Genomic DNA, 134,037 nt, shown 5'->3' with positions numbered 1-134,037 from the left:
TAGCCACATCAGAAAATCAATATGAAGATCAGAAAGCAAGTTGCCATGAGGTAGCTGGTGTGGCCCATTAAAGGAGACTATCCTGTACCTTCTCCCAGATTAGAAACCAATCACAGATGAAGGACAGCTGAGACCCAACAGGTGAAAACAATTAGGCAGAAGCACTGGCGTGGCACAATGAAGGGAAGGAAAGCTGAAAGCAGACCCTGGCAAGAACACGTGAGCCTCGTGAGGCTCAGGCTGGAAATTGCTGTCTGACATCCATTCTACCCCTTCTTCCTTTTGGTAATAGGACTTCTCCACATTTAACCAGGCACACAACTGCCTAGCGAGAGAGACTGTATTTCAACCTCCCTTGCAGTTTGATGTGACCATGTGACTAAATTCTGGCCAACAGATGAGTGTCAATGTTGTGTGCAACTTCCAGGGCACAACCCTAAAAGGAAGTTGTTTGTCGTTTATGGGAGAGGCAGAATTATGGCCCCCAAAAGACGTCCACATCCTAATCTCCAGAACCTGTGAATATATTACGTTACATGGCAAAGGGAAAGTTGACAGAATGAAGGTCTTCATCAACTGGCTTTGAGATGGGGAGAGGATGCTGGATTTTCCAGGTGGGCCCCGTGTAATCACAAGGGTTCTCTCAAGTGGAAGAGAAGGCAGGAGAGAGTCAGAGAGACAGCAGCACGGGAGGATTGACCTGATGTTGCTGGCTTTGAACATGAAGGAAGGGGCCAATGGCTGAGGAAGGTAAGTTGTCCCTAGAAGCTGGAAAAAGCAAGGAAAGAGACGCTTCCTTAGAGCCTCCTGGAAGGAATACAACTATGCCAACACATTGATTTTAGCCCTGAATTGGACTTTTAACCTACAGAACTATGAGATAAATGTATGTCATTTAAAGCCACTAAGTGTGTGGATATTTGTTACAGCAACAAGAGGAAACAAAAACACCCTCCATTTGTTTCCCCACTACCTTCAATTGGGTGGGAATATGGGGAGCCAGCTATCCCCATGCACATGAAGATAATACTGTGAAACAAGGTGGAAGAAACAGGTCCCTGGTTGACTGTACAAGTAAGGGTCCTACCAGGAAACACGGGACACACCTGGGGCAGTTCCATAAGGGAGCTATTTACAAAGATATGGGTAGGGTGGATGAAAGCCATAAAAGATAGTACAGCATCCCAGAGCCAGCACCAGGCAGGGGACATCCCCACCCTTGGTTTGAGGGGTAAAGCAAGAGGGTGACAACTGAACATTGAAGACAGACTGTGTAGGAGGGCATCTTTTTTGTTTTTGTTTTTGAGACGGAGTCTCGCTCTGTTGCCCAGGCTGGAGTGCAGTGGCGTGATCTCTGCTCACTGCAACCTCCACCTCCTAGGTTCAAGGATACAGGCACGTGCCACCATGCCCAGCTAATTTTTTGTATTTTTAGTAGAGACAGGGTTTCACCTTGTTAGCCAGGATGGTCTTGATCTCCTGACCTCATGATCCACCCATCTCGGCCTCCCAAAGTGCTGGGACTACAGGCATGAGACACCGCGCCTGGCCAGGAGGGCCTCTTAACAGGAGCTGTGATCTTTGGACAAGGGATACAACCAGCCACGACAACCCTGCAGAGGACATTGGGGCATGGATGCCCTGATGTCACGCTCCTCCCTGTCCAGTCTCTTACTGGTGGCTCCCATTGGCTAAACCAAGGGCCTGGGGTGATGTTCCCATGTAGATCAGCCTCCACAGGCACAGAGAAGGGGGCAAATAGATGTGGGGAGGCACAATGCCCTTGTGGATTAAAACTGTGTGTGTCTGACTCCTTTGGACTAACAACCAGCTTAAACTTGCACATAAAGAAAAGCACGCATCTCCTTAGGTGCCTGTGACTTTGGCCTCTGTTACAGCAGCTGAACCAGCATCCTCATTAGTCTCTTTGCGGGTACCCCAACTCCTCGCCAAACTGCTAAAATTGTCCTTTATGCCCTGCTGCACGGGCACAGTGGACCAAGGATCAGGTGATAAATGCGAAGAGCATGGTTTGTCCCCTGCATAACCTTAGGCGATTCACAGCCTGCCTGAATTTCATGTCCTCATTTCCTTTAGCTGTAAAATGCTAATAAATATACCTGGTCTCCCTCCTAGGATTACAGAGCTAATTCGAGTGAAAGAGCTTTGAGAAGAGTGAGATATTACAGGAATCCTTCAAGACCTCACTATTATTACACTGTGTAAGTTACACCTGCATTCTCCTTCTGAACCATTGCTCCTATGGTCCTACCTACTTTAAAATCGTCATCTCTCTCCCAAACCTAACCTTTTCCTATAGCCCTAGGGCTCCTTTTCTAGCCTCACTCAAAGCCCTTTTTCTGGAGTTCTTGTATTGTCACTTGGCTGATATGCCTTTTCTAACCAGACATCAAGTTTTATGAGGACTCACAGCATGCATTTGCACACGTTTAAGTCCTTTAGAGAACGTAGCACAGTGTGGAGCACTCTAAATAAATACTTATTCACTTTAAGTATTAGTTCCATCAATTGACTCCAATTTTATGAGAAGACAGTCCCCTGTTTTGTTCTTTCACCTTTCCTGACCTCCACCCTGTTTCTTCTCTCCCCTTGGAAGAGAGCAAGAAAAAAAGCAATTTCTTTTTTCTTCTTGCAACATGAAACAGCCTAGGTAGGATGTCTCTTAACACCTGCTCATCCATCAGCACCTAGCTTTTCTCTTCTGAAGAACTTGAACCTACATATAATCTTTATCTTTACTCATTACATGTTAAAAGCGGCCACTCTAGAAGGCTTCCCCCTCCCTAACAACCTGCCTCTGATTCAGCCTGCCAGCTGAACAAGCTTTCAGTGATACAAAGTAAGCTTGCCACAACATGTATTACACATATTTAATCAGAATGTACAGAGTTTTTGAGCAGAGATACAGTGTTTTCTTCATATTCATAAACTCTGTGACTAACAGTTAAGTGTCTAAGATTCATAGCAGTATCTGACATAGTTCCACACACAACCACAGTTCACTTTGATGGCAAACACCAAAACTAGGAGGCAGGAGGTTGGCTGCACTTTATCTTACATTCACTAGGTGGCAACAGATTAAGTGTGCTATATTTCAAAGCTCTCTCCCGTCATCCCAACATGGCACCAAGAACTAAAATCTAATCTTTAGTACTGTTATTTCCTTACAGTGAAGACTTTGAAATATTTAGTCTATAAAACATTCATAGTGAAAAAAACCTTAAAATCTACTAGCTGAAGATATTACTTCTGATGAGGAAAGATATAAAATGACTGTCAGAAAACTACTAACACAGCTGGGTTAATTTTTAGAGACACTAGATGCAGGTATCAGCTCTCACATACGATTTTTCTCACTGATGTTGCCTCTCATTCAGGAAAGAGGTTTAAGAAATTCCAAAATAGGTCAGGCTCAGTGGTTCATGCCTGTGGTCCTAGCACTTTGGGAGGCCGCAGCAGGCGGATCACTTGAGGCCAGGAGTTTGAGACCAACCTGGCTGATATGGTGAAACCCCATCTCTACTAAAAATAGAAAAATTAGCCAGGTGTGATGGAACATGCCTGTAGTCCCAGCTACTTGGGAGACTGAGGCACAGGAATCATTTGAACCTGGGAGACAGAGGTCGCAGTAAGCTGAGATCGCAGCACTCCACTCCAGCCTGAGCAACAGAGCGAGACTCCATCTCAAAAAAAAAAAAAAATTCCAAAATGCAAGAGACTTGAAAAATTCCCTCGCCCTACCCCCTCATTTTCTGAAGAATACTAAGGCTAACCTAGCCAGGGCCACTCTGTTAGTTGGAAGAAATGGCAAGGCAGGTGTGATGGGAAATGTGCCCTGAGACTATACTCAGTTTGTTGCACCCTCTTCCAAGACAACTTCTCTTTTAACTGGTCTTAGGCTCTATTAAATGGACCATCAAATAGTGAATCATTTTCTTAAAATGAATAACTGATTTCTTTACATAAATGACCTAAGCTGTAAGTCAAATATTTGAGACATGTGAAACATTTCACAGGAAGTAATTCTGCTTGAAAGAAAACAAAGGACAAAGCGAACCAAATAGAAATACTTTATCTTTGAAATGTTATTGAACAAAACTGTATAATCTGGGGGGACTAGCATGTTTTTTGAGATTAGCCAACTAAGCAAATATACCGTTGTAGCTATTAAACACATTCAATAGGATTGTTTTAAGAGTCTTAAGTAAAAAAAAAAAAAAAAAAAAAAAAAGAGTCTTCAAAACTTCCCATGCTGTTTTTAAAAATAGGACTACATATAGAAATAAAAAAGTAGGCTACATTTTAGGTGTTAAGCTTGATGTTACCAAATGTACTTATTCAAAACAATTTATTTGATTATATAGGAAAACAAAAAATAACCTATTAGAATAACTACTTGGTTGGAAACACTAGTTGTATATGATATACAACTAATTTCTAGGAATTTGTCATAACCCAAACAGAAATCCAGATTACTACCTCTGTTAAAGTGAATATCCAATTTAAGTCAAAATTTTCTCTTGAATCTTAGTTTATTGAGCCAATTAAAGGTAGCACCTCACTGCGAACTTTCTAGAAAGGATTAGAAATGAAAGTTAAATAGAGCCTGAATATTTAACAACCAAACCACTGTTTGAGAATTCCTAAGATTCGTACCATGGGAAGAAGCTCAAAGCTTGGGAAAGCTGTATAAACATTCCATATCTAAAGATAAACACTGGGATCTTTATGACATTCAGGTTTAGCTTTGTGTTAGACACACTGCATTGTGACTCATCTAGGGAAGGCAAAATATGAATGGAAAAGATTAAGTATTCAGGATTAAGAGAACAATTACTTTTACTTGGAAACAAGAAATCTAACATTTTTTTACAGATCAATGTAAAGAAGCCAACCTATTTAGACATGACTGATAGGATGTCTTAAATGAGAATTTTTCCTTTTTAAAATCTCAGTTCCAGGCCGGGCGCAGTGGCTCACATCTGTAATCCTGACACTTTGGGAGCCCAAGACTAGCAGATTGCTTGAGGTCAGGAGTTCGAGACCAGCCTGGCCAACATAGGGAAACCCTGTCTCTACAAAAATACAACAATTAGCCAGGTGTGGTGGCTCATGCCAGTGGTCCCAGCTACTCTGGAGGCTGAGGTAAGAGGATCAGTTCAGCCTGGGAGGCAAAGGTTGTAGTGAGCTGAGATCACACCACTGCACTCCAGCCTTAGTGACAGAACAAGACCCTGTCTCAAAAAAGAAAAAAAAAACAAAAACCAGTTCTAGTCTTCAATCCTTCAGACTGCCATCATACATTCTATACAGCAATCATACATTCCTATACAGCAATCATACATTCCTATACAGCAAATCATACATTCCTATACAGCAATCATACATTGTATACAGCAAATAAATAGAAATGTCTATACTAAATTTTCTCCTTAAACTCAATTTTCTTTTAACCCACTTTGGGGAGATGAATAATATGTAGACAATTTGAAAGATTTAAACATTTGTGTAAACATTTCTCTGTAAGGAAAAAAAAAACAACTTTCTCAACTCAACAAAGCTAAACATATTTTGATTGGAACATATGAGCACAGGAAGTGGCTAACAAAAATTAATCGTGGCTACTGTAACATTGCATCCAAACCCAAACAGACCATAACACTTCCTACTCAACTCAAATGAACTCTAGTTTCTAGAAAGTACCTGCATATTTTACAGAATATCAGCAAGCTTGATTTATTTTTCCCAGTTTTAGCTGGCCAGAAGACACTCTTTTCTTGGGAATGTGAACATTGCCCGACATAAAGGATCACTACTGAAAATACATCCACAAGAAACTATCTTAAAATTTATTTTACACAGAGCTTGGTTGCCTATAATTTTGGAATATTGTATTAGAACAAGGACTATACATGTTCATTATAGAGTAAAATCATAAAAGAAGAAACAGCTATCTTTTAATATTTTGAGCTATATAAATAATTTCTGGGTGGCCCTTTTTAATTCCTCAAAAATTATATATACATGATGTACATACTTTTTTGTCATTGGAATCTACTCCCCCTACAGCTCCCCACCTACAACCACACACACTCTTTTAAATCACAGAAATAGGTACCATCTTTGTAAGTAACTGTTTGGTACTCTGTTGCATGGGTCCAGCACAGTAATTTTATCTAGTCTCCTATTGATGGTCATTTGGATTATTTCCACTTTTTCTGCTGGAAACAACATTGTAAACATCTTTCTGTGCATAATTTGGCAAGTTTTCCCAATCAAAATCAAAGTTATGTCTGTTTTAAACGTTAGTACATATTTCAGACTGCCCTCCAGAATGGGGCAATTTAACCTTCCGGATTATAATTTATGCTAATGTCCTCATGAGCCTCATTACGATGAGGTGACTAAGACTTGCAGACTTTGACTTACCATTATATGATCGCCACTTTGAGCCTGTAAAGCCAAAGTGGGCATGATGCTTTCTGTATTACAGTAGAGAGCAGTCACTGAACACATTTATAAGGAATTAATACTTTATGTATTAATATTCATGCATCTAAATCATAGCAAATCGCCCACTTTTCTGTATTTCCCACCAAATAAAGTGAAACATGTGATATGCTCTTTAACATATGAATTCGTATTGGCTGTGGCTCACCGTGACTAGACAATTATCTGTAAATGATTTCTCCCCAGAAAGCACAAGAGGCATAGTCCCAGGCATTTATTCCGTCATTCCTAAATGTGCTTGACAAATATCTGAGCACCTGCCAGGTGCCAGCTCTGTGTTTAGGGCTAAGAAAACTAAGATGCTCTCAAGGCACTTGCAATTTGGCACATAAGAAAATTATATTCATACACTAACCACTTACTTAATGAATACTCTTCACACAGCTACAATGTGCTCTGAGATGTGCTAGTGCTGGGGACACAGCACTGAGTGTGAGAGGTGGGGTGCCTGGCCTCATGGCACATCTGTTCTAGAATAATCTAGAAAGATCCTCTCCAATAAGCATGTGTCCAAATATTGTGCCTGGGCAGTGAGGCTGAAAGGGCTCCACATGTGAAGTGCCATCAGAGCTGGGCGTTGAACATCCATAAACACTGGCTTGGCAGAGAAGGAGAAGGCATTCCAGATAGAAGGAGCTGTAGGAGCCAAAAAATTGGGTTTGGTTTTTGCAAATGGTGAGTATATTGAGGGTGGGAGGAGAGGCTGATAAACTGAGAATGTGGAGACAAAAGAGAGATTATATAAGGGCCAGATTGCTGACTAAGAGCCTATATGCTGACTAAGGCATGTGAACTTTGTACTTGTTTCACAGATAAGGAAGCTGAAGCACACAGATGTGATGTAAGTCATCATGATCCCAATTTAAGAGCTTGCCTTGTCATTCAGTAAATTCATTAGTGACTGAATAAACGGTGAGTTTTAATTCTATAGACCTTTACATTTGTATTTCGAAGAAACAACCCAGACTTAATCAAAACTTATAGTCTGCTTTCTTCAAGATATAACAAACATTTATATTTCAAAACTGATTTTTTGTTAGAATTTTTACGTTTGTGTTTAATTATTACCAGTTATAGACAAATACATTCTCCTTGTTTAAAAAAATGCAGGTAAGGCAAGAGTCCCCTTAACCCCCATCCCAAATACAGTCCACGTATCCCATAAAGTACCTCCTGTTATCATTTGCTATGCCTCCTTCTAGAACTTTATTCATATGTGTTTATAGAAATGTGTTTATATTTTGTTTATAGAAATAGAAAATTAGAAATTGTTATCATTTCTATGTCTCCTAGAACTTTATTCATATGTGTTTATATAAATATGTTTATATTTTGTTTATAGAAATAGAAAATTAGAAATTATGTTATCGTTTGCTATGCCTCCTTCTAGAACTTTATTCATGTGTTTATATAAATATATGTTTATATTTTGTTTATAGAAATAGAAAATTAGAAATTATGCTAACATTTGCTATGCTTCCTTCTAGAACTTTATTCATGTGGGTTTATATAAATATGTGTTTATATTGTTTATAGAAATAGAAAATTAGAAATTATGTTATTTGCTACGCCTCCTTCTAGAACTTTATTCATATGTGTTTATATATATATATGTTTATATTTTGTTTATGGAAATAGAACATTAGAAATTATGTTTTTCAACCCTTATTTTACCAATAGCATATACATTTAAGATGCAGACAATGATTAGTATACAGCAGTGCTTGGCCCATAATAGGTCTCAAGAATTGCTTGCTAAAGAATGAGAGTGGGCCGAGTGCAGTGGCTCACGCCTGTAATCCATGCACTTTGGGAGGCTGAGGCGGGCTGATCACCTGAGGTCAGGAGTTCAAGACTAGCCTGGCCAACATGGTGAAACCCTGTCTCTACTAAAAATACAAAAATTAGCCAGGCATGGTGGCAGGTACCTGTAATCCCAGCTATTTGGGAGGCTGAGGCAGGAGAATCGCTTGAACCTGGGAGGTGGAGGTTGCAGTGAGCCAAGATCGTGCCATTGCACTCCAGCCTGGGGGACAAGAGCGAGACTTCCTCTCAAAAAAAAAAAAAAAAAAAAAGAATGTGAATTATGTCGCTGATAAGGCTTTTAAAAGGTACTAATTAGGAAGATGGGTGGAGCTCTCAAAGTCAAAGGTCAACCAAATAATGGTGTCTATCACCAACGGGATTAAAAAGTCCTCTGGATAGATGACTGGATTGTCAGCCCCATAGTTCATGATTTCCAAATAGGATCACTGAGAAATCATTTAGTCCCAGATCCTTACTAGACTGGAGGCTAACACTGGCATTTCATTAGCCATGCTGCAGAGAACAAACACATCCTACAACCTCTTTGCCTGGCAAACAGCCCAATATTTGAAATAGAACCTAATCCTGGAGTGAGACCGAGTGCTGACTTGTTTCTGATGTGATAAAAACACAGCACTCAGCTCTGGGTGGGCTGGCCTTCATAAATCTGATTAGCAGCCTTAGTAGCAACAAGCGCAGCAGCTATGATGAAATAAATGCTCTCTTTCCAGAAGAACAGGCTTTTTCTTTTAGAGGAACTGCAACTGTAGAGTTAATTAATGTAGAAGGCCAAGGGCATTATGGTTGGAGAGAGGCGGCAAGATCACTTCTATTTGAGAGAGGAGATGGCTTTTACTAGCATTTTTATCACTTCTGAAATGTGCTCATAGCAAAGATCCATCTTACCCATCTTCCCAGGGTAAAAATACTGGATTGAAAATTAGGATTCGCTTTCTGTCCACGCCATGAATAGTAGTAGAGTGTTTAACTTGCTCGTTGAATTGTTTCCTAGATCACCCTAGGTAATAATTAACAACCCAGAACTATGAGATAGTCTACTCTACTGCTACAAACCTATCACTCTGATCCTCTCATACAAAGATATTGCCTGAACCTTACTGGCTTTAAAATAAAGGTGAAATAAGCAGCACTTTTCATTTAGCAAGCTTTTCCTGAGTACTGACTATGTGCCAGGCACAGGATTAGGAACTCACAGGGAGGTGTGGTGGCGATTTCAGGGACTCACTGAAAGCAGAACTTGACCCTTCAAAGAGAGAAAGACAGAGCCTAGATAAAAAGCAGAGTAAAGGAAGACTAAAAAATTGAATATTTGGAAGACAGTCTTTTTTTTTTTCCTCCAGATTTTGCTGAATTTCAGCATCCTTAAAAGCTGGGGAAAGTACCATCAGCTGTAATTTAAAACTTCAAAATAATCTTTAAAATACAATTTCAGGTGGGTTCCTGTAAGAGATGAACTGAGTTTTAATTAGGAAAAGTTTTTCTGATATGGAATAAGTATTTCCCACTGAGTGTTAGCTGTCTACTCAATCTGACATCAGTGTTTTTCAATAAACGTCGTGATTCACTCATGAACGGATGTAAAAGTTAATGTGCCAGAAAAATAAAGCCTGGGTTCATGACTAGTATTCAAGTCTTAAGGCGTTTACTTGACTACATTTAAGTTACTCCTGTTATGGATCTGATAAAACTTTCTTTAAAAGAGATTTCCTCTGGCCCTCTAGCACTAACTCAGACATTAATCTCCCTCCTACTCATTTTTAAGGTGCCAGGTTAGCAACCAGGTGCCAAAATTCATATACAAGAGTGAACTGAGAAAAACTTGCCCCATTTAGGCATTCCTGTTAAATATAGATTCAAACTTTTTAAAAAAGGTTTGGAATTTATGGGCATAGATGGGTAGAAATTAAGCGGCACCCTTTCTTCCATTGGATCCTGCCACCTTCTTGGGAGGTGAAATGCAATGGGTATGCAGCCTTGCAGAAAGCCTGTAAAGAGTTTGAATGAGGCTTTCTTGCACCTATTTTAGTGACTGTCTTCAAACGAATGTAGATTTGAGTGCTCTCATTTGTGATCTCTTTTGAGATATTTAAGAATAGACAAATGACCATTTATTTTATTTTATTTTACTCTATTTTATTTTATTGAGATAGAGTTTCACTCTGTAGCCCAAGCTGAAGTGCGGTGGTGCGATCTCAGCTCACTGCAATCTCCACCTCCAGGGCTCAAGTGATTCTCCTCGTGCCTCAGCCTCCCGAGTAGCTGGGACTACAGGCACATGCCACCATGCCCGGCTAATTTTTTGTATTTTAGTAGAGACAGGATTTCACCATGTTGCCCAGGGTGGTCTCGAACTCCTGAGCCCAGGCGATCTGCCTGCCTCAGCCTCCCAAAGTGCTGGGATTACAGGTGTGAGTCACCATGCCTGGCCAACAAATGACCATTTTTAAGACAGTGTTGATAAAGTCCTGCCTGCATCAGTCAATATGCTGCAGTTTTTTTTAAGCCTCCTAAATTTCAGGCTAAAAACAACAAGTTTAGGTCTCTCTCATGCTACATGTCTAGAAAAATGTATTGGCTAAGGTAAAGTGTACTGGCTTCAGGTATAGCTGGATCAAGATACTCCAAAGTGTTCTTCAAGGACCCACCCTCTGGTTCCCTCAGATCTTCTTTCCTTTGTGTTGGCTCCAGTCTCAAGCAGCCTCCACCAGTTCCAGGCTGACATTCACATAACTCCCAAGTCCAGAGGGAAAAAGAGGTGTTTTTTGTTTTCTGTTTGTTTTTTCCCAGGAATTCCAACAAAAATCCCAGAGTCACCTTATAGAATATATGAGTTTCATATCCATCCCTGAACCACTCACTAGAAAGAGGAAGATGGAAATGCACTGAATAGCCTGGAGTTCATGGGGGAATTAGCCCTATCCAAATCAATTAAGCTGAAAATCGGAGAGGACTAGTCCCTCAAGGAAAATCCAGCCAATGTTACCAGATGAAGGGAGGATGAATGTTAACGCAAGCCCAAACTACTGTTTGCGTTATATGGTTCGAGGCTTAAAATGTTGTGACTCCCTGCCTGGTGTCAGGCCCTGATGGTTTTCCTATTACAGAGGATAGCAATAATGTCCCCTGTGTGTTCCCTTAACAATTATAAAGAAGGTTACTCAATTTTATTCATCCAACAAGCAGATATTGTGTGTCTATAATACACTAGAAACTGCCACCTGACGGGAATCCAAAGTCTAATGAAAGACAGTCTCTGCTTCTGGGAAGAAGGAAACTAAAACAAAACTACAAATTACTGTTCTACGTACTATAAAAGACATATATATATATATATATACACACACACACATATACATATATATACACATATACATATATATATACACACATATACATATATATATATATATATATATATATATATATATATATATATAAAGTATAGTATGACATTTGACCTGAATCTTACTGGTCATTGAATTTACTTTTCTAGATCAATTCTGAATCTCACAAAATGCACTTAAATATAATTTTTAAAACAGAAAAATCTAGTATTTTTCATGAGAACAATGTTATATAAATAGCCACATTTCAGGACCCAAAGATTGAAGTCTAGAATGTAGCATCCTTGTTGTTGTACTGTCAATCAGGATTTCAAAGGAGACACACACATGGTGTTCTAAGACTGTGTGAAAGTGAAGGTGACCTTGAAAACAGTTCTTGTTTTGTTTTCAAACGAAAATAATAAATGCTGCAGGGAGATAACTGTCACACATTCTTTGAGACAGAACAGCCAACAATTTGCAATCCCATCTGCCATTTAAACTGCTGCAGAATTCTCTGGTAAAGACTGCTTTATGCTAAAGCAGGTAGTGCCAGCTTAGTACAAATGACAGACAAGAGAGGGTTGTGTTGACAGCCAGAGCAAAGCCCTGGACAGGCTTACTAACAGAAGAGATTCATTCCTCCTCAACTTGTCACATCTTCACAAATCAGAGGAAATTGTATGAAATATAATAGATGAGAAGAATTTGTGAGTGAAACTTGGAAGTATTCCCAAAATTAAGTCAAGTGGTGGTATTTCTTTTTCTCTTTGGCTAGAAATTCATATTAAGGTAGAAAAAAGTGGACATTTAAGATTTAAGGAAGTTTTAAAAACATGGAGACTAGCCTTCATTTACTTTCATTCGAGACACACTTATCGAGCACATGTAATGTGCCTCATTTTATGCAAGGCAACATTAATGCAAAAACGAATGTTACACAATACTTGTCCTTGTCTCACTGTCTATTGGGGGAGATAAGGGCATAAACAAATAGTTACAGCATCATGTTATATATGCTGTAACAGGCTTTTACAAGGAGGAGGAGAGAGAGGCTCATGGAGAAAGTCATGTTTAAGAGGAGTCTTCAAAGGTGTGCAGTTCACTAAGTTGACAAGGTCAAGGAGGACCCACGTAGTGAAAGGAAAGTCATGAAGGGATAAAGTATGTCATACACAGGGAAGGAGCAGAGGGCAGCCATTGAAGGCTTTTGAATAAGGGAATGACATGATCAAAGTTTTGACTCTGAAAAAATCCTTCTGCGGGTATTAGGAAGGATTAGACTGAAGAGAGGAAGAGTCTGGAAGTAGGAACACCTGTCGGGGGCTCTGGCAGGCATTCAGACTGAACTCTAAGGGAGGGCAATGAGGTTGGAGCAAGGGGACATGCTGGCTAGTTGCTAGGAAAGTAGAAATGACAGGACCTGGTGATGGGGAGGGGAGGGAATGAAGGAACGAGAGGTGTCCAAGATTCCCAGGCTAGGCTGGCTTCATGGGCGTGTGATTTGTGCAATTGCACAGCCCCCCCTACCCCACTCAGGAGAGTCCCATGCTAGGTTTAATGCTCTTTCACTGTCTTTACATTAATAATAATAGAGGGGCTCCACATTTGTGCCCTGCTAATCATGCAGCCAGTCCTGTTCCCAGATCTCTGTCTTGAGCTAAGGGGTGGATTATGGTGCCAATAATTGAAATGGGAAACAGAAGAAAGAACACATTTTGTTGTAGGAGAGGTGGGTGGAGAGATTTCAGTTTTGCCACAGATGAATTTCATTTACCTATGGGTCATCGAAGTAGAGATATTCAATGGCCGGCCTGTTAGAAATGGTATGTAAATTCCAAGTGAGGTACAAGCTAGAGATATGGGAATTAGACGTTGAGGAGGGTCCAATGGTGCACCCCTGGATATGGATGAGTAAAGGGAGCAGAAAAGAGAGACAGAACCTCTGGTAGCACCAATGTTTAAGGGATCAGAGAAGGGCAAGATAAATGGGAGAGGAGGGGTCAAAGTCTTGTGGGAAAATTCTGGAATTATGTCCTGGAAGCTAAGGAGAAAGGAGTCTCAAGAAGGAGGGTGTGATCATCTGAAGCATAAGCCACAAAGAGATCAAATAAGATCACAGTGGGAAAATGTCCATTGCATTCAGATTAGAAAGTCAAGGGCACTTACCAAGAATAAATGTGTGCGCAAAGAATTGCAGGGTGGACAGAGCTTCCCCTCCTTCCTAGGAAGACATTGTAGATGCCACGCCCATCCCAAGCTCTTGGATACTAGGGGCCGAGAGGAAGTGTCACTTTCTAAAGAACAAACACAACAGGTGGACCCTGTTTCTAAAGGGTTAACCCGCCTTCCCCGAGTGCAGGGCATGAGAGTTTTAGCCGTGGGCACCTGGGCACCGTTTGGTGATTCTCCAAAGGAAGGAGAGGGAGTATAGAGTCTTTATCCTTCATTCCAGCCACATTGCCTAGAGCAGGAGTGTGGAACAAAGCTCAAGCTTTGATTGAGCAAACCCTGGAATTTGCTCAATCCTTCCTTTGGCTTCATAGCTCAGGTTCTTGAAAGTATAGTTTGCTCTTATGCTCTGCTTTCCCCAAGTTCCTCCTCCATTCCATGGCAGTGTAGCTTCCATCTCCACCACTCCACCACTGTTCTTGGTAACTGACCTTGATTTTTTTTTTTTTTTTTTTTTTTTTTTTTTTTTTTTTTGGAGACGAAGTCTTGCTCTTTTTGGCCAGGCTGGAGTGCAATGGCTCAATCTTGGCTCACTGCAATCTCCACCTCCCGGTTTCAAGCAATTCTCCTGCCTCAGCCTCCCAAGTAGCTGAGATTACAGGCGCCTGCCACCACACCTAATTTTTGTATTTTTAGTAGAGACGGGTTTCACCATATTGGACAGACTGGTCTCGAGCTCCTGACCTCGTGATCCACCCGCCTCACACCCCTTACAGGCATGAGCCACCGTGCCTGGCCACCCTTGGCTTTCTAATTGCTGAATGCAATGGACATTTTCCCACTGTGATCTTATTTGATCTCTGTGGCTTATGCTTCAGATCTCCCTCTTGAAACTCTTTTCTCCTTAGCTCAATCTTTGATTCCATGAGCAAATCTCCAGAGCTCAAGCTTTGATTCCATGCAATGCAGGGTTTGTGTTGTTTTTACTTAAAACAGGAGGCTGAGCAAGTATATGAGAGCACTGAACTTAGTAGATGAGAGGAGGGCACACTTCTAGGAGAGAAGCACAAAAGATACAGGTGGGAAGGGAGGTAGGCAAATTCATAGATGAAGTGGTCAGAAGGTGAGTGTTACACACATTCCTCCCCCTGCACATATACAGGCAAATTTTTAAAAACCGAATTTTCTCAGTAGTGTTCAATTTACTACTGCAAGTGAGGTGATCAGGAGAGCAGGCAGGCTTCTGAACAGTGCTGAAGGTAAATGACCTTTTGCAAGGGGAGAGGACGCTGACCAGGGACAGGTAGCAAGGAGGGCTCAGCTGCTGTGAGAGCAGAGGTTAGGCTCAAGAAAGAAAAGGAGCTGAAAAATGCTTGCAGTGTGTGCACATGAAAATACGAAACTCTGGCCCAGGGTATTAAAAGCTCAACAGGAAGAAAAGACATTTGCCTTTTAATATTTTTCTTTTAATTAAGCCCTGAAGACCCTCCATTGCAATTCTACAGCCTCCCAACAGCAAGGACTTTCTCAGCGCTCTCAGGCTACCCAGCCGGCGCAGAGGATCCTAAGCCTCAGCAGAGGCAAAACCTCCCCAGGCTGTAGCAGGGCAAGTGCTGATTTGGTGAATAATTAATGCCTCACTCACCTAGACCCCAAGGCTCCCGCCTGCCTCAGACTCGTGCAGGCTTACGAACTCGTAAAGCAGCTGACTCTATGGTCTAATGATTAAACTTCTCAGGGCCTTATTTCGTTACAGCTAAGTTAAAAACTGACCAGCTAGCCGCTTAAACTCTTCTCCCGGAAATGACTGGAAAACAAGCCAAGTCTCCTGACTGGACTGACAACTAACTATACTCCCTGAATTCCAGCCACATTTGCCCAGAGCAGGACTACAAGCTTTGACTCTGTCCATTGCTAAGGGTAGCAGAATGGGTGGTGGGGTCCCGTCACCAACCTCTTTTCCCTCTCCAACCCCTAGAAGGTGGTGAGCTTCTATGTACCCCCAATTTCAGCAGGCAGGTTACACTGTGTTGTTAGAGACCCTTCATTAGAGGCCCTCTCCCCACCTCAGCATTTGCACACCATGGAGAATCGTCGAGATGAGCGTTGTGGGGAAGTGCCTCTCATGAGAGATTTCCACTTCCTGGCTGTGTCAACTCTTCCACGGCGAGATGGGAAAGGGAGTCAGTAGCAATAATAGTGTCATTTGAGGAATTACCTGAGCTAAAGCCATCATCTGGATATAGGTAGGAAGATTTTTTTTTTTTTTTTTTTGAGACGTAGTTTTGCTCTTGTCGCCCAGGCTGGAGTGCAATGGCACGATCCCGGCTCACGGCAACCTCCTTCTCCCAGGTTCAAGCGATTTTCGTGCCTCGGCCTCCCGAGTAGCTGGGATTACAGGCGCCCGCCACCACGCCCAGCTAATTTTTGTATTTTTAGTAGAGATGGGGTTTCACCATGTTGGAAGTAGATTTTTTAAAAACAGAACTGGAGGTTCAATTCAATGCCGTGACCACCTGGGTAACAGGGATTACAGATAGGTCCTGAATAAATGTGTGCGCAAAGAATTGCAGGGCGCACAGAGCTTCTCCTCCTTCCTAGGAAGACACAGTAGATGTCGCGCCCATCCCAAGCTCTTGGATACTAGGGGCGGAGAGGAAGTGTTACTTTCTAAAGAACAAACACGACAGGTCGACCCTGTTTCTAAAGGGTTAACCCGCCTTCCCCGAGCGCACGGCACGAGAGTTTTAGCCGTGGGCACGTTTGGTGATTCACTTCTTGCGAACGTAAATGCGCGAGTCCGCGGTAGGTCCCGCCGGCCCCCTGGCTGGGCAACCTGAACACCCACCTCGGAGACGTCCCCACGCATCCGCCCCCCTCGCTGGACGGCCCCGCCGCGCGCCGTTCTGGGACGCGCACCCCGGGGCGGATCCGCCCTGGGACCTGGAAGCGCCCCAGCCCCGCAGCGATCGCAGATACGGCTTTCAAACAAAAGAGGCGCCCCGGGGGGTGGGACCGGGACCTCACCCGGTCCTCGCAGAGTTGCGGCCGCCCGCCCCTTCAGCCCCGGCTCTCCGTATGCGCATGAGCAGAGGCGCCTCCCTCTGTTCCTCCCAAGGCTAAACTTTCTAATTCCCTTCTTTGGGCTCGGGGGCTCCTGGAGCGGGGCGAGCGCTCGCGTCGCCGGGTGAGGAGAACAAAGTGGCTGCGCGATTTTTCCCCCTTTCCAGCCCACCCCCCGCTTCCGTGGGAGCGACAGGAAATGGAAGGGCGCCTCTTCTCTCTTTGAACATTTGCCTTTTTTCCCCTCCTTTCCACCTCTCCAGAAAGGAAGACGGGAAGAAAGGGCAGGCGGCTCGGCGGGCGTCTTCTCCACTCCTCTGCCGCGTCCCGGTGGCTGCAGGGAGCCAGCATGGGGCTTCTCCAGTTGCTAGCTTTCAGTTTCTTAGGTAATTCCGTGGAAACGGTGCGGGGAGGCGGATGGACTTGGGCATGGGGAAGGAAAACCCAAAAGCTGCTTGCTCACCTTCGTGGGATCCTGGGGGCTTGGGAGAGGGACTGGGTGGAAATGACGCCCCTGGGATTAAACGCCACCGCCCTTGCTTCGGTGGTGGCTGGAGACGGCGCACGCGGAGCGCCGCGGACCCGCATCCCCCGGGCTCTGCGCCCAAGCCCCGGCCCCTGCGGCCTCCCGCGGCCCCAGCTCAGGGTTTTGCACCCTTGGCCGGTTCACCCTGGGTTTCCCCACCGCAGAGGGCAGGTTCCCTGGGGTTGGCGGTGCTGACCGAGGAGGGCTGTCCAAAAATCCATTGCCCAGGAGAGTGCCTGAGCTGAGCGGAGGCTTCATTCTGGGAACAGATGGGGGCCATGTGGCTTTAATTAACCATCTCTGTTTGTCTCCGGATGGCACCAGAAACAGCAGGACCTGGCGCTTCCCTGGAATGGCGAAGCCTTGAAACCACTCCAGAGCCCCAGGGACTGTCCTTGGGCTCCCCTAGCTCCGGAAAGCGGCGTCCACCGCGAGCCCCGGCGCCTTGTCCCCAGCGAAGCGCCGGTGACCCTCGCGCGTGCACGCACACGCACTCTTGCGCCCCGAGCTCACAGATCTCCACGCGCACACTCACACCGACGATGCGCGGGCTGCCGCGTGCACGCGGGTTCACGTGCGTGGGTGTGTGGCGCTTTGGGGGTCAGCCTCCCTGCGCCGGGCTCCGGACACGTCGAAGTGGAGGGTCTACACATCCACCCTTTGTTGGGGGAGCTGCTCCCCGGGGCTGATCAGGGTGGGCGCGAGCGTCGGTGGGTTTCCCGGGAGGGAGGCTCTCGCTGCTGGACAGACCTGATGACGTGTGTGGGTTTCTTTCCGTGTCCTTCTCCTTTCGGAGTCCCTGCCTTCCCAGCCTCTCCTGCGCTCATCTCTCCATTGTCTTTTCTGTGCATTTTGCTTTCTTCCGAATGGACTGTCCTCTCTCCGCACCCACTCCCCCGCCCCCGCTTGTTCGTTTTGTTCGGGCTCCACTCCCTGCTTGTGTCCCCCCAACTCTGTTGCCTGTCCTTCCCGCAGCCCTGTGCAGAGCCCGAGTGCGCGCTCAGGAACCCGAGTTCAGCTACGGCTGCGCAGAAGGCAGCTGCTATCCCGCCACGGGCGACCTTCTCATCGGCCGAGCACAGAAGCTTTCGGTGACCTCGACGTGCGGGCTGCACAAGCCCGAACCCTACTGTATCGTCAGCCACTTGCAGGTGAGGGCTGAGAGCGGGGTTCGAGGCTCTGCTAGCGCCTCCTCCCGTCCAGACCTAAGGGGCAGGCCCTGGGGACTCCGCATCCTTCCAGCAATCCAGATAGGAAGCGCAGCCAGCCGGGGAGTCCCGGGATTAGGCTTGTAGCTCACCCTTTCGCCCCATCTCAGTTTGCACAGTTGCATCCGCCACACATTTCCTGCCGGCGCAGTGAGTATGGAAAGGCAGGACTGCCGACAGCCCTGGCTGCCCTGACCCAGAGCCTCCAAAAGGCCTGATTGTGTGTGTGTTTTTTAAATCTTTAGTTTTGGAAGTGTGCATTAAAGGTGATTTATCCTCTTTTTAAAACCCTTGGGTTTCCCCACCCCCCTCCACCGCATCTTCACTTGAGTAAAGAGGATTCCAGCACTGACAGGCGTCTTGCAAGGTGATTCCAATCACTGAACGAACCCTTTTTCCTCTCCTCATTTGGTGCTGTTCCCAACTAGATATCAGGATCAGATGCTAGCTTTTACGAAATGTCCTGGTTGCCATGGTACCCTGATACAGGAAGACCACAGTGAAATTTCAGGGTGTTACCTGTTTCTAAAAGAGGGCCCAAATTTTAGATTTCAGGGGTCATATTTATACAAAGTCAAAAGTAATTTTAAAAGAAGACACAAAGTGTAAAATATCCAGAATCAGAATACTTTTCCTTCATTTTTAAAAAGGAGGCTGGCCGGGAGCAAAATGGCTCATGCCTGTAATCCCAGCACTTAGGGAGGCTGAGGTGGGAGGATCACTGGAGCCCAAGTGTTCAAGACCAGCCTGGACAACGTAGACTCAGTCTCTACAAAAAATTTTTAAAACTTAGCTGGGCATGGTGGTCCACACCTGGGGTCCCAGCTGTCTGGGAGGCTGAGGTGGGAGGATCACTTGAGCCCAGTAGGTCGAGCCTGCAGTAAGCGATAATCAGTCCACTGCCTTCCAGCTTGATCAACAAAGGGAGACCCTGTCTCAAAAAATTTTTTTAAATAAAGGCTGATATTTCTGGCCTCTAACAAAAGCAGAAAGTATCAGTTTCACATTCGGGGCAAGTTCCAAGCTAATTGCTCAGAACGTGGTCAGCCCACCCACCTGTACAATTGCCCTTCAGAAGGAGGACAGAGTATTGTGTGTGGTTTGCACAGCAGATCCCTTAAAATGGAGTCGCTTTTACAAAGCAGAAAGCCCATTCTGGAGACCTGATAAATTAGACCAAAGGAATGTGGTAAAGTGGATTCCGTTCATTTGCTTCCAGGTTTATACAGAGATGTCTAGACTGCTTCCTCCTGATTAGAAGGGAGGCTGTAATTAAACTTTTTTAAACTTTTTTTTTTTTTTTTTTGAGTTCTGGTGATTGTTCTCCAGTACTAGTTTCCTTGACTACAAGTTATTGAAGGCAGTTGATGTTACTTTTCTAATATTAGCATTTAAATTTTACCTACAATATTATGCTAACACTTACTTGAGAGGCCAGGACATCCTGTAAATGAATCACCAGATTCTGAAATCAGCTTTGACCAAAATGAGAATCAGACTGTTTGTATTAAAAGCAACTGGAAAGACTATCCTCTCAGTGATGATTTCTATAGTTCGTTACTAGAGAAGTTTCTCTAAATGTGTAGAGAGCATCAGAAACCACAAAAAAGAGGTGCAGCGGTCTCTCCTGAGTGTGAAGCTGGCTCTTGGTATTGCTTCTTGGTTCTTCTCTTCCTTTGGGAGAGTAAGAGGAAGAGGATGCAGTCTTAGTAGTTTCCCTTAAAAAAAAAAAAAAAAGCAACTGGAGCCAGGCTCTCTGGTATATATGATTAGCCATGCATTTGTGAAGTGCTTTTCACAGATAGCAGGGCCTAAAGAAAGGGACTGGGCACATGCTTTTCTCAAACATCTAGTGGGCATCAAGATTGAGACAGGAAGCTTGTTTTATCCAGGCTCCTAATGCATCCCTGGCTTTGGGTGTCTGTTTTTTTAGACAGTACATCTTGCCAGTCTCCAAATCCTTTTGAGAAGAAGGTAATAACTAAATAAATACGATGTGAAATACAACGTAGAAGTACGGTCAGTTAATTGTGTCCTTATAAGAATATTACCCTTAAATGCTGTTTGTAACATACATGTGGGTCTCTATGTATTTCAGTCTTAGCCTCATTTTCAGACTTAAGAATAGTCTGCATTTCAGAAAATGTAGGTACAGAGCAAAGCTCCATGTGGAAAGAGAACTATTAAGCTCTGTTGTTTATGATTTGCTTTGGCGGAATGCACAGAAAGTAGATAACTCTCCTAACCCAACTGCCCAGGTGGCTCTGGCTCCCATTTTAGGAGAAAGAAAGTAAGAGAAATTCAAAGCTAACCTAAAACTTACAGTCTATCTTCATCCTAGTTCATGCCCATGTTGGGGTTCTTTGAACTGGCCCCAGATTATAGTGGGCCCAACATGGCGTGGTCCTCCCAACAGCCTGGTCCTCCCTTCCCCAGATATTCTGAGCAATTTGCAGGTTAGCCTGCATGCCACCACCATTGATTCACTGCTCGGGCAGGGTGGAAACGAAGAAATCTTGTTCTGTGGTTCCCAAAGCTTCTCTAAATACTTCTGCCTAATACTTGGTTTCTGCTTCATTTAGGTTTTAGAAAATCAGGCCAAGCGAACTGTATTTTTTTCTTTCATTTTTAGTTTGCTTTATGTCAGCAAAAATTCTCTAATATCTCCTCTGCATTTTATTGTAGAGTAAGCTTCTCTAGCTGTTTATTGAGATTAAGGTTTAAGCCTAGAAATTTGATTTTGGTTAAATTAATAGCTTGTGGAAACAATGCCCTCTTTTACTTTAGACCTTGAATTTGCAAGGAAGGAGGAAATTATTTTCAAGACTATTTTAGACTCAGCAAGTTAAAAGTGAAAGATGTGATACAAATCACCTAAGCAATTTTCACACAATTATTTTTCTTGAAGCTAATAGGTTGATTTTTGTATTAGGAGCTTCATGGGGTTTTTTTAATTAAAAATGTTTTTAATGAGATTGCTTTCTAGACTGATGAACTCAACTTTGTTTGCAGGAGGACAAAAAATGCTTCATATGCAATTCCCAAGATCCTTATCATGAGACCCTGAATCCTGACAGCCATCTCATTGAAAATGTGGTCACTACATTTGCTCCAAACCGCCTTAAGATTTGGTGGCAATCTGAAAATGGTATGTGGTTGGTGTGGGGACAAGTTCCATTGAGTGTGATTGATAACTTGGGTGGAGCTTACAGGTTCCTGGGTGTTTGTAATTATGATTCACTTCTCTGTCCTGTAATTATGGCCTCTGACAGATTGACTGCCTGGAGCACTAACTTCTCTTGGTAAAATCTTATCCTTCTTCCTGAAGCATGTATTTCCTATAAGAAAGCAGTCTTTCATGCTAGACCAAAGGAATATTTCATGGTCCTTATTCTGAGGGGCTTTTGGAGAGAATACTTGTGTGCCGGGGGCTGTCTGGGGACGGTATGGGTACTATCTCAGGCCCTTATTCTTCCACAAAACGTAACATCTTTCGTTTTGATCAATCCCAAAGGAAGGGGCAGAATCATAGCCCCCACTCCTCCCCCCACTGCCTTCCTTCATCTACAGAAAATGTCTTGATAGTAATAATAACACTATGAATAAGCAGCAAGATGTAATTTTTTCAAAGACTCTGTCAACATGGATATGACCCCAAGTCAAATGGTTCCTCCAGTGATTGCATGAATTACACCCTTTTTCCTGTCTTTGCTATTTGGGATTTGGTGTAATACATTCATCAAATATGATTTTACTGTTGCTGTGACATGAAGCCCAGATGAGTTTCACATTTATTTCAAACTCGAATGCTGAAATTTGGGGAATAAACGTAGAGTTATTGTGTTTGTTAATTAACAATGTACTGTTAGATCTTTAAAATAAATAAATAAATAAGTATCCTCAAAGAAGTGAACCTAACCCTGGCCGTTAAAAAGCCTGGAGACTACTAGATTTCTTTATTCTATGCCGTACACCTGGGCAGGCTTTGGATGCCGCTGCAGCCATCTATCATTCTGTAAAGACAAACACCCTTAATAGATTTCTTTGTCATTGACTGTTTGTTTATTTTTGAGGCAGAGTCTCCCTCTTTCACCTAGGCTGGAATGCAATGGCACAATCTCAGCTTACTGCAACCTCCACCTCCTGGGTTCAAGTGATTCTCCTGCCTCAGCCTCCTGAGTAGCTGGGATTACAGGCACATGTCACCACGCCCAGCTAATTTTTTGTATTTTTAGTAGAGGTGGGGTTTCACGGTGTTAGCCAGGGTGGTCTCAATCTCCTGACCTCGTGATCCACCCGCCTTGGCCTCCCAAAGTGCTGGGATTGCAGGTGTGAACCACCACGCCCAGCCATCGACTGTTAAATTGCAATATTTTCTAGACTATTGGTTTCTAAGGAGAGTTGGTTTGTTCATTGGTTGGCCTTGGCAATTCATTGGTTACAAACTTCACTGGGTCATCAGAAAGCATTTATCATTTAGAGCCATGTTCATTCTTACGGGGGCATATTTTGGTTGATACTTCAGTGTGAAAGAGAAGTTTCTGTAAATCTGCAGTGTACCCCGAGGACTTCTGAAACAGCAGCAAGCTTATTATGAACAAAAAGACTAGGAACATTTCCTGATCTCCCACATTCTTCTAGTGAAAGACAGTTTGAAGAAGATGCCTCAACATTAGGATCGAGACTGTCCCCATTTTAGTCAGCAGACAGTGAAACAGTTTATCATGTGCTGTAGTTCTAGAGGAAGGTTTTTCTTAGTTATGTCGAGTTAATCAACTTCTACAACTTTGAATCTCTGGGACAAAAGAGACCAGATGCCAGAAAGAAGAGATTTTCCAGTAGAGGGGCTTGAGTTCTCTGTCACTCTGTCACAAGAGATTAGATGAGATTAGACTGATGGAACTTAGTCTTTAGAAAGTCAGACTGATTGTTACTATACCCTATCATCTCTCTGTTGTCTGATCACAGTTTAAGAGTTTATGAATGTAATTTTATCTATTTTCTGTGTGTTTTGCACAAGTTGTGCTTATACATGGCAGGGCTAAATTATCAGTGTCCAGGCACAGAAACGAGCTTGGAATGTACGACTATTTTTACCCATCGTGATGATCTATTCCTAGGTCTGGCAGAAATCAAATACACTATAGAAGAATGACCTTGTTTCTTTTCTCTGTGGATTTTTCTTCCCATATAAAAAAAAGCCTGTAGTGCTTTATCAGGTTATAAATCTAAATGGAATGTGCTTTTGGTGCACACATTGCAGCATATGTTCTTAGGTTACAGAAATGGCACTAGTCTTGCTTTGCACTTTACATTATTTTGTTATCTCTTAATTTTGAACAAATATTGTAGGTTTTTAAAAGCCTGGAAGAGGAGAGATGTACAGTTGCCTAACATTTCACTCAAAAATAAATGCCCAGTGTAGTTCTGTAATATGGTTCTTTTTGATAATTTAGGTAAGATTAGTTAGTGTGAATATAATGTTTTTCTTTTAACATTCCGGCTAACTCATATCCGTTCCAGTGACCACTTTCCTCACCCCCCGCCCCCTCAATTGACTTGGCAATTTTCCAGCAAGAGAGTTTATTTCAAAAGGTCCTCCTGATTTCCTGAAAATACACCAGTCTGTGACATGATTCATTCTGACACATTCCTGTCTTTCCGCATTTAAGACTTCTTTTGCTCTCAGGATGGACCCCAAAAGCTCTCTCAAACACAAGAAGCGTGGAAAGCCTCCCTTGCTGAACAGGCAGGCTTGAGAGCTCTAGGGACTGGGGAGGAGGTGCTTTCCATCTCTGGAATTCCAGTGGCCTTTTTAACGTGTTTAAGTGAGACTGACTGACCCTCAGGGCAAGGGTGCAAAGGCTCATTTGTTTGTTCAGGCTTTCCCCTGAAAGAGAAGATGTTAGTATTTGTTCTGAGCCAGTTTATTTGACAGATTCTTTTTTTCTCTGGCGTTGTTTTTCATTGTGGAAATGCATCCAAAGGTTTCCCCATCAGGGATAGGTTTTTCTAAGTTGTGGTATAACTAACATATGTGGTAGACTCTTATTTATTTTCTTTGCTGCTGCATAGAGAAAAAGGAATATTTGTGTTTCTACTGGAGGAGGATTGTGTCCTTGTGCATCAGACTGCAAGCTGACCCCCTACTGTGCACAGGAAGTGCCCCTCCCTTTTTTCCTTTGAGAGCAGCTTGGCTTAGAGGGTTGGGAAGATGTTTCACTTCTGGCTAGGCAAAGGATGTCTTTCTTGACAGCAGCTAGAGGCACTCTGCCAGATGTCTTGTTCCAGTGAGCAGATTCAATCTGTTGAACTCCAGAATGATTTGTGGAAAACTAAAGAATCATTCGACTTGTGCTTTACCACCTAAATAAGCCCATGGGATTATTATTTAGTTTCAGCTTCAGCTTAAGGTAGAATGCGAGGATAATTTCTATGGGGAACATAAAAGTAATTTAAAAAATAGTCTCAACTATTCACAGATGTTTCTATTTACAGTTTCATTTATTGTTTTATTTTTTTTAAATCTCCTGTAGGTGTGGAAAATGTAACTATCCAACTGGATTTGGAAGCAGAATTCCATTTTACTCATCTCATAATGACTTTCAAGGTAAGAAATCCATAACTTTCTCACAAATGACACATGAGAGCACTGCATAATGTCCCCTTTCAAAATGGATGTCAGATGTGAGTTGACCTAAATGGGAACTTAAATATTATTGTTGCCATAAATTGGGGTAATTGAGCAGTTTTTAAAAGGAGCATGAATAACTGCATTTAACAAATACTCTATCTTTATGACAATAAGTAGAAAGAGCCTCTATTCTAAGGTAATTCAACTGTAAACTTTTAATTAGGTATCTTTTTATTTCCCCATAGAGTAAGGCAGTGTTGACCCTTTTCCAAACCACAATAAAACATCTGGAGAGTAAATCCCTGGTCCCTTGTGTTTATGTTTTAATACTGACTTTGGTAACTGGAAAGGAAGTGTGTTCTCTTTGGTTTTCAGAGTTTTGCAAAATTTGTGGGAACAGTTTTACAGTTCCTTAAGAAATGTGTAATGCCTTCTTAAATGTGGATTTTCTCATCATTTTTCTTTGAGAGATGTAAAATGACTCCAGAACTAGGGAATGTCTCTGTACAAAGTCCCTTTGTTTCTTCTTAAGCAGCTGCCTGGAAATGACAGGCTTCACATGGCTTAAAGTACACATTGGCTCACAGAAAACCCATAATTTAGTTATTGCTTCTCAGATTAAAAATCACTTTTGAATAGCTTTCAGTTGGAGTTGGGAACCTTATCTACACCGTCTCAGGATAGGAAAAGGTGCCAAGGATAGATTTACCATGTGGGCAAGTAGCCATGAAAGTCTCACTGTCTCTGCCACCAAAGTGGGAGGCCAAGGAGCTAGGGTGGGCGTGGGAGTCAGAATGCAACTAGGAGGGATGCTGGGCTGTGCCTCTGAGCCTTTATCCCCTTGCCCACTCCCCAGCAGCCTGCTGTTCCTGCTGGAGCAGGAAGGTGGGCACTGTGACTGTGACACCTGGTATTGAGAGTGGTGGGGAAGGTTTCACTAAATAAATTGTCAACTACTCCTTGTCACCAACCACTTGTCCCTTCATTGACCACACAATCTGGTGATTAAACTGGTGCTCATTGGCCTACAAGGATGTTACCTTTATGTTATGTGACACCTAAGAATACTCAAAATCATCTTTATTAATGTTTATGATCCTATTTTTTCCTTTGCAGAGGGCATCTGTTCATATACATGGATAGTTCTGAGTTCATCTAGATCAAAAATCCTTTAGGCACATGTTTTGTAGTTGAATACTCATTCAGGTGAATACAGTGGGAGAAAGATGAACTTACTTGTGTAGGCGCAGAAGGTAAAACGGGGGTGATGATTGAACTGAGACATGCAGAATGGCTACAAGTTGGGGCCAGGCGTGGTGGCTCACACCTGTAATCCCAGCACTTCGGGAGGCCAAGGCGGGCAGATCACTTGAGGTCAGGAGTACAAGACCAGCCTGGCCAATACGGTGAAACCCCGGCTCTACTAAAAATACAAAAATTAGCCAGGCGTGGTGGCACGCGCCTGTAGTCCCAGCTACTTGGGAGGCCGAGGCAGGAGAATCGTTTGAACCCTGCAGGCAAAGGTTGCGGTGAGCCGAGATCATGCCACTGCACTCCAGCCTGGGTGACAGGGTGAGACCCTGTCTCGAGAAAAAGAATAAGTACAAGTTATCACACTGGTTTATGAGAAAACAACTCATCCTTTGGGTCCTAGCTCCAGTGAGAAAAGCAACATCTATGGGGTTGGGTACATTGGGTGTGAATCCCTGCCTGCTCCTTCTTGGCATGTGTGGCCAGAGCTGTGACTTCCTCATTGGTAAATGGGAAGAGGAATAATACCTACATCATAGGACATAGGACAGAATGGTGATGTTCTCCTGTTCCCCTCTGTTTTTTGTTTTTTAAATACTGAGTCTTGCTCTGTTGCCCAGGCTGGAGTGCAGTGGTGCAATCTTGGCTCACTACACCCTCCGCCTCCTGGGTTTAAGCAATTCTCCTGCCTCAGCCTCCTGAGTAGCTGGAACTATAGGCACATGCCACCACGCCTGGCTAATTTTTGTATTTTTGGTAGAGGCAGGTTTCACCATGTTGGCCAGGCTGGTCTCGAACTCCTAACTGCAAGTGATCCTCCCACCTTGGCCTCCCAAAGTGCTGGGATTACAGTCATGCCTACCGCGCCTGGCCTGTTCCCTTCTGTTCTGGGAACTGGGATAATCTTGTTGCCCTGGCGGATAGTGGGAACCTGAAAGTCTTTATAAATGCAGATGCTTGGCATATAGTAATTGCTCTACAAATGTTTACTGAATGAAAGAATAAGTGGATAAATGAATTCAACCATCTTCTGTTTGTAAGAAACTACCCTACTTTAAGCCTTATGGGAAATTGTAAAGATAGCACAGTGACTGCCCTCCAGGAGCTTCCAGTCTTCCAGAGGAGAAAGATATACTTGCAAATAACTTACAGTATATGACAGAATGTGCTAATGACTACAACAGAAGTTCAGACAATCTTTGTTAGCCTGGAGGAGGGTGAGATTAATTTTAGCCTGGAATAAAGAAGAAACCTAGGACTGGGACTGCACTTGACCTGGGCCAGGAAGGGAGAGCAGGGATGTCAGTGGGAGGAGATGGAAGAAAGGCCATTCATGGCCAGAGGGAAACAGTCTGAGAGCAAGGCACTGGTGGTGGGACAGTGGGTCAGGATTTGCTCAGCAAGTGCTATGTAGATTTGCCTCAAGTTTGGGGTAGTGAGAGAAGGAAAGGAAAGGAAAGTAGAAAAGCAGATTAGATGCAAAGGACATTGACTCCTTGCTAGGGAGTGTGAACTTTATAAGAAATAGGGAGCCATTACAACTGATGAATCTTAGAAATTCTTTTTTTTTTTTTTTTTTTTTTTTTTGAGACGAAGTCTCGCTCTCTCCCAGGCTGGAGTGCAGTGGCGCGATCTCAGCTCACTGCAAGCTCCACCTCCCGGGTTCAAGCGATTCTTCTGCCTTAGCCTCCCGAGTAGCTAGGATTACGGGCATGTGCCATCATGCCCGGCTAATTTTTGTATTTTTAGTAGAGACAGGGTTTCACCATATTGGCCAGGCTGGTCTTGAACTCCTGACCTCATGATCTGCCCGCCTCGGCCTCACAAAGTGCTGGGATTACAGACGTGAGCTACCGCGCCCAGCCCAATCTTAGAAATTCTTTTAGTAATTTTTTTTTTTCTTTTGAGGATGGAGTTTCACTCTTGTTGCCCAGGATGGAGTGCAGTGGCATGATCTTGGCTCACTGCAGCCTCTGCCTCCTGGGTTCAAGCAGTTCTCCTGCCTCAGCCCCGCAAGTAGCTGGGATTACATGCATGTACCACCACACCCGGCTACTTTTGTATTTTTAGTAGAGACGGGGCTTCACCATGTTAGTCAGGCTGGTCTCAAACTCCTGACCTCAAGTGATCCACCTGCCTCTGCCTTCCAAAGTGCTGGGATTACAGGCATGAGCCACTGTGCTCAGCCTCTTTTTTGTATTTTTAATAAGAAATGAATGATCATTTCTTGCCAAAATTTGCCACTATGAGGTGATTGCAATAATTCCGTTGCAAAAACATTAACATTTAGTATGACTCTTTTTTACTATATTCTTGCAGTTAGTAACTGCTGCTATCATGTTATTTTGTGCTTTATTTTTGTTTATGCCAGTCTTAAAGATCCAGATTTCTGAATCTTTTAAAAAAAAAATTAATACCAAAAAAAAATTGGGAACCATTGACAAGAAAATGAGACCTGTGTTTCAGGAAAGTAGCCCAAGAGGAAATACAAAGCAAGGACTGGGATGGCGAGAATAAAGGGCGTGTTGGGAGGCTCTGTTGATGTCAGCATTGATGAAGCATTAATGGAGGGTTGCTGCTAATGCAAAAACTGGCTGTGATTCTTAAGTAGGAGGGAGCCTCTTCCTGCAACCCAGGAGTCCTGTAAGAATATCTTAGAAAGCTTTTTCAAATCCCATGTGTCCACTCACTGCCATACTCTGATACTCTCTGCTGTTAACTGCCTTTGAGGATCATTGCCAAGATGAGGCGCCCCTGTTTTCTAAGGGCAGTCATTTGGATACTTTAAAATCAAAAGCTGAACCATGAAGTGGAGAAAGATTAGAAGCAGAACAGTGGAAGGAAAGGGCTGAATCAAAAATTACTTAGGGCTGCTCTACTTATGGAGTAGCCATTCTTTTCTTCCTTTACTTTCTTAATAAACTTGCTTTCACTTAAAAAAAATTAGTTAGTCAAGTGAAATAACTAGGAAGATGGTGAAGCCACTAATAGTAGTGAAATCAGGAAGAGAACTGAGGTTGTTGATTTTTTTCCCACAAGTTTGCCATAGAGATGGCTAATTGCTAAGTGGATTTAGACTAGCAAAAGCTCATTTAGCGTGTACACAGTATGTTTTTCTATATTACTAGATGTTTCAAAACTCATAACTCTTGGCCAGGCATAGTGGCTCATGCCTGTAATCCCAACACTTGGGTGTGCTGAGGTGGGATGATCGCTTGAGCTTCAGGAGTTCAAGACCAGCCTGGACAGCATAGCAAGACCCTGTCTCTACAAAAAATTAAAAAATTAGCCAGGCGTGGTGGCACACGCCTGTAGTCCCAGCTACTCAGGAGGCTGAGGTTGGAGGATTGCTTGAGCCCGGGAGGTCAAGGCTGCAGTGAACTATGATTGTACTAGTGCACTCTAGCCTGGGCGACAGAGCAAGACTGTATCTCAGAAAAAAAAAAAAAAAAAAAAAAACACAAAAAACTCATAGGTCTTTTGTTTATTATAAATTTGGAGGCAACTGTGCAGCAATGGCAGGCCTGAGAAGGTTGATGACTAAGCAGAGAGTATGGAAAGGATTCTATTCGTTAGGTAAAATGTGTTGTTCCGGTTTCCAGCAGCTTCTTAACTCCACGGGAAATTGGATGACTCGTCAATGGTCCTTTGGGACTTAAAAGTTTCCAAAAGAGAGGGAGAAGGAAGCACAGCCAGAAACGGCTTTCACACTTTTTCTCTCTGTGCCCTTTTGGCACAGAGAAGTCCGATTAGACCTTCCCCTCTCTTCCTCTCCCCAAGCCTCCCAGCCAGGCTCTCATGGGGAGTTTGCCATGGTACGTGGCGCACATGGTTCAGTTAGTCCTTAGGGATTTTTCTCTCTTACTTTAAAATTCTTAGGCTGATATTCTCTTGAGTTGAATACGGTATCATTTTCTTATATTCCTGGGTAGGTGAAAAATAAACCTGAGCAGCTAGTGAGTGAATAAGTCAAAGAATCTGTCAAAATGTAATTGTCCATGTTCTTATCCTTGACATCTTTTATCAGAGAAAAAGCTCAGCAGGATTATTAAGGAGGGCTAGAGGAAGCCTAAGCATGTTTCTAGTTTTCACCATTAACCCTCACCCAAATTTCTGTCAAGCGTTGGTTTTAATTCGGAAGTGTCTTTATTTAGGTTCTGTTTTCTAGGTCAGCTGAAATTTCCTTTGATCTTTTTCCCTTGTAATCTGACTTCCAGTTCCCCAAAATGCATCACTGTGTTGGTTAGTGTCAAAACCTTTGCCTGTTTGCCTATTTTTCAGCGCTCTTTCTGCTTCATCTTTTACTTCCAGTTGACCCTGTTCACTACACCCTCCTATATCTCCCTCCTGCCTTGGTTTCAGAAGACTGCCTTTTTTTCTCTTTTCCCTCTGACACTCATTTTTCAGTCTTCTGTGCCTTCAGCCAGTGAGGGAGAAAGATAGGCATGGATTTGAATCTAAGCTCTGCCTGTAACTAGCAAGTCAGTGTCTCTGAGCCTCAATTTTCTCATTTGTCAGACAAATGTGTTGTGAGGGTGCCTTGGTTTCCTAGGGATGCCATAACAAAGTGTCACGGACTGGGTGGCTTAAACAACAGAAATGTATATTCTCACAGTTCCATAGGCTAGGAATCTCAGGGTAAGGTGTTGGCAGGGTTGGTTTCTGCTGAGGCCTCTCTCCTTGGTTCGGGATGGCTGTCTTCTCCCTGTGTCTTCACATGGTCTTCCCTCTGTGCATGTGTGTGTCCTCATCTGTTCTTATAAGGACACCAGTCATATATGATTACAGCCCACCCTCATGACCTCATTTAATCTTAATCACCTCTTTAAAGAGCCCATCTCCACATATAGTGACCTGAAGTATGGAGTTAGCTCTTCAACATATGAAACTTGCAGACACACAAATCAGCCCAAATTATAGAGAGTTAAAGTAAATAATGTAATGAGGGGTACTGGCACCACTCTGTTTTCCTTGTCTAGCCCCTGGTTGATACGTTTTTCTAGAGCACAGACTTAGGCTCTCTTTATCTTACCCATTCCTTTTTTCTTTTTTTTTGTTTGAGACATCATATACTTGGAGGTTTCAAATATGTGTGTGCAGTGACTCCCAAATTCATGTTTCAAGCTCCATTCTTGCAGCTGAGTGCCAGACCACTTTTTCCAAGTGTCTGATGGGTGTCTCCAAGTGGACATCACACATGTGACTAATTAGCCTACAACCAAATGCTTTCACGCCTCTTCCATGTTGTTGTCATTGGCAACACATCTACCTGGCTACCCAAGTTCAGGTGCCTGCATTTCTTTCCTCACCCTGCCTTTTCCACTACAATCTAATTGATCACCAAGTGTAATTCAATATAGTCTTCTGTCACTACATTTTCAGAGTGGTCAGTTCCATCCCTTTCTATCTACGTTGTAATTTCTCAGGTTAAAACCTTCATCTTTTTTCTTTCACTTGGTTTTCCTATGTTTTGTATCATCCATGTCCAGTAACTACCACAAGAGTTATTTTTCTAAAGTGCAATATGATCATTTCATTTGTCCACTTAAATTTTTTAGTGTTCTCTTTTCCTTGCAAAAAGGTAAGTCCCTTAGCATGGCAACTTCTTACCTGCCCCGACCAACCTCTTCTGCCACGTGCAGCCGCCTCCACCCACTGCCTGGAAAACACCTTGTTGCCCTTTTAAGATCCAGTTTGACCCAGGCGCGGGGGCTCACACTTGTAATCCCCTCACTTTGGGAGGCCAAGGCAGGTGGATCACCTGAGGTCAGGAGTTCTAAACCAGCCTGGCCAACATGGTGAAACCCCATCTCTACTAAAAAATAGAAAAATTAGCCAGGCGTGGTGGTGCGTGTTTGTTATCCCAGCTACTCGGGAGGCTGAGACAGAAAAATTGTTTGAACCCAGGAGGTGGAGGATGCATTGAACTGAGATCGTGCCACTGCACTCCAGCCTGGGCCCACAGCGAGACTCTGCCTCAAAAAAAGATCCAATTTGATGCCTTCTTCTCTGTGAAGTATTCCTAGCTTTTTTTTTCTTGGCAGTAAAATATCCATAACAGAAAGTTTACCATTTTAACCATTTTTAAGTGTATAATTCAATGGTGTTAGGTATAGTCACAATGTTGAGCAACCACTGAGACTGTCTATTTCCAGAACTTTTTCATCACCCCAAACAGAAATTCTGTGGCCACTGCCCCTCTGCCCAGCCCCTGGTAACTGCTAATCAACTTTGTGTCTCTGTCTACTTAACCAATTCTAGGTATTTCATACAAGTGGAATCACACAATATTTGTCCTTTTGTGTGGCTTATTTCACTTAGCATAATGCTTTCAAGGTTCATCCATGTTGTAGCATGTATTGGCATTTCATTCCTCTATATGGCTGAGTAATATTTCACAGCATGTATATATCATATTTTGTTTATCTTCATCAGTTGATGGGTACATGGGTTGTTCCCGCCTTCTGGCTATTGTGAATAATACTGCTGTGGTGAACATTCATGTACAAGCGTCTGTTTGAGTTCCTGTTTTCAATTCTTCTGGGTATATACCTAATAATGTGGAATTGCTCGATTTTCCAGCTTCTTGAGTTATTAATTTCTTCCTCTTGCTTTTCCAAAGCACATTGCATGCAACCCTACTATGGTGTTTGACATAGCATATTGCAAATTATTGACACCCATATCTGCACCTCATTGGACTGTGTATAACATATACAACATATAGTCCACTGGCTGATACTAAGGAGGTAGTCATACATTTATTGAATGATTAAATGAACGAATGAAGGAACAAGCACTCAAACTTGCCACTCATATTACAGTGGACATGGTGACTAAATATACGAAAGTGTGTTTGCTATTTAGGCCTGTTTATAATCAGCTTCTAAAGAGAAACAGTTTACTTATCCAGTAGGGTGGGGGAAAGTATACATTTTAGAGGCTAGACACTTTCCTTGCAAGAAGAGTCTCCGTGGAACAGCTTGAATTATTTGAAATCCAGCCACAGTCTGAAATACAAACCATATGCAGTTCAAGTTTGTGGCATGCAGTTGAGTGACATTTTTACCTGAGATTAAAAAAAGTACAGACTACCAATAAAAAACATCAAATGAGATTTTTGCTCCTGCCTTTAGACATTCCGTCCAGCTGCTATGCTGATAGAACGATCGTCCGACTTTGGGAAAACCTGGGGTGTGTATAGATACTTCGCCTATGACTGCGAGGCCTCGTTTCCAGGCATTTCAACTGGCCCCATGAAAAAAGTCGATGACATAATTTGTGATTCCCGATATTCTGACATTGAACCCTCAACTGAAGGAGAGGTTTGTTTGCTTCTGTGTTTTACATTCTACTTGCAAATCTACTTTTTGATTATTGCAGAAGTACCAATTACTCTTGTTTCCATTTTTAGGTGATATTTCGTGCTTTAGATCCTGCTTTCAAAATAGAAGATCCTTATAGCCCAAGGATACAGAGTAAGTTCATTTTCAAACAAAAGTGTTTTTTGTTAGTTTGTTTGTTTTGTTTTGTTTTTTGAGACAGAGTTCCGCTCTTGTTGCCCAGGCTGGAGTGCAATGGTGCGATCTCTGCTCATTGCAACCTCCGCCTCCCGGGTTCAAGCGATTCTCCTGCTTCAGCCTCCTAAGTAGCTGGAATTACAGGTATGTGCCACCACGCCCAGCTAATTTTGTATTTTTAGTAGAGACGGGGTTTCTCCATGTTGGTCAGGCTAGTCTTGAACTCCCAACCTCAGGTGATCTGCTCACCTCAGCCTCCCAAAGTGCTGGGATTACAGGCATGAGCCACCACGCTTGACCCAAATAAAATTTTTTGTTTGTTTGTTTTGTTTTGTTTTGTTTTTTTGAGATGGAGTTTCACTCTTATTGCCCAGGCTGGAGTGCAGTGGCGCGATCTAGGCTCACTGCAACCTCTGCCTCCCAGGTTCAAGTGATTCTTCTGCCTCAGCCTCCCGAGTAGCTGGGATTACAGGTGCCCGCCACCATGCCCAGCTAGTTTATTTTTGTATTTTTAGTAGAGACGGGGTTTCACCATGTTGGCCAGGCTGGGTCTCGAACTCCTGACCTCAGGTGATCCACCCGCCTCAGCCTCCCAAAGTGCTGGGATTACAGGCGTGAACCAGCGCGCCTGGCCCAAATAAAAGTTTTGATGGTAAACAGCAACCATGGAATAAGTCTTACTCAGAATCTAAATATTCAGTGCTAAATCTACCTTTTTCATTTTCCTTCTTTCTCTGTGTTACCTGACCAGAGGGTCTTGAAATTAGCAATAATTACTCTCCACTGATAGGGAATACATTTACATCTGATATAAGATGTAAATACAATACATCCAATATACGATTGATAGGTTATCAAGTAATTGTGTTGATCATAATACCTTATTTTATTGCTCAGTATATTAGGGTATATATTGGGCTTTTGTATCAAAGAGTCCTCCCAAATCTAGTTGTTCAAATAAGGTGAAAGTTTCTTTCTCTCTTACAAAACCCACCAAAGAGTTTTCTAGAGAAGAAGTGTAGCTCAATTGCCATAATTAAGCTTACCAGATAAAATACAGGATGATGCCCAGTTACATTTGCAAATAAATAATTCTTTTTTTTAGCATAACTATATCCCATATATCCCGTATAATATTTGTGACTAGTACAAGTGTGTCTCATGCAATATTTGTGGTTGGTATAACCATGTCCCATGTGATATTTGAGACATACTTTATCCTAAAAAATGATTGTTTATCTGCAATTCAAATTTAACTGAGTGTCATTTATATTTACTTGTTAAATCTGGCAACCCTAGTTATAAGGCCATCCATGTTTCCAGGTTTATTCACATGGTTAGAGTTAGACCACCACCACTATGTCCTCACCTCAACTCGGGAGAAGAGGGAAGACGAGGCAAGCAAATTCCATTTAAAGATGAGACATGGGCCAGGCGTGGAGGCTCACTCCGTAATCCCCAGCACTTTGGGAGGTCAAGGCAGGCGGATCACTTGAGGTCAGGAATTTGAGACTAGCCTGGCCAACATGGTAAAACCTTGTCTCTACTAAAAAATATAAAAATTAGCTGACATGGTGGCACATGCCTGTAATCCCAGCTACTCAGGAGGCTGAGGCAGGAGAATCGCTTGAACCCAGGAGGTGGAGGTTGCAGGGAGCCAAGATCGTGCCACTGCACTCCAGCCTGGGTGACAGAGCAAGACTCTGTCTCAAAAAACAAAAAAATGAGATGTGGAAGTTGCACACGTCACTTCTGCTCACATCTCATCGGCCAGAATTAGTCACGTGGCTATACTGCAGGAGACACTGGGAAACATCTCTAGGTGTTTCATGTGCTCTACTAACACTCTTGGCGAGGGCTCTTACTGTCAAAGGAACAAGGGAAGAAAGAATACTGAAGAGAAATCAGAAGTCTCTGCCATTCTCAATATACTCAATAAAATGAGGGTTGCATTTCCGTTTAATAGAAAAATAAGCTGAAGCTTATAGAGTTGGATGTTATTACGTAAAGTGATATGGCTATTAAATGGCAGTCAGATCTTGAATCCATATGTTACGGTGCTCAGTTCAGAGCTCTTTACCACATTCAACAACTGCTCTTATTACACAATTACATTTTAATCTTCTTGGGAGGCATGTATGGTAATTAAAAGAATGGGCTCACTGGGCGCGGTGGCTCACGCCTGTAATCCCAGCACTTTGGGAGGCCTAGGCGGGTGGATCATGAGGTCAGGAGTTTGAGACCATCCTGACCAACATGGTGAAACCCCGTCTCTACTAAAAATAGAAAAGTTAGCCAGGTGTGGTGGTGCGTGCCTGTCACTTGAACCCGGGAGGCAGAGGTTGCAGTGAGCTGAGATCACACCATTGCACTCCAGCCTGGGTGACAGAGCGAGACTCTGTCTCAAAAAAAAAAAAAAAAAAGGGCTTTGGAGTCACAAAGTCCTAGATTTAAATGTGTTCATAAATCATAAATGTGTTCAGTACATCAAAGCTGTTGCTACATTTGTTGCTGTTGATGTTGCAGTCACCATCGGCTTTGGTTTGGGTTTTGCACAGGACTAGTCCCAAATGTTGGAATGAAAGGTGAGCCTGCCTCTCCTGCTACTAAGGTGCAACCAGTTGAGTAGAGGCGGGGCTGATTCTTGCTGATCTTTCCCAGCTGCACAAGGCCCTATTTTTAACCAAGGCCCCAAAAAACTTCCAAGCTTGAAGCATGGAAGAGTGGAGTGGAAGAAGTCCAGGGAATATTGCCAGAAAAATGCTGCTTCCCCATTTAAATTAATTTTACATGTGGCCCAGCCTGTCTCTGGTCTGTAATTTACTCATTCATTCTCTTGTAAAACAAATATTTAATAGATGTGTCCAGCTCTGCGCCAATTTCTGAGTGAGCCGTGAGGCCTTTCCTGCATGTCTCAAAATGCAGTTGTGAAAAATGTCCACAAGGGCTCTGGGACAGACACCCCCTAAGTCCCTAAAAGGACTCAACCATCTGCTCCCTTTAAGGTGAAATTTGTGGGACTTGGAGGATGTGTTGTCTTTATAATTTTGATTCTTTTGTCTTTTGTGGTTAAATGGCATCGGAGAATCTTTTTCTATGTTATGGAAGCATGCATGTTAGCTGATCATGCATTTGATTTACTTTGTAATCAAAGGAGCAATATCTCTTTAGTTGTCTATTGTTGAGACCTGAGACTCACTTCAAAAGTGATTTGCCACTTAGAATAGCAGTCAAGATGAGGCTCGCTTGTTAAATATGGCAGGAGAGAGTGGGGGGAGCATATTTGCTCTACTGAGGGGTTTCCACAAAGGTCAGTTCAAGGGTTTCTAAATACTCCAGCTGCTCTTCAAGTTTGTTGTTTGGCCTCTTGTCAATAGGCGCTTGTGCTCATTTTGTGCAGGAGGATTTGTGCAGGAGAAAATGTTGGCGTTCATAACTGCCATTCAGTTGGGGAGTACCACGGTTTCTCTGTTTAGTTTTTGATTTTACAAAGAACCTAAGTTTAACACATGGACTTTTCCTTTCTACCCACAGCCATTTCTATAGCTTCATTGTAAGCTATGCATGTATTAAAAGCATTTGAAATTGTATTTGGGCTGTGAAAATATCTGAGGTACTGGGCCACTACCCTGTTGTCTTATGTTGTAATTTATAAGAATGCACAGACATAAATGACAGTAAACAACCATTTCAGGCTACAGAGCTTGAGAGTGCAGACAGATGAATCAATCTCTGGGGATCCAGTTCAGCATGAAGAACTTGGTAACTCACGAAAACCCTGTGGAGAAGGTTGAATGGCTCTTCGTTTGTCTAGTTACTATAGAATGAATTGGTAGCCTAGTGTTTATAATAAGCAGAAGTCTGCAGACCTAGGAAGAAGAGGGAAAGATAAAATTGATTTAGAGGTAACTTGTATTTGAGAAAAAATAATTTGCCCCACATCCTAATACTAAGCTTATTTATGCTTATGTCACTATATAATATTGAGAAACGTGGAAACGTTTTGTAAAACTGGGACAAAAAAGTTGGGGACCAAAATGTTGCTTAAAAACTTGAAATGTTCTCTCCTTAGGTTGTAGTTATTCTATAGCGTTAACACTATTTTGGTAACTTGGATGTCATTTAAGTGGTGGGAAATTTCAAATTTTCCCTTCCAAAAATAGAGACAAAAATGTTTCTAACTATCTTATAATAACAATGAGAACTGGAGTGCTTTGATAAATCTTTTCCTACCTGAATGGAATTTTCTCATGTTGAAACTGACACTAATTGCTGTGGGAAGCAGATGGCATTGTGCTACTTCAAATTACTGTCTGCCCGCAGCTTCCAGCAGTCATGCAGCTGCATTCTTATAATTTCTCCACTTTCACACTTCTTCCTGAATAGCTGTTCTGCAAACAGACCCATCACAGAATAGATACTCTTTTTTGTTGTCGTTCAGGCAACTCTCCTGCCTCAACCTCCAGAGTAACTGGGATTACGGATGCCTGCCACCACACCTGGCTAATTTTTTTTTTTTTTTTTTTAACAGTTTTGCTCTTGTCGTCCAGGCTGGAGTGCAATGGCACAATCTCGGCTCACTGCAACCTCCGCCTCCCAGGTTCAAGCGATTCTCCTGCCTCAGTCTCCCTAGTAGCTGGGATTACAGGCGGATGCCATGATGCCCAGCTAATTTTTGTATTTTTAGTAGAGATGGGGTTTCACCATGTTGGTCAAGGCTGGTTTTGAACTCCTGACCTCAGGTGATCCGCCCACCTCGGCCTCCCAAAATGCTGGGAATACAGGTGTGAGCCACCGCACCCGGTCTAATTTTTGTATTTTTGTAGAGATGGGGTTTTGCCGTGTTGGCCAGGCAGGTCTCGAACTCCTGACCTCAAGTGATCTGCCCGCCTTGGCCTCCCAAAGTGCTGGAATTACAGGTGTGAGCTACCACACCTGGCCGACATTCCTATGAAACTGATGAGAGGGCAGTAACCTTTCCTCTTTCCAGTCATGTTATGTTAGGCTTCACTATTGGAGTCATCTAGATCATACAAGAGGGGGGACTTAAGCTATTTTCATGTGTCATGCCTTTCTCTAAAAAGAAATGATGCAAGGAAAAAAAAAAAACTTCTCGCTTGTCTGATCAGACTTTTCATCTTCTTGATGACCTTCCTAGATTTATTAAAAATTACCAACTTGAGAATCAAGTTTGTGAAACTGCATACTTTGGGAGATAACCTTCTGGATTCCAGGATGGAAATCAGAGAAAAGTATTATTATGCAGTTTATGATATGGTGGTTCGAGGAAATTGCTTCTGCTATGGTCATGCCAGCGAATGTGCCCCTGTGGATGGATTCAATGAAGAAGTGGAAGGAATGGTAAGTAAGCCCTCTGTGCACCTTTCTCCTTTATGTGGCTGGTAATAAAATGCAAAGTGAAGCTAGTCTTACCTTAAGCCTTTTACATTTTCTGGGGGTTTTAGTTTTACAGAGTTACATTTAGCCCTTTGCACCACACAGGTAGCTGATTGTTGATTTTCTCTTTGAAGAGTTTCTTGGACACGGAGAATGTACAGACTACTCATTTCATAGACGATGAATTTTTGGAATTTGTTGCTTCAGGCTATTGCTGAAGTAGATATTTTAGTCAACAAGGATTAAAAAGTTGTCTAAATAACAATTGAGTCTGCCTTTACATAGGGAAGATTAAAAACCGCAGTTATGCTAGAAGGCATAAATTGATCTCAACTCAAAGAAATGGATTTTTTTTTTCTTTCTTGAGACAGAGTCTTGCTGTGTTGCCCAGACTGGAGTGCAGTGGTGCAATTTCAGCTCACTGCACCATCCGCATCCTGGGTTCAAACAATTCTTGTGCCTCAGCCTCCCAAATACCTGGGATTACAGGCCCACACCACCATGTCTGGCTAATTTTTGTGTTTTTAGTAGAGATGCGGTTTCACCATGTTGGCTAGGCTGATCTCAAACTCCTGACCTCAAGTGATCCACACACCTCAGCCTCCCAAGTAGCTGGGATTACAGGCATGCGCCACCGTATCTGGCTAATTTTGTATTTTTAGTAGAGACAGGGCTTCTCCATATTGGTCAGGCTGATCTCAAACTCCTGACCTCAAGTGATCCACACGCATCTGCCTCCCAAAGTGCTGGAATTATAGGCGTGAGCCAATGCGCCCTGCCCACGGCTGGAAAATTTTAACCCACACCTGCGGGATATCATTTTAGGGATCAAATGGAGTTGGTTTCTTTCTATCTTTTCCTCCTAATTCCATTCTTTTCCCACTTTTATGCCACGTTTGCAACTTATGTACATTTTGAAATTTGGGATTTGGGTGATTTGCCAAATGGATAGATGTGTTTAAAGTATTCTGTTAGTATCTAGGAGAATTCTTACAGACCTAGAGGATTTTAAGGCCAGATAGGACTTATGAGATCACCTAGACCAACTATTGGTGATAGAGCCCAAGGATTAAGTAATTTACTAGAGAGCCCTAAGTAAATGAGCAGCAGGTGGAAGCTCAAGCCTCTCCTCACTCAGCCCCAGGGTTCCTTCCCCTAAGCTGTGGCCTCCCCTCATGAAGGCTGTGCTTATGTGCTGTTGCCTTTTCAAAGATTGTTAGTCCTTAGAAGGTACAGGATTGAGTGTATTCAGCCCTTTAAAAACTTCTGCCTTCCCTTTACTCCAGTTAGAACTTTTGTTGCACAACAGAAGTTGAATTTTTGACGGAGCCTGAAGGGGAGGGAGGTATTTCTCTAATCTTATTGGTCCATCTTTCAGAGAATGCTAGGTAGATTATGTTCCCTTTACAGCATAACAAATCAGCTGTGTGGCTAATGTCCTGTTACTATCATGGGTCTCACAGCATGTGCTGTTGATTCAGGCCCGGTAGGGTCTTATGGTTTGTGCTTTGGAACTGGTTTTCAGTTTATGTAAAACCACCTGGTAATAACAGGACTTTAGTCTTCTGCTAACTGCATTCCCACCAAGGTGGGTCCAGGAGGGACCTGTCTGTCCTGTTCCTGAATTCCATTCTGTAGAAACTCTTGTTAAGGTGAGATGCCCATATACATGCATATTTAGTGGACCAAAAGGCCGTAATTCATTTATCATTTATATGCCTCAAGGGTCGTAAGTGTGCCTTACAGTGACACAAGGCAAAATCATACATCATGGGCCTTTCATCAGGCAAATTAATATATTTCTTTTTTGAGATCTTATATTTCCTTACATAAAAGGAAAACATAAATGTAAATGTGATAAATGATTAATTTTTAAAATTTTACTGTCATTGAAAGAAAAATTTAAGTGCTATGCCTGAAGTAAAAAAAACTAAAATAAGCTAGCTAACAAAAACCTTTTTAAAAAAATGGTGATTTGGCTAAGTGGTAAATCGTGCAGTAATATAAATTGGTTTCCAGGTGGTATGTATGCATTTAGTTCTACATTATAACTTTTGTAGATTTCTATTACTATAGGTTTTCTTTAAAAAATCTTAAGTAACTAGTTTTTTTTTTTTAATTTTAAGTAATTTTCTTCATCTGGGTTCTTTTCATAGATACTCAGTAAAATATTTCTTGTGCATCCACTATGTAATAGGAACATTCTAGAGATGAGGCATGTAGCCATCAACAAGACAGACAACTCACTGCAGGCAGGGAGAAAATAAAAACAACCAAACAACCCTTTTCTGTGGTGAGCTAGAGATGAGTATGAAAAAGGGTTTTAAACTTTCAATTGATTATGGAGAAATGTGGCTATTCATACATCTCTTCCTTTGTTCTCTCCTGTTTTTATAACTTTCAAGGTTCACGGACACTGCATGTGCAGGCATAACACCAAGGGCTTAAACTGTGAACTCTGCATGGATTTCTACCATGATTTACCTTGGAGACCTGCTGAAGGCCGAAACAGCAATGCCTGTAAAAGTAAGTCTGTGTTGAAGGGACATTTTAAATCCATTCAGGCTCTAGTATCCATTTCCTAATTAGAGGTACTGTAACCGTGTACTGTACTGTTTTGCAGAGGGAAGAAAAGTTACTGTCTTTTTTCCAGCTTCACCCTGATACTCCTAGACAACCAACAATATGCATTCAGTTAATTAATATTCACGGAACAGCCCCTGTGTGTTTGACACTGAGCTGAGTAGTTTGGCAGCTACAGTAGAAAACTAAGGTGCTGTCCTTGACATTGTATCTGTTTCGTTTTTTGGGGTTTTTTTGTCGCCTAGGCTGTAGTGCAGTGGCACAGGCGGCTCACTGCAACCTCTGCCTCCCAGGTTCAAGCGATTCTCCTGGAGTAGCTGAGATTACAGGCGTGTGCCACCATGCCCTGCTAATTTTTTTTGTGATTTTAGTAGAGGAGAGGTTTCATCATGTTAGTCAGGCTGGTCTTGAACTCCTGACCTCAAGTGATCCACCCACCTCGGCCTCCCAAAGTGCTGGGAGTTTACAGATGTGAGCCACCGCGCCAGGGCTGTTTTTAAGGCAAGATGACCGTGAGAGAAAAATGAGAGAACTATATGGCAGGGTAGCTGATGAAGGTCTAAGAGATATGGAGTAGCATTTTTGGCCTTGTTTCTGTGCCAGTCCAGCTGCGGCCTCTGGCATACCTCCCTCCATCCATCTCAGGGTTTTCTCTGGGTGGAGATGTAGCCGGCAACACCACTGCCCCTCCCCACTCCACACACAGTGATTCTGATGCATGTCCTCCCCTTGAAGAGCAGCTCCGCCTCTGCCCCCACTGAGAAGGACTATTATAGAAGTTCAGCAGCCAGTGAGAGCTGGAGTGGTCAAGGCTTGCTTTGTAGGTAAAAACCAGATGGCCCTTGATGGATACTTAACATGGAGAAGGAAGGGAGGGAGGGAGGAAGGGAAGGGGAGGAAAGGAAGGAAGGAGAGAGAGGAAAGGAAGGAAGGAGGGAGAGGAAAGGAAGGAAGGAAGGAGAGGAAAGGAAGGAAGGAGGGAGAAGAAAGGAAGGAAGGGAGAGGAAAGGAAGGAAGGAAGGAGAGGAAAGGAAGGAAGGAGGGAGAGGAAAGGAAGGAGGGAGAGGAAAGGAAGAAAGAGAGAGGAAAGGAAGGAAGGAGGGAGACGAAAGGAAGGAAGGAGAGGAAAGGAAGGGAGAGGAAAGGAAGGAAGGAAGGAGAGGAAAGGAAGGAAGGAGGGAGAGGAAAGGAAGAAAGGAGAGAGAGGAAAGAAAAGGAAAAGAGAGGAAGGAAGGTGGGAGGGAGTTCAGGTAAGAACAACAACGTGAAGCACAAGGCCGCAAGGATGTTCTTGAAACCATCACAGAGTCCATGCTGGGAAGGATTACTCCAAGGTTCACTTCAACCAGTGTATTGAGAGCAGTACTCTGCTGGGCACCAAGGATGTGAGTAGATAAGACACAGTCCCTCTTCTGCAGGCTGTTGTGTTGCAGGGGGAGATAGGCAAGGTGGGAGGCTGGAGTGCAGAGCCCCAGGAGGGCCAGGCTGAGTCAAGCTCCCCTGTGCAAAGACAAGAATGGGATTGTTAAGCCCGAGAGCGAGATGATTAAAGCTGGGTGGCACCAAGATGACCACCGAATGGGCTCACAGAGGGAAGCGCTGCGCCCAAGGAGGTCAGCTAGCTGGCTGTTAAACAGACCTGCCTTACTTACTATGGCCTGGCCTGGTGTGGTGGGAATATGGGAATACGGAGGAGGGAATCCATCCTTCAGGCCTCACGGTCCTTGAAGCAGGGAGCCCGTGGACAGGCTTTCCTAGCAGCACATCATCTGGAAGGTCTCTCGCTACAGTGTTCTTCCACCCAGTCCCACCTTGAGTGGACCAGAAAGCGCCCTCAGTGGGATGGCAGCCATCCTCTGTCATACACTTCCAAAGGGACTTTCCCTTAGAGTTTTCCATTTTTCATAGCCCATTCTCTTCCACAGAGGTCAGATAACTGTTTATTTTATAAAGTTCACATTTTTGAGGTTTCTCATCTACTTTAGGGTTTAAACAGTGTCATCGGTGGATGCGTCCTTTTTCCCCAGGAGTCCTGCTTGTTGACTGCCATTTTGTCTGAACTTAGTCCCTGGTTTCCTAAAGGATCTTCCTTCCTGCCACCCCCACCCTCCATTGGTCCATAGATTTAAAAAGCTTTTCTTGACGTTGCTCTTGTCACGCAGAATGTAACTGCAATGAACATTCCATCTCATGTCACTTTGACATGGCTGTTTACCTGGCCACGGGGAACGTCAGCGGAGGCGTGTGTGATGACTGTCAGCACAACACCATGGGGCGCAACTGTGAGCAGTGCAAGCCGTTTTACTACCAGCACCCAGAGAGGGACATCCGAGATCCTAATTTCTGTGAACGTATGTTGGGAAATGTCACTCACTGTGTGGGACCTACTTCAGATTGCCTTCCAAATTGAATAGTCTGTAGTCTCAGAGTTCATAGTATGAGCAGTAAAGCCAGCATTGTTATTGTAATTGCAGTTGAAGATGCTGGGAGTGGAATTTACTTGGTAGTTGTGCTGCTTTTAGTCGACTTTTGTGAGATTTAGAGGGAGGAAGGGAATATATGTATTTATACAAAGATACATTGAATTTCCTCCTGATTTTAACCTGGTGCTTTGCATTCTTCTCAGGATGTACGTGTGACCCAGCTGGCTCTCAAAATGAGGGAATTTGTGACAGCTATACTGATTTTTCTACTGGTCTCATTGCTGGCCAGTGTCGGTGTAAATTAAATGTGGAAGGAGAACATTGTGATGTTTGCAAAGAAGGCTTCTATGATTTAAGCAGTGAAGATCCATTTGGTTGTAAATGTAGGTCTGTTTGCTAAAAAGTTTGGGAGTTTTCTTGTGTTTGAAATTCCCATTTTACTTTGTAATTCCAAAGCCAGACTATTATTTGAAACTCACGTGGTCTGTGTTTCTCCACTTCATTTTGTTTTAATACAGCTTGTGCTTGCAATCCTCTGGGAACAATTCCTGGAGGGAATCCTTGTGATTCCGAGACAGGTCACTGCTACTGCAAGCGTCTGGTGACAGGACAGCATTGTGACCAGTGCCTGGTAAGTAAATCCTCATTACGTGGGATGGGTGGTTTGTGAGGATGACATGTTTTAATAGAGAAGGCTTTTCGCCATTGTAGAGTCTATGATCACCCTCACGTGTACGTGTTAAAAGACATGAGTAGACAATGCACACAATAGGAATTACTAATGGATAATTTCACAAGATGTTCACCATCCCTGTTAGAAGTGTAAAGTAAAGCCACAATAAAATACCATTTTTATAGACACAATTAACACAAGTTTTTAAAAATGGGAATGTTTACTATTAGGATATCATGAGGTATTGCTACTTCTTGGCTGCTGATGGGCATCCATATTGGTTTGTACTTTTGTGAAAAGCATTTTGGAAATACATATCAGTAGCTTGTAGAAATGGGCATACCCTTTGACCCAGTAACCCCACTTCTGGGAATCTATTCTAATGAAATAATCAGAAAATTGGACAAAGATTTATTCACCAGAAGACTCATTGCATCTTTTATTAATCATAGCAGAAGACTTGGAAACAACAGTGGAAAAATAGTTAAGTGTGGGGACTTCTATACAATGTAATATTTGGTTGCCACTGAAAATGACAATAACATCAGGAAATGCTCATGCTGCTTGCTATATTTAAAAAAAAAACACACAGGATGTGAATAGTATCTTGATTATGTAGGAAATAAAATTCATCAAGGAAAACAAAATCTGGAAGGAAATACACCAAAAAGTTCACTGTAATAATTCCAAGTAGGATAATTATGAGATAAGTTTTTAAAAATCTGTATTTTTAATAACATTGTTATACTTTCTAATTTAGGGAGGATTCACTACCCCCAAATTATTACCATTAAATATGTATATTTATATATAATCTTAATACATTCTTAAAGGAGATTTCTGGAAGTGTAAATTGATGAGCCTGGTCAGGTGTGATGCCTCATACTTGTAAGCTCAGTGCTTTGGGTGGCCGAGGCAGGAGGAATGCTTGAGGTCATGAGTTTGAGGCCAGCAAGACCCCATCTCTAAAATTTTTTAAAATCATAAATAAAATAGGCTGGGCACAGTGGCTCACACCTGTAATCCCAGCACTTTGGGAGGCTGAGGCAGGTGGATCACTTGTCAGGAGTTCAGGACTAGCCTGGCCAACATGATGAAACCCCATCTCTACTAAAAATAATAGAAAAATTAGCTGGGTGTGGTGGCACATGCCTGTAATCCCAGCTACTCGGGAGGCTAAGGCAGGAAAATTGCTTGAAACCAGGAGGTGGAGGTTGTAGTGAGCTGGGATCGCACCACTGCACTCCAGCCTGGGCAACAGAGCAAGACTTCATCTCAAAAAAATAAATAAAATAAATTGGTGAACCTGTTTTTATATACTCATTTTTGAAGTGCACAGAGCTCCTCTTCCCTACTGTTCCATTTCTCTTTATTTCCATCTCTGGTGCTCTAAAGATTTGATTTCCTCGTGGCTCAGTGGTGAGAATAGTCGTAGCTGTATGCTACATTTCCACATAAATTCTTGGAGGGCTTTCTGTATGGGATTTACGACAGACTGAACTGAGGGCAGATTTAAAGGCCTGCCAAATACTTGCCATAATTCTCTTACAGCTAGAGTAATTATAATGAGGAAAATTGGTATCTTTACTGCTTGCTCTTCTTAGTTGTTGGATGGAGGTTATCTATAGGGCAGAGCAGCTAGTCTTTGACCTGGCATGATCCTGTGATTGTGAATGGCTCTCTTACACCAGTGCCTGCAGCTCAGGTTTCTTGATTTCAGAATACTCCTTCCTTTTGTTGGCTTTCTGCTTTAATGATGAAAATGAGCATTTGGCGGAACAGCTGAAACAAGCTTTAACTTGCTTGTTGCTGAGTCTGTTGCATAATTACAGAAACCTACCGTTACATGTTTCACGTTTTGTTCCGCAGCCAGAGCACTGGGGCTTAAGCAATGATTTGGATGGATGTCGACCATGTGACTGTGACCTTGGGGGAGCCTTAAACAACAGGTAAGTGGAGCTCCACCTATGCTCTTGTCAGTCTTCCAGGAAAGTCATGACTTCTAGGAATGGGTGACATTCAGTTGTTTCTCAAAAAGACATGCAAAATATTTTTTATATGTCTTGATAAATGTGTGTAGGTACCTCTATGGACTAGATTCCCAGTGATGGAACTGCTAAGTCAAAGTACATATGTATTTTTAATTTTAATAGAGAATGTTAGGTTGTTCCAGACATATTGAACTAGTTTATTTTCCTATCAGTTACAAAAGTACCTTTTCCCCCATCCCCAGCAACAGTTGGTATCATCAACCATTTTATTTTTCAACAATCTAAGCACATGGAAAATGGACTCCTGTTTTGATTTGTGTAGAGAATCTTTTCATTTTCTTTTTTTCTTTTTTTTTTTTGCGACTTCCAAGTCCATTAATGAAAATCACATGAGACAATGTTGAGCTACTTAAATATGCTAGTATTCCTTGAATAAATGAAGCATAAAGCTCCACCAGAAGCTATCAGAACACACATTTGGCAAGATGTTAAATCTGTGGGAGTTAAACCACCTTCGAGTCAAAGAGAATGTTGGTCTCTGTTCCTGGCTCAGAGTCAGAACATCTGGAACAGATAGTGTAAGTGACTGCTGAGAGAATAGACAGATGTTTCCCTGTGGCCTTGAGTCTTCCCAGAGAGAACACTCTGAATTCATTGAGCAAGCTTCATGTACTCAAAAATGGACTTTCTTTCCCAATTATTTCCCAACACCATAGTAGTCTGCTGGGAAGGAATGAGATATTCAGCAGCAAGAACATGTTGTGTTTGTCCTCTTTATTTGGGTTTGTTCTGTTCGAGGTCGTGCCATAGACCCAGTACAGCATGTAGCCTCTGAAATCCGGTGTGAATATCTGTTCTTAGAAAACCTCCAGAGAGGAGGAAGCTAGGATAATTCCATAAAATCAGGGAAGAAAGACAGAATGCTGTCTGCTTGTGGAATCACTTTTCTGACTTTTCCTTTGTGACTCCCAGAACACATGTTGAATCCTTTAGTAAATGACTCCTCAATTCAAAGCTGTCATCACTCCTAAAGTCCTTCTTGATGAGATAAAAGTGGCATATGCAATTCCCCAAATTATGTCATAAACTCAGGAATGTCCTATGATTCTTAACCCTAAGTAAGTTTTGTTCCTACACTCCCTTCCTCTTTTTCTCTATTCCACACACACTTCCTGTCTGTCTCCACCCATGCACAGGCCCTAGCCTGCCCTCTAATCTCTTCTGCAAAAATTTATAAAAACCAGAATGTATTCACCAAGAGAGTTTGGGAAGCAAAATTGTCTAGTAAAGATTTTTAAAGCAGGTAATCATCTGATCTTTCTAGCATGATTGATGGGATGCCCTATCTTTGAGAATCATTGGTGGAGGGGAAAAAAAGAACATTTAAAGATGCCTTGTAGTCTGGTGACTCTAGAGTGTTTTATGGTGAGCCTTTTCAAAGTTGTTGTCCCTCAAGAGGAATTTCCCCAGGAGCCCCTTAGGCAGGGTCAACTGAAGCACTGATTCTACCGGGAGATGTGCACAGATGCCGCTTGGGAAATGTTTACTGGATGATTGGTTTGTTGCAATCACTCATCAAAACCTTTTACCTGATATTTCTTTTACGTAGTAAAAGAAATACGTTGTAGGTACTGAATAAATGCTGATTGAGTAGAATTTAAAAATAAAACATTTCTAAGATGTTAAAAACTAGATATGTACTCCTTAGAGAGGCAGTCTCTAAATGTGATCCCAGACACTCCTTAGTTACTTTGTTGAGGGACAGAATTAACCATAAAAATCACTGGAAGTGGTAAAAGCTTTAAGATGTTTTGTATAGTGAGCTAAATGGATTTTTGGTAGTACAACAAAAGTTTAATAATCCATGTCTATTATATTGACAACTAACCTGAACTTTGGAATAATTAAAGAAGTGGCCAGGCGCATTGGCTCATGCCTGTCTGTAATCCTAGCACTTTGGGAGGCCGGCGCGCCAGATCACCTGAGGTCAGCAGTTCAAGACCAACCAGGCCAACATGGTGAAACCCTGTCTCTACTAAAAATACAAAAATTAGCCAGGCGTGGTGGCACCTGCCTGTAATCTCAGCTACTTGGGAGGCTGAGGCAGGGAGAATCGCTTGAACCTAGAAAACAGAGGTTGCAGTGAACCAAGATCACGCCATTGCACTCCAGCCTAGGCAACAGAGCAAGATTCTGTCTCAAAAAAAAAAAAAAAAAAGACCTAATTAATTTAAATAATCTAACTGAAGCCAAGTTAATGAAGTTTTGCCTAGTAGATTACCTGTTTTAATGAAAAAGAATTGGCATTGGTTGCTAGGTAAATGCTACTTATAAATGTTTAATAACATTGAAAAATATAAACATTTTTACAGCATCCTTCAAGATTATTTTAACAATGAAATGTAGAGTTTTCATATCTGGCTTGAAGCCCACCCCCCCTTTTTTTTTTTTTTGAGACAGAGTCTCGCTTTGTCACCTAGACTGGAGTGCAGTGGCATTGATCTTGGCTCACTGCAACCTCCGCCTCCTGGGTTCAAGCGATTCTCCCACCTCAGCCTCCTGAGTAGTTGGGACTACAGGCACCAGCTACCACACTCAGCTAATTTTTGTATTTTTAGTAGAGACGGGGTTTCACCATGTTGGTCAGGCTGGTCTTGAACTTCTGACCCTCAAGTGATCTATCTGCCTCAGTCTCCCAATGTGCTGGGATTATAGGCATGAGCCACCATGCCTGGCCCCACCTCTTTTTTGAACTCACCATGGTGAAGCCCCGAACCCTCCCTTGATGCATTGCTTCTGCATCTCTTTTAGCATTTATTTTGCTCTTATAGTTGTGTTAAAAAGGTCAGAGATTATGTCATCTTTGTTTTTGCATCTCCCTTGGCACCCAGCACGGTGGACCTGGCAGGTACTCAGTAAATGAGGGACTAAAATTTTTTGTACTTCGAATCCAGAACGGAAGTTAGTAGATATTTTTATCATTGTATTGAATGACTATGGTGTAGCTAACCCTTTGTTAATTATAATCATGTACTGCATAATAACATTTCGGTCAAGGATGGACCACACATACAACGGTGGTCCCATAAGATACTGTATTTTTACTGTAGCTTTTCTACATTTTGATATGGTTGAATACACAAGTTCTTGTCATTGTGTTAGAATTGCCTATGGTATTCAATACAGTAATATGCTGTACAGGTTTGTAGCTTAGGAGCAATAGGCTATACTATACAGCCTGGGTGTGTAGTAAGCTATACCATCTAGGTTTGTGTAAGTACACTATGATGGTCACACAGCAACAAAATTGGCTAACAACACATTTCTCAGAACATATCCCAGGCATTAAGTGACACATGACTATACTGTGATAGAACAGGATTATAGGACGTAGGTCTTACCGAAAAGAAAGTGTCCTAGTTGGGGGTGGGGAGGAATGCCACCCTGAGAAAATGAATGGTGCTGACGGAACACTGTGGTTGGTTATTATGAATGACGTTTTTTATGCTTTAATATTTTTCTGCCTAATTCCTTAGTAATAGGGAAATGTTAAAATTCCATTTTCTTTATTCACCACCATTTAAATGAAATGGAATTTTTAAATGTTGCCAATTTCTATATTTATGATTTTGTTTGTTTGTTTGTTTGTTTTGTTTTTTTTTTGTTGAGACGGAGTCTCGCTCTGTCGCCCAGGCTGGAGTGCAGTGACGCGATCTTGGCTCACTGCAAGCTCCGCATCCCAGGTTCATGCCATTCTCCCGCCTCAGCCTCCCAAGTAGCTGGGACTACAGGCACCTGCCACCATGCCCAGCTAATTTTTTGTATTTTTAGTGGAGATGGGGTTTCACCGTGTTAGCCAGGATGGTCTCAATCTCCTGACCTCGTGATCCACCCGCCTCGGACTCCCAAAGTGCTGGGATTACAGGCGTGAGCCACCACACTCAGCCATAAATGTATTTTTTTAAGAAATAATCTTGGCCTTCACCCACTGAGAAAACATAGAGCCTGTATTAGTTTTCTATTGCTGCCATAACAAATTACCACAATTTGGTTGTTTAAAACAATATAAGTTTATTATTTTCCAGTTCTATATGTCAAATACAGTCTCAGTGGACCAAAATCACAATGTTGGTAGGGCTGCATTGTTTTCTAAGGCTCTAAAGGAGAATGTGTTTCCAGCTAATTTGGGTTGTTGGCAGGATTCTGCTCCTTGCAGTCGTAGGCTGAGGTTCCCCTTCTTTTGCTGGCTGTCATCTAAGGGCTATTCTTGTCCTCTAGAGCTGTGCACATTCCTTGACTCATGGTCCCCTCTCTCCATCTTCAAAGCCAACACTGGGTCAAATCCTTCTCATGTCACAGCTCTCTGACCTACTTACTTCCCTGCCTGCCTCTCCCACTTTTAAGAATTTATGTGATTAGATTGGACCCACCCAGATAATCCAATAATCGCTCCATCTTGATGTCCTTACCCTTAATCACATCTGCAAAGTCCCTTTTGCCATATGAGGTAACATCCCACAGATAACAGGGATGAGGATGTGGACATCTTTGGGGGCCATTATTCTGCCTCACACAGGCCTTATTTATTTTATGTCCTTATTCTCCCTTACTGATTTAATGAAATTGAATCTCTAGTTTACAGAGAAATTTGTAGAGAATACATAAGAATCTAAGATGTACCATTTCTATCAGATCTGATTTTTACTTGAACACAGGAGAGAGTAATTACATGTAATAAATCATTGGTATCACTGTGAAGAAGCCAGGATTTGTGCTTGAGTTTTGAAAGCTGAGATTTGAAAGGTGCGATTGGTGAGCAGGGGAGGGCCTCCGAGCTGGGAGGGAAAAGATGGGTAAAGGCACAGAGATGGGAATGACTGTAGCAAGGTCGAGATCTGGTCTGATCTTGACCATCTCTGCTCACATTCCCCCATCACCCTCTTTGCTCCTGTTATTCCTGTCCTCTCTCTGCCTGTCAAGTCCTCTCCAGGCTTTAAGGACACCTCTTTCATGACGCCTCCCTCAGTCTTCTCAATCAGATGAATCATATCTTCTTCTCCCTTAGTGCTTTGCTTGTAACTCTATCAATGCATAGGTTCTTACTGCATTTTGATTTGTTGCATTGGTTAATTTCTTTATTGTTTATCCCCAATTAGACTGTAAGTTCTTTAAGACAGGGACTATTTTTTTTTTCTATTTCTCTTTCTGTATATCATTTAGCCAGAAATAATAGACTTAGTGAGGAAGTAAGGATTCATTCAGAACAAAGTTCACAATGGACTAAAATGTGAGAATACCTGCACTGGGAAGCAAGGCTGCTAGGGCCAATATTTGATCAGTAAATATTTGCTGAAGAGTATGAGGAGTGTGGCTCATTGGAAAGCAAAGAGTCGGCACCAGAAAGAGAAGCCGTTTTCAGAGGATGGGTAATGGAGGCTGCAGAAAGCCAGGCAGAGGCATCATGGCTTGATATCATAAGAAACAATTGTGGGTTTTCGTGAAACAATGAAAGCAGCGCTGTAGGAAGATCAGTTGGCCCGTGGTAGACAGGATGGACTAGGCAGAAGAGGAAGAAGAGTTTGAGAGGTCAGTTTAGGAGATTGTTAGAGTAACAGGTATGGGGTGATGCCATCCTGGACTGACGCCATCCTGGACTGACGCAGTGGCAGTGACAATGAGAGGAAGCTGCTAAGTTGAGAAACATTTTGAAGTAAAAGCTGAGTATTGGGATAAAGGAAAGAGAAGGTGATGTCTCACCTATACCATGAGAAGAATTTTAAATCTACTGGCAGAAACAGCAGAGCTGAGGATAAGAAGTCAGTGTGGGTGGTGATGATCTGTTTGGGACAAGATGAATTAGAGATGACAGCTGGCCAGTCCATGGAAATGTCCCATTGATGGCTGGAAATAGAGAAGCAGAGCCCAGCCACCTGCTGGGTGCTGAGAGCTGTAGGGTGAGGGCCATCTGCATAGGAAAGCCACAAGAATGAGTTCACTGAAGGAGCCAGTGTTGAATCAGAGCCATGCCTATCTGTGATGACAATTCAAGCCTGTGGACACAGACTCGTGATTGGCAGGGCCGCTGTTAAGGGAATTCCTTTCACATGATCGGCTCTCATGGAGCCATTCCTTGTTTAGAATTGTGCTGCAGATAGAGGCAGCACCGGGAGCCTGCTGGCGCCTTTGTCCTCACCTTCATTTGCTCGTTCTCTAATGGTTGCATGTGAAGGTCTAGTTGTTTTCTTCTTTGGTGGTTCATGTTTTGGATATTTGTTGTCTCAGTAAACATCTGGGGAGGAAAGAATTTTCTTTTGTCCATATGATGTAATGTCTGATGCCTGAATTTCTGAAAATAGCTTTTGTTCATGGACTGTGCCAAACGAAGGCTAGGTCCTAATTGGAACAAGCTTTCCTCTCTTGGGAATTGGCTATGGGACGTTAAGAATTCCTATTCCTGGCTGGGCGCGGTGGCTTACACCTGTAATCCCAGCACTTTGGGAGACCGAAGTGGACGGATCACGAGGTCAGGAGATCGAGACCAGCCTGGCCAATATGGTGAAACCCTGTCTCTACTAAAAATACAAACATTAGCCAGGCATGGTGGCAGTCGCCTATAGTCCCAGCTACTCAGGAGGCTGAGGTGGGAGAATCGCTTGAACCCAAGAGGCGGAGGTTGCAGTGAACCGAGATCGTTCCACTGTACTCCAGCCTGGGCAACAGTGCGAGACTCCATCTCAAAAATAAAAAAATAATAATAATAAAAAGAATTCCTATTCCTGTAGGATAACAACATGATACACAGAAAGAGGACTTCAGCTATGCCGCGGCAGGGTTGTTTAGGATTTTATTTATTTATTTATTTATTTTGAGATGAAGTCTCACTCTGTCACCCAGGCTGGAGTGCAATGGCATGATCTCGGCTCACTGCAACTTCCACCTCCTGGGTTCAAGTGATTCTCCTGTCTCAGCCTCCCGAGTAGCTGAGATTACAGGTGTGTGCCCCTACACCTGGCTAATTTTTTGTATTTTCAGTAGAGACGGGGTTTCACCATGTTGGCCAGGCTGGTCTCAAACTCCTGCAAGTGATCCACCTGCCTTGGCCTCCCAAAGTATGGGATTACAGACGTGAGCCACTGTGCACCCGGCCTTGGGACATTTTTAATAAGCCTGTGAGTGCAAAGTGTTCCTGTGAGTTGCAACTTGCCTTAGGTACCTTGTTTAAAACTTTGGGATGAGAAAAAAAGAAAGAACAAACCTTGAGAATGAGTTGAAAGTAACAATTCCAAACCACAGCTCGTCTTTAAGTGAAGTAAAAATGGATACATGTAATTTGAGTTTTGTATTGTATACAAAATTATGATATAATAAAAGGGACATAAGCTGAGAACAGAAGTTTGACTCTTGTTGCCCAGGCTGGAGTGCAATGGTGTGATCTCAGCTCACCTCAACCTCTGCCTCCCGGGTTCAAGCGATTCTCCTGCCTCAGCCTCCCAAGTATCTGGGATTACACGCCTGTGCCATCACGCCCAGCTAATTTTGTATTTTTAGTAGAGATGGGGTTTCTCCATGTTGGTGAGGCTGGTTTCGAACTCCCGACCTCAGGTGATCCGCCCGTCTCGGCCTCCCAAAGTGCTGAGATTACAGGCGTGAGCCACCGTGCCCAGCCGCATTTCTTATATTTAGCATAGCATAGCCAATGGAAAGGGGGAAGAGAGACACAAGATGCAGAAGTAAAAATCACAGAATTTGGTTCCTGATGGAGTGTGAAGAAAGAATCTGGAGAAGAACTTCTAAATTTCTGACTTGGTTGACTCAGCAGGTGGTAGTGCCTTCACCCTGATAGAGACCATCCGAGGGATTGAGGGCTTCTGTTTTAGATCCGTTGGTTTGGGATGCTCTGGGACAGCCAAGCTGGAGATGTTCTTCAGGGAGCTGGATATTTGAGCCTAAATCTCAGGAAATAAGCAAAAGATGTAAGATGCCAAAGCAAGAAAGTTTGGGATGTCGAAAACCTTCATGTGATGCGGACGGCGTGTTAGTCAAGAGAGGGCAAGGGAGGTAAAACTGAGAAGACCAGGTTCTCAGCCACGCTTTTGGAGTTTGGGACTAATCCATAGGCACTGTTTTTTTCCACATATGTGTTTTCTGAAGAAAACAAGAACATGCTATGTATTTGGTCCTGTGTACTGAGTAATGGCAGCTGTAGAGCTGCTTCTGGCGGGTTGACTCGGGTGACCATGAACTCAGCTGATGTGGCTCCTCCTCCCTTCCAGTTGCTTTGCGGAGTCAGGCCAGTGCTCATGTCGGCCTCACATGATCGGACGTCAGTGCAACGAAGTGGAACCTGGTTACTACTTTGCCACCCTGGATCACTACCTCTATGAAGCGGAGGAAGCCAACTTGGGGCCTGTGAGTAGGGGAGTGTGTGGCAGGTCGGTAAAGCAGTGTTTTGGGGTGTAGTGGAACATACATGCTTTGTAAAGACCCCATTTCAGAAGCATTTGTATAGCTTTGTCAGTGAGCACAAAATAAGGATCAGGACCATGCCTTCCTGAGAACAGTCATATTTAAAGCTAAGTAATTCTATAACTCACAAATTGGCTTTGGAGCATTCACTGATAAGGCTTTTGGTTGGTTTAAGAAATTTGTCTTTACAAGAAACTTTTCTTCTCTCTACTTATGCTCCAAAGTTATCAACCTAGCTTGGTAAATATTGAGGCAAGGATATTGTTTCATCTATTCATCCCCAAATTTAGTGACTTTAAATGTATGCCTGGCTCTTGAGCTGGGGTGGCTGAAACAGCTGGAGGCTGGCTGGGCATTTCTCTCCACACGAACACGACCTTTCTTTTTTCTTTTTTTCGAGACTGAATTTCGCTCTTATTGCCCAGGCTGGAGTGCAATGGCACTATCTCGGCTCACCACAACCTCCGCCTGCTGGGTTGAAGCGATTCTCCTGCTTCAGCCTCCCAAGTAGCTCGATTATAGGCATGTGCCACCACGCCTGGCTAATTTTGTATTTTTAGTAGGGATGGGGTTTCGTCATGTTGGTCAGGCTGGTCTCGAACTCCCGACCTCAGGTGATCCGCCCGCCTTGGCCTCCCAAAGTGTTGGGATTACAGGCGTGAGCCACCACGCCTGGCGATAGTGAGATTTCTTAGATGGCTTCCAGCTTCCAAAAAGAGGAAACAAGCTGCCAGCTCTCTGAAAGCTTGGACTCAGAAGTCCTAGAAAGTTCCTCAGGTTCTGTTGGTCACAAGTCACAAGGATTCATGGAAAGGATAACATAGTTTGCACCTCTTGATGGGTAAGGCCACACACGGGTACATACAGATACATACAGGGAATGAAAGAGTTGATCCCAGCCATTTTTGGATATGACCAACCACAGGTATTAAAAAATAACCCTGTAAACAATTAATCAGAATTAACTCATCAGTTGTGAACATTCATTATATCAAGTTTCTTCACTTGAAAATGGAGCCTGAAACTAATGCCAGTATGAGAGACAGAAATCCACTAGATATTGGACTAACCTTGTGGAGAATCTGGGAAGCACCTTATGATTCCTAGACTTGCTTATAACGGCATGTGGGATGTTTTCTTTTTTCTTTTATGCGTACTCTCCTGGTCATATCAAATAAGGTATATCCCAAGCCTTTGAGTGCCATATCCAGTGTCCCAAGACTGCTCCAACCACAAAACTAAAAAGAAACCAGTTTCCTGTTTGGATATCAGAAACTTTTTACAATCTATTAGGGGAGATTTGACTATAAAAAATAGACATAAGGTAGCAACCCTTTTTGAATCTTTGGGTGACTTCGGATTACTTTGACTATTGAAAATTATTGAATTCCATTTCAAATAAAGAATAACCATTGTTCGCCATGTCCTCAGGGGATTAGCATAGTGGAGCGGCAATATATCCAGGACCGGATTCCCTCCTGGACTGGAGCCGGCTTCGTCCAAGTGCCTGAAGGGGCTTATTTGGAGTTTTTCATTGACAACATACCATATTCCATGGAGTACGACATCCTAATTCGCTACGAGCCACAGGTAAAGAAACCACTTAGTGGACTGGTGGAGGATGGAGGGGAGAATCAGTAGAAAAATAGTACTTCTAATGGGTATTATATATAGTTATGAAATATGGAGGTTGCATTAGAACAGATCAGATTCCGATAGTCTCACCTCCTCCATGGAAGTTAAAATAAATGTACCATTTTCTTTCTTTCTTTTTTTTTTTTTTTTTTTGAGTCTCGCTCTGTTGTCCAGGCTGGAGTGCAGTGGTGCAATCTCGGCTCACTGCAATCTCCGCCTCCCGGGTTCAAGCGATTCTCCTGCCTCAGCCTCCTGAGTAGCTGGGATTACAGGCATGCGCCACCATGCCCAGCTAATTTTTGTATTTTTAATAGAGACGGGGTTTCGCCATGTTGGCCAGGCTGATCTCGAACTCCTGACCTCAGGTGATTCGCCCGCCTCAGCCTCCCAAAGTGCTGGGATTACAGGCGTGAGCCACCGCACCCAGTCAAAACGTACCATTTTCTTGAATCCAGTTTCTCAAACGTAGTGATCTTTTGTGAGGCACTCAACCTTGCTGATGACTGAGGTGGTGATGAGGATGTATGAGATCCTCTCCTTCCCTCACAACCTGGCTGTGCAGTGACAGACTGAAGCCCCGAACTGTAACGAAAGACTGAAGGTGATGGTGTAACAGCAGACAGATGCATGATCCTAGAAGATGGGCATGCACCAGCCAGCCCGAGCCAGGGCTACCAAAACGTTTTCCTAGAGAATCAGAGCTAGGCCTTAAAGTGTGAATGGAATTGTGGAAAGTTGGCACAAAAGTAAGAAATAGTGTGAGTAGAAGAGAGGGTTTTGTTTTTATTGAGAATCATTCCACATAGCTTGATGAGAGATATGGTTGGAGATGCTGTTGGCAAAAAATACTAGGATTAGTAAAGGAATTTGGACTATAATATTCACAGGAAGCTATTGAAGCATTTCAAGCAGGGGATTGTCATTATCTGAGCTGCTTTAAAGTGGACTGAAAGGGACATTGGGAAGAGGCAGAAAACAGTTGAGAGGTGTTTCAGCATCCAGGGCAGAAGGGATTTGGGCTGGAACCAGGGGAGTAGCAGAGGTAGTAATAAAGAGAAAAGTGAAGAGCAACTGTTTGTTTTCCATTTCAACTTTGCAATTGATTGATTCAGAGAGGTCTTTTTATAAACAGGCAGTGGTGGGCTAACTATCTTTTCATTGTTTGTTTCTTATTCTAGCTACCCGACCACTGGGAAAAAGCTGTCATCACAGTGCAGCGACCTGGAAGGATTCCAACCAGCAGCCGATGTGGTAATACCATCCCCGATGATGACAACCAGGTGGTGTCATTATCACCAGGCTCAAGGTCAGTGTGACAGTGGTTTGGCAGCTCAACGGGCTTCATATGCAAATTAGTATTTTTCTAATATTTTGCGAGTTTTCAAGTCACCATTTCAGAGCCAGACGTTGACTGCTGACTTTTTTCCTTTGGAATTATCGATGCAGAGCTTTGTTTTTAATTTTTATTTTTTGGATGCATGAAGGTTGACTTTCGTTGTTGTCTTTCTTTTTTGTTTGGGGGCAGATATGTCGTCCTTCCTCGGCCGGTGTGCTTTGAGAAGGGAACAAACTACACGGTGAGGTTGGAGCTGCCTCAGTACACCTCCTCTGATAGCGACGTGGAGAGCCCCTACACGCTGATCGATTCTGTAAGTGCGAGATTGCTTCTGGCATATGCAGGAAAGCCTGGGCGGAAAGTGCCCAGCTGCTCCCAGGGTGTTTTGTTGAGGGGTAATGCTGAGGCCAGCGTAAGCAGAATCATTCTTTCTTGCCTCCACGGTTACTTTGCTTATACTCCACCCCACGGAAAGGATTTATTCCTTCTAAAAATATAAAATGTCTTTTAAAAAAACAGCATTTCACTAGGCGTAGTGACTCACACCTGTAATCCCAACACTTTGGGATGCTGAGGCAGGAGGATCATTTGAGGCCAGGAGTTCAAGACCAGCCTGGGCAACAAAGCAAGACCCCATCTCTAAAATAAAAATAAATAGCATTTAAAAGCCATCAAGCTGTGTAAAACATATCTAAAATTTCCTGCCAAGAGTATTTAGGAATAGGGAGGTTTATACTTTATTTAATGAGTCTAATGATTTCTGTTCAAGGGTCAAAGAAGCATTTGGGTTTTCTACACGTTTGCTTGCTTAAACCCATGCCATAGGGCACCACTGTAAGGATGTTTGGCCGTTCTCATTTCTTCACAGCTTGTTCTCATGCCATACTGTAAATCACTGGACATCTTCACCGTGGGAGGTTCAGGAGATGGGGTGGTCACCAACAGTGCCTGGGAAACCTTTCAGAGATACCGATGTCTAGAGAACAGCAGAAGCGTTGTGAAAACACCGATGACAGATGTTTGCAGAAACATCATCTTTAGCATTTCTGCCCTGTTACACCAGACAGGCCTGGGTAGGTATTGCTGGGCAGCTGCAGCAGCTGCTGTTTCTGGCTCTGAGTATATCTGGCACACGAAGTACAGTGGAGTGCCCACCCCCTAGCCCTGTGTTAGGCAGCACAAGGGAAATAGTGTCTCAGTTACAGTTTGTCTTTATCTTTTTAAGTAATATTTCAGTGAAAGAGCACCACTGAAGATGGAATTGATATTCAAGAAATATGCAAATAACAGGTGACCAGGGGAAAAGTCCATGAGGATAAAGCATTTCCATAAGCAGGGTAGGGAGACGGGAATGGAATCAGAGAAGCATCAAATACCTGAAATGTATGTTTTTCTCTTTGAAACGTCAGACCATCCTCTGAAGGTCACTGGGCTTTGGTCTAATGTCCTGTGATATTTGAGCTTTGAAGGCAAGGGGAGAAAACGTTAATGACCTCCTGCCTAGAAAAACTGTTTTGATCTGCCAACTCTGCCTCCCCTTTCTTCACTTCCGCTCATCATAGGGATGATACTGTTTTAAACCAGAACTCTGAATAATCCAAAGTAGTTAAAGGAGAAAGGATCAGGGAGAGCCCGATGATGTGCTGCTCCGTGTCATGGGTTCTGGCCTCTCTTTACCCACAGCTTGTGAATGCGACCCTCAGGGTTCGTTAAGTTCCGTGTGTGATCCCAACGGAGGCCAGTGCCAGTGCCGGCCCAACGTGGTTGGAAGAACCTGCAACAGATGTGCACCTGGAACTTTTGGCTTTGGCCCCGGTGGATGCAAACGTAGGTTCCTCAAAAGCATTGTTATGCATTCATTCAGATTAACTCAGCCATTGTGGCAGGGTTCCATTGCTGCAGAGCCAATGCTTCCCTCCTGAAGTTGATCACACCAACCCATGAGCATTCTGAATTGGGGACAGGGTGCTTATAAAAGGAGCATGTTTCCATTGAATGAGTTTCTCAAGGCAGTTCCTTGTTTGCCTGTTTCTTTAGCTTGTGAGTGCCATCTGCAAGGATCTGTCAATGCCTTCTGCAATCCCGTCACTGGCCAGTGCCACTGTTTCCAGGGAGTGTATGCTCGGCAGTGTGATCGGTGCTTACCTGGGCACTGGGGCTTTCCAAGTTGCCAGCCCTGCCAGTGCAATGGCCACGCCGATGACTGCGACCCAGTGACTGGGGAGTGCTTGAACTGCCAGGACTACACCATGGGTCATAACTGTGAAAGGTATGCAGATGCTGAAAGTAAGGAGAATGCAGTGATCTCTGGCTGAGCAGACAGCATCTTAGACCAACCACAGAATTCATCTCCACCAGGCTTCAGCTCGCTCATTCATTTCTGACCACCTCATTATTTTCTAGGATCTTGTTTGTTTATCCAGTACATATTGAGTTTCCATCCTCTACGTGCCAGGCACCGTTCTGGTGCTGGAGATACCGCAGAGAACAAAACTGACATGAATCCGTCCTCTTGGCGAGTCACCCTAGAGCTTACCATAGGGCCATATAGAAATTCTGTCTGTCTCAGCAGATTCTGGCGGAGGATAAGAGTTGTGAAATGCTCCTGCCTAATTTAGGCGAAAGGAGAAACTAATCCAAATGGGATTAGTCATTTTAAATAGCTTTGTTTTTCAGAACGTTTTATGCAACTACAGTTTCCAGGAGACTCTATAAAACATGCCTAAGTAGATCTGTTCTCCAGTTAGCAAATGTCAGTTGAATAATCATTATGGATGTGCTAGATATAGAGTAAGAATAGGAGAGAGAATATACCTCCATAACATTAATAGGATAGCTCAATAGATAAAAAATACTCCATATGAAAAAGTTACCTGCTGACTTACACTGTTGATTACTAATTAAGAAATGCAGACAGTACTGTTAGAACTGGCTTTTTGGGGGTAATAGTCTCCACCTTTTCACTGTGATAATTTTTCTCTCTTCCAACATCCATTCGCCCTATCGAAGATATTTGTTTTTAAAAGTCACTTGTGAAACATTGCAGCAAGTGCTTCAGTCAGTGGTGAAGTTACTCATCAGGTGAAAGAGAAATTGTTAGTGAAAAACTGAGTATGTGATTAACTTTTGGCATGAAGATGTTCATGGAGGCAAACACGTGGCTCTCGGCTCAATGCTAGAACGGTGCTCAAGAATTTGGAGGTCCCACGGACTACCCTTTGAATAAAAATTATCCCTTCCAACCTTAAAATCGTGTTGTAGAAAGATAGCAAGGACACAGTTATACAACAGTGAAAGGAGGAAGTTAATATTTTGGGGTCATCTTTTTCTTTTCAGCCCTGTTTTCCATTATTGTTTTTTCAGAGAGAGATGGAGAATAAGTACGAGAGAAAGACATGAGAAAACAGAGAAAGACATGAGAAAAAGATTAACAGGGAGCAGAGAGAGGAGGGGGAACAGAAGCAAACAGCAAAGGGGGCTGCCACAATGCTGATTCAGAATCAGCACTCACACTGTGGAATGCATTTGAACGAACATCATGTCAGAATGGCATAGTTGATATCTGTGACCAGCTTTGGATTTTATTTGTAAAGGGTTTTGAGAATGAGAAAGGGTATGGGAGAAGGAAGATTTTTAACAATAGGTTTGGGTGGCAAACACTTGATTTTAAGTATTTGGAATTCTACTATCTAGTTTGAGCCAGTTTCTCATCATTCTTTTTTCTTATTCCAAGATAACCAGAGTTTCAGTCCTGTGAATTTACAAAAAAACTCTACACTTAGATTGTCCCCAAGGGGAGGCAAGAAATGAACACTCAGTTTCTATCATGATGTATTTGGATTGCCTCCAAAAGACTTGAGAAACGAATTGAATTGGAAATCCTTGGACCTCAGTTCCTGGCCCAATTCTGCTTCTAACTTGCTTTCTAACCTTGGGTGAGTTAGGATATCCAGCTTTTAGAAAATTTTTTTGAGACGGAGTTTCACTCTTGTTGCCCAGGCTGGAGTACAGTGGTGCAGTCTCAGCTCACTGCAACCTCTGACTCCCAGGTTCAAGCAGTTCTCCTGCCTCAGCCTCCCAAGTAGCTGGGATTACAGGCTTTTTGTTGTTGTTGTTGTTTGTTTGTTTTGAGATGGAGTCTCATTCTGTTGCTCAGGCTGGAGTGCAATGGTGCAATCTTGGCTCACTGCAACCTCTGCCTCCTGGGTTCAGGTGATTCTCCTGCCTCAGCCTCCCAAGTAGCTGGGATTACAGGCACAGGCCACCATGCCTGGCTAATCTTTTGTATTTTTAAGGGAGATGGGGTTTCACCATGTTGGCCAGGCTGGTCTCAAACTCCCAACCTCAGGTGATCCACCCGCCGCAGCCTCCCAAAATGCTGGGATTACAGGGGTGAGCCACCACACCTGGCCGGAATATCCAGCTTTTCATAAGTAGAATAACTAGGTTGGATGAGATTGTCTCCAAAGTTCCTTCAAGATGTTATGTTGTAGGACATAAAAAAGTAACGTAATTACCATTCACCTTGACAAGCAGGCTAACATAGTAAAAGAATGTATTGCTTTAAGGACCCCAAATTCAAATTCTGGCTCATTACTTAACTAGTTGTATAAACTTTGAGAATCCTTTGACCTCCCTGTATTTGTTATCTTTAAAGAGTGGGATTGACATGTTGGATATGGGAATTAATAAGTAACATGCCCCATCCCTGCCTGAGTTTGGAACCACCTGAGAGACAAACACAGGGGCTACACAGCTGGAGAGCACCCCTGTCACCCCCTCAGCTCCAGTACTGGGAAAAGCTGGGTTGTAGGACATGGCTTTAGACCTGTGGCCACCGTGGGCTTGCCAACACATCACCCCTCCCAGGCATAGGCAGAGGCTGACAGGTTTAGGCCCCCCCTAGGAGGACAGACTCTGTAATACAAGGAGGGAGCAGAACTGAATGGTCAGGACAGGCAGGCAGCTGATAGAACAATCAAGTGCACATGGGGAGAGGTGGCTCTTCCTCTGGGGAGCAGTGAGTGAGGGGCCAGATGAGGCCATGGGTGTCACTCGAACGCAGTGGTCCTGCAAGTAGGATCCCTAGATCAGCAGCATCAGTATTATCGGGGACCTACTGAATCAGAAACTCGGTGGGAGGAGCCCAGTCATCTGTTTCAGGTGATTGTGATTGAAGCTAAAGTTTGAGAACCACTGTTCCCATAGTAAATCTTCCACATGAAAACATAAAGAGAGGTGGGCAGATCACCTGAGGTCAGGACTTTGAGACCAGCTTGACCAACATGGTGAAACCCCATCTCTACTAAAAATATAAAAATTAGGCTGGGTATGGTGGCTCACACCTGTAATCCCAGCACTTTGGGAGACTGAGGTGGGTGGATCACCTGAGATCAGGAGTTCAAGACCAGCCTGGCCAACATGGTGAAACCCTGTCTCTACTAAAAATACAAAAATTAGCCGGGTGTGGTGGTGCATGCCTATAATCCCAGCTACCTGGGAGGCTGAGGCAGGACAATTGTTTGAACCAGGAGGTGGAGGTTGCAGCGTGCTGAGATCGTGCCACTGCACTCCAGCCTGGGCAACAGAGCGCGACTCCATCTCAAAAACAAACAAACAAAAAAACAGCCAGGTGTGGTGGTGTGTGCCTGTAGTCCCAGCTACTTGGGAGGCTGAGGCAGGAGAATCACTTGAACCCGAAAAACAGAGGTTACAGTGAGCTGAGATAGTGCCACTGCACTCCAGCCTGGGTGACAGACCAAGATTCTGTCTCAAACAAAACAGGAGTGGAGAAGAGTGTGCCCAAACAGAACAGTTTTCAAGACTTTCCTTGGAACAGGTTTCTTAGAACTGTGGGGTCATGGCCTGTTCTCTTCTGTGACTGATGCAGGTGCTTGGCTGGTTACTATGGCGACCCCATCATTGGGTCAGGAGATCACTGCCGCCCTTGCCCTTGCCCAGATGGTCCCGACAGTGGACGCCAGTTTGCCAGGAGCTGCTACCAAGATCCTGTTACTTTACAGCTTGCCTGTGTTTGTGATCCTGGATACATTGGTAAGTCGTGTGCATACTTTGGGAGGCAAAGAGAGAGAAAAAGATGTCTTTATGAGTTCATTGTTAATGAGAGAAAAAGATGTCTTTATGAGTTCATTGTTAATGAGAAAAAAAGATGCAAAGTGAACCAATTAAGTCTACTTTTATAATTTTTAATTAAAAATTAGAAAAGATGCTCTTTTCCTATTTGGCACATGGAGTAGAGTCAATTCATATTGAGTCTCTGATAAGAACGTTATAACACGAAGCAGGAAAGTAAGCTCGTGGAAATCTAGAAACCCTGTGGAACACTTTTCTGTTATTAAACATTGGAAAGATTAACTTAAATTTTACTCCTGCCTTTCTTTATCCAACTCCTAGCAAAAGTATCTCAAAGCTGTGAGGTTACCAAATAGTAGTCAGAAGAAAGAAAAGAATATCATCCAGGGAATCACAAGATGGCCGAATATATTCTTCACTGTTAATGATACTCACATTATCTATCAAGATTCAATTAATCTAGCTGGGTTGTTAAAAACTCCCTCTTATTTCATCCTTGAAGCCACTGTTACAAATACTAATTATGTTTATATGTAACTCAGTAAATTTTTTTTGCATATAATTTCAGAATTTCTTAGGGAAATTGGTCATCATTAAAGATCCCATTTTTCAGGTTGCTCACAGAGGAGTGGTAACTTTTCAATTTCTGTAATTCTTTGTTTTGTTTTGTTTTGTTTTTGAGACGGGGTCTCACTCTGTCGCCCAGGCTGGAGTGCAGTGGCACAATCTGGGCTCACTGCAAGCTCCGCCTCCCAGGTTCACGCCATTCTCCAGCCTCAGCCTCCCGAGTAGCTGGGGCTACAGGCGCCCGCCACCATGCCCCACCACCACGCCTGGCTAATTTTGTTTTTGTATTTTTGGTAGAGATGGGGTTTCACCATGTTAGCCAGGATGGTCTTGATCTCCTGACTTCGTGATCCACCCACCTCGGCCTCCCAAAGTGCTGGGATTACAGGCGTGAGCCACCGTGCCCAGCCCACTTTCTGTAATTCTTGAATTAGGCTGGGTGTGGCGGCTCATGCTTGTAGTTCCAGCACTTTGGGAGGCTGAGGCAGGAGGATTGCTTGAGCCCAGGAGTAAGAGACCAGCGTGGGCAAGATGGCGAGACACCATCTCTTCAAAAAAAAAAAAAAAAAAATTTTACAAAATTAGTCAGGTGTAGTGCCGCAAACCTGTAGTCCCAGCTGCTGGGAAAGCTGAAGTGGGAGAATTCCTTGAGCCCAGAAATTCAGGGCTGCAGTGAGCTATTATCATGTCACTGCATTCCAACCTGGGTGATAAAGCAAGGCCCCATGTCTTAAAAAAATGTAATCCTTGGATTAGGATTTCTACATGAAGCTATCTATGCTTTACATTGTTAGTTTGCTCCCAACATGCTCCACCCCCATGTGCTCAGAAGCTAAAGTCTCATGTGCTAGGACCTAACTGTCCACAGCCGCTGTGGCCTCTGGGGCAGTTGCAACACTGTTAGAGACTACAAAACATTAGATTGGTGCAAAAGTTACTATGGTTTTTGCCACTGAAAGTAATACTGCCTTCCTCTCACAACTCAAAGCCTATTCTTTCCCCTTCAGATGTGATCACCCTGGGCTCTTTAAACAGTGCAGTGAAGATGAAGCACCGCCACGATCAGCTCTCTCTAGGCATGAGTGTCGGTGCACTGGTGAGCTTTCAGTCAATAAGCTAAACATCTTGTGTTTGGTTTTATCGGGTGACAGGTTCCAGATGTGACGACTGTGCCTCAGGATACTTTGGCAATCCATCAGAAGTTGGGGGGTCGTGTCAGCCTTGCCAGTGTCACAACAACATTGACACGACAGACCCAGAAGCCTGTGACAAGGAGACTGGGAGGTGTCTCAAGTGCCTGTACCACACGGAAGGGGAACACTGTCAGTTCTGCCGGTTTGGATACTATGGTGACGCCCTCCGGCAGGACTGTCGAAGTAAGATGCACATTTATTCTGCCCACTTCTTAGAATGACTTCCACCTTTTTTTCATTATCAGCAGATTTTATTCTTCCTGTATTTATTTCACTTGGGAAAACATTTGTTCAGAGAGGTAAAATTTCACTTTCAACTAAGGAAAGATGAGACCAATTTTTTTTTTTTTTTTTTTGAGACAGAGTCTCACTCTATCACCCAGGCTGGAGTGCAGTGGCATGATCTCGGCTCACTATAACCTCTGCCTCCAGAGTTCAAGTGATTCTCATGCCTCAGCCTCCCGAGTAGGTGGGATTGCAGGCACCCCCCATCATGCCCAGGTAATTTTTGTATTTTTAATAGAGACGGGGTTTCACCATGTTGGTCAGGTTGGTCTCGAACTCCTGACCTCAGGTGATCCACCCGCCTCGGCCTTCCAAAGTGCTGGGATTACAGGCGTGAGCCGTTGCACCTGGTCATTTTTATTTTTTTCTTTACATCCACATTTTCTGGCAGGAGTGAGGTCTCAAGATGTGACTCAGTGCCTGGGAGAGATAACAGGAAAGAAAAACCATGTAGCTGTCCCCATGATAAATGGCATCCAGTAGAGGGTACTGATGGTATGCTCTGTCCATGAACTTGCTGGTTGGATGGACTTCGAAATCCTAAATACCCACTGTGGTCCCACCTTTTCTAGTGGCATTGATGGAATAGAGCCTTCCAGCTTAAGGAAGAGAAAGAAGTAGCATCTCTAACATTTCTCTTTTGGACCTCTTTATTTCTCTCTTACCGAGATCAACTAGCATTTCCTCCTGCTGCAGCTGCACAGCCCCCAGGCTCCTGGCTTTGTTTATACAAACATGTGTGGAATGCTAGGGACCAGCAGGACTGGATTCCTTAAAAGCCTTAGTAGCTTAAAGGGCTTTTACCTGCTATGTCCAACACGTTTATTACGGCTGTTCTCTGCCAAGAGTTTGAAATTATTAGATATCTCAATTCCCACTGGCATTTTAAAAAATTATTTCCAGTTAAGCCTTCAATTTTAAAATGACTCACCAGCATCTTGTCAAATCTGTGTATTTTGAACATACTTTTAGGTGAAATGTGTCATTGTGTGTATCTGGGAAATGTCAGAACTGTGTAAGAAATCATGAGAACTTCTAAACAGTAATTTTAGCTTTATTTTTGAATCACCTCCATTTCTTTCCTTCTTTGCATTTCAAGGTCAAGATCTGAAGTGGGAACATCTTAGCGTTTAGATGTGGCTAACATCCGCATGCCTGTGTATTTGGGAGTGTGACAATAAGTAAATGTGATGTTCTTTTTCAGAGTGTGTCTGTAATTACCTGGGCACCGTGCAAGAGCACTGTAACGGCTCTGACTGCCAGTGCGACAAAGCCACTGGTCAGTGCTTGTGTCTTCCTAATGTGATCGGGCAGAACTGTGACCGCTGTGCGCCCAATACCTGGCAGCTGGCCAGTGGCACAGGCTGTGACCCATGCAACTGCAATGCTGCTCATTCCTTCGGGCCGTCTTGCAATGAGGTGAGGGGCTGCTGCTGGGGATGATGCCTTTATGAGCTCAGGTGTCAGCCTATGGTGACTTTGCCCCAGTTAGCAAGGCACCAGGGCACACAGCTTGAAACACAGCGTGGCCTGGATCTTAGCCCTCATTTGTACCCCTTGGCTGGGTCTACATAACTGTGCACAGAGTCCCCATCAGACACATCCATAGCATGTCAATAGAGGTTCCCACCTGCAGATGCAGACTCACTTAACAATAGACAAGGGTGTGCTATTTCTCTTCAGTACCTGGGCGCTGAAGCAGACTCTTTTCTTAGCTTCTCAACTTGAAAGGAACCAATTAGCCATACCCAGCATTGTAAAAAGTGCTGTTGTTTCCCGACACATGCTAAGGAGGACATACTCCCTAAGTCAGGCGAGTCAAAGGTGGCCCAGGATTGTGGCTGATCTGTGAGGATAAAAGTGAGGAAATATGTAAATAAATAATAACATGCCACAGACCTTTCCAAGCCCTGTTGCAAAAGAGCAGTTAGATGCTGGCATGGGGCTCTCGACACCTACGATCGAAGTGGGAGTCCCTTTTCCTAGTCAATGGAGACCTTCTCAGGTAAACAGTTCATTCCCACTTCTAACTGGCAGCTAGAAAAAAAAGATGACAACTGGCTTCTGGCCTGAAGCCTGCTTGACCAAGGTCTGTGTTCTGGCCGCAGTTCACGGGGCAGTGCCAGTGCATGCCTGGGTTTGGAGGCCGCACCTGCAGCGAGTGCCAGGAACTCTTCTGGGGAGACCCCGATGTGGAGTGCCGAGGTGAGTTGTGGGCGTTCTCGCATTGACTTGATCAGAGAGTGGAGGGAACGGGGGTTCTACAAGAGCCTTCTGTAAATTATAAAACACAGTACAAATTAACATGTCTATAAGAACCTGTATTTAATTGCAAAAGAAATTAACACTGATTGTTTAAAAAACAATCTAACAAATCTAGCCCTACCCATAAGTATAGGTGGTCAAGAGTGGATGTGCATACTCTCCTGGCCCCACACCCTGGGGGTAAAGTTTGTTTCTGTGTGTCTGTAAGCACACACACACACACACACACACATACACACACACACACACACCACAAATACACACAGAGCTGCTTTTTAAAATACTTTTAACCAAGGTGGGACCATGTGAACCGTATGTTTGGCACAGTGACTTTTTATCCCCTCTGAACAGTATTTTGTGGCCAACTTCCTTGATGGCACAAGAAGAGGTAAATGGTTATCCTAGTAAGATCACTGGATTCAGTGGATCAACTAGACTCTGTTGACAGTTTAAGCTCTTGGCGTATGTGTGTAAGATAACATCCCCACCAGTGAAAACTGGAGGGTAATGTCATGGAGACTTCGTGTACAACAAAGGGCTCCAAGGTCAGGGGCTCCAAGTCAGTTTAATGTGAATAAAACCCAGATTTTCGCCTAAGCTTATGATTAAACAAAAAAAAAAAAAAAAAAAAAAGATGGAAATGACATTTTCATACGAACAAAAACTTGTTAAAATTATGTGAATCATAAGGATTGCTTGATTTTTACGGTATTGCAATTTTTTTGACCTGGAAAATTATTTTTCAGATCTTAAAGTCAAAATATGGAAAAGACTGAATAGGCTGTTGCAACTCTGTTTTTATATTCTTTCTTTCCTACTTGATTTTCTTCCCTATTTTTAATTGATCATTATGGATAAAAATTTTCTGTAGTTAAGTGCTCTTTGGTATATTTGTTGCACATCTGAAATTATAGGTCTCTGTTGGACTCTTGAATTTTTTTTTTTTTTTGAGACGGAGTCTCGCTCTGTCACCCAGGCCGGAATGCAGTGGCATAATCTCGGCTTACTGCAACCTCCACCTCCTGGGTTCAAGCGATTCTCCTGCCTCAGCCTCCCAAATAACTGGAGTTACAGGTAGGTGCCACCACGCCCGGCTAATTTTTGTATTTTTAGTAGAGATGGGGTTTCACCATATTGGTCAGGCTGGTCTCAAACTCCTGACCTCATGATTCACCCGCCTCGGCCTCCCAAAGTTCTAGAATTACAGGCATGAGCCACTGTGCCTGGCCAGGACTCTTAAATTTTTAAAATGACCGTTTTCTTTTTTTGGACACAACTACAGCAAGAAATAATACAGATCTTCAAGTTGGCAACTCATTCAATATCTCCTACAGAAGGTCAGGAACCTAGAAACTGTGTTCCTTCAGGGTGCAAACCCATGTGTTCCTTAACAGCAGAAAAAGGTCAGTGGGCAAGACCAGAACAAATTAGATATGATTTGTTTTTTAAGTTGAGGCTTAGCCAGAAGGGTTTGTATGGACCTCTTAGATTAAGGTTTGTTTCACAGTGGGGATAATGTTTGCTATGTCAATAAACAGGTACTTTTCTTTCATCATTCTCCAAATTTGGTTCTTAATGAGATCTGACATCCCCTCTTCCATTAGAAGGTATTGAAATCCAGTGGACCAGTTTCTCCAAGATGTCTCTTGAAAGTAAAACTCTGCTTAAAATCTGTTTTTTCCAGGGCTCTAATCACTACTCTGTTAAATTCCTCAAACTTGTAATGCCCCAAGGCTTGATTTTTTCCAGATAATGGCTCTATCGTTGCACATACCCTGATTCTGTCAGCATGTGTCATTGGCAAAATAGCTTTCTCTGCCAAAGCTTTCTGACCTTTGGCTCCATCTTAGCTTTGTTAGCAGGAAAGGCCTGCTACCCAGAGACAGAGTCAATCAGAGAATTGTTCATGTGGTCCTTAGAACTTTACTCCTTACCCTTTTATCTTTTCTTTAAACTTCCGCCTCTAATTCTGCCAGGGAAATTGTGACTTATAGGAACCTTGTCAACTTGTTTGGGTCAAAAGTTAGATCCTGTTTTAGAAACTCTGCAAAGAGTGAGATTCATGGCATCATTGTTCACCAACTTCTTTGTTCCTTTTATCCAGAAGAAAGGTCAGCTCATTACGTAAGAAACTTTTCTTCAGGAAAAGCAAACAACTGATAAAAAACAGAAACTAAGTATTCTGCAAGGAAACCTGGTTTAAGGAGAATGTATTGAAACTGGATATGTCTGTTCCTTTTTACTCCTCCCTTTGGCATTTCCTTTTTTTTCTGTAAGATAATCATAGAAATTTAGTTAATGGAGGAACTACAAAGATCACATGGCTTTATGGTTTGCCTATTATGCTGGCCAATCCCGGTGGCACGAGGGCAGCAGGGATGCAGACAGATGAAGAGGTCCCATAGCCAAGAGTGTAGGTCCTGGAGCCAGACTGCCCACATTCACTTCAAGCAATTGGTACTCCTGTATTAGAAGAAAACAAAGTCCCTTCTCATCTCCTCACCCAGTATACTCCTCTTTTTACTCAGCTTGATAGGAATCTTTCCAATCCTCTCTGCATTTATATGTATACATCATTCGTATTCGTGACCCTAATAATGATACCCAGTCAGCTCACACCAGCAAGAAAAAGTATTTTTCAAGCCCTCTGGAAGCATTGGAAGCTCCAAGTGAGCACAAGTGAAAATACCCGAAGAGATACTTCCAGGTTCTAGATCTAGGTGTTTCATTTTCCCCTTGTTTTCCCACTACATTGTCATCTCTCCAACCTTATCTTTAGTTTTGTTTTTTTCATGGAAGACCAGAAAGCCCCTTTCCCCAAAGTGTTAAAATCTGGGGTGAAGGCAACTGACCTCATTGCATACTTTGGCAATTCAAAGTTATAAAATGTTAGCCAGGCACGGTGGTTCACGCCTGTAATCCCAACACTTTGGGAGGCCAAGGTGGGCGGATCACTTGAGGTCAGGAGTCCGACACCAGCCGGACCAACATGGTGAAACCCCATCTCTACTAAAAATACAAAAATTAATCAGGTGAGATGGCGCACACCTATAATCCCAGCTACTTGGGAGGCTGAGGCATGAGAATCGCTTGAACCCGGGAGGCTGAGGCATGAGAATCGCTTGAACCCAGGAGGCAGAGGTTGCAGTGAGCAGAGATCGCGCCACTGCACTCCAGCCTGGGTGACAGAGCAAGACTGTCTCAAAAAAAAAAAAGAAGAAGATATAAAATGTTGGGGCATCTTTATTTGGGGTGTTAAAGTAGATACTATCTCTCCTTTGTGCCCACAGTGGCTGAGCTGGGGTGGGGACATTTGGAAATTTGGGAGGAGGGGAGTATTTTGGGTCATCACCATAATGGGGTCATTGCTGTAGGCACTTGGTATGCAGGAGCCAAGAATAATAAATGTCCCACAGTGCTTAAGGCAGTCTGTCAAACAGAGAATGTGTCAGATCCTCAATGCTTTTAGCACTCTTTGGAGAAAGCTCATAACCTACAAAGCACCCAGAGAGAGTGAGAATTGATTTGAGTGGACAATGGGGGATTGATTCATGGCCAGCTATGGGGTCTGGTGCAGACAGGGTGGCAACAGGAGTAGGACCAGTGTGGCCTGTGAAGGCAGGGGCCAAGATGCAGAGGCAGACAAGGCTCTTGGTTATGTTTGTGCTGGAATGCATTCACGAATAGAAACAGGATCACAGGGGCTTTCTGAAGGGATGGGCCCAGAGATCAGCAGGGACAAGAAGAGGTGTCATTCAAAATTAGATGGAACTATGCAAAAAGAACATCAGCTCTTTTCTCCAGCTATGTAATTGCTTGACAAATATGTTTTCAGTTGAATTGGTTGTTAGAGGGCATAAATTTAGACTTTCTGATGCCAACTAGCTAACAATATGCTTATAGAAAGATTTAAGTCCTAGCTAAGTATTCTCCTTATGGAAAAAAAGAATGTAGTTATGTAAAAGACAAATGAGTTGAGCCTCCAACTTACAGATCGTTGAATGTTCCTATTGTCCAGGCGGGTTGGGGCTGTTGGTCGATGGTGCCAAGCCTGAACAAGCCCACCACTGTGCTGGGATGGAGAGGGAATCTCATCCACCCACCATGAACGTGCTGGAGAAAACAGCCTGGAGCGCTGCATTGTCCTCCTCAGGAGTCAAAGAGTCACAGGAGGAATCTTTCTGTTGATTCATAGATAGCAAAAAGGAAGGGTAAAGTTTCCATTTGGGGCCTCTGGCTCTTGGAAAAGGGCAGTGTCTCTAAACCCAGGCAAACGGTAAATGTGGGGCATAGGCAAGAGGGTCCGGGTAGTGGCCACTTCCCCATCGTGCTCGTTTCTCATTTCGTGTTTTTTAGTAGAAAAACAAAGTGTGTTCTTTTGCCCAGACATTAATCTTTAGAATGCCTGTATTTTCTAATGTTGGGATTTCTTTCACAACCACCCACCTTAATATTTCCATTGTGACTCAGAAAATCAGACTTCATTCGATTCTTTAGAGAACTATAAATACTGTTGTCAGTAGAGTGAAGTCTTGTCTTATGTAATCCTAATTACAGAATGTGTTCTCAGAAGAGGTAGGCTAGACCAGAGCTGGGCAGACCACAGGCAGAGGCCAAATCCAGCCCCCTGCCGATAGTAGTTAATAAAGTTTTACACCCACTTGTTTATGTATTTTCCCTGGCTACTTGTGGGCAGCAGTGCCAGAGTCAAGTCATCATGACAGAGACAGAATGGCCTGAAAGCTGGATTTACTATTTCAACTTTTACATTAAAACTTGATGACCCCTGTGCTAGACAGGCAGCTCATTTCTGCAGGTAAAATTATATTCATCTCCCAACTTTCATTCCAAAATTGAACTTATATTACTGAGGCCAAAAAGGGAAAAGGATAGAACAGAATGTCAGAAAAAAGAAAATCCCATGTAAGAAATAAAAATTATTTAAATTGCCCTTGCTTTTAGTAAATAGAAATGCCTAAGTAAAGTATTAGTAAAATTCTTGGCATTGCAGCAGATCCTGGAGTCCCACGTTGCTTTGAGGCAAGGTCCACGGCAGAAGAAAACCCCATTACCTGAATCTTAGGGTGTAGCAGTTTCTCTGTCCCAAGGCAAATTTAAGTTTCCAACAAAAAGGAGGATAATCAGCCCAGTACTGAGTGACCAATGGTGTAGAGTGGGGAGTGGACACAGAGAGAACAGCTGATACTGTTCTGCCACTTGCAGGCTATTTGGGGACATGGGGTACATAAAATGAAGTAACAAGATAGCAGAAAGTAAGTGGCACAAACTTTTCAGTTGTCAGAAGAGGGCAAGATCGGTAGGAAATGGAGTCATTAGGGAAGGGTTTGCAGAAAAGATTACCTCTAGAGGCCATCTACAGAGAACGTGCTGAGTGCCAAGCACTTTTAGGCATAGTATATAAGTATTCTTAATTTTATTCTTGCAACAAAGAACCTATGGGGGTAAGTATCATCTCCATTTCACACTTGACTAATCTCAGACTCAGAGAGGTTAAGGGACTTGTCCAAAGTGAGGAAAGAACTGGGATCTGAAGCCAGGCCTATGTGGCCCTGTGTCCCAGCTGTTTCCACAAGCCTGGGCGCTCCTCATTGACAGCTGGTATTTAGAGAGGAAATTATCATCCAAGCTAAAGGACAACACAGACAACATGGAGCAGCATGGCTCTGGGAGGTGCCCTCGGGAAACAGTCTTAGCTGGAGAGTCATGGAGAGATTTGGTTTCACCAGATTGTGTGAAGCCTTCGGTGCTGGGCCATTAAGGGTAGACTTTGTTCAGTGGGCACAGGAAGGTCTGGAGGAGGAGAGGGAAGGATGTAAAGGAAGCAGGCAAGTTAGGTCTATGTGATAAATGGGTACATAGACTATTTCCCATTGTGGCATTGACTTGCTTGTGTTTTCCTCTGGACCTTAGTATCTTTAAAATTGATACAATAGCTTTCATTTACCTACCTCTTAACAATTATGTTTGAAATGATAAGAAAACTTAGTAAAAATAGAGGAAGCCTACTGGCCACAGAACAGAAAGTGTGTTTACAGATGAAAGTCAAATTATTATGGCTTGTTAAAATGAGTATCTCATTTAAAAAATACTATTCTTCATCTTCATGATTTGTTCATCTTAAAGATTAGGCAACAACTTTTGCTATATATGCTCTCCTTTCCAAGAGAAAGTTTCTGATTCTCTGCCAAGTAATCCCATTTCTTAAATAAGACTGCTTTATCCAGGTCATTTGGATTCTGATTCCTTTCTCTTAAGAGAGAGGGAGCCCACTGGACCTCGTCAGCTGCAGCCTGAATAGTCAGTTCACAGTTTTTCAGATCCTGTTGGGTGTGTGAGATGATGGGAGAATCTCCTCCATACATTAGTGTCCATGAAGTTTTACTAATTTGTCAAGTGTGAACTGACCTTTCTGCTTCCGCCACGTGAGTGTGGGAGTTTCACTGAAAATATTCTTGAAGTGGAGGGGGTCTTTTTTACAGGGTTGTAAAATGTGGGCCTTGTGGTGCCTGCCTCTTAGGTGACTCCAAGAGAAGCAATTCTGGAAATTCAATAGCCAGGGAAGGAAGCACATGACCAGGGGCTTCAGCTTGAAATCAAAACCTGGTACATTTGAGACTAGTTATTTGGTGCCCTCCCAGAGAGTCAGGCCCAACTTTTTCAATAATGACAGTGCAATCCAGTCATCTGTGAGATTTGATGGTTTACTTTTCAGGTGGGAGAAAGGAATGTTGGTCAGTTTGGCTGAACTGGTTGTTGACTTCTGGAGAGAGCCGAAGCTCTGCTAGCTCACTGGAACTCTTGCCCAGGCTAATTTCCCTCGGCCAGATAAAGAGGGAAGCCTTATCTGCCTTTTAAGTCTTTCAGGGTTGGGCTGTTTTCCCCTTAAAGATGCCTATGACAGAATGGGAGCAAGACATGTCTTTAGCAACGAAATAAATGAAAAATGATCACAGAAATTAAAAATAAATCAACGTGTGCATGCATCCCTTGCCCCAAGCATGAATCCAGCAAAAACCTAATGTTTAGGACTGAACAAAGGTATACCTTTGCATCATATATGGGAAAGAAATAATTGTCTAAGCAAACTATAAGCATATGCAACTCTGCCTCAGTTGTGTCAAGCCTAAGGGAGATGGGTGAGTAGGCCCCAGAGGGCTGCCTCACCCTGACCACTGGCTGCTAGACAAGGTAAGTTTTATTACAAATGGCATCACTTCTTCCTCTGTTATGTAAGTCCTGAGATTTGTGCATCAGCCTACATTGCTGAACTTCCGAAGTCGTGATTCTGCTCCAGCTCCACCTTTTGAAGGGGATCTCTTTCTCCATCTCTCACACACACACACACAGACACACATAGATACACACACACGCACGTGCTCTCTTTTTTTCTCTAATATACAGAAGGTGGGCAGAAACAGCTGGGAAAGTAACAGCCAGTGCTCCACAAAACGGGGTCGCGTGACTCTGAACATCAGTATCTCCTGGGAACGTGATAGAAATAAAAATAGTTCTGGGCCCCACCCAGACCTACTGAATCAGAATCTGGGGATGGGAGGAGAGTAGAGAAGCAATCTGTTTTTATGAACCTTCCAGGTGATTCTGATACCTACCCAAGTTTGAGAGGTGAGGACCCAGGTGACTCGGGGGTAACTTTTAGCTTTCCGGAAGATGACTAAATTTTACCAAATGATAATGGAAATGTGTTCCTAAAATCTAAACAACATAAACTCTTAAGGTACTAAGTTATTTAAGTTATTTGTAAGTTATCTAAGTTCTTCCTAATCTCAGAAATCGATTAATGTAGTGGTTTTCCCAAGCCTTTCTCATTATTTCTCTTGGGTGTCACTGGCATTGACTTCCACTAAAAAAAAAACCCATGGTCAAATGACTTTGGCATACATACAACTGGATAAAAACAATATAAAACAGTTTTTCCTGCAGAACTCTTCTGAGTCTGTAATATGCTGACACTTGTTTTTAATCTTCAAGATAAGGATGCAGAATTTTTCATCATGGGATAGTTTTTTCAAGGAACACATCATAGAACGTATGGTCTACGGATCACCATTAAAGTTATCCATGGTTTGCCTAAACAGCTTCCTGATTCATTATGAGAATATTCCCCAAACAAGAAAAATGAAACATACTTTAAGTACCTGGAAAGGATCTGTTTTTTGAAAAGCATACACCCAAGTTTTACTTTTGAAATCCTAAGGTCTTGGTTTTGAAAACCCTAGGCGCTAAGGAAATTACATGTTTTAAAATCCTAAAGGTTGAGGAATATTCTAAACTTCAAATTTTTGAATAATCATGACGTTATTGGCAAATACATATAAATAAACATATAACCGGAACACGTTTTTCCCCTTTATCCAATGGAAATACGATCAAGCATCACTCTTAGCAGAAGACTACCAGACACTTGTAGGGACACGAAAAGTGATAATAAAAACTATTTATTTATTGAATGCTTGCTATAGACCAGATGCTCTTCTAAGCACTTTGTAATTATTTTATCTTGAAAGCAGTCCTGTATTTATAATCATTACCTCTTCTTACAGATGTGGAAGACGTGACTCAGTTTCCTGATTACCCAGGGTCACATAACATGTGTGGAGAAGGCAGGATTTACCACCTCAGTCCGCAGTTCATGCTCTTAACCATAATGCTGTACTCCTCAAACCTGCCACTCGAGAGCTTGGAATGTGGGGGGAGAACAAAGACAATAAAAAGAGAAACTAGCATTACAAGGCAGGATGTGGTGAGGGCCAAATGAATGGGCCACAAACACACATCTCTGGGTTGAAAGGATGGTGATGTTATAGCAGATCTCAGGACCCTCAGTATAACTGGTTCTGGGAGATGTTCCATTAGAAAGTTTTTCAGAGGAAGGCCGGGCGCGGTGGCTCACGCCTGTAATCCCAGCACTTCGGGAGGCCAAGGTGGGCAGATCACAAGGTGAAGAGATGGAGACCATGCTGGCCAACATGGTGAAACCCCGTCTCTACTAAAAATACAAAAATTAGCTGGGCATGGTGGTGCACGCCTGTAGTCCCAGCTACTTAGGAGGCAGAGGCAGAATAGCTTGAACCCGGGAAGTGGAGGTTGCAGTGAGCCGAGATCATGCCACTGCACTCCAGCCTGGGAGACAGAGCGAGACTCTTCCAAAAAAAAAAAAGTTTTTCAGAGTCAGAGGCAAATCACAGCTATTGACCCAAGAGTGGCTTACGCCTGTAATCCCAGCACTTTGGGAGGCCAAGGCAGGCAGATCACCTGAGGTCGGGAGTTCCAGACCAGCCTGACCAACATGGAGAAACACTGTCTCTAAAAAAAAAAAAAAAAAAAAGGCCGGGTGTGGTGGCGCATGCCTGTAATCCCAGCTACTCGGGAGGCTGAGGCAGGAGAATTGCTTGAACCCAGGAGGCAGAGGTTGCACTGAGCCGAGATCGCGCCATTGTACTCCAGCCTGAGCAACAAGAGCAAAACCTCCGTCTCAAAAAAAAAAAAAAATCTGAGAAAGCATGAATCTGTTGTGCTTTGCCACAGTTGACATTGCACTTCAGGAGGATTATTTTCTTTTAGGAAGGTATGTAAGTGTCCTTGCATGCCTAGACTAAAATGAGGTTAGGGCTTCATTTGGCAAAGACGTTTGGATTCTGATTGCAAGTTAACCCCGAGTCCGATGCTGAAAAACGAAAAATGGTTTAAGATGTGCCCCTGCCCTTGGAGTCCACAATCCAGTTAGGGAAATAAGGTAGTATATTCTTTATTTATTCCTGTCTTTCCTCAGAATGGGTGGAAGCCCAGCGATAAGATGTTAGCATAAGGCCTTTCGTAATTCAAACCCTGTATAAATACTTTCAAATGTCAGATGTTGATATAAAAATGATTTGGTCACCTGAAATTTGGGAATCTAAGCCAGGGTTCAAGGGCACAGCCACTGTGCTAAGTAATCTCAGCCACAGCTACTGGCCAAGAACACATTTTGTCCTGTACGGCATGTGATTTTCCTGTGCCATTTGGCTTTGCATAAGGTGCCAACCCTATTGGGCCTGTAAGATGCTGAGACTGAATGGCTCCCAAGATCCCTGCTTGTAGTACTGGCAGTGGTCATCACAATGGCAGACACCCCCAAGTTAGATTATACTTAGCTGAAAGCCTTTAAACTGGATACTTAGAATTCCTTTGGGTTTTGTTTTGTTTTGATCATGTTTATTGCATTTCATCAAGTATGTTTTGTTGTGAGATAGAGTCAGGTACGTTAGGAGCTGCTCATTTGTGATGTATCCGATGCCAGGTGGCACATTATCAGGATGTAACCTGGATTGTTTGTACAGACATGGTCTGTGGGGAAATCCTAAGTAAGGGGGAGGCAAAGGCAGGACGGAGGTGAAGAGTATAGACTCCAGAGTTGCAAAGAACTGAATCAGAATTCTGGCGTGGCCTCTTCCTTGCAGTGAGACTTTGGGCATGTTACATAATCTCTCTGATCTCTCAGTTCCCACATCTGTGAAACAGTGATTATTATAACACCTATCCCATAGGGTTATTGTGAGAGTTAAATGGGATCATTCACATAAAACATTTCTGTTTAAAGTATTATTACTGCTAAGAAGGGGTTAGCAACCACTGAAGTCACGCATGTGCTAGAGGAAGCTGCTACAGTCTCTACCTGAGCCATTGGTCAATTGTCGTCGATGGTTGACACCTTCCCATTTTCACAGTGAAGTGAGTATTCTAAATGCCACATCTTGTCACTGAGGTTCATGATCAAGTAGATCAGCTAGCATTGCTTTATTCCCTTCTAGCCTGTGACTGTGACCCCAGGGGCATTGAGACGCCACAGTGTGACCAGTCCACGGGCCAGTGTGTCTGCGTTGAGGGTGTTGAGGGTCCACGCTGTGACAAGTGCACGCGAGGGTACTCGGGGGTCTTCCCTGACTGCACACCCTGCCACCAGTGCTTTGCTCTCTGGGATGTGATCATTGCCGAGCTGACCAACAGGACACACAGATTCCTGGAGAAAGCCAAGGCCTTGAAGATCAGTGGTGTGATCGGGCCTTACCGTGAGACTGTGGACTCGGTGGAAAGGAAAGTCAGCGAGATAAAAGACATCCTGGCGCAGAGCCCCGCAGCAGAGCCACTGAAAAACATTGGGTATCTCTTTGAGGAAGCAGAGTAAGTAGTTAATGAGCCGGAGGAATAACTCACAATATTTTTTCAGCTTTATGAGTAAACAGCAAAGATTTCCTGGCATGGTGCTTCCATCAGGAGGTTTTGTTAGTCCTGTGGGTGAAAACAGATTCTGAGCCATTTATTTTCCAGCAGTCTTGACTGGGCATTTGGGTGAGTGAATGTTGGCACATCTGTGGGGACCAGCCTTCCGGAGGCTGCAGTACAGAATATGCAAGCATTATATTCAGTGCTCCTCCTTGCAAATCATGTTCTAAGTCAGTAAAATGGGAGGAATGCTGGAATTAGAAGACAAAGATCCATAATTGAGTCTTGGCTCTGATGCTAGGCTTGTGAACTTGGATGACTCAATTCCTGAGCCTATATTTTCTCTCCTGTGGAGAAGGGGTAGGATAATATATGCCATTACCTTATGAATGAGAGGATTTATATATAAAATGACAACAGGATTGCAGAAAATTATAAATTGTTAAGTATTGCTACTATGGGGGAAATTCCATTACCTCAAAATAAGACTGCTTACTTCAAGTTTTTTCTGCTTCTCCATTAGTCCACCAGACCAGTGCTTCATTCATCTAGTTATAACAGCTGCTCTATGCTGAAAAGTCCTCATCCCACCCCTTCTCTAGGTAATCTTCCCTCTGATTGGACAGTGTTTGTAGTGGAAGCCTAGAGAATTGACCTTCTCAAGGATCATTTATCTACCCTTTCTCCTACCTCCCCTCTCTTGCCCCTAAACATCCCAACTCCTTTTGCCAAAAAGGAACCCCCAAAACAGCACAATAAGACCTAAGTGCTAAAGGACAAAAACAGAAAAGGGTATGAGGCATCTGTGCTTCCCTAGATGCTATGGTTTTTTCACTGCAGACTCACCATCTAGGCCTGAGGGGACTGCTTCACAGTTAAATCCTGCACACTGAGGTGTTTATATGACGAAATGACAGTAACATTTTTTGTGTGTGATGAGACTTTAATCAGCACCTTTAAGAAGCCAGAGGGACTTTTCATCTCATACCAGGCATGAGTAGCAGAGGACAGCTGACATTAGCTCAAGCGACTTGAAGGAGGTCCTTCCTAGACCTAGATTTAAAGTAACTGGACCTTGATGTCAAGCCTTGGGTTTTATGCCCAAGACCATGTAGCTGGCCAGAGTGTTAGGAAACGTCTGATGTAGAGTGACAATGCATTTAATGAGGCATTTTACCTCAGTGAAAAGACTAAGCCTCCTAATGTGCAGAGATCACAGTTTTGGCAGGCCGTGGTCCGAATGCAAGCCCATTTAGGAAATGATCCTTGGCCTGGGTCTTAGGCACCTCTGGGAGGAAGAAAAAAATCTGGTGTCCTTTGAGAGCCTGCCAGAAGAGAGATTACATTCCCAAAACAGCTCTGTTTCTACCGTCACTATTCATTTAACTAGACAGATTGTAATAATCACAGGAAAACTAGTTCCATTACTCTTTTTTTTCAACATACTATCCAAGGATACATGTTTTAGGAACCAAAGTGGCCTTATTTTAAAATACGATGTTAGATTTGCTTGTTTTAAAAAAATTGTATCATTTTATGAGACCTGAGAAGAAATGAAAGCCTTCTGTGAGTCATATAATTAATAAAAGCAAAGCACTGAAAAAAGAAACTATGTATATTAGCCTCAGGAAAAAAAGGCACTGAAATGTAATTTAATCTACCATTTTAAACGATCCCTTTAAGTACTTTTTCTTTGAGTTGGGTTACAGTTTTATCTCAGCCTTACATATCATTTTTCTAATGGCTCCCAACCTTTCAGCATCTTTACATTTTCCTGGTTTTTTATACTATTATATCGCCAAGAAGACAATTACATTCAATTAGGTGAACCAATAATACCCAGAGGTAAAATCTGCTCAAATATTACTTTCTTTACAATACACATACAACCCTACCCACACCCACCTGGAGCACACTCGCATGTGCACACACACACCCATATCCACACTATGTACACAATAATATACAAATAGATGTCAAAAGTACGGCTTTGTAGGTTTGAAAGTACAGAACAAAATGCAGTTTAGATTCCAAATTAAATACTGTGAAAGCTAAATCTTCTTATTTCATTCTTAGTAGATGCTATTTTCTTATAAAAAATAAAAAGGCTGTTGGTAGAAGGAGGCCCCTCTGACGGAAGAGAGGAGTGTATGAAAGCTGATACTGGTGGCTCCTGTTGTCTTTGTGGCAGGCTATAGGGCTTCCCCTCTGCATGTTCCATCTTGAAGGAGATCCCTGAGGCTTAGGGAAGAATGTTTTGGGCTGGTGGCTGGGAGGCCTAATTGTATAACTGGAGTCATTTATGTCTTCAGTTTTCACAATTTGTAAGGGCTTGAAGCTGCCTGTGAATGGAGCCAGAACTCCACACTCTGACCTGTGCTCATGTTACAGCAGAAATTCGGAATCCCTTAAATGGCTTGTCTGCCACAACTCAGCTGAGTGGTACTTCTGTGTTTCTCTCAAAAGTCATTGAACAAAGAAAAATTGTTAGATTTAATACAATCTGTTATAAGGAAAATAAAACTAGCACTTAAGGATGAAATGTTACAAATTACTGAATTGGTTTGAAATTAGTAATGGATACAGTACTAGTAGAAAATATGAAACGTGAAAGTTCTCCCTTGGGTTTATTTTATGTAAGTAAGCTTAACTTTCTCTTTACAGGAAACTGATTAAAGATGTTACAGAAATGATGGCTCAAGTAGAAGTGAAATTATCTGACACAACTTCCCAAAGCAACAGCACAGCCAAAGAACTGGATTCTCTACAGACAGAAGCCGAAAGCCTAGACAACACTGTGAAAGAACTTGCTGAACAACTGGAATTTATCAAAAACTCAGATATTCGGGGTGAGCATTTTTTGGTGCAAATAGTCCCAGACAATGGATTTAACGATATGTCTAACGTTTTAATATAGCACTTTTGGGGAAAAAAAAAAGTTTTCTAATAAATTTTAAAACTTTTGCTCATCCAGTTTCTGGCACAAATGAGGATCAAAGTCCCCATTTTACAAATGTGGGACTTGGGCACAGAGAACCTAAGAGACATAGCAAAGGTCCCACAGAGTGAATGGCAGTAGTTGTATCAGAATGGTATCCATTTCCTGATTTTTTTTTTTCCCCTCCAGTTAGTAGTTTAATCCCCTGGCCTTTTCTTGGAAGGGGGTTCTTTTGAATAGTTAAGGTATTAATACTTCTGCAAATCCTTTCACATTCAAGAATGCTGCTTGGTCAGAAAAAAACTTTTGCAAATCATTATTGATATCATAGACCGTAAAGGATCCTCAGCAAAAAGTGAATGTAGAAATATGTTACATCATACTGTCCAACTATCCATACTGTTTTATGCATGATTGCTTTTGGACTAAAGCTAAAAACATGTCATGCTGTTATATATAATACCGTCATCCCTTGGTATCCATGGGGGATTGGTTCCAGGACCCACTGCAGAAACCAAAATCCACAGGTGGTCAAGTCCGTTATATAAAATGGCACTTGCATATAACCTATGCATATCCTCCTATATACTTCTTTCTTTTTCTCTCTCTCTCTTTCTTTCTTTCTTTAAGAGATGGGCTCTTGCTATGCTGCTCAGGCTGGTCTTGAACTCCTGGACTCAAGTGATCCTCCCGTCTCAGACTTCTGAATAGCTGAGATTATAGAGGTGAACCACCACACCCAGCTTTACTTTTTTCTTTTTTTCCCTTCAGTATATTTAAAAATAATCTCTAGATTACTTAAAATACCTAATACAATGTAAATGCTATGTAAATAGTTGTTATACTTTATTGTTTAGGAAATAATGGCAAGAAAAAAGTCTGTACACATTCAGTACAGATACAACCATTTTTTCCAAATGCTTTCCATCCACAGTTGGTTGAATCCACATATGTGGAACCTACAAATATGGAGGGCTACTATATTAGTCATTTGAGTGGATCCGAATAAAGAATTGAGAAAAGTCATCTAGTCATATAATCTTCATGCTGCCTGAAACCAGCTATTTATAAAGAACTGGATGTTTGCTTGTATATAGAAACAAGATTGCATGATTTTCTTAATTTTCATTTTTCACCCAGATGTTTGCCATACTCGAGCTGGAGTAGGTGCTAATGGGACAAAACATATTCATTGCTCATGAAAACTGTACTTCATAAATATTTTTTCTTGAATTTTAAAACTTTACAGTAAATTTAGGACCCGAAGACACCAAATATAGACACTGCTTGGGGAGGAAGCCTAGTATGATGAGGTTAACTGTGGGCAATTTCATTTCCTACCCTAGGTGCCTTGGATAGCATTACCAAGTATTTCCAGATGTCTCTTGAGGCAGAGGAGAGAGTGAATGCCTCCACCACAGAACCCAACAGCACTGTGGAGCAGTCAGCCCTCATGAGAGACAGAGTAGAAGACGTGATGATGGAGCGAGAATCCCAGTTCAAGGAAAAACAAGAGGAGCAGGCTCGCCTCCTTGATGAACTGGCAGGCAAGCTACAAAGCCTAGACCTTTCAGCCGCTGCTGAAATGGTAAGGTTTGGGGATGTGGCCTTACTGCTATGGTGCCAAGCAAAAAAAAAAAAAAAAAAAAAAAAAAAACCATCTTTTGTCATTATTCCAATAATTTGCAAATGAATCAGCAGGAGTAAAACTCCTAGGCTGAGGTCTCTGGATCCTGGAATGGGGTATCTGTAACCAAGACAGATTAAAAGCAGCAGCGTATGGGTTTCCAGCCTTCCCCTCTTCTGTTTCTCTGTGGTCCTCAACTAAAGAATGAATCATGACTATTCTCCCATACTGTTTTAGCTACTCAGTGACATCGCACTGAAACTTGATCCTTTTTACACTGTGGACATTTCTTTAATATTTTTTTTCCTAAGTAGAGACAGGGTCTCACTACATTGCTCAGGCTAGTCTTGAACTCCGGGTCTCCAGCAATCCTCCTCTCACCTCAGCCTCCCAAAGTGCTGGGATTACAGGCTAACACCCCAGCCCACCCCCACCCCCCTGCTTTTTTTTTTTTTTTTTAAGAGATGGAGTCTCACTACGTTGCCCAGGCTGACCTCAAACTCCTAGGCTGAAGCGATCTTCCCACCTCACCCTCCTGAGTAGCTGAGATGACAGGCATGTGCCACCACACCCAGCTTAGACATTCCTTTTTTAGTTTGTTCTGATTTGAATTATAAAACCCATCTCAGTGTAGGAATTCAGAATCATTCTAGAAGGGGCTTCCATTAAAAATTAAAGGGAGCAGAAGAATTTTTTCATGGGTATTAGCTATTATGTTCCTTTGTTCCAGTAACTTTACCTGGTGAAAATTAACCCTGAAACCAGCCTAGAAAGTAGATTCATTTGCCAGAAGCTTTTAAAAAGGAACTCTGGAGCCAAATGAAATTGGGTTGTGAGTTTAATGAAAATCAGGCAGAAGGCCCCAAAAAAGCCTAACTAAGCCTGTTTCTTCCGCTTCTTCCTGTGTTTTCAAGGAAGGATACCTATGTGAAATAATTTGGAGGGTATTTTTTATAGACTAAGGTTTGTGTTCTCTTAGCCCAGAGACACAGAGAAAGTTAAAGATGGAAGGTACATAGGCGCAGAAGAGTTCAAACTTCATTACAGCTTTGTCTTAGTGATGGTTCCTCCCTCCTCTCATCACTTTCTCTGAAATAGACAAAATTGGTCACAATATAAGACGGTGTTTATTGATGCCTGCTAGGTTTCATACTCATTATCTTCTGAAACTTTATAGCAAATAGGGAGCAAATAATCTGTCATTTATTAAATGGAAAAATAAAAGATGAAGAAAAAAGAAAAATGAAGGCTTAGAGCAATGTGTAAATTGCAGCTAACAGGAGACAAAGTTATGAAGCATGAAATGCCAATTCTCTCCATCTTTCCCTTCAGCATTGATTCCTTCCTTACATATTGTAGTTAAAAAAAAAAAATCAGTTATCACAAACAAGTTCTCTGTGACCTACAAGAAACAGCTAAGCATGCTAAAGGATTTTTGTCTTGAACCGGAGGCATCTCCGTGGGCGGCAGGGAGATGCATGGGCGGTGGGTGGGGTTCGGGGTTCCTCTGGCCTTTCAAATGTGTGCCCTTCCCTGTGCTTGCTTTTCCACCTGGTAAACTACCTAGGGATTAGCAGCTGCTTCAGTTCTCTTACTGTGTTTTTGTCTTTGTTAATGATCCTGTGAGAATTCTTTCTGTAAGTTCTTTACTGCCATTTCCTTGTGTAGAGAGAGTTTTGTCCTTTTGTTTTTCAGGTACTTCTAGTTCTGTATCTTTGTGGATGTTTAGCTAGAGCCATACTGTTTTTTTTTTTTCCATGTCTGCCCCTGTCTGTTGAAACAAAACAGATCTTCTATGTGTGCTGTCAGATTGTTTTTAGAAAGCAACCGAGGTTTTACACTTCTGTTCTTAAGACTCATGTTTTACAGCATGCAGAATACACTTTATTTTCTGAAGCTTTTTGTGTTTTTGTAAGCCAGATAAATGACTTATTTAGTTGTAATTTGAGATATAATGGGATTATAATTATCTTAAAATTATTAGGCTAAATAGTTGATTGTATTTATTTAAGAACTACTTTTTTGTACTTTTTAATAACAATACTTGTTTGGGAATATTCTGTTAACTCCTTTTCACTGCAGTAAATCTTTGTCTTCTTTTCAGTATGAGAATTTCCACAAACAGCTCTAAATGCAATTTTCTTCGTGCTCAGCCTTTTCTATCATATAACACACTTGTATTATAATTTATCAATTTGCATTTGTATGCCATGACCAAGTGGTGATCTTTGAGAGGTTTTGGTAGGTAAGAAAGGAGGACTCTATGCATGTGTGATGGCAGTCGGGGGTGGTAATTTGGAAACACTTCATCTACCTTTGTTCCTTTGTTTGTACTGTTTTCTTTAACCTGTGGAATGTTTTCCCACTTCCCCTGCTCAAATCCCACCAGCCAACAGCTTCTTCAGCTCCAACTGTAGCATTCCTCTGCAGTCTCTCCTTTGTCTACTTTCTTTCATAGTGACTGCATCTGACCTATTCTTGGCTATTTTATGTGGAATGATCCAGTCCTAACTAGATGGGAAGTTACTAAAAGGCTAGGTAATAGGTCTTTTATGTCACCATATTTACTGGTGGAGTTAACATGGTGCTGGTGCTGGCCCCAAAGATGGTTCAAAATAGCTTTTTTTTTTTAAACTCTAACTGGTTAGAAAAAAAGGAAGGCATTCCTTGGCCCTTGCACTGGCAGAATTCAACTTGATATAGCAGATGTTTGCATCCTGGGCAGAGCTCATATAGTATTTTAACTCATTTGGGCAGAAGATATTAATGAGTTGTAAACGTCCATTGTTTCCTTGGAAATAAGCAGATTAGTTTACTCCTAAACTCTCTGCTCCTCTCTCCATTCTGTCTCCCAAACACTGTTTTCAAGCACCCTTGCTGAGGACCACCTACACATTCTCTGGGGCCACCCAGGCCCTGCACAGCTGTTTTGCTGCAGCAGATTCACTATCCGAAGTATTGTGCCTGATCCTTGGCTTGTTGCAGACCTGTGGAACACCCCCAGGGGCCTCCTGTTCCGAGACTGAATGTGGCGGGCCAAACTGCAGAACTGACGAAGGAGAGAAGAAGTGTGGGGGGCCTGGCTGTGGTGGTCTGGTTACTGTTGCACACAACGCCTGGCAGAAAGCCATGGACTTGGACCAAGATGTCCTGAGTGCCCTGGCTGAAGTGGAACAGCTCTCCAAGATGGTAACTCAGTGGATGGCCTCAGTTTTTGTTATGTATGTTTGCTTTCAGCTGTGGACTGAAGGATCTGAAAGGGAGAAATCAATTCTAAATGCTAACTGAAATGAAAAGGGCATATCACAATCAAATATGAAAGTTCATGTTTCTGTGAGGTCAGAGAAAGAGATGGGGAGATTTTCTTCACAGATAAAGAATTTGCTTTCTCCTCACTCAACACATGCTTTAGAGCAAGATGTTTAAATCTTATACTGGATAATTTGAGATAGCCATCTTACTTTTCTGACTACAGGGTTATAAATACATCCATCTGTACGACAAAAACTCTATACTAAGCAATTGAGCATTTATTCTTCTAAAAAGTGACACACACTTTTTAAGTATGTGGGCACCTGAGAAAAAGACTCAGGACTATTTTATAGGCCAGGAGTTAAAAAACAACTTGAAAAATTTTAAATGCTAGTTCTATTTATATCAGAATACTGTTTAGGAATCTCTATACTGAATACTTGCAGTCTGTAAGAATACAATACTTTGTTGAATGGAAGAAAGTTGTTTCCCAGACATATGATTCCAAGTACATAGTTTTTCAACATCATTTTTGAGCCATTTCCAATATTCTGGTCTCCTTGAGAAAGAATGAAAGTCTTCCCTGGGTAATTTATTCTTCATATTTAGGTCTCTGAAGCAAAACTGAGGGCAGATGAGGCAAAACAGAGTGCTGAAGACATTCTGTTGAAGACAAATGCTACCAAAGAAAAAATGGACAAGAGCAATGAGGAGCTGAGAAATCTAATCAAGCAAATCAGAAACTTTTTGACCCGTAAGAAATTTTTTCATTTTACTTTTAGACATTTGTTTCTATGTGATTCTCTGTTTACATTTTAGATAAAATCCATTTCTGTCAGGGTACTAAGTGACATTTCCAAATAAGAAAAACGTCCATATATTAAATGTTTCCACTTCTTAAACTTATATATGTGTATCAAATAACTTTCTCCAGTGTTACGCAGATACAGACACACCTGATGGGATACTCAGGTAGCCAATCAAAAGTCAAATATTTACATTGAAAATTGAATGTGGAATTTGTTAGAAATTACATATAGTAATTTCTAACCTTAAAGAAGTGGAGTTTGTTATTTTGGTATTGCCCCCAAAGCTTTGTAATTCTATTATTTACAGGATATTATACCTATAGTTAGTTAAGAGTGTTGCTAGTCACAGTTCAAGTGTTACCAGTAAAGATGGTTTTGGCTGCAAATTACAGAAAACTCTCAAGTGAATGGGACTTAATCAAAAAGGATGTTTATTATCTCACATCTTAATAAGATATCCAGTAGCAGGATAGCTTCTTGGGTCTGCGACCCACATACTTTTCATCTTTCTACTTTACCATCTTAAGCACATCAGCTTTGTCCTCTAGCTTCTCATGGTTACAAGGTAGCTGCCAAAGTTCCAGACATCATATAAAGATTAATAATGGAAGAAGAGACCACCTATTCCTTGTATCTTTTTAAAAAGGAGGAAGTCTTCCCTAGAAGCCTTTAAGCAGTCATTCTTATAAACCTCATTGGCCAGAAATAAGTCACATGCCAATGCATAAATGTCACTGGAAAATGGAAATGTGATTACAGTAATTCACAAACTAATATTTAATGCTGGGTTGATAATTTTACCTGACTTAGAGGCAGGTGCCTGAAAAAAAATCAGTATTCTGTTAGCAAGAAAAAAGGCATGACTAATAAGGAGTCAACAGTATTTGCTAAGGATATCTTAGGTAATATTCCATGGAAGCCATCATTCAAGTACATATTTTATTTGAATAAATCCTCTGGGGTCCATTTTTATGTTCAATAGTTTAAAACATAAGCAAAGCTTGAAAGTAAATGAGGATCTGATGTATTTGAAGCTTAACTTCATAAACTTTTTTTTTCACCATCTTCCACATTTTACTTTGAAACTCCTTGGCTTCGTTGACAACCCATTATTCGGTTCTCCTGCTTCTATAATTTTCTCCCTTTCTATAATTTCCTGAATCTAGATCATTTGTAAGAAATATCAAATCTCCATATCTGCATTCACAAGTTTCTGAGCTATTCGTCCAACCTCAATTAAAAGACTTCACTGCCTTTAAGTCTCAGCTTTAAGCTCTGGCCCTCTATGGTTTTCCACAATGTTCAGATTCACTCTGCTATACTTTCCCATAACATACTCTGCCGTTCCTGTCTCCCCATCTGGAACTGTCCTTTCTTCTTTCAAATTCTATTATCCCTTAAAATCTGATCAGCTCCTCATCTTCCACAAAGGTTTCCCTCACTACCCAGCCTAAAACAAATTCTAGTAGTACTCAATTGTCTGCAGTTACTTTTTTGTGTGTGTAGGTCTCATCTCCCCTCAAAATCCCAGATAGATTATAAACTCTTAAACAGGAAGTTAGTGTCTCTTGGTGTGTAACCCCACCATGCTAGTCCATAGTAGATGACCAGTAAGTGGTTGAATGAATGAACCATCTATTCTTTTCACCTCTTTTTGGGGACATCTTTGCTTTTCACAGAGGATAGTGCTGATTTGGACAGCATTGAAGCAGTTGCTAATGAAGTATTGAAAATGGAGATGCCTAGCACCCCACAGCAGTTACAGAACTTGACAGAAGATATACGTGAACGAGTTGAAAGCCTTTCTCAAGTAGAGGTTATTCTTCAGCATAGTGCTGCTGACATTGCCAGAGCTGAGATGTTGTTAGAAGAAGCTAAAAGAGCAAGGTATCTAAAGACATGGCATCTAAGGGGCTTATTTTGTGTATCTATCATGGAGTAAAAAGTATCTCTTTAACCAATGAAACTTCTAAGAAGGACCTATGCGAGTCTCTCTGGGTCATCTCAGGAAGGCTATTCTTTAAAGAAAAGAACACTGAGAGTACTTTTTTCATGTTCAGCAACAATATACTGTCTCATTATTTTTTACTCAGCAAAAGTGCAACAGATGTTAAAGTCACTGCAGATATGGTAAAGGAAGCTCTGGAAGAAGCAGAAAAGGCCCAGGTCGCAGCAGAGAAGGCAATTAAACAAGCAGATGAAGACATTCAAGGAACCCAGAACCTGCTAACTTCGGTAGGCATACACAATCATTACATGAATGGGAACACACCTACATATACACTTACCAGAAAAGTACATTTGTTATCTATGAACAGAAATTCTTACAACTCAACATTAAAGGATTCCTTTAATTTTAATAAATCTAAACTACTCCGTTAGCATGGATGCTAAAAATAAGTGGAGATAGGTTTTCAAGGAATAAAAGGACTCTGAAGACACTGGACCATTACGTCCCATCTCATTTTCTCCCCCACAAAGTCTGAGAAAGATAAAAACTTCTATTCTTGGGTGGGCATGGTGGCTCACGCCTGTAATTCCAGCATTTTGGGAGGCCGAGGTGGGTGGGTCATTTGAGGTCAGTAGTTCAAGACCAGCGTGGCCAACATGGCAAAACCCCTTCTCTACTAAAAATACAAAAGTTAGCTGGGCATAGTGGTGCGTGCCTGTAGTCCCAGCTACCTGGGAGGCTAAGGCAGGAGAATTGCTTGAACCGGGGAGGTCGAGGTTGCAATGAGCTGAGATCACACCACTGTACTCCAGTCTGGGCAACAGAGACTCCATCTCAAAGAAAAAAAAACACTCCTATTCATTGAGGAAACAGCATATACTCTGTTCAGTAGTATGAAGTATAATAATTTTAGAAAACTGTCCTGATGTTATAAAGCAGCTTATCTGGTTAAGAAGGCCAATGTCTCAAGATTTTGGTCATCAAACATTTTACTATATAGTAGTTTTGGAAACTATGGGAGAACAGTCAGTCTGCTTTCAATACCCAATTCTAGAGAAACCTAATAGAGCACTTATAGCTAAACAATCTGTTCTGTTTAGAATGCATGGAAAACTTAATGTTTTTTATAAGGAATATACTGTGACTACCAGATATTAAAAGTACTCATTACGAATTTTTCATAGGGATCTAGCACTTTGCTCTAAAAATCCTCTTTATCTCTTAAAAGAAGTAATGCAAACATAATTCCATTAAATTCTTTTGTTTCTCAGAAAGTTAATGTTTTCGTTCCAATTTTACGAGTTTTTAAAAAATGAAGAAAATTGATGAGTTATCTAATCCCTATACAGGTTCTCAGAATATACTTTGAAATTAAATGCTCCCATACCCAGCATTGTCAGCCTTCTCAGGCCAATCCTCCATGTGTTTAAAACCTGGGAAGATGAATTTTCAACATGCTTTTCTTACCATTAGTTGGTAAAAACCTGTGTTCCCCTATTCTATTGCTGTCAGTTAAATGAAGGCCAATAATTCTGTCCATTTTCCTCCTTAAATTTCGAGTATCAATAAGACTTTTTCTTCAGGCTATTTGTTCAAGTTTAGAAAAATTATGTTTTCCCACCAGACTATAAATATTTTGATGTTTCGATCTCTAGGTTTTTCCATTTTCTGTTTGCTGTTAATATTTTAGTGAATATTATGTCAGTGACTGTAGAAATTACTGTTTTGAAAGCCAGGTGCAGCAGTGTGTGCCTGTAGTCCCAGCCACTTGGGAGGTGGAGGTGAGAGGATCACTTAAGGCCAAGAGTTTGAGACTATAGTGCACTATGATCATGCCTGTAAACAAACAGTCACTGCACTCCAGCCTGGGAAATATAGCAAGGCCCTGTTTCTTGAAAAACATTGTTCTGAAAAGCAAATTAGAAAATACTGAATTATAGGTGAAATGTGGCTTGATGATGCAAGTTAATAATTGGGGTTCTGTTTTTCAGGGGCCCTGGGGGGCAGGAAGTGTTTTAGGTTAGTAACAATAAGAAACAAAGAGAACCTCTAACTAAACTATGTTCATGAAAGCTTATCAGAAACAATTCACTCAAACTTTATCTTCTAAGAATTATAATTTCTAAGAATTTTATTCTAATTAAAGGGTCCTTAGGTTTGAAATATTTACAAATTTTAGCCTATGTCTTATACTGACCCTTATTAACTTCATTATAGCAGTACTGTTATTCAGTTAATTCTATGTAATTAGACCCATCCTTGAAGATCATTTTAAAGAAAAATTGAGTGCTCAGTGAAATTGATTCTTTTGTCATGGGCTCAACTGCTTACTTTGGCTAGCTTTTAAAAGTCAATGTTTATTGATTCTACTTTGAAAGGAGATCAGATGTGGATCCTCACCAGTTGCCCAGATATTTTTTTTTCCCTAAATAACTTTGTGTATTTAGAGTTTACAGCTGTAACGTTCCCAGACCATACATCATCTCACAATTCTATAGAAATTCAAAGAACATCCCTAGTCTCCATGTCTTCAGTAATTAGCTGAAATCTCCACTACTAGAGTTTAACATTTATTTTCCCACTCACATTAAGTTGGAAATTTATGTGGAAATCCCTCTTCGCACAGCTGCTTATTTGTGAATGTTCTTTAGCCAAAGTTTGCAGGTGTCCTTAAAATGCTTTCTCAACACATCATGCTCCTTGGGGGGTGGGGTTTTTTGTTTTTTTTTACTGTCAGAAAAAACTTTACATCAATCTCAGCTTAGATCATCAGAAGTACCGAAAGAATGAAGTGAATATATGAAATGTAGCAAAGACTAAAGTTAGATACTTCATGTAACTTTTCCTGAAATATTCTTTTTAGTAATTACTTCTTTTGGTCTAGAGCAAAATGGCACAGCAGACTTTTAAATCTTCCTCCAAACTTGTACTCACAGTAATTCCATTTCTTAAACTAATGTCTTGCTGGAAAATTGACATGCTTTTAGATTGAGTCTGAAACAGCAGCTTCTGAGGAAACCTTGTTCAACGCGTCCCAGCGCATCAGCGAGTTAGAGAGGAATGTGGAAGAACTTAAGCGGAAAGCTGCCCAAAACTCCGGGGAGGCAGAATATATTGAAAAAGTAGTATATACTGTGAAGCAAAGTGCAGAAGATGTTAAGAAGGTACGTAAATCTTTGTAATTTCAGAGCTATGTTGTTAAAGGAGCCACCAGTCTCCTCCTTGCCTGCCTTAGAGTAAGGGACATGGACCTAACAGAAACAGAATTCATCAGAAATATCAAATGACCTGTTTTGCAACAGCAGTCTTTAGAAGTGTGGATGGGAAAGAATATGGAAATATCTAATAAGTATGACCTATGCCCTCAAATCCAAATTTGACAAGAGTTTAGAAGAATGGAATTAACTTAGGGGTAGAAGTCTCAAAACAGGCTTTTTTTTTTTTTTTTAAACCAACTATATTGACAAAAACCAGTCATATTGAACTTTTATTTCTGTGCGGTAGTCAGTTAAATTCTTCATGGCATACAGTAATTATCAGGCCATTTGAGAATATTTTACAAGCAGGTTGGAACAGAGAACAGGTAGTAGGAAACCAAATCTTATCTCTTTGAGACTCATTTTGAATTAACTACCCCTCACCTCTCATTCGAAGGCACTATATTTTGCAGAGAAAAACTCACACAACCCAAATGTTTAATCAGAAGCCATGTAATAACTGAAACACATGTTCAGTTTCTCAATAATGCTTATTTCTAAAGAGAACATTAAAAACTTGGTGGCGGCGGGGTGGGGCTTAAAACCATTAAATCACTGGTCCCCAACTTTTTTGGCACCAAGGACCAGTTTCCTGGAAGACAATTTTTCCAGACTCGGGGGTGGGGATGGTTTCAGGATGAAACTGTTCCAGCTCAGATCAGGCATTAGATTCCATAAGGAGTGCACAACCTAGATCCCTTGCATGCACAGTTCCCAATAGGGTTCGTGCTCCTATGAGAATCTAATGTCACCACTGATCTGACAGAAGGTGGAGCTCAGGCAATAATACTTGCCTGCCCACCCAGTTCCTAACTGGTCCGTAGGCCTGGGGGCACCTGCATTTACTGACCTAATTTCAGTATTTAACTCCCTACTATTCAAAAATTTTCTGGAAGTTACTGTAGCTTTTTGGGCATTACGTAAGAGTAACTTTCCCCACCTCTCTCTAGGTTGGGAAAGAGAACAAAACAATGAGAAAAGTTCACTGCCACAATATCAGACAGCTGTCTTTTCTGTTTTGGTTTGGTTTGTGTGGTTTCCTGCAGTACTGAGGACACAAATTTCTCAAGTACTCTGCTTCAGGGCATTTTGCATAATGACATTTTATCACAACAGAAAGGAACAAAATCTCTTGAAATGAAATTTCCATAAATGGCTATTTGAACAGTTTCTAAAAAGAATCATTTGCATTCCAACCCCACACCCCATTTCTCTTCTCCTCACTCACTTCTTGCATATGCTACAATCTCACCTTTCCTTCCTGTATCTTTTGTTTAATCTTTTTCCTCTGATTTCCTTATAAGCAAGTCTTCACAAATCCTAATTTAGTCAAGATCCAAAGAGCCTCCATTTCTTCAATATGGGCTTCTCTAATGTCTAATCTACTTTTGAAAAATCTGCACTTCTCTATGTAATTCGCAATACAATTATGCTACAACTTTTCTATAGAAAAGTAATAATCAGGAGAATGAGGACTTAGCCCTAAGGATTTGCTGCAACTCCAGAATTTTTTGAAATGTTCTTTAAAATCATGTCAATTTTGCATTCAATTCCACTGTTTGAAGATAAAATTTTAAATTACTTACCAGTGAATATCCTTGGTGGCCCTTAATCCAGAATGCATGCCATGATTACACTATTGCTCTTAAATGTAATTACTGACACTAACATTACCACTTCTTTCTGTCTAAATGTGGAACTACAGACTTTAGATGGTGAACTTGATGAAAAGTATAAAAAAGTAGAAAATTTAATTGCCAAAAAAACTGAAGAGTCAGCTGATGCCAGAAGGAAAGCTGAAATGCTACAAAATGAAGCAAAAACTCTTTTAGCTCAAGCAAATAGCAAGCTGCAACTGCTCAAAGGTGGGTCTTTTCACACAGGCTTATTTTTTAAATTACTTTAAATTTAAGGCATCCATAGTTTATTTAAAAGTGAAAAATATATTCACTTTGTCTTGAGATCATCATAGTATAAATTGCTCAGACTTTATATATATATATATATATATATATATATCTCCCCACAGATTTAGAAAGAAAATATGAAGACAATCAAAGATACTTAGAAGATAAAGCTCAAGAATTAGCGAGACTGGAAGGAGAAGTCCGTTCACTCCTGAAGGATATAAGCCAGAAAGTTGCTGTGTATAGCACATGCTTGTAACAAAGGAGAATAAAAAATGGCTGAGGTGACCAAGGTAAAACAACTACATTTTAAAAACTGACTTAATGATCTTCAAAATAAAACATCACCTATTTAATGTTTTTAATCACATTTTGTATGGAGTTAAATAAAGTACAGTGCTTTTGTATATATTTTGGTGTACTTGTTACTTTCACTGATTGTTGATGAATCCCTTTTTTCACTGTAAACGTGGATTTATAAACAAGTTTACTGCCTCCATGAAGACCCTAATTTATGTTGTCTATAAACAAGCTATTATATTTATTTAACAGGTAAACATCCTCCAAAACTCCACACCCTTGACTCCCCTCCTCCCAATCACCTCCCAGTGGGATTCCCAGGTTGAGGTTAAGTATGAGAAATATAGTCTATGCTACCATCACTATTTCAATGGTTGCTGAGTTGCTCCAGCCATCAAAACTCCTGTAAGTAAGTATTCCTTGCTCTAGGAATGAGAAAAAGCAACATTTTAGAAAATCAGCAGGATGAACTAGGAAAAGCAACATTTTAGAAAATCAGCAGGATGAACTAGGGTTTGTAATCATTACCACCTAGAAAAGGACTAGGGTTACTGAGGGGAAGGTTTCAGTTAAATCAGGCCAGAGTTTATGGATACTGCTCCTGCCAATTGAGCAATGCTACTACAGAGCACGGAATGATGCTCTAATTTCTCAGCTTTTGTATTGTATTTTATACTACAGAGCACAGAATGATGCTCTAATTTCTCAGCTTTTGTATTGTATTTTATGTGATTTTGCAACTAATCTAACGAAAGTAATTGCCAGGCCCATGTCAACTTTATTGCCTAACTAGCTGTATAAAAGGCCAGCCCCTATGTGTTTTTTTCACACATTCTTAGAGCAAGACTATTCTGTGGACCGCTTAACAACCACCCACACATCCAACACAGCTGCATCTGAAGCTGGGCCTGGACAACAGTTATGTAAACAGCTGTAAGTTAATAACTTTCCTCTGGCCCAAAGCAATAATTTGTCACTTTTATGGTACTGGTACCAAAACAGATATATAGACCAATGGAACAGAACAGAGGTCTCAGAAATAACACCACACATCTACAACAATCTGAACTTTGACAAACCTGACACAAGCAGTAGGGAAAGGATTCCCTATTTAATAAATGGTGTTGGGAAAACTGGCTAGCCATATGCAGAAAGCTGAAACTGGATCCCTTCCTTACACCTTATACAAAAATTAACTCAAGATGGATTGAAGACTTAAACGTAAGACCTAAAACCATAAAAACCCTAGGCAATTACCATTCAGGACATAGGCATGGGCAAAGACTTCATGACTAAAACACCAAAAGCAATGGCAACAAAAGCCAAAATTGACAAATGGGATCTAATTAAAGAGCTTCTGCACAGCAAAAGAAACTATCATCAGAGTGAACAGGCAACCTAGAGAATGGGAGAAAATTTTTGCAAAGAACTTCAACCCCATCAAAAAGTTGACGAAGGATATGAACAGACACTTCTCAAAAGAAGACATGCATGCAGCCAACAAACATGAAAAAAAGCTCATCATCACTGTTCAATAGAGAAATGCAAATCAAAACCACAATGAGATACCATCTCATGCCAGTTAGAATGACAATCATTAAAAAGTCAGCAAACAACAGATGCTGGAGAGGCTGTGGAGAAATAGGAACGCTTTTACACTGTTAGTGGGAGTGTAAATTAATTCAACCATTGTGGAAGACAGTGTGGCAATTCCTCAAGGATCTAGAACTAGAAATACCATTTGACCCAGCAATGCTATTACTGGGTATATACCCGAAGGATTATAAATCATTCTACTATAAAGACACATGCACATGTATGTTTACCGAGGCACTGTTCACAATAGCAAAGACTTGGAACCAACCCAAATGCCCATCTATGACAGAATGGATAAAGAAAATGTGGCACATATACACCATGGAATACTATGCAGCCATAATAAAGGATGAGTTCACATCCTTTGCAGGGACATGGATGGAGCTGGAAACCATCATTCTCAGCAAACTAACACAAAAATAGAAAACCAAACACCACATGTTCTCACTTGTAAGTGGGAGGTGAACAATGAAAACACATGGACAAGGGGATGGGGGTGGGGGAGGGATAGCATTAGGAGAAATACCTAATGTAGATGATGGGTTGATGGGTGCAGCAAACCACCATGGCACATGTATACCTATGTAACAAACCTGCATGTTCTGCACATGTACCCCAGAACTTAAAAAAAAATCCTAATAACTAGCAAAAATGGTCATACCCCATCATCTACTAGAGCAATTATGTAGTATTTTACTTAGAACAGTAGAAACACTCTCCATTCCTTTTCAGCTAAACAACTAAAGATCTCACTTTGAAATTACTTTTTTTTTTTTTTTTTGAGACGGAGTTTCGCTCTGTCGCCAGGCTAGAATGCAGTGGCATGATCTCAGCTCACTGCCTCCTGGGTTCAAGTGATTCTGCCTCAGCCTCCTGAGTAGTTGGGATTACAGGGGCCTGCCACCACACCTGGCTAATTTTTATATTTTTAGTAGAGATGGGATTTTACCACATTGGTCAGGTTGGTCTCAAACTCCTGACCGCAGGTGATCTGCCCGCCCCGGCCTCCCAAAGTGCTGGGATTACAGGAGTGAGCCACCGCTCCCAGCCAGTTGAAATTACTAATTTTAATCAGTTCAATGAAGTGGACAATTAATCTCACTCTTCACAAGCCACAAAAATATTGACAGCTTAGTAGATAACAGTAAGTGAACACTTAAAACTTGTTTTATTCCTAGGACTTTATTCCCCATACAGATAAATTTGCATTCTCATACTGAATGTAAACACTTAAAGATGGATTTAACTCTACAGCTAGAATTCCATATTAAATTATATTTCACTATTCCCTAACTAAAAACTTTTTTTTCCCTGAGTAAGGGATATGTTGAGATTTACATAAACAGCACTTCACATGATACCGGGATTTCAAATTTTTAAAAAGATGCAGAGTTCACTTCCAATAATGGCAAAGTAGCACACAGATATCAGACCAACCCTCCTGCTGATAGCAACTGCAAACTCTGAACAAATATATTTTAGGAAAAACTAAAGGCACTGGAAACAACTATAAACAAGTGGAAAGTAGAGGGAAGTTGGCACTTAAAAAGTGAACAGCACTGGCTCAATGTCTCATTTTTAACGGGTTCTCACTTGAGGGGGAAACAAAAGCCAAGTTTTATTGGTTAAGGATCAGAGGGCAGAATATGGGGCAACCACAACAGCTGGAACATAAAGGGGAAACCCCCAAAAAACAGGAGGCACAGAAGGGGCAGACTTCCTTCTGCCCAAACTCTGGTTGACCCCTGAACTACACACTTGCATGGGAAAGACTTCCAGCAGCATAGCTAAAGCTAAAACTGAGAAGAGATTTCAGCTGCTGCCACCTACAAACAAGACAGAGTGTGGAGTTGGTGTTCAGCCAAGTTAACTGCCTACTAAGACAACAATCAATTTTCTTTAGAAGTATGTAACAGAATCCAGGGTCATTATGTCACTCATGAGCATGAGACAATCTATGCTATCTATACCAAATTTCAGAACTACTTAATCTGAATTATTCTTAAATTTAGTTACAATATGCAAAACCCTACTTAGCATTTAGTACTTTGTTACTTAAGTTTCCTCAGGACATGGCCATTTTAAACACCACACACCCAATTTTACAGCACTCTTTAAATAAACAGTCATTAACCCAGCCAAGGAAAACACAGATTAAAGACTCCCTTATGTTGTACTTCTCCAAAAGTATATATTAAACATTTAGTAGGTGTCTCTAAAATAGATGAAAGGATAATGACCTTTAAAATGCCTTAATATTGTCCTATAACATGAAAATAAAGATACATTCAGGCCTAGAAAAGAAATTAGAATATACACTAGAAGTAGTCATAAAAAAAACTATGACCATCTCAACACGTACTCATAATAACCAGTAAATGAATATTTAAGACGTTTATTTCAGTATCTTCATTCCCCACTGTAATACATTTGAATGCCCACGTATTTGAGTTCCGTAAATAGACTCTCTTAATTTGGGTAACTATATAATTACCCTTCAGAGTTGTAGACAACAATGGAAGCTTTAAAACCTCTTCAACACAAATGCTACCCCTAAACTGAAAGAATTTAGAGGTTAAATAAAACAAGTGAGAGACCATTTACTTACATCAGTTCGGTTTATAGACATCTGAATCATATCTGAATGACTGACTTGTTTCCAATGTGAAAACCAAATTAAAAATAACTTGATCACTGTGCTTCAAACACAACTGTTCACATATCAAATTCTAGCTCCAGCCATGTAAAATTCAACTTTTCTGTATCAGAGAAAAAAGCTATTTAAATTCAGGGGCATTGAATCTTTCATGAACAGCATGAAAATATGAGTTGACGGAGATATTCCAGGATGCTACAATAAGTAGCTTTTTGTCTTACATATTAGTGCACTGAAACAAAATACTAAATTTATGTAAAATATAGATATAAGAGTATTCCATTTTGTCCAAACCTATTAAATACCTTCCAAAAGTTTCATAATTCAGTCCTAGAAATTCTTGGAGCTGTGAGAATATCCTGTTCAGGAACGTGACTTCTACAAAAGCTCCCAGGAAATTTCAGAAAAAAATATATATAATCTTCTAATTCAAAAGTTGATTGATTTGCCAAATGATGCAGCAAGATTTGCTTCTCTAAAAGCTTCTGATAAGGTCTGCAAGGGAAGAAATTTAAAATTAAAAACCAAATATTTGTGGGTCAGAAGAAAATTAAGGCAACCATCAATTCTATATGTTGTTAATAATTACCGGATGTGCATGACAGACTCTAGCTATATCTTCACAGGATGCTCCATATTCCAAAGCAAGAGCAGCTTCATTTACCATTTCTCCAGCACCCTTTAAAATAACAAGCCAAGTAAATTTGCTTCCAAGGCAAAAACTACATGCTAATAGGATAGCAATTGTTGAGGGGAAGCTTTTAGATCTTAAAAACGCCTTAAATCTGTTTCTTTATCAGTTGAAGAAAAGTCAGGAAAAGCTTAACAGAAAAGGTGACACAGAAGAGCTTGGGCTCTGGAGCCAAAGGGCCTTCAATTCATATCTACCACTTACTACCTTAACCATTCATTGGTTCTTTGTGCTTCATTCAGTTTCTTCACCTCAAAAATAACAGCACCTATTTCAAAAAGCTGGTGTAAAAATAACAAAATGTATACTAAAGTGACACAGCACTCAAATATTCTATTCTCATCATTGTTACATCAGATACAAGAGATATCTACAAGAAAGATACATACTTTAGGCTCAGTGGTAGGAAAGGCTTCCCTTAGGAGGTAACATTTGAGCTGAGACCTGAATAATAAGGAGCCAGCCATTCAAAGATCTGGAGGCAGAACAGTCTAAACAGAGGGTAGCTTAAGCACAAAGGCCCTAAAATGCAAATATTTGGTCTGTTGTGAAAATGAGAGAAGGCCCATGTGACATGGCATTAATGAGTAAAAGAGAGCAGAAAAAGAAGAGGTCAGAGAAGTAGGCACAAACAGATTCAGTGAGGCCTTGGATGTAACAATCTGAAGTTGAAAAGCACCACTGGAGAATTTTAAGGGGCATAATCTGGTGTATGTTTTAAAGAGAGAATCTTGGCTACAGGACAAAGTAGATGATACAGTGGGCAAGACTGTGAGAGTGCTGCTGGTATCCTTCTAGAAATGATGCACAGAGAGCCATATTCAAAGTTTTGCTGGAAATGAGCAACCTCAGAGTAACACCAGGTGGTTTATAATTAATAAACAGCAATGCTTTCTAGAAATCTTAATGGGATTTCTCTGGTTTTACAATACTCACTGGTCCAAGAATATGTGCTCCCAGTACTCTGTCTGTCGATTTCTGCCCAAGGATCTTCACCATGCCATCTGTGTCAGCATTTGTCTTAGCTCTGCTGTTAGCAGCAAATGGGAATTTCCCAACTTTGTACTCAATACCCTGTGACAGTCAGAAAAAAAGAATCTACGTAACTGCCAGAAAAGTTCTTTCCAATTTGTAAAATCATCTACCATTTGTTCAGAAAATAAATCCCAAGAAGGCAATTGTTCGCAAAGCACATAGAAGGAAAGGAAAGACCAGAAGACTGGTTAATGAACTATATCTCAGGCACGAATACAAGCAAATACAAATGTCTGTCCATCTGGTTATATTTCAAAGCCAAATATAAAAGATCTGGAATTACTAGTTTTTTAATATAGGCAACTTCTCTTCCTCTCAATTACTGCTGATAAATCTGTGAATGATCTCTTTATAATGCTAACAAGGGAAAAATATATAAGCTAAACAATATTTCACAGCTGTTAAATATATTAGCATAATGATAAAATGCTGTTTCTCAACCACCAATGTCATTGGTACAACTCACACATTGGCTTAAAACCACCCATGTTCAGACTTACCTCTTCTTTCAACTGCTCTTCTGATTTGCCAACCCAAGCAACTTCAGGGTGTGTGTAAATCACTGATGGCACACAATTGTAGTCAATGTGCACAGCACCACCAGCCATTCCTTCAACACAGATAATGCCTTCATCCTCTGCTTTGTGAGCCAGCATTGGACCAGCAACTACATCACCAATGGCATAGATACTACCACAGAAATCAAAAGAAACACAATGAATTTCTGAAATCACAGCTACTTACCTTCAGTTACATTATGGTAACAAAAGTTTCCAGTAAATAAGTCACCAAAAAATACATCAAATGCAGCTCTTCAAAATCTATGAATTCAGCTTATCTGTGAGTAAAATTCAGTTATTTTTTATTTTACGTTTTGTAAGTTTACTATTCTTCCCCAAAGCCAATACATATTTTAAGCATAAAAATCTTACTTTTCAAAATACTGTTTGAAATCAATTTTAAAATTACTGAAAATGCAGACAATTATCCAACTTACTTTGGAATTTTAGTTTGAAATCTGGTATTGACTGGAATTCTACCTCTGGGATCTAGTTCAATTCCCAGCTCTTCTAGTCCCAAATTCTTAGTAAAGGGTCGTCGGCCAATGCAAACCAAGAGTACATCACAAGTGATAACTTCAGCTTTACCACCAGAAGCAGCTTCAATACTAGATAACAAGCAGTGTATAAATGTTAAATACACACCTACATAAATTGATAGGCTTAGAAATTTAAGGCCAGCAATTTCTCAAGTGTTGATGACATTTTCATTTTTGTTTTGTTTTGTTTTTGAGACAGAGTCTTGCTCTGTCGCCAGACTGGAGTACAGTGGTGCAATCTCGGCTCACTGCAACCTCCACCTCCCAGGTTCCAGAGATTCTCCTGCCTCAGCCTCCCTAGTAGCTGGGACTATAGGTGCGCGCCACCATGCCCAGCTAATTTTTGTATTTTTAGTAGAGACGGGGTTTCACCATGTTGCCAGGCTGGTCTTGATCTCTTGACTTCATGATCTGCCCATCTCAGCCTCCCAAAATGCTGGGATTACAGGTGTGAGCCACCATGCCCAGCCGGCACTGATGACATTTTTAACAATATAAGTTTATTTGAATATAAACATAAGAGTCAGACAATGAAAGAGATCTATCATTAAAATCTAGAGGTCTGTTATTAAAATCTCACAAAAACCACAGTATAATAAAACAGCAGTTAAGAATACAGGTCTTTGAGTCACAGAAATCCAAATTCAACTACTGACTGCCACCCACTAGCTGTGTGACAAGTTAGTCATTAATTAGTCAATGAATTCAGCTTCTTATCTTTGAGTAAAAGTTAGTCATTAAACTATTTAAATACTATTAGCTATTTAATTTAAATATTTATTTAAAAATAATTCAATAAGTTAAATGCCATTAAAGTATTTAATCAGTAGAGTACCAGACATATAGTAAGCAATCTTTTATTATTGATTTCCCCATGTATCTGCCTAAAAATATTGATTCAATTTTACTTATTATTGGGAATTTAAATTTTTCTGAATGTACTATAAGAAGGTACAACAATGAGAATATTGGATTCTCTTTCTAGCATTAACCTAATCATAAATTTCAATGTGCTAATGCAATAATTTGATAAGCAACTGAGTTATATTAAGTAATAAAATGACCTTAAGTTAGAAAAAACCCTATATTTGCTAAACTGATTTTGAAACTTGAGTGTTTTGCTTAAAGAAACAGACAGGGATGATACATCAAAAACAAATGATGTATACTTACGAAACATCAATTTTTCCATCTGACTTCTTGGTAGCACCAGTAACCTTTGTATTCAATTTAAATTTAAACCCCTGTTTTTGAAGGATGCGTTGAAAGTTTTTGGATATCTCCATATCAATTCCAACTCCACCTACATGACCTAAAAATTCAACTGCTGTCACATCTGCACCAAGTCTTTGCCAAACTGAACCCTGCAAATAATTTAAAAAACCCAATAATCATAAAAGTTTCTATAGCAAATGTTTACGAAATCATCTTAATAATTTATTGTAAAACATTTTCTTCTTTCGCTAGTATGTTCCCATGAGAAGCTCCGAGGTTTAAAATTGACCCTGTGTTAAATATGTATAACTTCATACATTTATTAACTTACTCATTCAACATTTGTTGAACATCTACTACATGGTAGGCAATATTTTAGCTTCTAGGCATACATTAGTAAACAAAGCAAAAATCTCTGTTCTCAGGGATCTTATATTCTGGCAGGGGACATAGACAAATATGTAAAATTCATAACAGAGAATAAAGTGCTACAAGAAAAATAAAACAGGAAGTAGAACTAGGACCACTGATTACTGGGATTACAATTTTAAATAGCACGTTTGGGGAAAGCCTCACTGGGAGTGACATTTGCACAAAACTTGAAGGAGTGAGGCAATGAACTACCCAGTTAACTGGGGCAAGAGTGTTGCTCTAGGCAGAGGGAAACAGCAAGTACAAAAGTCTTGAGGAAAAGGAAACAGGTTACTAAATCACTGATGTTTGCAGAATATTAAACTGGCTTCCTATTTTCTTTTCTCAACAAAGGACAAATGTTTACTTTTTCATTCAAAGTATAATTTAAACTGAATGCTAGTTTATTTTAACATTTTGACAATTAGTATAACTTCTAAATAATTATATATTAAACAATACATAACTGGCAAGATGAACATAATTTCACAGCATTAAATATGAAAAACCATGAACATATCCTTCGCAAGAATGTATATTAAAATCATCTGGTAATTCAAATGAACTATAAAAGTTTACCTTCCCTAAATTAGGTGTGGGCGTTCATTTAAAAAATCTCATTAATTTCTAGTATGAAGACTGAGTTAACTAGAGGCAATATAGTGACACTAAAAATCTAACAATACGTATATATAAAAGTTAACTCAAAATGGATCATGGACCTAAATGTAAAATCCAATACTATGAAACTTCCAGAAGAACACCTAGGAGAAGAAATCCTAGAAGTGACCTTGAGTTAGGCAAAGATTTCTTTGATGTAACACCAACAGCACAATCCATAAAAGAAAAATGATAAATTGGACTTTGTCAAAATTAGAAAGTCTTAGATAACATTGAGAACACAAAAACAGAAGCCACAGACTGGGGAAAAAAATTACAAAACTTCTATCTGATAAGGGATTTATATCCAGAATATATAAAGAATTCTCCAAATTCAATAAGAAAAATTCAATAAAAAATGGACAAATGTCTGAAGAGGGAAGATATAGAGATGGCACGTAAGTACATTAAAAAATGCTCAACCCCGTAAGTCATTAGAGAAATCTAAGTTAAAACCACAATGAATTGAATTCAACAACACATAAAAAGATCATTCACCATGATCAAGCAGGGTTCATCCCAGAGATGCAAGGATGATTCAACATATGTAAATCAATAAACATGATTCATCACATTAACAGAACCAAGAACAAAAACCATATGATCACTTCAACAGATGCTGAAAAAGCCTTTAATAAAAATATCCCTTCATGATAAATGTGGGGAAAAGCAAGAGAGATCAGATTGTTACTGTGTCTATGTAGAAAGAAGTAGACATAGGAGACTCCATTTTGTTCTGTACTAAGAAAAATTCTTCTGCCTTGAGATTCTGTTAATCTATAACCTTACCCCCAACCCCGTGCTCTCTGAAACATGTGCTGTGTCAACTCAGAGTTAAATGGATTAAGGGTGGTGCAAGATGTGCTTTGTTAAACAAATGCTTGAAGGCAGCATGCTCCTTAAGAGTCATCACCACTCCCTAATCTCAAGTACCCAGGGACACAAAAACTGCGGAAGGCCACAGGGACCTCTGCCTAGGAAAGCCAGGTATTGTCCAAGGTTTCTCCCCATGTGATAGTCTGAAATATGGCCTCGTGGGAAGGGAAAGACCTGACCGTCCCCCAGCCCGACACCCGTAAAGGGTCTGTGCTGAGGAGGATTAGTAAAAGAGGAAGGAATGCCTCTTGCAGTTGAGACAAGAGGAAGGCATCTGTCACCTGCCTGTCCCTGGGCAATGGAATGTCTCGGTATAAAACCCGATTGTATGCTCCATCTACTGAGATAGGGAAAAACCGCCTTAGGGCCGGAGGTGGGACCTGCGGGCAGCAATACTGCTTTGTAAAGCATTGAGATGTTTATGTGTATGCACATCTAAAAGCACAGCACTTAATCCTTTACATTGTCTATGATGCAAAGACCTTTGTTCACGTGTTTGTCTGCTGACCCTCTCCCCACAATTGTCCTGTGACCCTGACACATCCCCCTCTTAGAGAAACACCCACAAATGATCAATAAATACGAAGGGAACTCAGAGGCTGGCGGGATCCTCCATAGGGGATCCTCCATATGGGATCCTCCATATGCTGAACGCTGGTTCCCTGGGTCCCCTTATTTCTTTCTCTATACTTTGTCTCTGTGTCTTTTTCTTTCCTAAGTCTCTCGTTCCACCTTACGAGAAACACCCACAGGTGTGTAGGGGCAACCCACCCCTACATCTGGCGCCCAACGTGGGGCTTGAACCCTGGACCCTCAAAAAACTGGATATAGAAGGGACACACCTCAAAATAATAAGACAAACTCATGGCCAACATCATACTGAATGGGAAAAAATTGAAAGCCTTTCCTCTAATATCTGGAACAATACAAGAATGCCCATTTTTCACCACTTTTATTCAACATAGTACTGGAAGTCCTGGCCTCAGCAATTGTAGAGGAGAAAGAAACAAAGGGCATTCGAATTGAAAAGGAAGAAGTCAAATTAATCTTTTGTGCAGACTACATGATCTTATATTTAGAAAAACCTAAAGACTCCACCAAAGAACTATTAAACTTACAAACTAATTCAGTAAAGTTGCAGGATACAAAATCAACATACAAAAATCAGTAGCATTTATATACACCAACAGTGGACAATCTAAAAAAGAAAAAAAAAAAGCAATCCCATTTGCAATAGCTATAGTGAATATAAAATACCTAAGAATCAATTTAGCCAAAGATGTGAAAGATCTATACAATAAAAAACTAAAAAACACTGATGAAACAAATTGAAGAGGACACAAAAAATAGTTCATGTTCATGGACTGGAAAAATTAATATCGTTAAAATGACAATACTACCCAAAGTAATTTACAGATTCAATGCAATCCCTACTAAACTGCCAATGATATTCTTCAACTGCCAAAGTAATCCTGAATAAAAAGAAGAAAGCTGGAAACATCATATTAACCGGCTTCAAAATTTACTAAAAAAGCTATAGTAACCAAAATAGCATAGTACTGGCATAAAAAGACACACAGACCAATGGAACAAAATAAAAAACCCAAATATAAATCCACACATTTTCGGCTAACTCATTTTCAACAAAGGTACCACAAACACAGTGAGGAAAAGGCAGTCTCATCGATAAATGGTGCTGGGAAAACTGGATAACCGTATGCGGAAGAATGAAACTAGACCCCTATCTCTTACCATATACAAAAGTCAAATCAAAATGGATTAAAGACTTAAATCTAAAATCTGAAACTATGAAATTACTGTAAGAAAACATTGGAGAAATGCTCCAGGACACTGGTCTGGGCAAAGACTTACTGTGTAAGACCTCAAAAGCATAGGCAACTAAAGCAAAAACGGACAAATGGGATTACATTAAGTTAAAAAACTTTTGCACAGCCAAGGAAACAGTCCACAAAGAGACAACCCACAGAAAGGAAGAAAATATTTGCAAACTATCCATCTGACAAAGGATTAATAATCAGAATACATAAGGAGCTCAAAAAAATTCAATTTTAAAATGAGCACCAGATCCGAATAGGCATTTCTCAAAAGAAAACATTCAAATAGCCAATACATGTATGAAAAAATGTTCAACATTATTAATCACCAGAGAAATGCAAGTCAAAATCACAATGAGCTATCATCTCACCCCAGTTAAAATGGCTTTTATCAAAAAGACGGCAATAACAAATGCTGACAAGGATGTGGAGAAAGGAGAACCCTCATACACTGTTAGTGGGAATGTAAGTTAGTACAGCCACTGTGGAAAACAGTATGAAGGTTCCTCAAAAAACTAAAAATAAAACTACAATATGAGCCAGCAATTCCACTACTGGGTATATATCCAAAAGAAAGGAAATCAATATATTGAAGAGGTATCTGCGCTTTATGTTTACTGCAGCACTATTCACAACAGCCAAGACACAGAATTAACTCAAGTGTCCATCAGCAGACAAACAAAGAAAACGTGGTACATATACACAATGGAATATTATTCAGCCATAAAAAAAGAATGAAATTCTGTCATTTGCAACAGAACAGATGGAACTGGAAGACAGCATGTTAAACAAAATAAGCTAAGCACAGGAAGACAAATATCGCATGTTCTAACGTGGGAGCTAAAAAAAAAAAACAAACAAACTGAACTCATGGAGATAGAGAGCAAAATGATGGTTACCAGAGGCTGGGAAGGCTAGGGGGAGAAGAGGAATGAAGAGAGGTTGATTAATCAGTACAAATATACAATTAGACAGAATAAATAAGAGCTGGTGTTAATGCAGGGTTGACTATAGGAAACAATCAATTACACATTTCAAAATAGCTAGAAGAGAATAATTCAATATTCCTAGCATTAAAAAAAATGTTCGAGGTGATGGATAGCCTAATTACCCTGATTTAATTATATGAATATATCAAATTATCACATGTACCTTGAAAAAAGTACATCTATTACATAGCAATTTAAAAAATAAAAATAGAAAAAAAAAACCCCACAGTGAGTTACTACTACACAACCACTAGAATAGCTCAATTTTTTTAAAAAAATGACAATACCAAGTGTCAGTGGAAAAGTAGAGCAACCAAAATTTACGTTGCTGGTGGGATTGTATGGAAAAGTGTAACGCTGTTCCTTGAGAAGTTAAAATAATTACCATATGAGCCAACAATTACACATCTAGTTATATACCCAAGAGAAATGAAAACAGATAACCACACAAAAACTTGTACACAAATAGACATAGCAGTGTCATTCATAATAGTCGAAACAACTATGAAAGTAGAAACAACCCAAATGTCCACCCATGATGAATGGATAAACAAAATGTGCCATATCCATAGAATGAGATATTTAGCCAGATAGAGAAATGAAGTATAGATACATGCTACAACTTGGATGAACCATAAGAACATTATGCTATGTAAAGAGAGCACACACAAAATAATATTGTATGATTTCATTTATATGAAACGTCCACAATATGCAAATTCATAGACACAGTAGAATTAGTGGTTTCCAGGGGCTGAGCAAAGGGAGAAATGGAGAATGACTGCTAATGGGTAGCAAGTTTCTTTTAGGGTGATGAAAATGTTCTAGAGTTAGACAGTGGTAACAGCTCTACAACTCTATGAATATACTAAAAACCTTTGAATTGTACATTTTAAATGGGTGAACTGATATGTGAACTATATCTCAATAAAGCTGTTTAAAAAGCAAACAAAACAAAAGAAAGGACCATTCTTGGAAACTGGGATAGAAGTAAATAGAGGGGAAATAATGGGAGTGTGGAAATAAGAAACATCATCTTGGAGTCTAATTCAAAGTAGGGAGTGATGAGCATAGACAAGTGCCCTACTCTTTAGGGAAACTGATTTCAAAATACTTATAGATAGGAAAACTCAATAGCATCTACCACTTACTTAGAGCTTACTAAATGCCAGGCACTGCATTAAGTGTTTTAAATGTATTAAATCCCAGCAATACTCCTGTAAGTTAGTTATTTTTATCCCCTTTTTGATGACAAACCAACTGGTTCAGAGTGGCTCATTAACTTAACAAGAACATAAGTCAGTAAGAGGCAGAGTTGAAATTCAAATTTAAATCTGTTCAATTCCAAAAAAGATGTTTTTTAATACTACACTAAACTGGAATGGAAGAAGAAAGGCAAAATATAAAAAATGAAAATACAGTTATGTGAATAATCTTTACAAGAAAATAAATAGATATCATGACTACATAGTAAATTCTCTAATAAGTTTTTAAAAAGACATGTAAAAACTAATTCAATACAGTAACAGGTATCTAAATCATTGTGTCAAAAGACTCAAGGCTTATAAAAAACCTAAAGCAAAACTGCTGAGATGAAGAAATAGAATTATTGCTTGGAGATATTATAATGACCAACAAAAGAAAGTAAATGTTATTCCTTTTTTCTTGTTTTATCCAACTATGAGAACAAAGTAGAATGAACAGAAGAAATATTGTTAACCAAGAGGCAACGCCCAAGATTAAGAACAACTGGTCATTTTTAAAGAGTTAATTCCCGGCTGGGTGTGGTGGCTCATGCCTGTAATCCCAGCACTTTGGGAGGCCGAGGCAGACGGATCATGAGGTCAGGAGTTCAAGACCAGCCTGGCCAACATGGTGAAACCCCGTCCCTACTAAAAATACAAAGAAAAATTATCTGGGTATGGTGGTGCGTGCCTGTAATCCCAGCTACTCAGGAGGCTGAGGCAGGAGAATTGCTTGAACTGGGACCTGGGAGGTGGAGGCTGCAGTGAGCCGAGATCATGCCACTGTATTCCAGCTGGGGCTACAGAGCGAGACTCCATCTCAAAAAAAAAAAAAAAAAAAAGTTAATTCTCCAATCAACCCAATTAGAGTATGACAAAACAGGCACTCTCAGTGAACTCTGGGAACTTACTTAGCACAAGGGAACTGCCAAAAGGTGGCAGACAGGCAAATATGCCTAAATTTTCAAAAATGGAAAAGAAGAGATTCTGCTAAATACTAGAAGACATTATTAATCAGCTGGTTTCACAATCAGTAGACACTACCACAAGTGTTCCAAACAGGTCACGTAAACCACTCTTACTTTCTGAAGGGTTTCTGGACTGGTGAATGTAGTATATTTTGATATCAGCAAGGTGTTAAAAAAAATTTTAAGAAAATCTCATGATATCCTTGTAGATGCGATGGAGAAACGAAGATGAATAAACATCAAAGGTGTTTATAACTGGTGAAAGACTGTACTGTCAGATGGCTTTCGATGTTTCATCCTGGTCAAAAATTTGTACTAATGACGTGAATGACAACAGAAGTTTGCTTAACCAAGATCAGATCAGATGATGGGACCGCATGCCTTAATTGTCACACTTCCAAAATTTACGAACTATGAAAAGTAAAAGCAGTTAAGTATAAGAGTGACAGAATGAAGACTAAGATATAGATTGGAATAATGAGTATGAGTGAACAAGATTAAATTAAAGCAAGAATAAAGGTTCAAAGTCACTTAGGTTTAAAAAATCAGAATTCCAAATGCGAAAAAAATGTGGTTTTTATCTGAACATAAGCTCAATGTCTGCTTTATAAAAACAACTAAACTGATTTCAAAGCATTACATTACAAGAAGTATACTATGCATATCAAAAGAAGTACTCTCTACAACCCAGAACATTATGTTTAGATTACAAGTTTTCTTGACGGACTAGACGGGATCCAAAGGTTGATGACAAAATAACAGACCTGCTGTCTAGGAGACCTAAGTACTAAACATTAAGAAAAACAATGGAGATTCAAATAGGAATTAAAAATTCGGTCCTGCCTTCAAGGAGCCTTGGTCTTACAGGAAAGTCAGCCATAGACAAACAAATGCAATGTATTATTATTAGTGGGTACTATGGAAATGTAGATATATTATACTAAGGACTCAAAAAATGAAAGACTTGAGCTTTCTTAGAAGAAAGAATTATTCACTAAAAAGATAACTTAAAAGCTGATTTTTGTTTTGGGGTTTTTTTTTTTTGAGACAGGGTCTCACTCTTTTGCCCAGGATGGAGTGCACTGGCATGACCCAGCTCACTACAGCCTCAAACTCCCAGGCTCAAGTGATTCTCCTATCTCAACCTCCTGAGTAGCTGGGACTACAGGCACACACCACCATGCCCAACTAATTTTTTACATTTTTTTAGAGATAAGGTCTCACATTGTTGCCCAGGCTAGTCTCAAACTCCTGGGCTTAAGCAATCTGCCTGCCTCAGCCTCCCAAAGTGCTGGGATTACAGACATGAACCATCATGCGCATCACAAGGTCAGGAGTTCGAGACCAGCCTGACCAATATGGTGAAACCCCGTCTCTACTAAAAATACAAAAATTAGCCGGGCGTGCTGGCGGGCACCTGTAGTCCCAGCTACTTGGGAGGCTGAGGCAGGAGAATCACTTGAACCTGGGAGGCAGAAGTTGCAGTGAGCCGAGATCGCGCCACTGCACTCCAGCCTGGGCGACACAGCAAGACTCGGACTCAAAAAAAAAAAAAAAAGAAAAACAAAAATACTAACAATTAAAGGGAAGCCTAAGAAAGGGGAACTTGCATAATATGGAGAATTCAGCCCAAAGAGCAGATGTAAAAATGGAAGAATATGAAATCACAGAAGTTAGGCAAAGTGTTTCAAAGGCAAGAAAATCAGCAATGCTAATTAGTGCCAAATAAAGCAGTGAAGAAATTAGTCCAACAGATTAAGCAATAAATAGATTCATGCCCTAAGAGCAATTTATTGGCACAAGCCATAGACTGAGTGAGTGGAAGTTGATGAAATAAAGCATGGACAACTCTTTTGAGAAGCTGGGTTTTGAAGGAAAAGTGCGAACAGAATTGGTAACTCAAGAAGGACATGGGACCAAGATAAGGAGTATTTATGTGCACACAAACCTGTGTTAATGAGTGCAAATGCATCACAGGTACACACATAGAAGCATATGAAATTGTAAATAAGAAGGAAGGAGTTTGAAGACTGAAAAATACAAGAATAAAAATCACAAAACCAAGTCTCTGTAAAGGCAGATGATGTGCTACCAAGCACAAGTAAAGGGATTAGTCTTAGGGAAAATGGCATTTCCATAGTAATAGGAGAGGTAATCAAAAGGATAGGTGTAACAACAGGTAAAAGCATTATCAAATTTAGGACATCAACTTGAGGGAGTTCTCATCTGATTTCTCTTTTATGTAATATTTAAAAGACAAGGTCATCCACAGGCAGAGCAGACAGTATACAAGCAGAGATTTGAGAAGAGTAGAAAATGAAAATGGCCATTGCAGAGACCAGGGCAGTGTACCATCTTAGGAAATAATAAACTGTCAGCAAGGCTGAGGTTCTTGTTAAGGTTTGTGCCAAGAATTAATACAAGTACCAATGAGTAGGGTGTGTTTTTCTCCAGGTGTAGTCAACAGCCTGGAAATAGCATAAAAAAGGCAGACTGCTGCATTCAAACAGAACTAGAGTTTTGCCAAGCAGATATGACAGAACAGTGAGACAAGCAACTCAAGGACATCTGTAAGAGTGTGGTTAAAGTGATGGACTATGGCATCTAAGCTGATCAGGAACGCAGTCAAGACTGGAAAGGGCAGAATGCAAAAAAGTAGATCTATGGACTAGAAAACCTAAAAAAGGGTACAAAGTACACTATGAATAACTGAGTAAAAGAGGAAAGGAGGTCATGGTTACATAATAAAATATCTGAATTTATTATTTCAGAAGTAGAGCAATTCCTGGTGTTTACAAGGCACAGTGACTCTAAAATGGAGGGAGGTCATTGGAAATGTGTGGAAAGCTGCCAGATGGACAAGAAGGGAGAACAAGGCAGACAGAAGGTCTAAAATAACATGGTGTTCAAAGAAATGCAAGTAGTTTGACATTTCTAAAACCTAAGTTAAGAGGCATCAAGATGAGGATAGAGAAGGGAAAAGCCAAATCATGTATGTGATGGTAAAGAGAATAATCTTTATTTGGAATGCAATTTGCCCAGGATAAAAGCTGTCCTCAAATATCTGAATGGCTGTCATATTAAAAAAGAATTCGACCAGTTCTAGGAAATAGAAGGGTGGAAGGTACAAGGAAACAGACTAAAATAAAGGAGAACATTCTAAATGAGTAAATACATAAATAGGTTGTCTTGAAAAAAACAAAAGTAAACTCTTTATTACTAGAAGTGTTTAAGCAAAACTCAATGCTGATCAGCCTGTAATGTTATACAAAAAATCAAAAAGGGGACCTTTAAGTCCCTTCCAACTCCAAGGAGGTAATAAGAGGCAGAAAGACAACACTTACCAGTTCTACACCTATTACTCCTGCACCAATAACAACCATCTTTTCTGGAACTTTTTTTAAAGATAAAGCACCTGTAGATGACACTATTGTATCTTCATCTATCTGTAAGAAAAACAAAAGATATAATCAAAATAATTTGAAAAAACCTAGTACAGTTGACCCTCCATATCCATGGGTTCCAAATTTGCAGATTTAACCAACCATTAATTGAAAATATTCAGGAAAAAAATTGATGGTTGCATCTGTACTGACATGTACACATGGTTTTTTGTCATTATTCCCTAAATAATACAGCATAGGAACTACTTGCATAGCATTTACAGTGTATTAGGTATTATAAGTAATCCAGAGATGACTTAAAGTATACAGGAGGAAGTATGCAGATTATATGCAAATACTATGTCATTTTATGTAAGGCACTTGAGCATCTGTGGGTTTTGGTATCCAAGGGGGGTCCTGGAACCAATCCTCCAAGGATATGAAGAGATAAATGTATTTATAAACTGTGATCTCAGTAGAATCACTAAAAATACTAAGTCATTTATTTGTTTTGAGGTATCTATATACCTAATTTCATCAAATCCCATTAAAAATGTTGACTTTAAATTTTATCCTCCAATATTCCAAACGCAATGGTCAATTTTAACTTCATACTGTATTCAAACATATCTTAATATAAAGTGTTCTATAGCTCGTCAGAATCACTGCAGAATAAAGACAGGTAACTTCCCAAAGCTGAATGACCATCAAAATATAGTATTTCAGTCAGAAATCTCTCAAAGTTCACAAATAGCATAAATAACTTACAAAACGTATTTCTAAAGAAAAGTTGTAATGGTTGTAAATTATGAAGCATAAATACCGTGATTCCAGGAAAAGGAGTAACTTCTGAACCCGTGGCTATAAGAATGTTCTTTGTATCAATAACCTGAGTGCCACCATCAGCTTTCGTAGCAGTGACTTGATTTTTGCCAGTTATCTTTCCATATCCATTGACATGAACAACCTTTATGAAATAATCTTTATAAATTCACAAAGTTTAAAGTAATTTGTTTGATAAATCATTCAAAGGAAAAATTACTCTGTAAATAATTTATCTAAAACAAAATGCTTCCTTACTTAGTAATGCTACACCATGGTGCAGCAAAAAAATCTGTGATATATGTCAGGGAAATCTATTTCAGGTTAGCAAGCTATTTTAAATTAAATAAATATTCCCCTGTAACCAAGTTCAAATATCATCACTCTATAATGCAAAGTTTAATGTGTATTCAAAGTAAAGCAGAAATCTGAATATTAAACACTGACCTTATTCTGTTTGAATAAGTGGGCGATTCCACCTGTTAAAGCTTTTACTGCAGTACTCTTCTGCTCCATCATCTTGTCTAAATTCAAGCGAACTTCGGACACTGTAATTTGTTCAATTAATCTTTAGTTCTTAGCTAAATTCTTGAAGCAATATGCAGTGTTTTTCACTCACCAACTGGAAAATTTCAACCTAATGCTTATAAAAGGCAGTATTAAAGTTTCAAAACGTAATAACTTATAATTATAGTTGACAAAAGGCCAACATCATTGTATCACAGAAACAGAACCTATCAAACACTATAAAATGTCTACCTTGGGTAAAAAGGCAGTCCAAAATAAAACATTATACCCCACTGTGATAACATATCCTCTGAACACTTTATGATGGTTATAAGTCTGGAAGATATGTAAGTAGAAATGACAAAGTAAAACATCATCTGAAATTTTAAATAAAGGAAAATGCTAGATTTCATGAAACAAAACAAATAAAAAATACACGTTTAAAAATTTCAAATACAGAAGCTTAATATTAAAAAGTTTAATCACCTAGGTTTTAATCACTCATTCAACTCAGAAGAGAACTCTGAAGCAACAGTATTAGATAAAAATGCTCAACTCAATTAAACTTTAGAGGTAAGAAGGTTATCTTAGAAAGTACCTCATGTAACCAACACATATATTAGAGATAAGGAAAAAGAGACTCTGAGAGATTTCTGATTTACCCAAGGTCACAGAGCTAGGATGTAAAAGCCTTGCCTACAATGCAGGTCTCCTGACTACCCCTAGCTCTTCTTTCTTTACGTCATTCCATTTTTCATCTAGTATGATTTCTATTTGCTTTAGTGCATATACATCATCTCTATACCCAATGGATTGCCTTAAGTAGCCCCTCAAACCTACCTCTGTAAAGAAACAAATGAAGGAAAAGTAACAACCCAAGGTTATGACTAGGTCCTGCCCAGAAGAGACTACCTTTCTGGAAGTATCTAACAACAACAATAATTGGAGACAAAAGATTAAAACAGCTCAAAAAGTATGTCAGGAGACAAGATACGTTATGAAATGTCCTCTTCCTTTTCTGCTATGCCTCACTCTTTCTCTCCTCTAATTTTTCTACTATCAACAGCTTAAGTGGACCTTCCTTCCTTCCTCTATCTCCCCATAGTACTCAGGAATCCAGCCTTCTCAGTGATTTCCAGATTTTAGGAAATGAAAACTGACTCTTCAAAAACACATAAAGGCAAACCTCAGGAAAAAGTTGGCAAAGGAACAGAAGATATAATGGTAGAAATCTGGATTTGCAGGGCTAGGCTTGGTTATACTTGGCTGGGAGAAATCTGGATTTAGGCCTTCTTTTTTAAGTAAATCTCTCCACATTTTTTAGATTATTTATTTTACTCTTCCTTCACTAAACATCTATTATACATACATTAGACACATTTAAGTCTTTAGACAGAAGAGCCAAGTCAAGCAGTCTGGTAATATCATTAAGCATGAAAAGTATACTTACTTTCAATTCCTCTAGATGCAAAATCTTTTCCATGGGCCATATGGTAATAATGAGAGTTGTTCAATAAAGCCTAAAGGAAATTAAAAAGATGAAATTATCAAATATTCATAAACAGACTTCAAATAATCAAAAAGCACTTATGAAATGATAGTCTTTCTTTTCATTTTTTGAGACAGAGTTTCGTTCTTATTGCCCAAGCTGGAGTGCAATGGCGCCATCTCAGCTCACCGCAACCTCCGCCTCCCGGGCTCAAGCAATTGTCCCTGGGATTACAGGCATGCATCACCACGCCTGGCTAATTTTGTATTTTTAGTAGAGATGGGGTTTCTCCATGTTGGTCAGGCTGGTCCCAAACTCCCAACCTCAGGTGATCCACCCGCCTCGGCCTCCCAAAGTGCTGGGATTACAGACGTGAGCCACCGCGCCCGGCCGATATTCTCTTTCAAATGTTCTCATCACAAAAATGATAAGTACTGTGGTAATGAATATGTTAATTAACTTGACTAAATTATTCCACATTATAGTCATAAATCATAACACCACTTTGTATGCCATAAATATATACAATTGTAATTTGTCAATTTACAATAAAAATTTAAAAAGAAGTTAAAAAAAAGACATGGCATTCTCTACATGGAATAGTATATGGCACTACACCAATTCAGTTTCTCTTATTAATCAAAGACAAACAATAATGATGTGAAAAACATTCAACAAACAAGAATGAAAAAGACATTTTTACTTTCTTTAAAAGTAAAGGCATAAGTACACACTTCAGGGTGGCAGGTGAAAAAGGCAGTCATGTTTACATACAAAAAGGACCTAAAAGAACAATTTACTATCTATTATCTGTTACACTGGTGAAGGAAAGATAAAGAGAAAAAACTAGAACATCAGAGTCTGTTTGAATGGAAAGCTAGGCATTCTGAGACAAGGAAGTTATTTCAGGAATGTGTGGCAGACTAGTGACAGCACTCTTTAAGTTTTACAAAAGAGAACTGTGTTTTTTATCATTCTTTTTTTTCTCTGTGTGAAATATGCCACAACTTGGATTGTTTTTTAACAAGTGTATTTGTCTAATCTAGTCTCAATCCATCCTTCTAGTTGGTTGCTAGCCAAAAACAATCTCTGTGCTGTACAAAACACATGCTCACCTTAGAAGGAATACAACCAACATTCAAGCACGTTCCACCAAGTGTTTCATTTTTCTCAACGCAGACTGTCTACAACCAAAGAAAACATTATTTAACTGCACATAACCTCAATGTTTCAGATCACTAAAATTCCAAATATATGTCTTAATTCTTCTACAAAACAAGCTATTCGGGCTGTGTTTTCACAGACTAAAATATATAGTCCTTTATAATTTATCATTTGAATAATAATAAACACTTTTGGGCTGACCCAAAAGTGAATTATTCTAAAAGATATTTTTGTGTGCTTAACATTACCAAATATATGCTTTTAGTTCTATCACTGTATCTTCCAAAGTGTGATTAGATGCCAAAATGAAAAGTACTGGGAAGAGAAGAAAACTAATAGATTTCACTTTCCATTCCAAGAGAATACTACAACCAAATGAACCTAATCTTTATTAGTCTCAGGCTTACAAGTAATTTATAGAGTTAAGGAAGTATTTACCATGTTTTTGCCTGCAAAGTACTTTATAAATATGATCAACCCTTCCCAAATTAAAATAAATCAATACTTAGTTTGAGTTCAAACCTTACCTTGAAGCCTAACTGGGCAGCTTTAATAGCAGCAACATATCCTCCAGGACCAGAACCTATAACTGTTACATCAGCATCAACTACGATAAAAGCAAATTGATATAAAATAGTAAATTGCTTAATATTTACCAAAAAGAGCTCTTTGGAAGAGCAAATAACCCAATACTTAAACCTCTTAGAGTACAAATCAGCATTTTCTACATAGTTTCTGCACTATTTTATTACTACTACTTGATGCTCTTTGATGCTACTGAAAAATGGCATAAATACTCAAATTTCATTTTCTATTATTTTCTATTCATTACAACATACAGAAACACAACTGAGTTCTGTAACACTCACATTGTATTCACTGACCTTCCTAAATTCTATTGATTTAATAACTGACGGAATTTAGTGATACTGGAAGACAAGTATGTATGAAGCAAAGAGCCTGAGCTTTGGAATCTGACATTCTGGGCTTCATATCTCAGCACGGCCAATGATTAGTTGTGTGAACTTGACCCAATGACTTAACCTTTCTGTAATATGGGGATGAAAACACTGCCTTCAATGATTGATGTTAGAATTAAATAAGATAATTTTATATAATGCTTTAGTATTTCCAATAAATTTAAGACCTATTACCTTTTTCAGGTCCTTAACTTCTGAAATATGAGGGAAAAAACAGCTTCTATGTAATATTTAACAAATATGTTTTGAACTTGCATATTGATAATTTTTACATACCTTAATAGGCTAACCAGAATATTCAATTAACTATTGTGGCCATTTTTCAAATAAAGATAAAAAATTGAAAATTAATTTTGATCAGTATCCTTAGGAGTTTAACAGTTGTAATACAAATGTGCAAGTAAGTCCAATTACTCCCATTCTTCTCAATCCAACTTCAAATAAAGTAACAGTGACTGTTAAGAGTTAGGAAACAGTCTCCCTTTTCTTCCCCTTCCACTGTCCTGACAACCCCAACTAGTCTAGCATTTAGCAATTCATAACACATATTCACATATATTATCATGTTTGAGTCTCAGAATTTCCTATGAGGAAGATAAAGATGTCATAAATAAGACATTTCACAGAATAAACAAGAAGTTCAGAGAGGTCAATTAACTTGTCTAAGGTTAACCAGCAAGTGAGTTGCAGAGACAAACTAAGCTTTTTGACTCTACTTCCGGTGGTCTTTCCATTATTCAATACTATTCCATTCCTCAGTTTTAACCATCATAAACTAAAATCCCAGAGAGCAATAATCAAGCTTTATAATCACTACCTATGTGACCTTAGGTGAGTAATTTAACCTGCTTCATCTTTGTTTCCATACCTGGCAAAAGAAAGACCACAAAAAAACCTACTTCATAGGGTGATAACAGAATAAAATAATGTATGTAAATAATTTAGCATAATACCTATAGCATACATAATAAATATTCTATACATAGTAGCTATATTCTGACCTACAAAGAAGACTATTTTAATTTGCATCACCCCCTCTCCCCAAAAACACACATCCCTAGAGTAGTATCATTCAAAAAACCTTTGCTGGCCTGAACAGAATCACAGAACCTCTGTGTTGGTGGATAACTAAGTTACTCAGCCCAATTATCCACAAAATCTAAGAATCCCTCCTGTTGAATAAATGAAAATACTAGATTCTCTTTGGTTATAGCAGATGATAATTGAGATAATACATGAAAAAATATGTATAGTCATTTCAATACATGAAAAATTGCTTCAATTTTTACTGATCCATCTGTGCTTTTTAGCCACCCTGCTTGGTTCACTGATTTCGGTTCAGAATTAAGTATCTAATAAAATGTATTTTTATTTTCAAATCTTGAACCAAATGATGATCTACACAACATCCCTTAAATGGGTTCTAATTTTTAATTTCAGAGTAATGTAAATACAAGCTACAAAACAGGTTTCTTTGCTGAATTTTTAATGTCTTTTCTGATTAAAAATTTAGGTTTACTGAATAAATTTAAATACACTAAAGCAAAATTAAAAAAAAAAAAAAACCCATCCACATTGCCACACAGCCCAGAGAGAACTGTTTATAGGTCCTCCCAATCCTTCTTCTAGGAAAGTTTTTATAAAATTCAATTTTTGCCATATTTTATATTCTTTTCTCATTCTTACATGAGCATATATATTTATAACATATATTATTGCTATAATTCTCCAAAAACCCTTTTAATGACAATAAAACTGAATTAAATATTTTAGATTTTGAGTATATGTATTTTTGAGCATATACTTTTAATCACTGATATGTAACAATTCTTATAGTAGGTCCATGGTACTAAAATGATAAATAAATTTGGTTTGGAAAAGAACTTGTTTTAGTAAGGTCAGGAGAAGTAAACAAGAGATAAAAGATAATAGCCAAAAACCTTGGGTTTTATTTCCCTATTCACTATGTAATCTTAGGTGTTTTTTTTAAAACTTCAGAAAATACCAAAAATTCAAGAGCTCCTCCTCACTGTACATACTAGATGTAATATTCCATTACAATACCACTAAAGTGCTAAGATGCACAAAAATGAGAAAAAAGCAGACTCTTTATGTAAAGATCTGTCAACTGAGAATACAGGAGGGTATAAGCCAGGAACAAACTTTCAAAAACAAACCAGTAGTTAGGGGAAGTATACACACGTCTGCACTGATGGATAAACGAATGAGCACATATGTGGTGCTGTAAGCACAGAAAATGTTAATGGAAGAAAACTATGGGTGTTCAATGTAAAATTCTTATAATTTTCTAAATGCTTATAATTTTTCATAATAAAATGTCAGAAAAACAAATCATCTAACTCTCACCTGTACCAAAGGATGCATATAAATGAAAGCTGATAACACATGATTCTGACTCACCCTCTCCTTGTCAAGAATAATTTCACAGGTTGAGTCCCATACATAAAGTTAAAAAATCAGGGCCGGGTGTGGTGGCTCACGCCTGTAATCCTCAGCACTTTGGGAGGCCGAGGCAGGCAGATCACGAGGTCAGGAGATCAAGACCAAACCCCGTCTCTACTAAAAATACAAAAAAAATTAGCCAGGCGTGGTGGCAGGCACCTGTAGTCCCAGCTGCTGGGGAGGCTGAGGCAGGAGAATGGCGTGAACCCAGGAGGCGGAGCTTGCAGTGAGCCGAGATCACGCCACTGCACTCCAGCCTGGGCGACAGTGCAAGACTCTGTCTCAAAAAAAAAGTTAAAAAATCAGGATACAGGCCAGGCGTGGTGGCTCCCACCTGTAATTCCAGCACTTTGGGAGGCCGAGGCAGGTGGATCACCTGAGGTCAGGAGTTTGAGACCAGCCTGACTAACATGGTGAAACCCTGTCTCTACTAAAAATACAAAATATTGCCAGGCATGGTGGCGAGCGCCTGTAACCCCAGCTACTCGGGAGGCTGAGGCAGGAGAATCGCTTGAACCCGGGAGGGGGACGTCGCAGTGAACTGAAATTGTGTCACTGCACTACTCCAGCTTGGGCAACAAGAGCTAAACTCTGTCTCACAAAAAAAAAAAAAAAAAAAAGGATACAGAAAAGTAGTTAAATGAAATACATTTATTTAAGGCAAACCTGATGGAAAAGTGGCAAATGACAGGTGAATAGCAATCTGTGTTTCAGTGAAGTGATTCAAACAAGGTCCTTTAGATTCTGAAATGTGTGCTCCTACCAGGTTTAAAGTATCAGGTTGATATTTTAAAAATACTGGAGTACAATAAGAGGTGACTGACTTAAACAAGGCAATTAATGTTATTAAAATTAACTCAAAGAAAAAAGTCAAGAAAAGTACTCTACAAATTCCTACAAGTGTTACATATTAGATCATTATAAGGAAAATAAGGCACCTGGTTATCCAGGCTACCACTGAAATAAAGGTATTGTGTTACAAATCAATTGTAATCATCAATATAATTACAAGATGTATCTCAAGAAGTCAGTCTGTGTAATGCCAGCACTTTGGGAGGCCAATGCGGGTGGATCACTTGAGGTCAGGAGTTCAAGACCAGCCAGGCCAACATGGTGAAACCCTATCTCTACTAAAAATACAAAAATTAGCTGGGCATAGTGGTGCGTGCCTGTAGTCCCAGCTACTCAGGAGGCTGAAGCATGAGAATCTCCTGAACCCGGGAGGTGGAAGTTGCAGTGAACCAAGATCGCACCATTGCACCCCAGCTTGCATGATAGAGTGAGACCAAGTTTAAAAAAAAAAAAAAAAAGTCAGTCTACAATAATACCTACCACTTAGGTAGCTTAAAATGTGCCAGTTAGTGAGCCAGTCACGTGTACTGTCTTATGTAAGCCTCATTACATTTCTATGACATAGTTTTAATACTACCATTAACAGAGGAAGAAAAGGTTGAAAACAACTAAATAATTTGCATAAGGCTACACAACTAGTAAGTAATCTAGCCAGGATTCAAACAAGGTCCTCTAGATTCTGAAATGTGTGCTCCTATATACCATTATGTTCTATTGCCTTCCAAAACACTCAGATGATCCCATAATCTCCAGGACAATCAAGAACTTCAACTAAAATGACAAGAATATGCTTTACAGAATGAAATCAAATATTTATGACTCATCAGTACCTTCAATAACCTTACAACACAGTGAGAAAAAAGAGGCACATGTCAAAATAAAGGTAAAATCAGATTTTTGGCCAGGCGCAGTGGCTCATGCCTGTAATTCCAACACTTTGGGAGGCCGAGGTGGGCGGATCCCCTGAGGTCAGGAGTTCGAGACCAGCCTGGCCAACATGGTGAAACCCCATCTCTACTAAAAATACAAAAATTAGCCGGGCTGGTGGCAGGCACCTGTAATCCCAGCTACTCGGGAGGCTGAGGCAGGAGAATCACTTGAACCCGGGAGGCAGAGTTGCAGTGAGCCAAGATCACGCCATTGCACTCCAGCCTAGGGGACAAGAGCGAGACTTTGTCTCAAAAAAAAAAAAAACAAAAACAAAACCAGATTTTTAAAAAGAAAAAACGAACAGGAAAAGAGATGTCATAAGGCAATAATCATTAATTGCCAAATTTACTGAATGTAAGAGCTACTTGATAAGGTTTATTTGTTGACATTTTGTTGAGGGGTAAGGGAAGTTGTTTTTACATTGTCAATGGCCTTAATATCCAGTCTTTTTCAGTAACATCCTCCCATAGTTAACACTCTATACTTGTTATCACCCAAAACTGTTCAGCCTCTGAAATCAATGCTCTACTTTCTAGTCATAACCTCTTGGTCCCTAAAGAAGAAATATAGTAAAATAAGAAATGATCTGAAGTAAAATAGACCTGGGTTCCAAACTCTAACCCCGTTAAGTTCTTGGGCAAATTACTCAATCTCTCTGGGCTTTGATACAACATGGGGATAATAGTAAGGATGACACCTGCAGCCTAGGGTTGTGAGGATCAGAGAGTACGCATGTTAAGATCCTAAGAAGGTGCTAGGTGCATACTAGCAACTCGGTGTCACTCCCCTTCTCAGATCCACCTCCAAACTTCAGTCCGGCAGCCTCTAGCCTCATTCACATCCTCCATTTTAGTCTACCCAGTGCTACCGCAAAGCTAAAACCCAACTCAGATGTTATTCTCTTTGTTGTTACGCTCTGTTGGTTCTCCAGTCTCTTGTTAGATAAAGCCCATGTTCCTAAGTACAGCATCCAAATTCCTTCAGTAACTATTTCTCCAGCCTCATCTCCTACCACGTTCTGTTTACTCACCAATACCATGCAGTTTAAGCTTCAGTAATGGTGAATTACTACTCTTAGACTACATGCATAGAATTATGCTGGTCTACCTATGTACGATCTGTTCCATCTACCTAGAAATAAACACTAACAGCAGGCATTTCACATTACAAACACTACTTTAGGCTCTTGGAGGGGTGTGCCTGCACATGCTGTGTCTGTGTATATATAAATGACATAGCCCTACTTCTTACAGTCTAAATAAAAAAAAAAGAATTACAGTAAAAGGTCCAACCTGTAACAAGAGTTACTCTCAACCTTTTTAGCTATCAACATAATTCCTTAGGAAAGAATTATGTGACCATTCCCAATCCATATATAGATGTCATTACTCCCTATGCTTAAGTCTATGGACCCCTGTCACAATTATATGTTGGATGTTTGTCTCCCTCAACTGAATTGTAAGCTCTATAAAAGCTGGGTCTTGTCCGTCTTGCTCACTGCGGTACTCCAGTAGTTAGCCCAATGACTAACACATAGTAGATATTAGTATTTGTTGAAATAATAAAAGAATGAATGAATGTAGTGAATGTGAGTGATATAAGTGCTATAAGTTTAAGTGTTACAAGTTTGATTAAGTGCTGTCATGAAATAAAACGTCACATCAACAGTAACACACACAACTTTGCAAATTCTGATGAACCTGGTTCATAAGGCTATTCAGACATCTCTCAGATGTTGTAACCAAGACTGTATCATAATAAGATTTGAACTCCTCAGGAGAGTCAATCAATACTCATGTAAGGAAGAAAACTGAATAAAACATTAACAGTGTAGGCTCTGAAGTCAAAAGGATTCTCCCAGCTCTGTCATTTCCTAGTTAAAAAACCTAACTCTTCCATCTATAAAATGGGGAGAACAGCAGCACACAGGTAGTAGAAAGGCCATGAGGATTAAATCTGTGCCTGAGACAGAGTGAAGCCCTCAATGCATCAGTTAATATTATTGCTGTTGTAGCTGGTTACTTACTTTGTACAAGACACCATACTGGATGCTTTGCCACAGAGCAGTAATTAAAACAGACCAGGCCCCAGTGTTCATTCATTCAATAAATATGTACTGATTACCTACTATATCACTTTAGATACTAAACAAAACAGTCAGTCACACACAGTCCCTGTCCTGATGAAGTTTGCATTCCTGAGGAAAAGACAGTAAGCATGTACCTCAGATAAAATACAAGTATGTGTGTAAAATGCTTGTTACTGCATCCACTCAAAGCTTTTACACACTTTACACACATGGGTACTAAGTGATTTATGATTTACTCAATGTAAAGGGATCACCAAACTGATTATGGAACACTCAGCCTCATTCCACTAAAATCTAAGTACTGGCTCAGGGTCTGCCTGGCAAATAGAAGGCACTGAATAATCTCTGCTGAGTGATGCCAAAGGTATAGAGTTAGCCATGAAAAATATCCTTTAGAAATGAAAATCTAACATTTCTCCTGTTATGTGAGTTGAGAAGAATGAGATTCCTATTTAACAAGAGACAAAGTGGGTAAGAGGTCCAACTTTTCCCTTCATCATCATATTAGCTTTTTTTTAAAAGGATTTCTTGATCTGTTCAAAGCTAGGATAAATCACTCACTCACTGTTAGTCATGGGTTACTAGAATCCTCCCCCTACCCTTCCTCTAGAAATAAAATATCCAAAATGATAATGGTTGGATAACAGTTGAGGATACAGGATTAAATTACTTTACAGAATGCAGGGAGACTGATAGTCACAGTTCGCCCAGATAATGATTTCTATAACTGAAGCTTTAAGACATCCAATGTTACTTATAATCCATATGGGTGAATTCAGTAAATGTCAAAACAGTACATTGCAAATAATCAATATCCTTGGTACTGACAGGTCAAAATACTTCAATATAATCCTATTAACTTTCTGTTTTAAATACTTAAAAAAATAAAATGCATATCCTTTACGGGAACTTCAAAAATATAAAAAAAGTATACAGGAGAAAATTCCATGACCCATAGCTTCCTTTTAGATCCTGCTAATCTTTAAAACATGCTTTTGATAAACCCATGAAGACTTTCATTCAGGATGTCAAGAAAGTCATCTCATCATTCTAAACAGTGTTAAAATAACCAATACAACCTTACTCAACGGACAAAATTAACTTTTTAAATGTAAACATATGAAATTGCTGCCCTGCTCAAAACCTTTGTTTCCCATCATACTTGGAGTATAATCCAAACTACTAGACCTGCCTTACAAAGCACTCCATGATCTGTCTCCTGCCTACCTCTCCGATTTTACATTCCATGGGTTTCTGCTCCAGTCATACCAGCCTTCTTATTACTCCTTAAACTTCACAAGCTAAGTCCCACCTCAGGCCTTTCTCAGTGTTGTTTCCCTCTGCCTGAAGTAACCTCACTCCCCCACTTCACTCAGGACCCTGCCCAGACATCATCTCCTCAGAAAGGCCTTTCCTGACACTGTATCTAAAATTATCTCTCTTCCTCCCTATTACCTGCTTTAATTTTCAGTTACTTCCCAAAATATTTATCCATTACTTATATATTGTTTGTCTTCTATCACCAAATTACAAGTTTCATAAGAGCAGGGTTTTTTTACCTTGTTCACCGCCTGGAACACACTAGCTCAATATACATTCAAACGAATAAATACATGAACAAATGAACTATAAGACACTTAACATAAGTTATTCCAATATTCACTTGCTTTTACATTGAAATAGAAAGGAACTGTCAGCTAATGTGATGAAAAAAATGTTTTACTTAAGTACTTACTCGGCTGATCTGCGTAAGTTCTCAGAGGCACTGCAGAAAGTCCCTGTAGGCCATGAGATATTCGATTGAAATGGCCTCTCTAGAAAAAGAAAATGTTCCTATTATGTAAGATATGAATACAAAACATAGAACTACTGAAGGTTGATGATAACAGAACAATTTTGGGCAAACGTATCAAGCGAGGATTATTAGTGTATCTTCTTCCATTGCCACACAGAAGCTACAGATCAATATCCCCTCTTTGACAATAACTAATCATTTAAACTTTTCAGCCTCAGCTTGCCACACCCATCTTTTTATTATCAATAGTCAACAAACCATCTCATATTTAACTTAATTTTAAAAACGTATTCAATGGTATTTTTATCCAATTTTCAGAAAACATGGCTAATTATTAGTGCCAGGGATCATTTTAATGTCATAAAGCTCTGAGCCGGCCGTGGTGGCTCACGCCTGTAATGCCAACACTTTGGGAGGCTGAGGTGGGCGGATCACCTGAGGTCAGGAGTTCGAGACCAGCCTGGCCAACATGGTGAAGCCCCGACTCTACTAAAAATACAAGAAAATTAGCCGGGTGTAGTGGTGGGTGCCTGTAATCCCAGCTACTCGGGAGGCCGAGACAGGAGAATCACTTGAACCCGGGAGGCGGAAGTTGCAGTCAGCTGAGATAGTGCCATTGCACTCTAGCCTGGATGTCAGAGTAAGACTCCGTCTCAAAATAAATAAATAAATAAAGCTCTTTAAGTTCTAACTTAAATACTTGAATAATCTATACATGATAATCCTTTTACCTGTAATTTTTGTTTCCTAACTCTAAGCTAGCGTGTATATACAGTCCGTATTTACTTAGAACAATCTATGAAGATGTTCCTGAGACATCAACTAGGAATAGCAAATTAGACAAGGTAACTTAGGAAAATGCACCAAGTAATGTACTTACGTTCTGGTGCTACTACAGTTTGACAAATTGCATCATAATCTCCCTAATCTCTATATGTGGATGGCTACCATTTCCTAAGGGCAATGAGGCAGAAAGCAAGCAAGCAAATAACCCCTGCTCACAGCAGGAAAATGGGCGGCAGTGACAAAACCTACACTGATGTTTCCAGTTCCAAGGCAACTCTTAACATTTGAGGTCAGGACAGCAAACCCAAAAAGCAGCAGATTGACAATCCTGAGTTTCAGTCCCACCTCCGCCGCTGCCTAAAAGCATGACTTGCAGAATGTTACATTAACTTTTGAGAACTCAGGTTCCTCATCTCTGAAACAAAAGGGTTTGATCGCTATATTATTTTTAAGGTCTCCACTAACATAGTACCCAGCCACGGTGCCACATACACACAATTTGGCTGTATCTGGTAAGCAGATTAAAAAGGAGAGTTGTTCTGATAACCTGCTGCAATTAAAGATTTAAGCCTCCAGGAAGTCGTGAGAGATGGCAATGAACACCAGCTGAAAGCTGCCAACACTGACAAGACCTTAGGGGAATTCCGAGGGCTATCTGTTGGAGCTGACTGGGTCTAAACCATTCAAGAAGTGACCCCAGGGTTACCTGCCCACTGCATAAACTTAGGCCACTCAGGTACCAGAATTAGGATGAGAAAAAGGCAAATGGTACAAAGAGCCAGACTATACGGGACATGGGTGGCTTACACTTCCTCCAAGGTAGAGGCCTATGTGTGACCGGGATGGCCCTCGGCCCAGGCTTGGGGGTGTGGCATGTGTGACCGCCGGCCGTCACACAACCCGAAAGGACTCGCCACAGCCTGGGCCCAGCCCAGTCCCTCGCCTGCAGCAGGATGAGCGGCCGCCTCGGAGCCCAGGGCCGGGCTGAGCCGGTGCAGAGGCGGGGCCAGGGGTGGTGCGGCCCAGGCGCCCGGCCTCCGCCAGCCCAACAGGGTTAAGCCGCGTACCGGACCCACTGAGCGGGACCTTCCGTGCCTCTGGCTCAACACGACCTCACCTACTCGGCCCTCACCTTGGCCAAGGAGCAGTACACACGACTCCAGCTCTGCATTTTTCCGCTGTATTTTCCTTTCCGCCAATACTTCCACCTCCGCTGGGCGCCTCCGCCGCTCCGCCAAGGTCTCCCCTCCCTGCGCATGCACAGGCGCAGCTACGTCATCACCCGGGAGCAGCGCGATTGGCCCGCGCGGTTTTACCGCACGAGGCGTTCCTGTCAGGCTCGGCGTCGTACGCTGTCGTAAGGAGCGCAGTGCTTTGTCGCAGCGGGGGTGGTGGTGGGAATGCTTTAGGGGCTGGTGCCAAAATGTCGAGCTACAATGTATTCTTATACTTAGAAGATGAAATAAACAAATAAAACTAGCGTTTGCTTAATGCACATTATCGACAGTAAAGCGTGACAAGTTCAACAAGCTCTTGGTTGTGCTAGGCATTCCTCGGCACTTCCTACAGACATCTCATTTCATCCTTGCAACAACCATATGGAGTATTATTAGTATTTCCATTTCTTGGATGAGACCCAGAGAGGTTAAACAGTGCCCCCAAGGTCTCACAAAGGAGAGATAACTGCGGCCCCGAGGCCAAAACCTTTCGTATTATCTACTGCTTTATACTCGCTCCTCTCAAATGCCATATAAGGGATGGGGCTACAGATTTTGGCATCACCAGCATTCTGCTCTAATTAGCTAACTGACAATACGTAGAAAACACACTTTCTTCTATTTCTTTAGTTGAGAAACACATCTCCCTGGTAAAAAGAGAGTGGGATGGTGGATGAGATTTCAGGTTTTGAGAGAGAATCTGTTGGAAAGGGTTGAAAAACATTGTCTTCAAGATTGAGCACGAAAGTCTAAGGTCTCATTCTTGCCTTGCAATAAGTCTATATAGTGTGAATAAACTTAATTCTACATTTATTGGAAGTCTACCACCCAGGCCTTGTGCTGGGCTAAACACTGGTTAGAAATTACTGCCTATGTTCAGATTTAGATATGAATAATTAAATTTAGTGTTTGTTATAGAGACGGTATTGCTGGCAGCTCTGTCCTGTGACAGGGTCCCAGGCTCCTTTTATCTCGTGACTCTGCCATCATCAGAGTTTGCCTTGCATCTTTCATTCAAGATGGCTGCTCCAGTTTCTACAATCATATCCCCTCATTCCATCTGATTACAAAGCCACACCTAGCTGCAAGGGAATCTGTGAAACATAGTCCTGTCAGCTGAGTGCCTAACTGAAATTGTATTAATAAGCAAGATGAGATGAAGAGAAATTGGGGGACATTGAGCAGCCTCCACCACACAGATGGGGAGAATTGTCTCCTCTCCAGCTTCATGGCAGTCTTTGACATCTGGTCTAGGAGTTATTGCTCCATATGCACAAAATCTCACAATTCTTTCCTGAACTTCCTTGGGCTTTGTTCCCTACTCCCTTGTCCAAAATTACAATATCATATTTTTATTTTTAAAAAATGAAACACTTCCATCCTTTCCAGCTGTCATTCACAAAGCCTAGGGGCTCAACCCAGTATGAGAAGTCAGGCAGGAAATAGATTCCTTACTGCACTCACCATATTTCTCCACATTCCTCCTCATCTCTTGTACCAACTATACCTCTTCTCCTCTCAGCTAGAACAAAAGCCACAATGCATATAAATTAATGCAAACACACTGGAGGTGGAGGGAGCGATGTCAACAATGGACAGCCCACACTAGCAGTGTTTATATTCCAGCTAAGGAATATAACCAGAAATTGGACCATACTTATTTTGCTAACTTGATTTTTTTCACTTAAAACTATCTCATGAGCAACTTTCCATATTCATATTGTGTCCAGAATTGGTGGGTTCTTGGTCTCACTGACTTCAAGAATGAAGCTGCGGACCCTCGCAGTGAGTGTTACAGTTCTTAAAGGCGGCGTGTCCGGAGTTTGTTCCTTCTGACGTTTGGATGTGTTCGGACTTTCTTCCTTCTGGTGGGTTCATGGTCTCGCTAGATCAGGAGTGAAGCTGCAGACCTTTGCGGTGAGCGTTACAGCTCTTAAGGCAGCGCGTCTGGAGTCGTTCATTCCTCCTGGTGGGTTTGTGGTCTCACTGGCTTCAGGAGTGAAGCTGCAAACCTTCGCGGTGCTACAGCTCATAAAGGCAGTGTGGACCCAAAGAGTGAGCAGCAGCAAGATTTATTGCAAAGAGTGAAAGAACAAAGCTTCCACGCTGTGGAACGGGACCCAAGCGGGTTGCCACTGCTGGCTCAGGCAGCCTGCTTTTATTATCTGGCCCCACCCACATTCTGCTGATTGGTCCATTTTACAGAGAGCTGATTGGTCTGTTTTACAGAGAGCTGATTGGTCCATTTTGACAGGGTGCTGATTGGTGCGTTTACAATGGCTGAGCTAGACACAAAAGTTCTCCAAGTCCCCACTAGATTAGCTAGATACAGAGTGTCGATTGGTGTATTTACAAACTCTGAGCTAGACACAGAGTGCTGATTGGTGAATTTACAAACCTTGAGCTAGATACAGAGTGACGATTGGTGCATTCACAATCCCTTAGCTGGACGTAAAGATTCTCCAATTCCCCACCAGATTAGCTAGACACAGAGTGCTGATTGGTGCATTTACAAACCTTGAGCTAGACACAAAGTGCCGATTGGTGCATTCACAATCCCTTAGCTAGACATAAAGATTCTCCAAGTCCCCACCAGATTAGCTAGATACAGAGTGCCGATTGGTGCATCCACAAACCCTGAGCTACACACAGGGTGCTGATTGGTGTGTTTACAAACCTTGAGCTAGATACAGAGTGCCGATTGGTGTATTCACAATCCCTTAGCTAGACATAAAGATTCCCCAAGTCCCCGCCACATTAGCTAGATACAGAGTGCCAACTGGTGCATCCACAAACCCTGAGCTAGACACAGGGTGCTGATTGGTGTGTTCACAAGCCTTGAGCAAGACACAGAGTGCTGATTGGTGCACTCACAATCCCTTAGCTAGACACAAAGGTTCTCCAAGTCCCCACTAGACTCAGGAGCCCAGCCGGCTTCACCCAGTGGATCCTGCCCTGGGGCGGCAGGCAGAGCTGCCCGCCAGTCCCGCTGTGTGCCCGCACTCCTCAGCCCTTGGGTGCCAGTGGGCCGGCACTGCTGGGGGACCTGGCACACCCTCTGCAGCTGCTGGCCTGGGTGCTAAGCCCCTCACTGCCCGGGGCAAGTGGGGCCGGCCAGCCGCTGCGAGTGCAGGGCCCACCAAGCCCACGACCACCCGGAACTCTAGCTGGCCCGCAAGTGCTGCACGAAGCCCCAGTTCCCACCCACGCCTCTCCCTCCACACCTCCCCGCAAGCAGAGGGAGCCGGCTCCAGCCTTGGCCAGCCCAGAAAGGGGCTCCCACAGTGCAGCAGCAGGCTGAAGGGCTCCTCAAGCGTGGCCAGAGTGGGCACCAAGGCCGAGGGGGCGCCGAGAGGGAGCCAGGGCTGCAAGGGCTGCCAGCACGCTGTCACCTCTCAATATTAGCCTACTTCTAATGACTACTGAGTATTTTGGGACATACCCTAATTTATTCAACTATATTTTATTATTAGATATGTAAGCCATTACCAATTTTTCAATATCGTGATTAGCTTATCACTAAGTCTTTGCACACATTCTTTATCACTTCCTTGCAGTAAATTCCCAGAAGTGGAATTGCTAGGTCAAAGACAAAGCATATTTTAAAGATTTATATTGTTTCTCACTTATTTTATTTTATTTTATTTTATTTTTTGACGGAACCTTGCTCTGTCACCAAGCTGGAGTGCAGTGGCTCGATCTCAGCTCACTGCAACCTCTGCCTCCCAGGTTCAAGTGATTCGCCTGCCTCAGCCTCCCAAGTAGCTGGGATTACAGGTGCCCGCCACCACGCCTGGCTAATTTTTGTATTTCAGTAGAGACAGGGTTTCACCATGTTGGCCAGGATGGTCTCCATCTCCTGACCTCGTGATCCACCCACCTCGGCCTCCGAAACTGCTGGGATTACAGGTGTGAGCCACCGCACCCAGCCCACTTATTTTAATTCTTAACAGTGGTTACCTTAAATGAATCAGAAGTTCTAACTGGCAGTTTAAGGGGTTCATTAAACCCCTTAATTTAAGTGGGTTAATGGAGATGAGT

The 134,037-nt window shown here is 41.2% G+C and overlaps 2 protein-coding genes and 1 pseudogene across 5 annotated transcripts; 2 read left to right on the top strand and 1 right to left on the bottom strand.

Annotated features, from left to right (window-relative positions):
* Positions 1–16,721: 16,721 nt before the first annotated feature.
* On the top strand, positions 16,722–96,355 carry LAMB1 (laminin subunit beta 1). 3 transcript variants are annotated; one of them, XM_003811210.5, is made up of 34 exons: positions 16,722–17,040; positions 17,180–17,302; positions 18,418–18,593; positions 21,663–21,798; positions 25,187–25,260; positions 33,672–33,860; positions 33,950–34,013; positions 39,214–39,416; positions 41,858–41,978; positions 44,198–44,386; positions 44,662–44,841; positions 44,977–45,089; positions 47,001–47,080; positions 55,396–55,531; positions 57,020–57,178; positions 58,402–58,529; positions 58,749–58,872; positions 59,428–59,632; positions 60,243–60,386; positions 60,597–60,828; positions 64,450–64,613; positions 66,371–66,595; positions 67,902–68,116; positions 68,806–68,902; positions 79,792–80,161; positions 82,868–83,052; positions 84,488–84,729; positions 87,754–87,957; positions 88,630–88,774; positions 90,509–90,716; positions 90,923–91,064; positions 93,768–93,944; positions 95,743–95,902; positions 96,067–96,355. In XM_003811210.5, exons 2-34 carry the CDS (start codon positions 17,266–17,268, stop codon positions 96,201–96,203), a joined length of 5,361 nt encoding a protein of 1,786 aa, XP_003811258.1. In that variant the 5' UTR covers positions 16,722–17,040; positions 17,180–17,265; the 3' UTR covers positions 96,204–96,355. The 3 variants fall into 3 exon arrangements, with proteins under 3 accessions (XP_003811258.1, XP_063462404.1, XP_054970794.1); XM_063606334.1 differs by lacking the exon at positions 16,722–17,040 and having other exon boundaries at positions 17,099–17,302; XM_055114819.2 differs by lacking the exons at positions 16,722–17,040; positions 17,180–17,302 and adding an exon at positions 17,388–18,204.
* LOC112440635 (small nucleolar RNA U3) lies at positions 20,173–20,364 on the top strand (annotated as a pseudogene).
* Positions 96,356–100,219: 3,864 nt separating the features above from the next.
* On the bottom strand, positions 100,220–132,130 carry DLD (dihydrolipoamide dehydrogenase). Of its 2 annotated transcripts, XM_008963577.4 has the most exons (14): positions 129,912–132,130; positions 127,934–128,012; positions 119,412–119,491; positions 118,836–118,904; positions 117,682–117,751; positions 116,172–116,272; positions 115,726–115,869; positions 114,864–114,965; positions 104,495–104,685; positions 103,220–103,390; positions 102,723–102,912; positions 102,124–102,261; positions 101,086–101,175; positions 100,220–100,991 (listed from the first exon to the last, which is right to left on the bottom strand). In XM_008963577.4, exons 1-14 carry the CDS (start codon positions 130,035–130,037, stop codon positions 100,926–100,928), a joined length of 1,617 nt encoding a protein of 538 aa, XP_008961825.2. In that variant the 5' UTR covers positions 130,038–132,130; the 3' UTR covers positions 100,220–100,925. The 2 variants fall into 2 exon arrangements, with proteins under 2 accessions (XP_008961825.2, XP_057158914.1); XM_057302931.1 differs by lacking the exons at positions 118,836–118,904; positions 119,412–119,491 and having other exon boundaries at positions 129,912–129,970.
* Positions 132,131–134,037: the final 1,907 nt, after the last annotated feature.

This window comes from Pan paniscus, chromosome 6 (assembly GCF_029289425.2).
Source record: "Pan paniscus chromosome 6, NHGRI_mPanPan1-v2.0_pri, whole genome shotgun sequence".
Taxonomy (NCBI): domain Eukaryota; kingdom Metazoa; phylum Chordata; class Mammalia; order Primates; family Hominidae; genus Pan; species Pan paniscus.
This window is presented reverse-complemented; position numbering and strand designations above follow the sequence as displayed.

What these genes read in the sequence shown, in the direction of transcription:
- LAMB1 (XM_003811210.5), top strand. Translation starts at nt 17,266, where the DNA reads ATGGGGCTTCTCCAGTTGCTAGCTTTCAGTTTCTTAG. An exon ending in TCATTATCACCAGGCTCAAG is followed by an intron (nt 58,530 to 58,748) that starts GTCAGTGTGACA and finishes GTTTGGGGGCAG; the next exon opens with ATATGTCGTCCTTCCTCGGC. An exon ending in TCGGGCCGTCTTGCAATGAG is followed by an intron (nt 68,117 to 68,805) that starts GTGAGGGGCTGC and finishes TTCTGGCCGCAG; the next exon opens with TTCACGGGGCAGTGCCAGTG.
- DLD (XM_008963577.4), bottom strand. Translation starts at nt 130,037, where the DNA reads ATGCGCAGGGAGGGGAGACCTTGGCGGAGCGGCGGAGGCGCCCAGCGG. An exon ending in TTGGTTGTATTCCTTCTAAG is followed by an intron (nt 117,752 to 118,835) that starts GTGAGCATGTGT and finishes AATTTCCTTTAG; the next exon opens with GCTTTATTGAACAACTCTCA. An exon ending in GAGTCTGTCATGCACATCCG is followed by an intron (nt 100,992 to 101,085) that starts GTAATTATTAAC and finishes CTTCCCTTGCAG; the next exon opens with ACCTTATCAGAAGCTTTTAG.